Here is a 114731-nt window from a genome sequence, read left to right as displayed (position 1 = left end):
CAATACCCTGCACCACGCCGCATTGGGTATGTCACCATTTGAGGCACAGTTTGGCTATCCCCCTCCGCTGTTTCCTGATCAGGAACAAGAGGTTGCGGTGCCGACTGTGCAGCAACATATCCGTCGCTGCCGCGCTGCCTGGCGGAAGGCAAGACAGGCCCTCTTGGCCTCTCAGCGCTCCATGAAGCGCAATGCTGACCGTAGGCGGCAGCCGGCTCTAACGTTCCGGCCGGGCCAACGTGTCCTCTTATCGACGAGGGATCTCCCCGTCAAAGGTACCACTCACAAGCTGGCACCGAGGTACATTGGTCCGTTCAAGGTAGTTAGACGGATAAACCCGGTGACATATAGGTTGGAGCTGCCTCCCAGGATGAAGGCGCATCCAACCTTCCATGTCTCCCAACTTCGCCCGTTCGCGAGCGGGGGAGCTTTACCCCCCCCACAACCTCCCGCCCCTCGTATCATCCAGGGTGCCCCTGCATTTACGGTTCGCCGCCTCCTGGATAGCAGGAGAGTGCAGGGCAGCACCCAATACCTGGTGGATTGGGAAGGCTACGGCCCCGAGGAACGTTCATGGGTACCGGCTCGACGCATCCTGGACCCTGAACTGATCCGTGAGTACCGAAGGAACCGGTCTGCGTGTCTTGGGACCTCGGGAGCTGTCCCTAGAGGGGGGGGGGGTCCTGTTAGGGTGCCTGCGACGTCTGGTGAACGTAACACCAGTTCCCAGCGTTGCAGGCGTTACAGAACAAAGAACAGCATGGCCTCAAATAGGAGGCCAGCTGATTAGGGCGAACGACCTGCAGCTGCGAGCTCCCTATTTAAGGGGGCGTTGCTAGACTGCAGGTGTCGCACCTTTTGTCTTTGTTTGGTGGGTTATGCTGCACTGCACCAGCCTGTACCTTTATCAGGGCCAGTTCGGTTACCCCCGGCGCTAAAAGGGCGCAAGGGTGTGTAGATCGCAAGGTCGAGGTATTGAGGTTTTTATTTCTCTTTATAGGGAAAGACGGTGCGATCGGTGCAGCCCGCGAGCTGCGGTTTGTTTTTAGCGTTGCTAGGCGCCCGGCTAACGTGAGTAGCATCGGGCTTATGCTAGACGCTTCGCTGCAACTACCTCAGCCCCTTAAGGCATTAAGCGGATTCTGGTTTCAGCTGTGCCAGTTTGGCTCAGCGGTTTGAACGCCGTGTTAGCATCGGCACAACTCCGGTTCGAATCCGCGCCTCACCTCTTTTCTCTCTTTTAGTTAGATCGGCTCCTTCCCAGAGCGTTGTTGGTGACACAGCCGATTATTTACGCTTTAAAAGGCGTTTACCTTATTCTGCGCGATTTCTTCGGACAGTGTCTGAGGTTTCGCTTTCCTTAAACGCTCCTTATAAGGCGTAGGCGCAGCGTCACTCTCAGCTACGGGATAGCTAGGTGAGATACGCATTCGCTTTGCGAGTGAGCGACCAGGGTTCGCGCCTCGCATAGGTAGATTGTTTCTTTTGTGTTTTGTACTGTTCTTTTTCTCTTTTTCAGTTGCCAGCAAGCCAGCGGCTCCGTTCGGGCTTTCCCGAATTGTTTTCTGTTTTGCCAGTTTCCGTTTTTTATTTTCATTATTATCATTTGTCTTGTAAAAATTATTATTTATTGTAAATAAATATAATTTTTCTCTGCATCCTTGGGTCCTAAAGCCTCTCTTTATAACACAATAGGGATTTTTTGTCTGTTTGTCCTGGATTCTGTAAAGTTGCTTTAAGACAATGTCTATTGTAATAAGCGCTATATAAATACATTTGACTTGACTTGAAGTACCAGTAAGTCAAAGTTAATAAAAAAGCTGTATTTAAAATTGGTTTATGCACTTGCACGTAATGTTCGAAAACTATAAGAAGGCTTAAGGGTTAAGTTTGGTCCAGGCAGAAATTGAGTTTAACACGTCTTATAAAAGTGTTGATTAATCATGTCACTGCAGCTAATGCCTTTATTTAAGCCTACAGCCTAAATATAAGAAGCTGCCAGCCATCACTTCTGCAGATGATGGCTGAGTCATTTAATACTTAGTGCTACTTTAATAAGATCATTTCAGATATCTGCATCATATGTCCTAATTAACACAGAGCTCTATACTGTCAGTACTGCTTCACTGGTACGAAAAAAACACAACACATTAAAAACAAATGTATAGGAATCTTTATACATATACATTTATTTTCACTGAGGTCTCTTGAATCGGTTTCCACACAGTTTCATGACATTTTGACATTATCTAGATAATAAATTAATGTCTTCTGAATTATGCACTTCATCATGGTAAAAGAAGAGCCCTGACACTAATGGTTATCAATAATTATACAGTACAATGATTCTCTGAAAATAACTGAAATTATACCCTTGACTGGAACTTGGCCCCTAAAAAACAATCCCATAGCATTATCCCTCTTCCACCAAATTTTACAGTTGGCACAATGCAGTTAGACAAGGATCAATCACCTTGCATTCACAAAACCCAGACTCATCCATCAAAATGTCATCCATCAGAAGCCTGGTTTGTCATTCCACAGAACAAATTTTCACTGCTCCAGTATCTGCATGCTTTACACCATAGCGTTTTTCTTTGTATGAGGTACAGCATTCTGTGAGAATGCCTTAATCCTAGCTGGGGTAAAAAAAAATGGCCGGCAACTTCACACTGTCCATTGGGGGCAGGTGGTAGTCTGGTAGTCGCAATTAAAGGCAAAAAAAACCTAGGGTGCGCACCTTCAGGGTTACATCTGTCGTATGTGTATTTTTTACATTGCAAAGTATACTTTAAGTCAAAATAGGTGCAATTAGGGTCGTGTTGGGTGCTGGAGCCTATCCCAGCTTTTCAATAGGTGCAAGGCACACAGTAACACCCTGGACGGGGCGCCAGTCCATCGCAGGGCAGACACACATACAAACGCACATACACACACCCATTCACATATAGGGCAATTCAGTGTCTCCAGTTATCCTGACTGCATGTTTTTGGATTGTGGGAGGAAACACGGAGCTCCCGGAGGAAACCCAAGCAGACACGGGGAGAATATGCAAACTCCGCACAGAAAGGACCCAGACTGCCCCGTCTGGGGATCGAACCCAGGACCTTCTTGCTGTGAGACGTCAGTGCAACCCACCGACCCACCGTGCCGCCCATAGGTGAAACAGTGTATTATAATTTCAGTTTAGGGTAAAAAAAACTATTATAAAAATACAAAGAATGTACCATTACCAAACCAGCAACAGGTACATTTACATTGTAGTCATTTTATTTTTGAAAGAGTGTGGACAGTCTTTAACATACCGATAGATCTTACAAAAGGACAGGATATTTCTCCTTCTTATTTAAAACAGCTGACACAGGGGTTGACTTTCAACAAAGTGAATGAGTAAGCAAGCAATGTAATACAAAACATTAAATTACTACAAGATTTACAGTTACAGGGGGTATAAATGCATTTTAAATCCCATCCCCATTAATTTATTTGACAACGCACACTTTAACAGATCAACTGAAAAAAAACTTCCTTTATTCCTTTTGCAAGTGCAGTCTGAAACAATTGAATAAAAAAAAAAATACCATTACCATTATTTTATTTATTGCGATAAAAATAAGAGTGTACCTGCCATACACACACTGTCCAGCAGGTCAAGTCTGTCTTGAATCATATGTGTCTGCCCAATAAAGCTGTGGGTGAAGATTTTACTCTGAGATTAAAGATTTTCACTCCAGATTGAATACAGTTTTGGACAGAGCCTTTGAAATGAGTAAAAAAAAATGCATTAAAATGCAGTACTGATAAAAAAAAGACAAATGTAACCCATTTGTTTTCATTTTCCAATTTTCAGGTGATAGTCAATCAAGAGAAACTGACACAACAATCATCTGCGCCTCTGTGCCCCCTCTGCCAGACAAAATGGCAATGCAGAAGGAACAACTTTTAACACAGGTCTGCTCCCGAAGTACTTCAGCAACTTTTTTATTTACATTAGGCATTTAGATTGTTTTGCAAAATGTGCCTTTTCATTCATTACCACTGTTACTGTTATTATCCAGTTATTAACAAGTCTGTCTTGAATCATACGTGTCTTAAATCCCTTCCCAATAAAGCTGTGGGTGAAGATTTTACTCTGAGATTAAAGATTTTCACTCCAGATTGAATGCAGTTTTGGACAGAGCCTTTGAAATGAGTACAAATTTGTAATGAGTAAATGTAACCCATTTGTTTTTATTTTCAGATTTTCAGGTGATAGTCAATCAAGAGAAACTGACACAACAATTATGCGCCTCTGTGCCCCCTCTGCCAGACAAAATGGCAATGCAGAAGGAACAACTTTTAACACAGGTCTGCTCCTGAAGTACTTCAGCAGCTTTTTTATTTACATTAGGCATTTAGATTGTTTTGCAAAATGTGCCTTTTCATTCTTTACCACTGTTACTGTTATTATCCAGTTATCAAGTCTGTTTTTAATTTTAAGTGTCTTAAATACCTGCCCAATAAAGCTGTGGGTGAAGATTTTACTCTGAGATTGAAGATTTTCACTCCAGATTGAATGCAGTTTTGGAGAGAGCCTTTGAAATGAGTAAAAATTTGTAATGAGTAAATGTAACCCATTTGTTTTCATTTTCAGATTTTTAGGTGATAGTCAATCAAGAGAAACTGACACAACAATCATCTGTGCCTCTGTGCCCCCTCTGCCAGACGAAATGGCAATGCAGAAGGAACAACTTTTAACACAGGTCTGCTCCTGAAGTACTTCAAAATGTGCCTTTTCATTCTTTACCACTGTTACTGTTATTATCCAGTTATTATCAAGTCTGTCTTGAATCATAAGTGTCTTAAATCCCTGCCCAATAAATCTGTGGGTGGAGATTTTACTCTGAGATTGAAGATTTTCACTCCAGATTGAATACAGTTTTGGAGAGAGCCTTTGAAATGAGTAAAGATTGGATGAAATGCAGTATTGATAAAAAAAAATTAAATGTAACCAATTTGTTTTCATTTTCCTGTTTTCCTGTATTGTGGTGGTTGAGTAATTTCTTTTGTATTTTTTTTTTCTTAATGCACAACTTAGCAATCTGTTCAGTGCATTTTATTCTGGTGAACGTGGTGAATTTGTGAATGAATACAAATTTTTTTCACATTGTAACTACTAAGTACAGATAAATAAATAACAACCTTACTATAACGTTCACAATTTAAGGTTCAGCTTACTACCATTATAAACCTATTATTAAGGAAATAACTACAAGGCTAAAGGAATTTAAACACTATACCATAAGTTATCACATACACCAAAACCATGGGCATTATTATATAGTTGCCACTTCCTCCATTTACAGCTTTATAAAGCCTTCACTTTTCACAACACTGTGGCGAAAGAGTCATTAACAAAAAAGAAATAATCAGAAATAAATAAGGTGGCCAAAATAACTAAACTAAAGACAAAAGCATCCACAGCCCGCAATGGATAAAGTGTTTAGAACATGGATAGTGCAGAACTGAGAACTGGTTGTCACAAAATGACAGGCTGCTTAATCCGTCGGCAACAACTCACTCACTCACTCACAGTCTTAACCGCTTATCCAATTAGGGCCGCTGGGTGCTGGAGCCTACCCCAGCTTTTCAATGGCTGCAAGGCATACAGTAACACCCTGGACTGGGCGACAGTCCATCGTAGGGCAGACACACATACACACATACACACAGACACACATACACACAATTCACCTATAGGGCAATTCAGTGTCTTCAATTAACTTGACTGCATGTTTTTTTTGACTGCATGGGAATCAAACCCAGGACCTTCTTGCTGTGAGGTGACAGTGCTACCCACTGAGCCACCGTGCCGCCCTGCAACAACTCAGTTCTCAAAAAACTTTCAGAACCAGCTGGAATGCACAAGGGGCACCCCAACCACACCAACTGGCACACCCCATGCATAATGTGGATTTACAGGTGGGGTCCGCTCTGGAAAAGAGATGTCACACCACCTCCCAGGGTGGTTCCACTGTAAGGCCCAAACTGTCTATACGGTAGAATGCTGGCATAGCACGCCAGCGGAGGACCGGACTGGACCAAGCAGCAAAGAATCAAAGCTTCAGAGAAAAACAGGTGCGCCAGCAAAAGGGCAGGCAAGTGTGGGAGGGAGGAACCATGATATACAGAAAAGAACTGCTACCGGAAGCAAATTACTGCTTAGGAGGTTTAGGTGATAGTCAACACAACAATCATCTGCGCCTCTGTGCCCCCTCTGCCAGACAAAATGGCAATGCAGAAGGAACAACCGATCAGCCTTAACATTAAAACCACCTCCTTGTTTCTACACTCACTGTCCATTTTATCAGCTCCACTTACCATATAGAAGCACTTTGTAGTTCTACAATTACTGACTGTAGTCCATCTGTTTTACTGCATGCTTTGTTAGCCCCCTTTCATGCTGTTCTTCAATGTTCAGGACTCTCTCAGGACCACCACAGAGCAGGTATTATTTGGGTGGTGAATCATACTCAGCACTGCAGTGACACTGACATGGTGGTGGTGTGTTAGTGTGTGTTGTGCTGGTATGAGTGGATCAGACACAGCAGCGCTGCTGGAGTTTTTAAATACCGTGTCCACTCACTGTCCACTCTATTAGACACTCCTACCTAGTTGGTCCACCTTGTAGATGTAAAGTCAGAGACGATCGCTCATCTATTGCTGCTGTTTGAGTTGGTCATCTTTGAGATTTTCATCAGTGGTCACAGGGCGCTGTTGGCTGGATATATTTTTGGTTGGTGGACTATTCTCAGTCCAGCAGTGACAGTGAGGTGATTAAAAACTCCATCATCACTGCTGTGTCTTATCCACTCATACCAGCACAACACACACTACCACACCACCAACATGTCAGTGTCACTGCAGTGCTGAGAATGACCCACCACCCAAATAATACCTACTCTGTAGTGGTCCTGGGAGAGTCTTGACCATTGAAGAACAGCATGAAAAGCATAACAAAGCATGCAGAGAAACAGATGGACTACAGTCAGTAATTGTAGAACTACAAGGTGCTTCTATATGGTAAGTGGAGCTGATAAAATGGAGAGTGAGTGTAGAAACAAGGAGGTGGTTTTAATGCTATAACCCCTGTCACCTGATTATTCTGAGAAAGGACCTAAAGGTTTACAGTCAAGGAAAAAATATTCTCCACCTGTTGCTTAACTGCTTGTTTTAACAGTTTGGAGTAACACACTTCCACAGAAAATGAATAGAACTGTTACATCACCTGCTAGTGTGAACATAGTGTATAAAGCAAATGCAAACCTACTCACATAAATACACACACTCATTATTTCAATCCCTTACTATGAATATGGTCATGTAGGTATTCATTATTAAACATACAAACATGTGTCCACTACAAACAGGCCCAAATTGCAGGTAATCTCTTTATAGCATAGTAACAGGTCTTGTTCATGTGTAACAGCTGGGATGTCCTTTAGTTTTAGGACATTTGTGACGGATGTGCTAGATACTCTGGTGAAACTGCATTATGAGTGTTTTCCTGAAGAGGCCACATTTCCTGCCAGGTGAAAGATGGATGGTGGGCTGAGTGTCTGCTGAGCAATGGCCGCCGCTGCCTGTAGTTGTTCCAGACCTGCAGTAGAGTCTCCTTAAAGGGTCGAGTAGTCAAAGTGTAGAGAATAGGATTTAGAGCACTGTTTATGGGCAGGATAAAGATGACAACCCATGAGCTGATGGTTCCTGTGTAAAGAAATGCACAAAACTAAACTTAGTTACTGTGATCTGAACCTAATTTTTTCCTGGTCACTCAGGTGGCACAGCGGTAAAATACGCTAGCACAGTAGAGCTGGGATTTCGAATACATCGTATCGAATCTCAGATCTGCCATCCGGCTGGGCTGGGTGGCCACATGAACAATGACTGGCTGTTGTTCGTGGGATGAGCCGGACCAGGGTTCCTCATAACTGGTGCAATTACGACTTCTGCTGGCTGATTGATGGCGCCTGCACAGAGTTGGGGAATTATGCTGATCATGGTGTGGCTCTCTGTGAACAAGGCTGGTCCGCATATGAACTCGCCTCGTGCAGGTGAAAAAAGGCAGTCGAAAATGCTCACGTGTCGGAGGGGGCGTGTGTTGCAAGGCTCCTCAGTCAGAAGTGGAAGGTTGTATTGGTAGAGGTGAAGCATAACACAACCAGGGTAATTGGATACGACTAGATTAGGGGAGAAAATTGGTGGGGGCGGGGTAAGACATCCTTGAGAGGAATTTACCTTAATCCAATTTCTACCTAGGGATTGCACTTCAACACAGTGTCTATTGTTATTGTATTTTCGTAATATAATGCACAAGAACCAGTATCAGCAGATAAGCTTTTTGTAAAATGACACCAAAAATCACTTGGAAACAGAAGATATAGAAAAGATTTTCCTTCTGCTCATACTTATCTTCCAATCTAGTCATTCCAGTTCCCTATTGTGAATCAACTGCCGCTAGCACAACCCCCTATCTAATCAAGAAGAGCCAGATCACCACATACCCCTACTGACACTTGTCTAATCTATGGCTGGTTCTTATTACCTGCCAATGTTGGGTTTCAACATAAAGCTGTGTCTCATACAGTGAGTCTCACTGCGCTTCATGTGACTTCCATGTGATTACTTCTGGGACTGGTGCAATATGACCACATATTGCAGCAGAAAGAGACTCGTGCTACCTTTCCTCAAACACAGCTAATTGTGTTTGTGTGGACCCCTATTTAGGCAGCTTGAACACTCCGCAGTTGTGCGCTAGTGTGTTAGATCACTGCGTCAACTCCACCCTTGCTCATATCAAGAATTATTTTAAGAAAAGCACTATTTTTAACAATGATGTCCTATATCTTATTTTTATTTATTTATTAGTTTTTTATATTTTGTTTATGCATTTTCTCCCTTTTTCTCCCGACTTTAAAACGTCCAATTACGCTTCCTCTCCACTGATGCCGATTCCCACTCCAATTGAGGAGAACAAAACTAACACATGCCCCCTCCGACACGTGTGCAGTAGCAGACTGCATCTTTTTACCTGCACTAGGTGAGTTCATATGTGGATCAGCTTTGCCTCTGTGCCACCTGAGCGCCTCTCGTATCTTAATTGACCTTATCCTTATAAATTATAGCCACTATGAATTTAGGTAACAATACTATAAAGTTTAAATTTCATTTTAAATATAAGAACTACAAATTAAAAAATACATTCCTGATCGTAAGAACTACATTTTAAATTTTTCTATTTTCCCCCCAATTTTTCTCCCCTAATCTAGTCATGTCCAATTACCCTGATTAGCGTCCTCCACACCCCCATCAGCATTATTCCTCAGCCCTGTGCAGGTGCCATCAGTCAGCCAGCAGGGGCTGCAGTCACACCAGTTATGAGGACCTCTGATCTGACTTTCTTACCCTCTAACCCTGAACAACAGCCAATCGTTGTTCATGCTGCCACCCAGCCCAGTCGTAAAGGAAGAGCTAAGATTTGATACGATGTAATCGAAAACCCAACTCTGGTGCGCTAGCGTACTTTACCGCTGCGCCACCTGAGCGGCAATTAGAACTAGATTTTTATTTCAGGTTTAAAAATACTTAAAGAGCTTTATTCTTTTTTTCCTGTTTTATTTATGCATTTTCTCCCATTTTCTTCCAATTTAGCGTAGTCAATTTGTCTTCTGCTGCTGGGGGATCCCTGATAGCAGTTGAGATGGGTATATTGCTGCTCACAAATCCTCCAACCCACGTGCAGCCCTTAGTTGAACCCTTTTTTCACTTAGGCATTAGTAAACTTTTATAACAGGCAACTGTTAACCGAATAATTGGTAAGGACACAAGCTGCAGAAACCAAATATATCTTTTGAAATAATCCAATCTACAGTTTATAAGCATATACTAGTTAGAGGCATTATATAGGGATAGCAATGTCTTATTTTATCTATTTTTAATAATTCCATGTAGTTTTTGTAATAGCCTTTCATAAAGCTTGTCTTTTGTCACATTATACCATGAATATTAAAATAATTTTGTTTTTTCAAACTGTATTTATACATTAAAACCCTCATCATTAAAGTGAAAATTACATTTTTATAAAATCTAATAACTTACTGTTATGTAATTAGTTAAATATCTGGTTAAGACAGGTAACCAGCCCCTTTGAGTAACCTTTACAAACTTGCTTTGGTACATTTAATCACATTTCAGATCACTTTGCAGGCTAACTGGTCCACACCAGAAAGACAGACAGACAGACAGTGGATCTAACTTCATTCATTCATTTATTCAGTGTCTGTTTTACTACTGCTTTATCCTGATCAGGGTCGCGGTGGATCTAACTTACTGAGTGAAAAACAGAAAACAGCCTGGACAGGTGGCCAGTTCATCAATGGGCAGACACACTCGCAATGTTACTCACATTTATACACACTCACAGTTAGGGCAATTTTAGGCCAATTGTTTTGACTGCATGTCTTTGGACCTGTGGTGGGAGAATATAACTCTACACAGAAAGGACTCTGGCCGACCGAATAGGGGAATAGAATCCAGACCCTTCTTGCTGTGAGGCAATAGTGCAACCCACTGAGCTACCATGCTGCCTAAATGTTCCTTTTTATTCTCTGTTGATTTATGCATTTTCTCCCGATTTAGCATAGTCAATTTGACTTCCGATTGCATTCGAGGAGGGTATATTGCTGCTCACGCGTCCTCCGACATGTGCGAAGTCCTAGCGCCTTCTTTTACGCTCATGCTTTGGTGGATTCGCACATGAGGCTCATCCACTTTCTGCACAGGCGCCTCGGTCTGCTAACCAGTGTACTTGCACAGCGTTTGAAGACCCGACCCACTTAGTCCAGTCATTTTCCCACCCAGCAGACATGGAGGCCAATTGTGCCCACTAGATGACTTCAACCGGGGTGTTCAGAATCTCGGCGCTGATGTGCTAGTGGAATATCCGACTGCGCCACCTGGGTGCCTTCCACCTGGGTGCCTTCCTTTTTTTTTAAGAAATAATTTTCAGAACAGTTTCCTTTTTTCCTCGTTACTTGAATGCTTGAATGCTGTAAAATGTGTAAATTAAGCTGGAGAAAGCTATTTTTGTGAGTTTTGATTTTAGGCTGAAAGGCAAAAGGTTATGAATGTTTTCTATAGGCACTGTAATTGTGTGTCATCACGCGTCTAAAACATTTGGCTTCTAATAAATCTTAATTGTTAATAGATGTTAAAATGTTAAGAGATGTAAAATTTTAAAAGTTAAATAAATAAAAGTAAATAAAAAACCTTAAGAGAACACTCACCTGGGATTTCAACATCCATGAGTGATAAGATTTTAAGGATAAAAATAGGTATCCAGCACAGTGAATCTGTGATGACGATGGAGAAGAAGCGTTTGGCTACTGTTAGTTCTTTCTTTATATGGTTGCTGTACTTGGTTGTTTGTGTCCCCGTTCTCTGAATGTTGTAAAACATGCTTCCATAAGACAAGACAATAATTAGGAAAGCCACCAGGTTCAGACCTTTGGAGAAGCATATAAAATAGCATTTTAACATTGGAGTATGAATGACTAAACAGATGCTGTTAATGAATGTAAGCCAAAGGCTTTTCCGATTATTCTGATAGTTTCAGTTAATAATAAGCATGTTTAAATTTACAAAACTAAATGTAGACTACTGTACAAAAACAGAAACAAATGATTTTTAAATTTACTTGCAAGTCATGAAGGTCAGAAGGTCATGGTAATCAACCATCCATAAAACATAATTTAATATCTGCAGCATTGAAATAATGAGCAATTATTACAGGGCCTAAAAGTGTGCTAGGAATATCTTCCCCACTCCATAACATCATCACCAACACCATGTTCATGAAGTCTATGCCAAATTCTGACCCTACCATCTGAATACCATTTTTAATATTTATTTAAATGCCAAAAGTAGAAAGAAAAAAAGTTTTTCAATGTTTTACTGATCAACTTCAATGTTCTTGGTAAATAGATACACATTTAGAATTTGATCCCTGCAACACACTTTAAAAAGTTAAGACAGCCAAAATAAGAGTAAAAAGTTTATAGTAGATTCAAGTTACAGCATTCCACATTCAGTAGGTGAATTGGCAACAGGTGAGGGAATCATGATTGGATATAAAAGAAGGATCCACCAATGCACCAGTCACCAGTTACAAGCAATGATGGCAGTTGTAGCCTAGCGGGTAAGGTACTGGACCAGTAATTGAAAGGTCAATGGTTCAAGCCTCACCACTGCCAGGTTGCCACTGTTGGGCCCCTTGAGCAAGGCCCTTAACCATCAATTGCTTAGACGATATCCTGTCACAGTACTGTAAGTCACTTAGGATAAAAAGCGTCTGCCAAATGCCGAAAATGTAAATGTAAATGATGGGTCATGGCTCACTGCTTTGTGCCAAACTTTAGAAAATAACTGACAATCAGTTCAAAAAGAACATGGTTCAGCTTGTTTTCATGTTGAGTTCTCTTTGCCTAAGATAAAATGGATAATCCAGAGTGATATACGGCTATAAAGCTATATAATAAAATTATATAGGTCATAGGGCATGTGTGACTTGCATATGTGTGAAGGTACCATTGACACAGAGGTGTTAATTGGTATTTTAGAGAGAGACATGCTGCAAAGTCCATGCAGTCCAGATCTGTCTCCTGTTAAAAATGTATGGTGCAGCATGACAAGAATGACAATTCCACTTGCAAAACTGCAAAAATTAGTGTCCTCAATTATGAAACATGCTTATATTTATAAAATAATGTAAGATAAAATAATATAAATAGGCACCCAGGTGGATATTCCGCTAGCACACCAGTGCCGAGATTCTGAACTCCTCGGTTTGAAACTCAGCATTGCCACCGGTCGACTGGCAGTGTCTGCAGCAGACACGTCTCTGCTAGGGCGGATAACCGGACTATGTGGGTAGAATTAAACGCTGTGTAAGGACCCTGTAGAGATGGAGAGGCGCCTGTGCAGAATGCATGGGTGAAAAAGGGTTCCTCTAAGGGCTGCGCGCGGGTCAGAAGAGGCGTGAGCAGCAATATACCCACCTCCACTGCAATCAGGGATCCCCCAGCAGTGGAAGACAAATAACTAATATAAAAACTAATATAAATAACATAAATAATTATAGGTATATTCATCTTTATTGTTACTGTACAAATACAATGAGATATTTGGAGCTTAATTTAGGTAAATTAAGTAAAAAAAAAATAAACAAAAGACACTAATAACTACAAAATCTAGCACTGGTAATCTTTTCTTTCTACACTCATTAGTTAAATAAAGATTCAAGAAAATTAGCAAACCACAGATTTGCCTTTTGTTGTGTTTTACAAATAGTCCCAACTTTGGAAATGTTTTTTGTAATTTGCACTTTCCTGTTAATTCAAACCAGTTTTGCATTTTTTCTTTGATCTCCCATTAACAAGATTTTTGCCTGCTTAAAACTACCAAAAGCTTTGCCAAATCTAGTACAAATTACACTAATCTGGCTGTAGTCATACATGTCACTGTTTAACATGTGATTAATGACTAGTATTACCAGTTTGGATTATCCCTGTAAAATACAGGCAGTTGTCACAAGTAAAATCAGCCTTAAGAGTGAACAAACTCAATGCTCTAGATTAAATTACTAAACATCTTTCAAATCTGTTTGGTTACTGGAAACTATTAATCAAGCATATTAAATTAGAAAATGAAGAAGTTAAAAATCCTTTGGTGCACCCAGTATTTTTAGCTTTATTTTAAACATAAATATAAGGATAACGTCCTAATCTTTTTATCAGCGGTGATAGGTTGGAACAGTGAAGGATCTGGAGCCAGTTATTTTTAACGTAATGAATATCATGAGATAGATATCATGAGATCTTTTTTCTCAGCTTACCTCGGGTGTTAAATTGGATGTGATTTGATGCTATCAGTTTACAGAGGTCTCATGAAGAATCAATCTGACCTCTGTAACAGCAAACAAATTGAGGACTTGCTAATACTAAGTGCTTATGGATACTTATAATGTCAGTAAATAATGTGTAAAAACTGACTAGCCACAAACCTTTACCATACCCCCACAGCTAAAAATTAGATAGAGGCTTTAGATTATAAGGATTAAAAGGATTTCACAATTACACTATATTGACAGTTGTTTATGAACTCCTGACCACAAGCTTGGACAACCCATTCCAAAACCACTAGCATTAATATGGAGGTATCCTGCCTCCCTTTGCAGTTGTAATCACCTCCATATTTGTGTGAATGCCTTGTGAAAGTGGATTAATGCACTGAAAATATATTAAATGAAATAAACAAAGGTTGTTGGATAATTGTTTCCCTTCTATTATTTTTATTATTTTTATTTATTTATTATTTTTTATTAACCGCTTTATTCTGGTCAGCGTCCCATTGGGTACGGTTTCATCAGGAAACACAGGGCACAAGGCAGGAAAACCCTGGGCAGAGCAACAGTTCATCTCTGGGTCTGAGCTTATTGCAGATAAACCAAAACAGTGGAAACATTTGCACTGGTGAGATGAGTCCACACTTTAGCCTGTTCTTAGGAAACGTGCATGACGAGACCACCCAAAATGCCAGCAGTAAAAAAGTGCCAAAGTCAACATCCACCATGGTATTGGGGTGCATTTGGGTCCCACGGCATGGGTGACATCTGTTATCATGGAGTCCATGGTTATTTGCCAGGCAGCATGGCTTCACAGACACAAAGTGCATGTGCATGACTGACCTGCCTGCAGTCCAGATCTGTCTCCTAATCAGACGACAGTGAACAAAGACTGTTGAGCAATTGAAGTATTGTATCAAGCAAGAATGGGCAAACAACTCCACTTGCAAAACTGCCACAATTAGTACCCTCAGTTCCCAAACCAATAAAAACTGTAATTAATAATTAAACATGACTCAGTCCTAACATTTTTGAGTGTATTGCAGGCATCACGATCTGCTTACATTTACATAATAGAATAAAGTTGATCTGTAAACATTGCAAATAATTTCTTTGTACTTTTGTCATTTAAATAAAATAAATAAATATTATTTTATGGTCTTGTATTTGGACGGAAAATAGAAACTCACCCAGAAAGATGACAATAGAGTAGACATGAGCCCCTGCAGTCTCTGGCTGCTCCGAATGCAGAGGAAAACAAACCCCATTGGTCCCATAAAAGTTCCTAAACATGTCTTTATAGACCAGAGGCAGGAAAGCAATAATAAATCCCACGATCCAGATGACAACCAGAATAGTGACAGTGCGCCTACGCCCAGGCGTCAGGTAGCGAAATGGGTAGACAATACAGATGTACTTTTCCAAGGTGAGGTAGGTAAGGAGCATAACAGAGACCTCAGTGGACAGCATGGCCAGAGAGCCAACCACCTGACATGGCACACTGTCCATCCAGGCCTGGGCATGGCGGTTATACTCACCACGAAACTTCAGGTCGTATGCCCCAATCACAAACAGATAGATGCCCATCAAACCGTCAGCACCTGCCCCAGAATGTAAGAAGCTTGGTTAATTTTGGCTCATAATTAGGCGTAATGACATTAAGGTTATATACTTATGTACTCTGTTAATCAAATTGTCTTAACATTTTGGAGCATTGACCTAAACACTGATCCACTTACAGGTCATTCTTTTTAGATATATGGTAGAAAAACAGAAAAGAACTTACAAAACTCCCTACAAAGAGTAAATGGATATAACAGTCAAACTCAGGATATCAGGACCCATAATACAGTGCGACACACACTCTACCAACTGTGCCACTGCGCCATTTATTAAAGCTATTTTTAAACTAACAATAAACTGCATTTAATCCAAAATTTTTAATAAGTAAGATGTCCACAAATATTCGACAGGCAGTGCATAGAGCAGCATGTGAACAGTTGTATCAATAGTGTAGTAGCATGGCAGTATTTTGGGATGATTAGGTCAAAATGTCAAATTTTGCACATTTTCTATTTTCCATTACACTTCTAAGCTTATTCAAAACACCTGGCTGATGACAGAATGGAGGCTAGCACATTCCCCCTTCGACATACACTGGGTGTGATTGAAAACCTAGTGAGCTCTCTACACGGACAGCATTTTACGTCATCCTACACACACTCCGAAGTAGAAGGCTGTTCGAATTCTTAGATACCTTAAAATGCTGTCTAGTAAGGTACCTTAAGTTAGCATTTTCTCCCTTTTCCCGTGTTTAATTTTTACCCAATTACGTTATGCTTACTCTCTACTGGTGCTGACCCCCACCCCTGACTGAGGAGAGCGAACTGACACACGTCCCCTCCGACACGAAAACAGCAGTAGCCTACTGCATTTTTTCACCTGCACGGCGAGTTAACATGTGAATCAGCCCTGCGGACGGACAGCCACACCCTGATCAGCATTGTTCCTCTACCCTGTGCGGACACCATCAATAGCCAGCAGAGGTCGTAATTGCATCAGTTATGAGGTCCCTATCCGGCTCCCACCCTGTATGAACAAGAGCCAAACGTTGTATTTTACCGCTGAGCCATCTGAGCGGCCATGGTACCTTAAATTTAATCTGTATTTGGACTGAATAATGAGGCAGCATCTGATGTTTCCTTGGCTGTGAGACAATCCTGTCATTTAGTGTGGCACAACTGTTCTCACAAAAAAATGACAAATATGGTGGATGAATCTGGAGCAATGAACCGAGTTATTTTTAAATGGAAATAAATTATCATTGATTTTTAATTTGTATAAACGTGTACAAGTGCCATTTATTTGCAAATTCAGGCTTGTCAGTGACAATTTAACCATTTTTGGTACATAAAGGGAGATGTTAGTTGACATGCTAGCGTGTTGTGCAACCTCATCCCATTGGTTTGAATGCCATGAGGCTAACTGTGTTACCTTAGTAAGCAAAAACTAATGTAATCACTGTCTAAGTAGCGAGTCAGAATAACCTGACTTATAAGTCGATGACTTATTAGAATCCTCTCTACTTAGGCAGCTGCCTATGTAGGCAGCACACAGCAGGGTAGCTCACTAGGTTTTCGAACAGACCCAGTATGTCCCCCTTGGTAAAACCAGAAAGCAGCAGATATTACTACAGAGAGCTTTAACATGTGCATGATCATACTATGTTCTCTGTATTCCTCAGTTGTGTCAGTGCCTTAACAAGACAGTATGAGTTACTGTCGCATTGCCATAGAGAAAATTCCCAATCCTTTCTCCTTCAAACATATCCAATTATGCTGAGTGCCTCTCCAGACAGGTAGTACCAATGAGACTCAAACCCAGGTCTACATGACAATATGCTAGTTTCAATCTGTAACCCTTTATAAATTTTTTATGCATTTTCTCCCCGCGGATTTAGCGGACTTAATTTTTGTCTTCCGCTGCTGAGGGATACCCGATTGCATCCGAGGAGAGCACGTCGCTGTACACGTCTCTTCGTACACGTGCACAGCCTTCCTCTTCTCGCCCCTGAATTCTGCACAGGCTTCTCTTCCGCCAATCAGGGTCCTTACACAGAATATGAAGACCCCATTCACACATAGTCCAGTCCCCACCCTGCAGATACGGTGGCCAATAAGTATCTGCTGCAGGCACTGGCAACTATGCCCGCTAGATGGTGCCCAGCCAACCGGTGGCAATGCCAAGATTCAAACCGAGGAGTTCAGAAACTCGGCGCTGGTGTGCTAGTGGAATATTCCGCTGTGCCACCTGGGCGATTCACCCTTTATATATGTTTTCATCTTTTCCTCGCAATTTATTTTTGGGTTCCTTTGCTGCTTGCACCACCACCACACTGGACAAGAAGGGACACAGACTAGCACCTGCCCCTTCAACCTGACTCATATTGATGTTGTTGCCTTGTTCAAACATCTTCTCTTTAAATAAAGTTTCCAAATTCAGTGTGAAGTCATCGACAGCATTTTTATACTAGCCAATGTTGGATTCACATAGAGAGCCATACTGTGTATAAAGCATCCTGCTATGACCTGACCGTGAGCTTGATGGCCATACTATTTCAAAAACAAATAATTCAAAAATAGAGTGACCTCTGTGTGAGCTTTTCAGTTAGAACAACAGCCACTCTTCTGAGAAGGCTTGTTTCAGTTAATTCCAGCTGTTCAGTGGGGCTGAGGTCAGGGCTCTGTGCAGGCCTCTGGACTTTCTTAAACCAAGCTTTTATTCATGTCTTTATAAGCCTTGTTTTTGTGCAAAAAGGCACAGTCATGTTGGATTAGAAAAGGGCCTTCCCTAAACTGTTGCTGCAAAAAAGTTGGAGAGTATAATTTCCTTTATATAATTTATTTAGTACTTTTGTTAGCAACTGCTCCGGCTGAATTAAAAAAATTAGAAAGGATGTCCCAATACTTCTGTCCATACAGTGTATGTGTAACTCCACTACTCATGCTGGCACATCAGCTACATAACAGAAGGTGCTTAATAAATATCAATACAAAAAATCCCAAAGAGGATTGTCTTCCTTCCCCAAAGTTGTGTCTGGTAAGCACTTGGCAAAGCCATCGGAACAGCTAAGACTCAAACTAAGTCTTACTGAGGATTTTGAACATTAGCACATTACACCACTGCGTCACCCAAGCGCCCATGTAGACATTTTTAGTGGGACTTAAGTCAAACTAATTATAGACATCATCCCTTTTTTTGAAGAAAAGTCTTAGTGTTATTGTTGTAATTGGTGTTGTTGCCTTGTTAACACACATTTTCTTTCCAAATGTAGTTTCTTGGCCAATAAGATTAAATTATTTTCTAATTTGCAATAGTTTCAATTATGTTTCTGTTAATAACAGACAATTCCCAAAGACCATTTACATAAAAGCTAATTATATTATGATATTATAGTGGTTCCACCTTCTTATTTCACTGTGGCTATAATATTCTTGAGCATGATAGGCTCAGTTGTTGCAAATAGGTTTTTTGTTCCATGTGTGTTCCCTGTTAGAGATGTACAAAGTTAGACATGTATTTCTTTTTGAGTGAGTTATGGCTTTTCTCTTACCCTCCTTTTTATAAAGTAAGACATCTGTACTAGCAGGTGATGCAGTGATCTAATGTGATATCCCATCACCACTGAGATCTTGAGGTTTGATGGCTTTCATGCTGCAACTGCTTCCTTTAAATTCCACCATATTTTCCACCATATTCTCTCACAGGCAGTGTCTTCTTCTCTTTTATAGTAAAGTTTTAAGTGGCATTTGTGAATGTAACTTATTAGCTATTTATGAATTACAGTTCTTGATGTATTGTCATCTGTGGGTTTGGAAATCACAGGTGTTAGACCTGCACCCTTGCCCTTTATGCACTAAAATTCCTCCAGATTCCATGGATTGTTCAATGATATTATGCACTGTAGAGGGAGAATTATGCAAATCCTTTCCAATCTTTCTTTGAGGTACATTGTTTATAAACATTTCAATAATTTTCTCATGCATTTGTTGACAAACTGGAGATCCTCTGGCCATCTTTGCTCATCAAAGACTCAGCCTTTCCTGGATGCTGCTTTTGTACCACATCAAGATTACAATCACTTGTTGACATCACCTGTTTGAAATATCATTATTAAATTTTTTTTTTTTACTTTACTACTAGACCTAAATTGCTCTATCCCAATTTTTTTTATGTCTTGCAGGGCTGAAATGCAGGAATGGAGGTACATTAACAAATGAAATGAACCAGAAAAAGCATGACATATTTTAAATTCATACTGTCTGCAACGATATAAAAGTAAAAGTAAATGTAACAAGGTGCCCAGGTAACGCAGCAGGATGTTCTGCTAGCACACCAGCACCGAGATTCTGAACTCCTTGGTTCTAAACTCGGCACTGCCACCGGTCGGCTGGGCGCCATCTAGCGGGCATAATTGGCAGTGCCTGCAGCAGACATGTCTCTGCTAGGGCGGAATAACCGGACTATGTGGGTGCAGTCTTCAAACGCTGTGTAAGGACTCTGATTGGCATATAGAGAGGCGCCTGTGCAGAGTGCATAGGTGAAAAAAAGGTTTTGCTAAGGGCTGTGCACGGATCGGAGGAGGCGTGAACAGCACTATACCCACCTCGACTTCAATCAGGGATCCTCCAGCAGCGGAAGACAAATTGAGTACGCTAAATTGGGGAGAAAATGCATAAAAAAATAGAAAAATAAGTAAATGTAACAAACACTGCATTTTTATTTGCATTTTCCATACTGTCCCATCTTTTTTAATTTGGTATTGTAGCTCTGTAGAAAAGTTATAAACCCCTATTTTCTTTGGAGCGTTTAATGTTCTGTTGCAGCCGAAAATACTTTTTATGTAGTACAAAATTAAATATGTGAATAAGTATAATAAATAAAAAAGTGGTTAAGTACTTATTTACTCTTATTTACTCCCACTTCCCGGAATCAGTAAGATTAGTGTAAAAAAAATAACCATACAAAAAGCCTGTAACACTATACACTGATCAGCCATAACATGACTGACTGTCCATTTTATCAGCTCCACTTACCATATAGAAGCACTTTGTAGTTCTACAATTACTGACGGTAGTCTATCTGTTTCTCTTCATGCTTTGTTAGCCCCCTTTCATGCTGTTCTTCAATGGTCAGGACTCTCCCAAGACCACTACAGTGCAGGTATTATTTGGGTGGTGGATGATTCTCAGCACTGCAGTGACACTGACATGGTGGTGGTGTGTTAGTGTGTGTTGTGCTGGTATGAGTGAATAAGACACAGCAATGCTGATGGAGTTTTTAAACACCTCACTGTCACTGATGGACTGAGAATAGTCCACCAACCAAAAACATCCAGCCAACAGCACCCTGTGGGCAGCGTCCTGTGACCACTGATGAAGGTCTAGAAGATGACCAACTCAAACAGCAGCAATAGATGAGCAATCCTCTCTGACTTTACATCTACAAGGTGGACCAACTAGGTAGGAGTGTCTAATAGAGTGGACAGTGAGTGGACACGGTATTTAAAAACTCCAGCAGCGCTGCTGTGTCTGGTCCACTCATACCAGCACAACACACACTAACACACCACCACCATGTCAGTGTCACTGCAGGGCTGAGAATGATCCACAACCTAAATAATACCTGCTCTGTGATGGTCCTGTGAGGGTCCTGACCACTAAAGAACAGGGTGAAAGCAAGCTAAAAAGGTATGTAGAGAAATAGATGGACTACAGTCAGTAATTGTAGATCTACAAAGTGCTCTTATGTGGTAAGTGGAGCTGATAAAATGGACAGTGAGTGTAGAAACAAGGAGGTGGTTTTAATGTTATGGAATCATAACGTTAAAAACATGTTTTTTTTTTTTATTTAACATGTTTTTTTATTTATAAAAAAATAGAAGCTCTTGATAGAAGCATTTTTTGTCATATGACTGCAGTGCAAGAAGCTTTCGCTGCATGCTTGATTTTTAAGCTGCCACTCATCATGTCCTACCACCAGCTGGAAAGCTTTCATCAAGTACAAAAGTCACATGTCATTTCTCAACCACATATACTGTAGAACAAAATCTGTTACTGCATATGCAGCATGGTTTCACCATCAAATAAAAGAAGCTTGAGAAATGCTATACGTTCCTGCAAGCCTCCAGTTTAAATCAGAACCTGTATCAGCCACCAACTCTCTCTGAGGCATACAGATGACCGGGCCACAGCTGCAACTTTGATATTCTGATATTTAAAGAATTTCAAAGACTTGGAATGTAATAGCAGTTTTTCATTTCACAGTCAATTACTCTGAGCACCGATGCAAGTGGGACTGAGAGGACTGAGAGGGCTGTGAGGACGATAAATAATAAAATATAAGATTTGTTGATTAAAAGTGGCAAATGCAAAATATAGATGCATAAAATCTGTGACCAATGCAATAAAACAAACAAAAAAAATTAAAGTAAGAAATATTATCTAAGGTAAATATTATTATATTGAGAGACCGCTGGAAGCTTAGGATTTAAGATATGATTTTTTGTTCGGTCTTTTATTCATTTTCTGCTTTTCATGTGATAAAAGTTACCTTGAGTCAGGAGTCTATAGCAGGGACACTAGAGACAAAAGGCTTCCAGTTCACTTCTCAAATGCATACTTATTCACACCAATTGAAAGTAGCAGCAAATTCTCCTGCTGCCAAGTTTTTGGTCAGCAAACCGTAGCATCCACAACTATTGTATGTCAAATTAGTTCTACAAATTGTTACGAAAAGCATATTTTACCCAGAAGCTGATAAAATAAGAGATTAATAATTCTAACAGGGTGTCTGTTATGTTTCTACACAAATCAGGGGCAGAGAAATTCCACATTTAAGTATTTAAGTATTTACTGGAAATACTCTGATCTTAAAGAAGTCTAAAAAGGAAACATTATATAATGTGTTAAAATGGTACCTTGTAACTTAACGTCCCCTAAACTCAAAATCTTTAAAACTCGACGCCCTTCGCCCTTGTACCCTTAAACTCAACGTGTGTGTGACTGCTGCTTCGTTCTGCACTTGGCTTGAGCGGTATGGTAAAACATCATGCAAACATGAGACGAATCTGCATTTGTGTGGAATAACATGTGTCTTCAATAATATACATGTATCTGTGTTCAGCTGTGTTTCTCCTGTTTCACTTTTAAACTTGTGTTATAGCTCGGGGTTCTGAGAAATTGTAAGAATCAGCTTTTCTGAGGGAGTCTAAAATGCTCATCATTAAAAAAATTTATTAAATGTATATAACTTAATGTATTAAAAGAACAACATAGAAATACTAAACCTCTCCTAATTATTACTGCTCATAAGTTCTCTCCACTAATTAAAAAGCATAAGGAAACAATAAAGATGTAAAGGTAAAGTGCAGGTTTTATTGTATTTTATATACATTTTTAACTGTTTTCAATTGGATTTCAGTGTTTTATATTATACTTGTGGTATTTTCAGTGTATAAGTGTCAAAAACAACCCCATTATTTTACATAAGCCTAAAATATATGCAGTTTCACGGGACCATGGAATGCATCAACAGGTTTCCCATACATCCTTATGGGAAAAAAAAAAACCTTAAAACTCCCTTTAAAAAAATACCTTAAAACGCCCTTTAAAGTCAACGCAACTCCCAGAACCAACTGACGTTGAGTTTCAAGGTACCACTGTATTAATTTAATGTATGGAGCAAGAGTGGGGTTTTAGGTGAGGTTTCTAAACCTCATTCCCCTCTCTGGCTATACCTGTTCCCCTCATTCTGGGAAGGTTTGCCACAAAGGTTTTGAATATTTTCCTGATTATTTGTGCCTGTTTACTTAAAATATCATTTGTGAGGTCGGGCACTGATGTTACACAAGGAGGCCGGCTAGCAATCAGCATTCCCATTCAATACAACACACTCATGCTGGAACAGAAAACGGAGCAGAAAAAGGCAAGTGGAAAGCATATCAATTATATAACTGGTTTCACACATCTAAAGTCAATAATTAAAAGAGAAGCCCACATACATCTGGATTTACAAATTAAAATCAAGTTGTCACTAAAAACTATTAATTATTTTAAAGGTGAGTGGTCTCTTGAGGGCATCTTTCTACTGACTAATTCCACTTGTTTAGGGTGGGGGTGAGTCCGGCGTCACCTGGAAACACTGGGTGCACTAAGAACAGTGCATCAATCACACACACATTTACTCACTCACACATAGGGGCAATTTAAAAAGACCAGTCCACTTAAATAAACTCCTGAATGCCAGTGACCTTAGGCGAGCATGGAACTCATTTTCCGAATCCCTTATTGCTGCTGGTAGAGTGGATAATGAACAGCAACAATAACCTTGAAGACCTGGGTCACCGAGTTTAAATTGTACTCAACATGTTTTTTTCCAACATTTCCAATACAGATAACCTGACTGCTATTTATTGTCTAAAAAGCACTAAAGAACTTACAGCAAAGAGAGATGATGCACATGGCATGGAGCTTGTTCTCCGAGCGTATGTACGAGCGCATGCAAATGACGAAGATGTTTCCGAAGCAGGTGGTGGCAGAGACGACCCAGACGAAAACACGCAGCACGATGTTGGCCAGTAGGTCCTCAAATGATGAGATGCCGTCTGTGTTAGGTTTGCAGCTACGCACATGTGGAGCATAACCGCAGTACTGGAACTTTTTAAAGTAGCTATATTGGGGAAAAAAAGAGAATCTGATCAGTGAATCAATTTTAAGACAAATTTTAATAAATACATAAACATTTTTGTTTAATAGACATGTATGGCAAACATATGAACTACATGGACACTTTTCATAGGCTTGCTGGACATCCCAACCCAAAACCATGGGAATTACTATAGAGTTGACCCCTGACACTGATGTTTTATCATAAATATTGTCTTGCAAACCAATTTCAATTCAAACCAAAGTGGTTCAGTAGGTTTGAGGTCAGGACTCTTTTAAGCACAAGAGTTTCTCCACACCAAACTAGTCTGCTTTCACCCTGTTCTTTAATGGTCAGGACCCCCACAGGACCACCACAGAGCAGGTATTACACTGACATAGTGGTGGTGTGTTAGTGTGTGTTATGCCCGTGGGCAGCGTCCTGTGACCACTGATGAAAGTCTAGAAGATGACCAACTCAAACAGCAGCAATAGATGAGCGATCGTCTCTGACTTTACATCTACAAGGTGGACCAACTAGGTAGGAGTGTCAAATTGAGTGGACAGTGAGTGGACACGGTATTTAAAAAATCCAGCAGCGCTGCTGTGTCTGATCCACTCATACCAGCACAGCACACACTAACACACCACCACCATGTCATTGTACTGTAACTGCAGGGCTGAGAATGATCCACCACCAAAAAAATACCTGCTCTGTGGTGGTCTTGTGGGGGTCCTGACCATTGAAGAACAGCATGAAAGGGGGCTAACAAAGCATGCAGAGATACAGATGGACTACAGTCAGTAATTGTATAACTACAAAGTGCTCCTATATGGTAAGTGGAGCTGATAAAATGGACAGTCAGTGTAGAAACAAGGAGGTGGTTTTAATGTTATGGCTGATCGGTGTATACACCGATCAGGCATTTCATTATGACCACCTTCCTAATATTGTGTTGCTCCCTCTTTTGCTGCCAAAACAGCCCTGCAACTGTGATGCACTGTGTATTCTGACACCTTTCTATCAGAACCAGCATTAACTTCTTTAGCAATTTGAGCTACAGCTCGTCTGATGGATGTGCATCAATGAGAATCAATGAGCCTTGGCCACCTATGACCCTGTCGTCAGTTTACCACTGTTCCTTCCTTGGACCACTTTAATAGATACTGACCACTGCAGACTGAGAACACCCCACAAGAGCTGCAGTTTTGGAGATGCTCTGACCCAGTCGTCTAGCCATCACAATTTGGCCCTTGTCAAAAATCGCTCAAATCCTTACGCTTGCTCATTTTTCCTGCTTATAACACATCAACTTTGAGGATAAAATGTTTACTTGCTGCCTAATATATCCCACCCACTAAAAGGTGCCATTATGAAGAGATAATTAGTGTTATGCAATAGATAATTAGTGTTAGTGCAATGAAGATGTACAGTACAGTACACTGACAAACTTGTGCTGTAAAAAAGAAAAAAATTGTGCGATGTAGATTATTAAGTAAATTATTAAGTAAATAAGGTGCATATGTGTGTATGTGCATTGACTGCATAAGGGTAAAATGTGGGAGGCATGTGTGATGTAAAATTCTGGGTTATTCTGTTAAAGCTGAAGGATGTGAGAATAGTCCTATGGTGATGGCCAGGGGGAAAGAAGCTGTGGAGAAGGCGTTTGGTCAGAGTCTTTAAGGCTTTCACTATCAGTCTACGCTGGGATGAAAACCGCTGGAAAAACGAGTGATTAGGGTGTGAAGAAGTGCTGATTTTATACAATGAGGAGTATTGGGTGTGGCTAAAACACCTGAACTCTATATTTAGGAGAGGGGTAGACATACTTTCAGCCCTAGGCAATGCATTTGTTTCTCTGCTACCATAGGGAATTTCGCTTGTTCTTCCCATGTGAGTCCAGGGAACTTTGTAATCTCCCAAAAAACAATCCACTGAGTGAGTGATAGCTGATACTATTCAGGTCAGACGCAGCTAAAAGCTGTGTTTGTAATTATTTAGTGTTTTGGGTATGAGAAATTTATGCTGTAACATCTGTGCCTGCTAAATTAAAAAGACTGCGTTCAGTGTGTGCTGGATGCATCTGAAGAATTATTTTCATCCCAAGATTTACTTATAGTGTGCCAATTCAGAAGCTGCAAATCTAATATATTTCAGCAACAGAACATGAGAGAGGTGCTCAGGTGGCGTAACATTCTAATGAGATCGGGTGCACTGGAAGCATGTTTTGAGTATGGGGTTATAGCAATGCATTGTTGCCAAGTTAAACTTTAAATTCCTTTTCATGTTGTAGTTGTATTTTATAGGCAAGATCATTTTAACTGAAAAACATAGCTCAAATACACCAATCAGCCATAACATTAAAACCACCTCCTTGTTTCTACACACAATGTCCATTTTATTGGCTCCACTTACCATATAGAAGCACTTTGTAGCTCTACAATTACTGACTGTAGTCCATCTGTTTCTCTGCATGCTTTGTTACCCACTTTCACCCTGTTCTTCAATGATCAGGACTCTCCCAGGACCACTACAGAGTAGGTATTATTTGGGTGGTGGATCATTCTCAGCACTGCGGTGACACTGACATGGTGGTGGCGTGTTAGTGTGTGTTGTGCTGGTATGAGTGGATAAGACACAGCAGCACTGCTGGAGTTTTTAAACACCTCACTGTCACTGCTGGACTAAGAATAGTCTACCAACCAAAAATATCCAGCCAACAGCGCCCCGTGGGCAGCGTCCTGTGACCACTGATGAAGGTCTAGAAGATGTCATCTCTGACTTTACATCTACAAGGTGGACCAAAAAGGTTAGGAGTGTCTAATAGAGTGGACAGTGAGTGGACACGGTATTTAAAAACTCCAGCAGCGCTGATGTGTCTGATCCACTCATACCAGCACAACACACACTAACACACCACCACCATATAATTGTCAATGCAGTGCTGAGAATGATCCACCCTCTAAATAATACCTGCTCTGTAATGGTCCTCTGGGGGTCCTGACCATTGAAGAACAGGGTAAAAGCAGGTTTAAAAGTATGTAGCAAAACAGATGGCCTACAGCCAGTAATTGTAAAACTACAAAGTGCTTCCATATGGTAAGTGGAGCTGATAACTAACTGGATTATGTCTTCTTGTGCTTTGCAATCACATTTTGAGTTATTTGAACATTTTCAAAAAGTGCCCTAAATTTTTAATGCAATCAGAAATTTGGCAAAACCTCAAGCATGTTTAGTGCAGACTTCTTGATTAGCAAGGACTGTGGTTAATGAATGTACTACTTTCTTAAAAATTATGCATTTAAATTCGTAGATAATTTCAAAACAAACAGCAAAGATTGTGAAACAAAAAGCAATTTTGGGTCAGAGATGCATAATTGCACTAGGTGATGTGTTTTGCATCATGTTTGCTATGTTAAGTTTTAACCAACGTTTTTCTGAATACCACATTTGTTGTAGTGTCTCCCAACAGTTCAGTGCTATAAAGAAGTATTGCCCTCTTCCCAATTTCTTTTATTTTTTGCATATTTGTCACACATTTCAGATTATCCAACTGCTATATATACTAGACCAGGGGTCACCAACCTTTTTGAAACTGAGGGCTACTTCAAGGGCACTGAGTAATATGAAGGGCTACTTGTTTGATACAAACGTCCTGAATAACAGTTGCACGGCCCACCTTTACTGATAATATTAATAATAATAATAACCAGTCATATATGTGTGAAGCTGCGATATACTGCTGCTGTCCACAAACTCGTCGCACTGAATGCTAAACCACCTGCACATAACCAGATCCTGGACATAGTCGACACTCTTCTAACCATCGCCAACCGAAAAGGCGTATTTATTTTTAAAATAAAAATAAAACAAAACAGGTTGCTCAGGTGGCGCAGCGGTAAAAACACACACTGGAACCAGAGCTGGGATCGTATCGAATCTCAGCTCTGCCTTACCGGCTAAGGCTGAGTGGCCACATGAACAACGATTTGCCTGTTGTTCAGATTTGGGCGGGACTAAGTCGGATGGGGTCTCTCTCCCATGACTGGTGCAATTACGACCTCTGCTGGCTGATTGATGGCGCCTGCACAGAAATGAGAAAAGAGTGCTCTCAGGGTGTGTCTCTCTGTACGCAAAGCTGAGCTGCGCTGCACTCGTCAAAGTGTAGGTGATAAAATGCATACTACAAGATGAGCGATCGTCTCTGACTTTACATTTATAAGGTAAACCAACTAGGTAGGAGTGTCTAATAGAGTCGACAGAGAGTGGACATGGTATTTAAAAACTCCAGCAGCACTGCTGTGTCTGATCCACTCATACCAGCACACAACACACACTAACACACCACCACCATGTCATTGTCACTGCAGTGCTGAGAACTCAGATGTTACCTGTCATGTGGTATCTAGCAAAACTCAGTAAATTTCACCTTTGGAAGTAGATTGAGAAACGCTACAAACAAAATTGGTGAATGAATACAAAAACGTAACAAAATAAATATTAGTTTTACTGCAATACAACATGTTCAGGCCAGAGAACCTCATCTACATCAGCTGCAATATTCTTTGTGGCCAAGCAGCGGGAGAAAAAATGCCTGGAATGGCAGATCCATCTCTGCCATTCATCTCCGTGAATGTCATCACATGCCTCCTCCATTGTCTGGAATAGTGCCACACACTCTTACATTTTCTGAATACTGCCAGACCTGTTAAATCTAAAAAATCTCATAAATAGAACCTGTCTGGTATTGTGAAGCAGGGTAGAATGTCTCAAAAAGACCATGATATTTAAATACAACTCATTCATTAATACATTTCTATCTATTTCAATTACCAATCAACACACACTCACACACCAGTTCATTCAATTACTTTCACCTAGAGGAAATGTAGAGCAACAGTTTACTTGCTTTTGAGAGGCAGAAAGAAAACTGAATACCTGGATAAAACCCACACAGAAATGGTGAAAGCAGGCTACTTCTAGCTTTTTTTTACTTTTAGGTCTTTTAGGTTCTCACACCTTAAAGAAATCTAAAATTGTATTAGCTGCTGCAAGTTGCACCTTGGTGTATACAAGTGAAAGACTGATTATGTGATGGATCGATGACCTCTAAAGGATGGATAGCTTTTACTGATTGTTTTCAAGTGGTGCTAGACCCACTTTAACCCTGACTGAGAGGGAGCTTACAGTCCGGATTTAGCACCATCTGATTGAATTTTCGGGAGCTTTAAGGGAAAAAAGATTTAATTAAAAAGATTAAAAAATTTAGCGTAGTCAATTTGTCTTCCGCTGCTGGGGGATCCCTGATTGCAGTCGAGGTGGGTATATTGCTGCTCACGCCTCCTCGGACCCACATGCAGCTTTAAGCGGAAACCTTTTTCACCCAGGCATTCTGCACAGGCGCCTCTTCATCTGCTAATCAGGGTCCTCACACAGCATTTGAAGACCTCACCCACATAGTCCAGTCATCCCACCCTAGCGGAATATCCTGCTGCGCCACCTGGGCAAGGAGAAGAAGATTTTCATGTGATGATGATGTGAAAGCAGTGGTGCATCAGTGGCTACGTGCTCAACCAAAAAAATTTTTTGCTGATGGGATTAAAAAGTTGGTACGACGCTGGGAAAAATGCATCAGAAGGTGACTATGTAGAAAATGGAAGTCATTTGTTTTGATATTCTTAATAAATAGAGTAAATAGAATAAAAATAGTTTAAAAGAGAGAGACTTACATATGAGTTAGGTTTTTAAGAGGTTCAAACATCCTTCTGTGAATGTTTCCAATCTCGATTCCCTCCAAGCTCCTGCAAAGACAGTTTTAATTTTGCATTTAAAGCCATAAGCATGTTTAAAATGCACTTGAGAAAGCAACAAATTATTTATTCCCTTATTTTTCTGTTTTTTTACTACAAATCTTTGAAGCGTGAACTGAAAACTCGCTGCACCCCTGTTTGAAGACAATACAGCTGATGGTAAAGAGCAATGTACAAGCCATTACTCAGATTAAAGCTGGCTTTGGAAGGTATACATGTATTGCTAATAATGAGAAAGTAAAAAGACTTGTGATGCTTCGTAGAGCTTCTTGTTGAGATGAAAGAGCTGCAGTAGTCGCATCAGGAAATGACCTGTTTTGGTACAAAGCAGTTTTAAGCTTTACAAGCTTATAGTGACAAACACTCACCCACTTATGTTGAAAGACTTTTCAAGGTGTTCTAGTTCTAATTTTCCAAAGTCACAAAGGATACAAAACATGTCCAAAAATGCAGACATAAAAAAAATAAACTGGTTCCTTTGACTGTACATTTGGTGTTATTGACTATAGTTCATGGTGAAGTAAAGCTTGCATTTCTTATTTTTCCCCTAACCTTTGCAAAGCCAAGAGACCTCTTTATTATGTATTTTTAATAGGTGCAGTCACACTAGTCATATTTATAAATACTTATTACTTTGCTTTCAGGTTTCTGTATAAAACTCTGTAAAAATCTGTACTCAAGGATTACAGTCAATAGTCCTTTTAAAATGAGTTTTAGTGATAATGTCCAGATCACTGGGCAGCCCAGGTTTGTGCAAATTATGTGAAAAGCAACTGACTTTGTAGACAAAAGCTTAAGTTATACTCTGAATGCATCTATTTTCTTTTTTTCTCTTTTTCTCAATTTCCCCCCCAATTTTCTCCCCTAATCTAGTCGTATCCAATTACCCTGATTGCATCACCTCTACCGATACAACCCTCCATTTCTGACTGAGGAGCTTCACAACTAACACACGCCCCCTCAGACACGTGTGAAGTACCGACTGCCTCTTTTCACCTGCACGAGGTGAGTTCATATGCGAATCAGCTTTGTGCATCGGAGAACCACACCCTGATCGGCATTATTCCCCAACCCTGCGCAGGCGCCATCAATCAGCCAGCTGAGGTAGTAATTGCACCAGTTATGAGAAACCCTGGTTCTGCTTGTCCCACCCTGTGAACAACAGCCAATCGTTGTTCATGTAGCCGCCCAGCCCAGCCGAATGGCAGATATGATTCGATACGATGTATTCGAAATCCCAGCTCTGGTGCACTAGCATATTTTACTGCTGTGCAACCTGAGTGGCCTCTAAACGCATTTCTTGTATAAAAGTAGAACAGCAAGCACATTTGTAGAAATGTAAACAAAAGTAACTTAACTATTGTGTAACTAAGCTATTACATTTTTAAAGTCAGTGACTTTGATGTAATGCCCAAAATGTAATTGGTAATTTTATTAATTAGGGGCAGTGGCAGCTTACCGGTTAAGGTACTGGACCGGTTATTGAAGTTAATTCAAACCCCAGCCCTGCCAGACTGCTGTTGTTGGGCCTTGAGTAAGGCCCTAAAGCCTCAATTGCTTAAACTGTATTTGATTTGAATAAAAATGTCTGCTAAATACTGTAAATGTAATTACTTTATACCTAATCACCTTCAACACTAATTAAGCAACAAGAAATCATAGGACAGCACTGCAGTGAAATAAAAAAAAAAAAAAAAACCACAGTGTCTTTCATTTACTTTGACTTTTAATTAATTGCAGGCAGTATTAACCATTATTTCGACCTTTTTATCTTTTTGTCAACTTTTCATTCATTAATATGCATCCATTTCTGCATTTTAGGCCTGCAACACATTCCAAAGAAAGTTGGGACAGTAAAGCATTTACCACTTTGTAATGTTGCTATTGCTTCTCACATCACATTTGGCACAGAGGGTACAGGTGTTATGTTTAAGGTGGTATTTTGTCAGATTTTTTTCTGCAAACACACCTTAATGTGTGCAACAGGCAGGTAGGCCAGTCCAGTACCAGTACCTTTTTCTTCCGCAGCCATGTCTTCGAAATGTGTGCAGTATGTGGTTTTACACTATGCATGGATATAGGCAACTTGTGTTGCTCTAAAATGTCAATGTACTTCCCTGCATTAATGTTGCCATCACAACAATGTAAATTTTCCTTTGCAATAGGGCACTGACATAACCTTGTTGCATAACAGACCCTGGCTTTTGGACTTGTTGCTAATAACAGTCTGGTGGTCCTTTTCATCTGAGATCTGGAGCACACAGCGTCCATTTCTTTTAAAAATGATCTGGAATACTAATTCATCTGGCCACACTACACAGTTCAACTGTGTTGGGGTCCAGACCAAATGCCTTAGAGCCAGAAGAACTTGACAATGCTTTTTTATATGGTTAACATAAAGCTTCTCTCTGCACCGTAAAATTATAGGTGGCATTTGTGAATGTAACTCCACATTGTAGTGCTTGACAAAGGTTTGCCTAATTCATGTAATGATATTATGCACTGTAAAGAAAAAAATATGAAAATACATTCCAATCTTGTTTTAAAATATTTCAATAATTTTCTCACACATTTGGTGACAAACTTAGCCTTTTGTGGTCATCTGTTGACGTCACCTGTTATTTTTAGTCTCATCAGTAGCCCTAAATTGCCCCGTCCCAACTTCTTTTGGAATTTGCTGCAGGTTTATATTAATAAATTATATAAAGGTAACCACACATAACATCTTGAGTTCATACTTCTGCACTAAAATAATGGCTAAGGTTTATTATAAGAAGCACTGCTTTTTACATTTTTCATACTGTTCCCATTTTTATTTGTGGTTTTAATATGATTTAGTGTCAGCCCTCATAAAAGATTTGCTATATCCAAAGAATGAAAGACTTGTTTAGCTTTTCTGGTCAGCAGTGTGACACCAATATGAAAACAACAAACACATCTCCCAAATAAAATGAGAAATGTATCAAATTCACTCTGATTTAGACTGAGCAAACTTAATAACAGCTAATAAAAAATTTTTTTTTAGTTATATCTGTTTTGTTATTGGTTATATAAAATGTTACTTTTATTTTTGGTCAACAAAATCTGTCTGTTCATCATCATTGTGGGTCTAAAGGTGGGTATTACACCCTGGAGAGGGTGTGGGGCAGTGGTTCAGGGGCATTGCACACTCTTTTATACTTACTTCAGCACTCTCACTTACTCACACACACAAACACAGGATCAGTTCAGGACAGCTTATTCAACACTTAAGTTTGAGAGATGAATATTTTTCAAAGCACTGAAGCATACACAAGCATTTTAGACTAACATTTATTTTATTTAAAAAAACGTTTGTATGGATACTTACAGCAGGCTATACACCAACCAGGCATAACATCATGACCACTGACAGGTGAAGTGAATAACACTGATTATCTCTTCATCATGGCACCTGTTAGTGGGTGGGATATATTAGGCAGCAAGTGAACATTTTATCCTCAAAGTTGATATGTTAGAAGCAGGATAAATGGGCAAGCATAAGGATTTGAGCGAGTTTGACAAGGGCCAAATTGTGATGGCTAGACGACTGGGTCAGAGCATCTCCAAAACTGCAGCTCTTGTATGTGGTTGTGGGTGTTCCCGGACTGCAGTGGTCAGATTCTATCAAAAGTGGTCCAAGGAAGGAACAGTGGTAAACCGGTGACAGGGTCATGGGCGGCCAAGGCTCATTGATGCACATGTGGACCGATAGAACAGACGAGCTACTGTAGCTCAAACTGCTGAAGAAGTTAATGCTGGTTCTGATAGAAAGGTGTCAGAATACACAGTGCAGCACAGTTTGTTGTGTATGGGGCTGCAGACCAGTCAGGGTGTTCATGCTGACCCCTGTCCACCACCGAAAGTGCCAACAATGGGAACGTGAGCATCAGGACTGAACCACAGAGCAATGAAAGAGGGCCTGGTCTGATGAATCACGTTTTCTTTTACATCACGTGGATGGCCGGGTGCGTGTGCGTCGCTTACCTGGGGAACAACATGGCACCCGAATGCACTGTATAGGAAGAAGGCAAGTCGGTGGAGGCAGTGTGATGCTTTGGGCAACGTTCTGCTGGGAAACCTTGGGTCCTGCCATCCATGTGGATGTTACTTTGACACGTACCACCTACCTAAGCATTGTTGCAGACCATGTTCACCCTTTACGGAGACGGTATTCCCTGATAGCTGTGGCCTCTTTCAGCAGGATAATGCACCCTGCCACAAAGCAAAAATGGTTCAGGAATAGTTTGAGGAGCACAACAACGAGTTTGGGGAGTTGACTTGGCCTCAATCCAATCGAGCATCTGTGGGATGTGCTGGACAAACAAATCCGTTCCATGGAGGCCCCACCTCACAACTTACAGGGGTTAAAGGATCTGCTGCTAACACCTTGGTGCCAGATACCACAGCACACCTTCAGGGATCTAGTGGAGTCTATGCCTCAATGGGTCAGGGTTGTTTTGGCAGCAAAAAGGGGACCAACACAATATTAGGAAGGTGGTCATAATGTTATGCCTGATCGATGTATATTGAGATTGAGAAACCGGACGTTGAGTGTTTCAATATTTAATGCTAAATTCACTCACAATGACTTCAGTTTGTGTAGTTTGTCAAAATGGTCCAGTTGCAGTTCCAGAATGGGGTTGTATGAAATATTCCTGTGAAGTGAAAAGACAAAAATCTGTCATTAGCTTCAAATCACTTGTACAAGATTCAAATATATACACAGCTGATGGCACTCTCACTTTACCATGTTTTAACGGTATGTAAGCACTTCAGACATGTTTTAGGATGCAAAGCTTCAAACTACCTTCATGAATACAAATATCAAATGAATCAAGAAACAAATAACTTACAACTGCAGCAAATCACCCAGATTTACAAAAAGATTTGTTGGAATAGCTTCAATCCTGTTACTAGACAAGTCTCTGTGGAAAGAGAAACAGTTTACTGTAGATTTAAGCTGACTTTGCTACACTGATAAGCAAATCAATCAGATTTATCCCTGCAGTGCTACACATATTTCAGACATTTCGGACAAGTCTCATTTCACACATCAGTTAGCAAAAACTGGGCTAAATGGTTCTAAGCTAAAACTGAGGAAAAAATGTTTGTCTATGGGACATCTTGATTTAGTCCTGTTTCCTTCTTAAGGTCAAAGCAGATCAGTGAAGCAGATCAGGACAACTCAAGAGAATATTAGATTTTTTTTTATAGCTGTGTAGTGGGGTTTCAAACCAAGTCAAAACGTACAGCTCGCCCAGCTTGCGCAGCAATGAGAACGCCTGTTCATGGATGCGACTGATTTGGTTTCTCTGAAGAACTCTGAGTGGACAAAAAGATAAATACATATTTAAAGATTAGAAAAGACAAAAATGGACTGTCTGAGAAAGTCTGAGAGAATGCTTCAACTTTGCATTTGTCTTATTTTTTTTTTATAACTGATAAAAGTAGAAAGAATAGATTTCCAATGTTTTCACTGACATTAACATTTTCAGCATTTAGCAGATGCTCTATATACATCGCCTCACAGCAAGATGGTCCTGGGTTTGATCCCCACCTGATCAGCCACAACAATAAAACCACCTCCACTCACTGTCCATTTTATCAGCTCCACTTACCATATAGACACACTTTGTAGTTCTACAATTACTGACTGTTGTCCATCAGTTTCTCTACATAATTTTTTAACCTGCTTTCTGTTCTTCAATGGTCAGGACCACCACAGAGTAGGTATTATTTGGGTGGTGGATCATCCTCAGCACTGCAGTGACACTGATGTGGTGGTGGTGTGTTAGTGTGTGTTGTGCTGGTATGAGTGGATCAGACACAGCAGCGCTGATAGAGTTTTTAAACACCTCACTGTCCCTGCTGGACTGAGAGTAGTTCACCAGCCAAAAAAATATTCAGCCAACTTCCTGGAGCTGCCCACAGGGTGCTATTAGATGGATATTTTTGGAATACCTACTCTGTAAGTGGAGCTGATAAAATGGACAGTGAGTGTAGAAACAAGGATGTGGTTTTAATGTTATGGCTGATCGGTGTATATATATATTTGCCAACATTTTGGGACAGGTCTTTTCCTGTTCCAAAACGACCATGCCCCTGTACACAAAGACCAGGTCCATAACAACATAACAACATGTTTTGACTGGTTTGATGATGGGTTGTAAGTGAAAACACTGTTTCATTTGTACTTTTATCAGTTAAATAAAAGTTTTAGCAATTTAACAAATTACAGTTGTTAGTTTTTATTGCATTTTAGAAACTGTTAGAAAGAAACTTTTATGAAAATTGGGATTGTAATATATATGCCCTGTCTAGAGTGGTAGGGGACCCACAGCAACCATAACCTGGAACAAGGGGTTAGTAAGAATAAGCAATGCTTGCTTTATTAAAGTCTGTTTAATAGATTCAGAATAATCAACCATTTATAACCTCAAACATGTTATTTTCACTATTTTTTCCCCAAATCCCCTATGTAACCTGATATTTGCACTTCTAAAATTATTTAACCGCCTTTGTTAATAGATGCACTGAGAAAATACAAAACGTGTGTAAGTGTGAAACAGAATATTTGTAAATTATACTCACAGCACAGTAAGCATACTGCAGGACCAGAATGTCATATTGTCCACAATCTCTATCTGATTCCCTTCCATGTCTCTGAAAAGACATTTGCATCAAACTGCAGTGAATGACCACAAGTATTTTAGAACACATCCAAAAAAAATTGTACCAGCCATGACAATTTACTTTCACAAATAATGGGTAAAGGCTGTGGTTTAGGACTCCGCCGTTGCACTTTGGAGGTGTTAAGGATCTCCTAAAATCTTGAGGTTCAAATCCAAATACCAATAAGGACTAAATCACCACAGCCCCCTGCACTACTAATTAATACTTGCCAAGAGTGGAACTGTCAGAAGTAAAGCTAATGATTAAACAACATTTCTTAGTGTAGGGGCACATGGGCCTAGCTGGTAATCAACTGACCGCACAGCAATTGGCCCTAAATACGTGGGTCAAACCCTCTACTTTGGTAACTGTCTTCAAGAAAAAAATAATTTTGTAATCAATTTGAATTCTAACATGTGTTTTAGTTAATAAGTTACACGTGTGTGTGGTTATTGGCCTCAATTTTTTATCAGCTGCACATGCCATAAATGCCCCAGCACAATCCGCTTCGATTGTGGGACTGAAACACTTAAACATAATATATAAAAGGGTTTTTTTAATTGTATTTTAATTATGCATTTTCTCCCCTTTTTCTCCCTTTTAGCGAGTCCAATTGCCCGACTGCGTCATGCTTCCTCTCCACCAATGCTGATCTCTCCTCTGATTGAGGAGAACGAAGCTAACCCACTCCCCCTCCGAAACGTGGGCAGCATGCCGTATGCATCTTATCACCTACACTTTGACGAGTGCAGTGCAGCTGAGCACTGTGTACAGAGAGACACACCCTGAGAGCACACTTTTCTCATCTCTTTGCAGGTGCCATCAATCAGCCAGCAGAGGTCGTGATTGCATTAGTTATGAGAGAGAGACCCTATCCGGCTTAGTCCCGCCCATATCTGAACAACAGGCCAATTGTTGTTCATGTGGCCGCTCAGCCTAGCCGGCAAGCAGAGCTGATATTCGATACGATGTGTTCGAAATCCCAGCTCTGGTTCCAGCGTGTGTTTTTACTGCTGCGCCACCTGAGCGGCCTTGTTTAAAAGGGTTTTCACATACTTTTGATCATATAGTGTTAGCATTGTAATGTAATTTAGTTTAATAATCAAATAATGCTTTAAATATTCTCCCGTGTTTTAATTTGTTAAATTTAAAATCAGTGCATGATTTCAAATAGTTAAACTATTACACATTCAGTTAAACGCATATAAAATATAGTTATTTTAAACTTACAGCCAATTTAATCGTGGCATCTCCAAGCACAAATCATCCAGTTTTGTGAGGGTGTTGTTCAACAAAACCCTACAACAAAGAAACACACCACACTTACATCCATATATAAAAGCCCAATGTGATAAGAGGTTATCTGCACATTTCCATTTGAAAAGTTCTTTAGAGCTAAAATAGCAACAGACTGAGATCAAACTCACAGCAGCACTAGCGAGCTCAAGCCAGAAAAGGTCAGAGATGATACATAGTGGATTCTGTTGTTTTCTAGGATCCTACAGATGAAAAAATGCACAGGAGCTCATTAATAAACATTAAAATCCTCCAGCATGGTGTGTGTTCCTCCGCATCAGCTCACTGAACACCAATTATGGCACAAAGGTTATAGCTGCTTATTCAATAGCACTTAATCAGGTATGTGATAGAGCTGCTACCCTGACAAAGTTTTACTGGTAAAAAAATGTGTCTTGTCTATTAGGTGATGAAACATGATTATGATGAACAAATTGATTATACACAGTTAATGAAGGAATTGTGGTTTTATTATTTCCAGCAGCTGTACAGCAACAAATTAAAATGCTAATACACATCATTAGGGTTCGACAGCAACAGATTACAAACATCCAGAATATCACATTGTAATTATAATTTGTGTATTCAGTAGCATCCACTACAGTTCTGTTATATTTTCACAAGGATACTATTTAGACAGTAAATAAATAAATAGATATGTGCACATAACGTAACAGCCATGTAAAAGCACCCAGAAGAGCATTTGGAATGTCAGACACCATTGGAAAAGAAGACCTGGCTCGCATTCTCCATTGTAGTTTATCTAAAAGTGTTTGATGGGGTTGAGGTCAGGGCTTTATGTGGGCTAGCCAAGTTCTTTCACACCAACCATGCCTTTATGGATCCTGCTTCATGCACTGGGTCACCATCATGCTGAAACACAGTAAGACCTTTCCCAAACTGCTCCCACAAAGTCAGAAGCTTTAAGATTTCTCTTCACTGGAACTAAAGGGCCTAGACCAGCCTCAAAACACAACGCCATAGCATTAACCCTCCTAACATTACATTTACACTTTCAGCATTTAGCAGACGCTTATATCCAAAGCGACTTACAGTACTGTGACAGTATACAGTCTAAGCAATTAAGGGGTAAGGATCTTGCTCAAGGGCCCACAAGTGGCAACCCGCCAGTGGTGGGCCTCAAACTACCAACCATTCAATTACTAGTCCAGTATCTTAACTGCTGGCTACAACTGCCCAACTGTCCTAACATTCTCCTGGCATTCTCCTTACCCAGACTCGTCCATAAGACTGCCAAAAAGAGAAGTGTGATTCATCACTTCTCAGAACACATTTCCACTGCTCCAGAGTCCAGTGACAACATGCATTACACCCCTCTGTTTACATTTACATTTTCGGCATTTAGCAGACGCTTTTATCCAAAGTGACTTACAAAAGTGCTTCCATAGTGAACATTACCTTACTCTACTTACTCTAACGCAAGAATAAAATATGAGCGTTAGTAAGTACGTCAGCTTAAGTGTTTAGTAAGGAGGTGGGTTTTTAATCGTCTTTTGAAGACAGCAAGGAGACTCAGATGTTTACACAGACAGGGGAAGCTCGTTCCACCACTTGGGTGCAAGTACAGAGAAGAGCCTTGATGCTTGTCTTCTTCGAGTTCTGGGTGGAGGATCAAGTGAGTGAGACTAATGGCTTGAAGGTTGTGTGGTAACTTGGGGCTGGTCCATTTTTGGCTTTGTAGGCGAGCATCAGTGCTTATACTGAATGCGAGCAGTTACAGGAAGCCAGTGAAGAGAACACAACAGTGGGGTGATGTGGCAGTGTTTAGGCTGGTTAAAAACCAGGCGAGCAGCGGCATTTTGGATGAGTTGCAAGGGTCTCCATCCAACTCTTGGCATTTTGCTTGGTGATGTAAGGATTGCATGCAGCTACTCGGCTAGGGAAACCTGTGACATGAAGCTTTCTAAAACATGGACGGGTGGCTAGCAAAATGTAAAAATAGGGCCAACAGTGAAGATAAATCGGTTGAAGAAAGTGACAAAATCAATTACTGTGATTCCACTAACGGAGTCCGGAATGCATCAAAATGCAGAAAGTATGATGAAAGGTACATAAAATATGGATTTACATGCATACTACTAAATGAAGAACAACACCCATAGTGTGATATATGTTCTGAACAGTGGCGATTTCTCTAAGACTGCAAGGGAAGCTCAGCTTCCCCTAAAATGTCCAAAATTAAATGGTCAAATATGTACAGGGTGGGCCATTTATATGGATACACCTAAAGAAAATGGGAATGGTTGGTGATATTAACTTCCTGTTTGTGGCACATTAGTATGTGGGAGGGGGAAAACTTTTCAAGATGGGTGGTGACCATGGCGGCCATTTTGAAGTCGGCCATTTTGGATCCAACTTTAGTTTTTTCAATGGGAAAAGGGTCATGTGACACATCAAACTTATTGAGAATTTCACAAGAAAAACAATGGTGTGCTTGGTTTTAACGTAACTTTATTCTTTCATGAGTTATTTACAAGCTTCTCTTTGTTTACAGCCATTGACATGTCGCAGAGGTTAACACGTGAGGAGCGGATAGAAATTGTGTTGATGTCTGGTGAACGCAGTACCCGGGTCATTGCAGCAGATTTTAATGCAAGACACCCTACGAGACCACCCATCTCCCATGCTACAGTTAGCAAACTGCTTGCCAAGTTTCGTGAAACTGGTTCAGTGTTGGATTTGCCAAAATGTGGACGCATGAAAACTGTCACTAATGAAGAAACATCAGTGGCTGTCCTAGCTTCATTCAGCAAGAGCCCACAGCGTAGCACTCGCCGCATGTCACTGGAGAGTGGCATCAGTCGAACATCCCTTCGGCGGATATTAGCTACTCACAAATGGCACCCTTACAAACTCCAGCTGCTGCAGCATCTCAACGAGGATGACCCAGATCGGCGCACTGAATTTGCAGAATGGGCAAAACAAAAATTGGAACAGGACCCTCAGTTTACACAGAACATTTTGTTCAGTGATGAGGCAAACTTTTATGTGAATGGTGAAGTTAACAAACAAAACCACCGCTATTGGTCTGACACTAACCCACATTGGATAGATCCCTCCAAGACTGTAGGAACACAAAAATGTATGGTATGGTGTGGTATATGGGGTACAAAGATAGTGGGGCCATTCTTCATCAATGGAAACCTCAAGGCCACTGGATATTTGAAATTGCTACATGATGATGTGTTTCCCTCTTTATGCACTGAAGCTGGCACGTTCCCTGAGTTTTTCCAGCAAGATGGTGCACCACCACATTATGGGTGTCAGGTCCGAGCATTCCTAGATGAACAGTTTCCTGGAAAGTGGATTGGTCATCGTGGGCCAGTTGAATGGCCCCCAAGGTCTCCCGATCTGACCCCCTTAGACTTTTATCTTTGGGGTCATCTGAAGGCAATTGTCTATGCTGTGAAGATACGAGATGTGCAGCACCTGAAACTATGGATACTGGAAGCCTGTGCTAGCATTTCTTCTGCGGTGTTGCTATCAGTGTGTGAAGAGTGGGAGAAGAGGGTTGCATTGACAATCCAACACAATGGGCAGCACTTTGAACACATTTTATAAGTGGTCAGAAACTTGTAAATAACTCATGAAAGAATAAAGTTACGTTAAAACCAAGCACACCATTGTTTTTCTTGTAAAATTCTCAATAAGTTTGATGTGTCACATGACCCTCTTGACAAACTGCAACCCATTTCAGGCCATTTTCTTGTAAAAGGAACAGAGGGCAGAATTTATGTGTAAATAAATTGACAAATTTTATGATGTAAGCCGACAATGAGCTTCCCCTCTTTGAAAGACCAGCAGCCGCCACTGGTTCTGAAGTACTTGCAAACCTGTGAAAATAATAAGGCACTTCAACAAGCATCCGACAAAAAAAACATTAGTTGACTTTTTCTGCTGTAAACAATCATTATTGGCTATTCAGACACAGACAGTTATCGGCCAAACCACACTGACGGTCAAAGCCCTGATTGTCTCATATGAAGTGGCGTATTTGATTGCCAACGTGAAAAATCCCTATACGATTGCAGAGACATGGCTACTGCCATGAGGGAAAATTGCTTGAGGATCTGTTGTTTTGCTGTGCATTGATTAAGGTAGAGCTGTATTATCTTTTTGAAGTAAATATTTAAATCAGCAAAATTGCATCTTATGTATGATGTGAGGGCGGCACGGTGGCTCGGTGGGTAGCGCTGTCGGCTTACAACAAGAAGGTCCTGGGTTCGATCCCCAGGCGTCCGGGTCCTTTCTGTGTGGAGTTTGCATGTTCTACCGAGAGCTCCGGTTTTCTCCCACAGTCCCAAAAACATGCAGTCAGGTTACTTGGAGACACTGAATTGCCCTATAGGTGAATGTGTGTGTGTGTGTGTGTCTGCCCTGCGATGAACTGGTGCCCCATCCAGGGTGTTACTGTGTGCCTTGCGCCCGTTGAAAAGCTGGGATAGGCTCCAGCACCCCCCTGCAGCCCTTAAGAAAGTGAGTGAGTGAGTGTATGATGTGAAGAAAGTTTATTGTAATATTTTAGCTTGTCAAAAGCTTTCACAATGGTTTTAGGAAGAGGGTTTGTGTGTGTGTGTGTGTGTGTGTGTGTGTGTGTGTGTGTGTGTGTGTGTGTGGAGAAGGTGCAAGTTTAAGGTCAACAAATGGAAGGGGGTGCACGTCCAAAAAGATTTTATAAAACCCCTGTTTTTTGCTATGCGCCTCTGACATTTGGTGACAGTTGGTGCAATGCTTTCTGAATTAGGATTTTAATAATTAATATAGTTCAAGTGCTTAAATGTATTTAATACCCCATTTGTGTACGTGTGGTGACAATCCAGAGACTAGTTTTTTTCATATTATGCAAATTAGCTCAAAATCTAAGTGGGCAGAACTATAGGGTTCTTGGAGCCTTTCTGTAGTGAGACAAGTAATCAGGGGAAAGCATACAAACAAAAAAAAACAATATGGTTCCAGCACCTTTGATGTTTTTGTGCCCGCTGTGGAAGCAATCCACAATTATTGCATTGGCCAAGGAGACTCGGCCTGTACATTCTGGTGATTTCAGACTGGTTGCCTTGACATCTTTAGATATATTTAGGACTGCAGTTTGCTTACAGGTAAGGCCCTACCTAATTCACGACCATGAAAATCGCATCACGGACCGAAGAAATGAGCTGTTTCCCGTGCAATATGCCATTTACATTTAAGGTTTGTGTTTAGCGATTTAACATTTTTCATTTGTGTAGTGTATAAAAAAATATGAGGCGATCCTAGCAATCATTGGGCAGTTAAGTTAGTGTAACAGACTTTTCTGTGGTGTAGTGTGCTGACAATGTTTGATGTGTGTGTTTAAGTATTGAGAGCATTTTATCCCTTTGAGGATTTCATAATCAATGGATAGTGTGCTTCTCTACACATGTGATCATCTCTGTGCTACGCCTCAAAAGAACAAGCCAGTAGTTTATCTATATACAGTTTATTTCTTTCTTTATAAACTCAGCAAACTCTAAAGATGCTCTGTTACACTAGCAAAAGGGGCGGCACGGTGGCTAAGTGGGTAGCACTGTCGCCTCACAGCAAGAAGGTCCTGGGTTCGATCCCCAGGTGGGGCGGTCTGGGTCCTTTCTGTGTGGAGTTTGCATGTTCTCCCCATGTCTGCGTGGGTTTCCTGCGGGTGCTCCGGTTTCCTCCCACAGTCCAAAGACATGCAAGTGAGGTGAATTGGATATACAAAATAGTCCATGACTGTGTTCGATATAACCTTGTGAACTGCTGAACCTTGTGTAATGAGTAACTACTGTTCCTATCATGAATGTAACCAAAGTGTAAAACATGACGTTAAAATCCTAATAAACAAACAAACAAATACTAGCAAAATGTCAAAGATGTCGAAGTCTAAAGCAGCTAAAAACACTACTAGGGTGGGAAGGGGGAAAACATGGACGAGAATTTCAACCGTCTTTCAACCATAATGGTAGGCTGTGCTGTGTATTGTAGTTTACATCTATTTTATCATAAAATTTATGTAATGTTATTTAATCACAGAAGTGAAATGTGGAAATTTTTTTAAATATGTGAAATTTGTGATTTTTGAAGAACAAGGTCTGTAAAGTTTTTGAGTGAATTTAGTAGTACTACTATACTTTTATATATGATAATTTGGGGGGCCAAAAACCTGCAAGTTGTTACTTATCGATATTTCATCTATATTGTCATCAGTCTTTAACAATATTCAGGCTTGTTTATTGGCAGAAAGGCTGGTGGATAAATACTCATTGGACTTTAGTTTGGAAGGGTGGATTTTTGGTTAAATCACTCATTTTCTAAAAGTCTGGTTTCTTTTATTGCCTCTCCACAAGGTTGTGTTTAATCTCCTTATTTGTGTATTTAATATACAAATAAGTTTGCTGGTGACTCAATTATAGTTTGTCTATATTGAGATAATGAGAACAGGCATGGTCCGATAGTGGATGAGTTTGTTCAGTGGTGTAAGAAATCATTATTAAAGATTAACCTTGATGAAACCAAAGAGGTGATCGATTTTAGATGAGCATTTATTCTATGACAGTTGATGGAAAGGGTTAACAAGCAGTGTTCAAAGCTAATGACTCACTCTATTATCGAGTCTAAAATTGAGTTAAAAATCTAAGCATTAAGAGTAAGAATCTTCTCAGCAGTATTGCAGGATGTCAGTAAGCAGCCTTTTAACAACTAAATGGGCAGCACGGTGGCTCAGTGGGTAGCACTGTCAATTCACAGCAAGAAGGTCATGGGTTCGATCCCTAGGTGGGCCGGTCTCCTTTTTGTGTGGCGTTTGCATGTTCTCCCCGTGTCTGCGTGGGTTTCCTCCCACAGTCCAAATACATGCAAGTGAGGTTAATTGGAGATACAAAATTGTCCATGACTGTTTGATATAACCTTGTTAAATGATTAATCATGTAAAACATGTTAAAATCCTAATAAACAAACACTACAGACTTTCAAAGATACACTGTAATACAGTTAAAATTATTTTATAATTTTTGCAGTTGTGTTCTTTATTAAGAGGGATGAGTAAATGTTAGATATTTTACTTGCATATTGTTATGCTTTTTTGTAGAACTTGTCTCGTATGATTCTTTTATTTTGTATTTAATGTGTTTTTCTTTTCTGTACTGTTTATTGTGTGATATGTTAGTGGCTGATTGAAAACCAATTTTGTCCTTGTGAGATAACAAAAAACTGAATTAAACTGACTCTGCTCTGTGACTTTACATGGTCTGTCAATTCATGGCCGAGTTGATATCATTCCACTTACAGTTGATTGGGGAATAACTGAGTTGGTGCAATGGTGGCATCCTATTACAGTACAATGCTCAAATTCAGTGATTCAGTGAACTCTATTGAACAACCTGTTCTTTCACAAATGTTTTTAAAGAAGACTACATGGCTAGGTGCTTGATTTAATACACCTGTGCCAATGGGAATGAATAAAACACCTAATTCAATGATTAAGAGGTGTGAAAAACAAAAGGTGTGAAAAACAAGCTGATTTAGACATGCACGCATTTTTAAATATTGTAGGTCTTTTTTAAATCTTTAAATACTGTATGTTAAATGAAAGCCAATGTTTAATAAAAGGTCATTCAAATTTGTTAATAAAGATTTTGGCTAAAAAAAATTCAAGGATTGTTAGTGGTTAATACTTTTGTCTCTTACTAATCGCATAAGATTCTATATACATAATAGATATAATGAATTTAACACAGTCACCTTCCGATGCATTATTTTCCAGAGTTGTACCAACTTTTTAATGCCATCAGCAAAAAAAGTTTTTGGTTGAGCGTGTAGCCACTGATGCCCCACTGCTTTCACATCATCATCACATAAAAATCTTCTTCCCTTTAAAGCTTCTTTGAGCGGTCCAAATAGGTGGAAATCAGATGGAGCTAAATCCGGACTATAAGCTCTCTCACAGTCTCTCAGACACGACCAATTACTACTCCTCCCGCCCTCACCGTTTCCAACCAAAATATAAAAGTGTGGAAATATACAGTGTATCACAAAAGTGAGTACACCCCTCACATTTCTGCAAATATTTCATTATATCTTTTCATGGGAGAACACTATAGACATGAAACTTGGATATAACTTAGAGTAGTCAGTGTACAGCTTGTATAGCAGTGTAGATTTACTGTCTTCTGAAAATAACTCAACACACAGCCATTAATGTCTAAATGGCTGGCAACATAAGTGAGTACACCCCACAGTGAACATGTCCAAATTGTGCCCAAATGTGTCGTTGTCCCTCCCTGGTGTCATGTGTCAAGGTCCCAGGTGTAAATGGGGAGCAGGGCTGTTAAATTTGGTGTTTTGGGTACAATTCTCTCATACTGGCCACTAGATATTCAACATGGCACCTCATGGCAAAGAACTCTCTGAGGATGTGAGAAATAGAATTGTTGCTCTCCACAAAGATGGCCTGGGCTATAAGAAGATTGCTAACACCCTGAAACTGAGCTACAGCATGGTGGCCAAGGTCATACAGCGGTTTTCCAGGACAGGTTCCACTCGGAACAGGCTTCGCCAGGGTCGACCAAAGAAGTTGAGTCCACGTGTTCGGCGTCATATCCAGAGGTTGGCTTTAAAAAATAGACACATGAGTGCTGCCAGCATTGCTGCAGAGGTTGAAGACGTGGGAGGTCAGCCTGTCAGTGCTCAGACCATACGCTGCACACTGCATCAACTCGGTCTGCATGGTCGTCATCCCAGAAGGAAGCTGACGCACAAGAAAGCCAGCAAACAGTTTGCTGAAAACAAGCAGTCCAAGAACATGGATTACTGGAATGCCCTGTGGTCTGACGAGACCAAGGTAAACTTGTTTGGCTCAGATGGTGTCCAGCATGTGTGGCGGCGCCCTGGTGAGAAGTACCAAGACAACTGTATCTCGCCTACAGTCAAGCATGGTGGTGGTAGCATCATGGTCTTGGGCTGCATGAGTGTTGCTGGCACTGGGGAGCTGCAGTTCATTGAGGGAAACATGAATTCCAACATGTACTGTGACATTCTGAAACAGAGCATGATCCCCTCCCTTCGAAAACTGGGCCTCATGGCAGTTTTCCAACAGGATAACGACCCCAAACACAACCTCCAAGATGACAACTGCCTTGCTGAGGAAGCTGAAGGTAAAGGTGATGGACTAAACCCAATTGAGCACCTGTGGCACATCCTCAAGTGGAAGATGGAGGAGTTCAAGGTGTCTAACATCCACCAGCTCCGTGATGTCATCATGGAGGAGTGGAAGAGGATTCCAGTAGCAACCTGTGCAGCTCTGGTGAATTCCATGCCCAGGAGGGTTAAGGCAGTGCTGGATAATAATGGTGGTCACACAAAATATTGACACTTTGGGCACAATTTGGACATGTTCACTGTGGGGTGTACTCACTTATGTTGCCAGCCATTTAGACATTAATGGCTGTGTGTTGAGTTATTTTCAGAAGACAGTAAATCTACACTGCTATACAAGTTGTACACTGACTACTCTAAATTATATCCAAGTTTCATGTCTATAGTGTTGTCCCATGAAAAGATATAATAAAATATTTGCAGAAATGTGAGGGGTGTACTCACTTTTGTGATACACTGTATATACAGTATGTATAGTATTTAACCCAGTGCTTTTTCATCTTAAACATGGAAAAGAACTAAGACGTACTTACAGCCATTCCAGTTTGTGCAGATCCTGGAAAACTCCTGGCATTAAGCTGGAGATCCGATTATGGCTTAAATACCTGAAAAACCAGAAAGAAAATAATGTTCTCAGCATAAACCTTTTACCTTCAGCCATATACACCAATCAGCCATAACATTAAAACCAGCTCCTTGTTTCTACACTCACTGTCCGTTTTATCAGCTCCACTTACCATATAGAAGCACTTTGTAGTTCTACAATTACTGACTGTAGTCCATCTGTTTCTCTGCATACATTTTTAGCCTGCTTTTACCCTGTTCTTCAATGGTCAGGACCCCCACAGGACCACCACAGAGCAGATATTATTTGGGTGGTGGATGATTCTCAGCACTGCAGTGACACTGACATGGTGGTGGTGTGTTAGTGTGTGTTGTGCTGGTATGAGTGGATCAGACACAGCAGCAATGCTGGAGTTTTTAAATGTTGTGTCCACTCACTGTCCACTCTATTAGACACTCCTATCTAGTTGGTCCACTTTGTAGATGTAAAGTCAGAGACGATTGCTCATCTATTGTTAATTGAGATTGTGTATCTTTGTTAATACCATCAACACCCCAGATTACACACTGGACTGTTATTATTATTTATTATTACACCTGCACTTTAGCAACACCCTGGACTACTCACTGGACTTTTATAATTATTATTTATCATTTACACCTGCACTTTACACAACCGTCATACATATATATGTATAGTTATTTTTCACCATCCTTACATAGTTATAGTTACAGCTGTATAGTTATTATTTACACATATTTTATTATTATTACTGTTATTACTATAATATATACCTAACTAATCTTTATTATTATTAATATTATAATGTATACTTAACTAATCTTTTATTATTATTACTGTTATTATTATAATACCAATTTTTATTGCTTATTGTTATTATTGCTATTATGTATAGTACTATGTATATAGATATAATTCCATATATGTAAAATAGCTATAGTTATAACTTTATATTCATATTAATCATAGATATATGTTACTGATATTCTCTGTTGCTACTATTTGCACTTCTGGTAGATGCTAACTACATTTCGTTGCCTTGTACCTGTACTGAGCAATGACAAAGTTGAATCTATCTATCTACTGCTGCTGTTTGAGTTGGTCATCTTCTAGCCCTTCATTATTGGTCACAGGACTCTGCCCACGGAGTGCTGTTGGCTGGATATTTTTGGTTGGTGGACTATTCTCAATCCAGCAGTGACAGTGAGGTGTTTAAAACTCCATCAGCATTGCTGTGTCTTATCCACTCCAGCACAACACACACTAACACACCACCACCATGTCCCTGCAGTGCTGAGAATGATCCAACACCCAAATAATACCTGCTCTGTGGTGGTCCTGTGGGGGTCCTGACCATTGAAGAACAGCATGAAAGGGGGCTAACAAAGCATGCAAAGAAACAGATGGACTATAGTCAGTAATTGTAGAACTACAAAATGCTTCTATATGGTAAGTGCAGCTAATAAAATGGACAGTGAGTGTAGAAACAAGGAGGTGGTTTTAATGTTATGGCTGATTGGTGTACATACACATACAAAGATTTAGCTTTTAGAGCATTTCTGATTGTTAAAAGGCATGCCAGAAACATTAAAGCACATCACATTAGATTTTTTTACAAATAAGCCAAGTAAAGACACTGTAAAGTAAAAGATAGTACTATGATTATTTAAATGATTATTTCAAGTCAGAGCACTTACAAACGTGTTAGATTGTAGAGGCCTCGGAATGCATATGGCTCCACAACTTTAATTCGGTTGTGCTGAAGGTATCTGAAAGAGGAGTTTAGACGACATTGTAACATTAGTATTAGTAAAATAAGCTTCATTTATAAGCTGTATGTACAAATGGAATATGTTTATTAAACAAAAAGTCCTTAAAATATATTAAATTAAGATTTAAGAGGCTATATACAAGAACATATTAACACACAACTTTCTTATTGCCCTTCTCCAGGACCAGGGTGCAGCAAACACCACGAGTGCAAACAATCTAGTACAAATAGCACTGTTTTCCAGACCCAGACAAGCCGCTGCATGTTAACATGCCCCATCTTGGGAATATTGCTATTGCTTGGGACATTATGGGGCATACTGCCACTAAAATTATGCACATCCACTTGTGGGATTTTAGGCAATCATTTTCACAGAAGACCTCATTTCCATGGATTACCATTACTCAACTTCACTAAATTTAATAATGAAAGTATTTAAATGATTCTTAAAATAGGCATACCACTGTGATGCTGCTGATAAAGTGAGTGCCACACAGGAACAAAGGCCCTGAGGACCTGGTTTGATCCATTTCATCCTACAAAGGTGAATTAATTTGAAAGTTTTTCTAGGTGTAAGTAGGTGAGTGCATTTGATAGGATGTGTTGCCCTGAAGTGGAATGGTACCACACAGTCATATTCCTGGGAACCTGGTTTGATCATTTTCTTCTTTCATTCCATGTTAAGAATGTTTTTATGTCTTGCATCCAGTGTGTGGGTACACACCGTCACCATGACGAAATAAGAATTAAAAGCAATTAAACATGTCTGATCTCATTACTTACAAATTAATTACAAAGTTGAGACAGTATGGAAAATGCAAATAATAAAACACAGAGTTTCTTACATTTACTTTCACTTTTATTTGATTGCAGACAGGATGAACCTGAGATATTTCATGTTTTATCTGCTCAACTTTATTTTATTTATTAATAAACATTCATTCCTGCATTTCAGGCCTGCAACACATTCCAAAATAAGTTGGGACAGTAAAGCATTTACCACTTTGTAATGTTGCAATTCCTTTTCACCACACTTAAAAGACGTTTTGACTCCGAGGATACCAAGTGATTTAGTGTTTCAGGTTTTATTTTGTTCCATTCTTCCTGCAAACACGTCTTAAGATGTGCAACAGTACGGGGTCGTCGTTGTCGCATTTTTTGTTTCAAAATTCTCCACACATTCTCTATTGGGGACAGGTCAGGATTGCAGGCAGGCCAGTCCAGTACCCATACCCTCTTCTTCTGCAGCCATGCTTATGTAATGTGTGCAGCATGTGGTTTTGCATTGCCTTGTTGAAAAATGCATGGATGTTTCTGGTAAAGATGACGTCTTGAAGGCAGCATATGTTACTCTAGGATTTCAATGTACTTTTCTGCATTAATGTAATAAGTGCATAAGTGTTATTGACCTTTACCAAGGGCACTGAGACACAGCCCCATACCATGACAGACCCTGGCTTTTGGACATGTTGCTGAGAACAGTCTGGATGGTCCTTTTCGTCTGTGGTCCGAAGCACACGGCGTTTATTTTTTCCAAAAAAAACCTGAAATGCTCATTCATCTGACCACAATACACGTTTCCACTGTGTGATGGTCCATCCTAGATGCCTCCAAGCCCCAAGAAGCTGACACCGCTTCTGGACATGGTTAACATAGGGCTTCTTTTTTGCACAGTAAAGATTTAAGTGGCATTTGTGCATGTAACTCCGTATTGTAGTGCTTGAAAAGGTTTGCCAAAGTAATCCCTCACCTATGTGGTTATATCAGCTATTGTTGAGTGGAGGTTCTTGATGCAGTGCCGTCTGAGGAATGGAAGATCACGGGCATTCAGCTTAAGCTTGCACCTTGGCCTTTCCGCACTGAAATTCCTCCCGATTTCTTGAATCGTTTAATGATATTATGCACTATAGAGGGAGAAATATGCAAATCCCTTCCAATCTTTCTTTGAGGTACATTGTTTAACATTTCAATAATTTTCTCACACATTTGTTGACAAATTGAGATCCTCTGGTCATCTTTACTCATCAAAGACTCCTGGATGCTGCTTTTGTACCAAACCATAATTACTTGTTGACATCACCTGTTTGGAAGCACATCATTACTTAGTTTTTTCACCTCATTACTAGCCCTAAATTGCCCTCGTCCCAACTTTATTGGAATGTGTTGCAGGTCTGAAATGCAGGAATGGAGGTATATTAACAAATGAAATAAAGCTAAGCAAACATGAAATATCTCAGGTTCAAACTGTCTGCAATCAAATAAAAGTCAAAGTAAATGTAAGAAACTGTGTTTTTTTATTATTTGCATTTCCCATACTGTCCAAACTTTTTCTGATTTGGGGTTGTACTGTTACATATCGCTAAATCTCAAATCATACATAGAATTCATGAATATAAGTTAAGGGATTAACATTTTATATTTTAACTAATATTATGGACATTTTATCTTAGTCTCTAGTTTTAATGTTTTTTACCATGTTACATTTGCGTGTTTCTATTTTCAGTGCTATCTAGTCAAAACGTTATTGTAGCTCTGCTTTACTGGTATGGCTGGCGAAAAAGTGACTCGGCGAAAAAGCTAACAAAAAGTAGAAGCTTCAGAGTGAAATACAGTTCAGGCAGCTTTTTTCTTTGAGGACTGAGAACAGAAAATGTGTAGAAAGCAAATCTATTTTTTAATCTGTCTCTGGTGAAAATGAAATTCAAACTGAGATACACTTGAGAGACACAGTTTGCCTCTTTAAGCCTGTCAGTATGTATCTAGAAAATGTATCAAATGTTTTTAGATAGTGTCTGAAACCTGTGGGGAGGGTTAATTCTTCTCTATGGCATATTCAGCAGGGAAACAAATTCTTTTAACACCAAGACTTGAGTTCATGCAGTGAAATGAGAGAAATGTATACAGGCTCTTACAGCTTTTGAAGATTTTGGTACTTTATAAACATGTTAGCATTCAGTTTCCTTAGGCGGTTCCTCTGCAAGGACCTAAAGTGAGAGCCAAAAAGAGAAAGAAAGAGTAGAAGTTATGGATTTAGGGTTCAATGATGCTTATTTGAACCTTGTAGTCCATTACAAATTCTGATTACCTGGTAAAATATTCTGTCAACCTAACACTACTGATCAGGTTCATTTGATTTCTTTTCACACTGACACTTCCTTAAAATCAAATGTACAGCCATGAAATCTTAATGAACAAACAATAGCAGTAGATGCCAACAAGTTAGTCTAACTGAATACTGCAGAATTCTGCCCTGCTTGATCTGCATTGGTAAGTGCTGTTAACATGAAAAGTGGAAGTACTTATAAGCGACAACAGCTCAGGAAAGAAAGAAAGGCCAAAAAAATAGACCCTTTTTTTTGGTTTTCAGCACTTTTCACACATTTTTATCCAAAGCAACTTACAACTGCAAGCAATTAAGGGTTAAGGGCCTTGCTCAAGGGCCCAACAGTGGCAACCTGACAAATATGGGGCTTGAACCCTTACCTGTTACCAATTCACCTGCTTATTGTGGAGTGTTGCAAACCCAGTAAATATGAGAACCTACAATAAATACAAGAGACATTGTCTAATCTAGAAGAAATTGTGGGGAACGGGAACAAAGAAAAGTGTAGCGCTGGCCAGTGCATACTGAATGATAAGTGTGTTTTGTTTATACAGCAGCAAAGATTTTGTGCAAGGATGCAAGTGACATACAGTGTATCACAAAAGTGAGTACACCCCTCACATTTCTGCAGATATTTAAGTATATCTTTTCATGGGACAACACTGACAAAATGACACTTTGACACAATGAAAAGTAGTCTGTGTGCAGCTTATATAACAGTGTAAATTTATTCTTCCCTCAAAATAACTCAATATACAGCCATTAATGTCTAAACCACCGGCAACAAAAGTGAGTACACCCCTAAGAGACTACACCCCTAAATGTCCAAATTGAGCACTGCTTGTCATTTTCCCTCCAAAATGTCATGTGATTTGTTAGTGTTACTAGGTCTCAGGTGTGCATAGGGAGCAGGTGTGTTCAATTTAGTAGTACAGCTCTCACACTCTCTCATACTGGTCACTGAAAGTTCCAACATGGCACCCCATGGCCAAGAACTCTCTGAGGATCTTAAAAGACAAATTGTTGCGCTACATGAAGATGGCCAAGGCTACAAGAAGATTGCCAACACCCTGAAACTGAGCTGCAGCACAGTGGACAAGATCATCCAGCGTAAAAGAGCAGGTTCCACTCAGAACAGACCTCGCGTTGGTCGTCCAAAGAACCTGAGTACACGTGCTCAGCGTCACATCCAACTGCTGTCTTTGAAAGATAGGCGCAGGAGTGCTGTCAGCATTGCTGCAGAGATTGAAAAGGTGGGGGGTCAGCCTGTCAGTGCTCAGACCATACGCCGCACACTGCATCAGATTGGTCTGCATGGCTGTCACCCCAGAAGGAAGCCTCTTCTGAAGTCTCTACACAAGAAAGCCCGCAAACAGTTTGCTGAAGACATGTCAACAAAGGACATGGATTACTGGAACCATGTCCTATGGTCTGATGAGACCAAGATTAATTTGTTTGGTTCAGATGGTCTCAAGCATGTGTGGCGGCAATCAGGTGAGGAGTACAAAGATAAGTGTGTCATGCATAGAGTCATGCATGGTGGTGGGAATGCCATGGTCTGGGGCTGCATGAGTGCAGCAGGTGTTGGGGAGTTACATTTCATTGAGGGACACATGAACTCCAATATGTACTGTGAAATACTGAAGCAGAGCATGATCCCCTCCCTCCGGAAACTGGGTCGCAGGGCAGTGTTCCAGCATGATAATGACCCCAAACACACCTCTAAGATGACCACTGCTTTATTGAAGAGGCTGAGGGTAAAGGTGATGTACTGGCCAAGCATGTCTCCAGACCTAAACCCAATAGAACATCTTTGGGGCATCCTCAAGCGGAAGGTGGAGGAGCGCAAAGTCTCGAATATCCGCCAGCTCCGTGATGTCGTCATGGAGGAGTGGAAAAGCATTCCAGTGGCAACCTGTGAAGCTCTGGTAAACTCCATGCCCAGGAGAGTTAAGGCAGTTCTTGGAAATAATGGTGGCCACACAAAATATTGACACTTCAGGAACTTTCACTTAGGGGTGTACTCACTTTTGTTGCCGGTGGTTTAGACATTAATGGCTGTATATTGAGTTATTTTGAGGGAAGAATAAATTTACACTGTTATATAAGCTGCACACAGACTACTTTTCATTGTGTCAAAGTGTCATTTTGTCAGTGTTGTCCCATGAAAAGATATACTTAAATATCTGCAGAAATGTGAGGGGTGTACTCACTTTTGTGATACACTGTATTTACTTTTATAGTATATAGTGTGTGCAAGTGGGGTAGTGTGTATATGTGTAAGTTTGTGTAAGCATACAAGTATGTGTATGTATGTGTAAGTGAGTGTTGTGTGTGTTATTGTATGTGCAATTGTATGTGTATGAGTGTGCATATGTTAGTGTGTGTGTATGTGCATGTAAGTTTGTGTTTGTGTGTGTATGTGTGTATGTATGTATGTGTGTCTAAGTTTTTGTGCATTAGTGAAGTAGTTCACCCCACTGGGACACAAGTCTATGCTGTATCTAGTGTACGTCAGAAAACAACCTATCCACAATAAATAAATAAGTAAATAAAGAAATAAATATAATGAAATATTTAAAAATGCTGAAGGTAATTTTAGCCTTGGCTAAAAATAGTGGACATGACCCCACACTACAAAAAAAAAAAAGCAAAATTTCATGTAGTTCATTGGCTTGTAGCCAATAAGCCAGCAAGCAAAAGCCCAATGAGAACGGCTTTTAAAAGAATCTCCTAGGTGCATCACATTACTGCTGATGAGATGCACAAACTGTCTAATTAAAGAGACCGCCACACACAGTCATCTTCAGCTCCATGTCCCCTGCCAGCCATAAAAGCCAAGGCAGATGGGAACAAATCTGTACTCTGAACCCACTGTCAATTACAGGGCATACATTTTCAAAAATCTGGACTGCAGCCAGCCTAGCACATGGATTCTGCCGTTGTAACTCATGCAGAATGAGGCCTGGCATTGTCCTGCTAAACACAGGGACAAGTCTATGCTGTACTTAGTGTACTTTAGAAAACTCAGGTGGCCATGCACTTACCCCACAGGGAAATTGGCAACATGTCTCCTGAGAAACTCCTGACCACAGAGGAAAGTAGGGAACAGGAGTGAAAATTACTTTATCACAACAATAAGTACTTGGTTTACCAGTGTGAGAAAGAGAAAGGGGCTCAGTATATGTAGCCTGTGTGCAGAGTTGATTTGTCTATAGGGCTCAGGTCTAAAGGGGGTGGTCATGCCACCACTGGGGCGGCTTGCCTATTCAGGGTGGTTACTCCATGACAGTCAAAAGGCACCGTAAAGACTTTTCTGAGTTGGTGAAAACAAAAGATACCAGTCTATCAGAATGTGCAGGTGTCACCGAGGCATGGACACCATACACCGCAAAGCCAATAAGCCAGCAAGCAAAAGCCCAATGAGAACGGCTTTTAAAAGAATCTCCTAGGTGCATCACATTACTGCTGATGAGATGCACAAACTGTCTAATTAAAGAGACCGCCACACACAGTCATCTTCAGCTCCATGTCCCCTGCCAGCCATAAAAGCCAAGGCAGATGGGAACAAATCTGTACTCTGAACCCACTGTCAATTACAGGGCATACATTTTCAAAAATCTGGACTGCAGCCAGCCTAGCACATGGATTCTGCCGTTGTAACTCGTGCAGAATGAGGCCTGGCATTGTCCTGCTAAAATAGACCAGTGGTTCCCAACCACCAGGTTACGGACGGTCATTTATTACTGGGCTGCACAAAAAGTAAATAAATAATTAGATATCGCTACAAAAGCAATGAAAACACTGCTTCCATTTCCAACATCCTATATTTGTGAAGCAGGATTTTCTGCAATGACGGCAACCAAAACAAAGTTACGGAGTAGACTGGACATAAGGAATACACTTCAGATGTTATTGTCTTCTATCACCTCTAGGTGGGAGTGTCTAACTGCAGTGAAAAAATCTCAGCGTTCCCACTGATTTTCCATCATTGGTGAGTAGTAATGTTATGTACTTTGTGTTTTTTATTATGCTCAAGGTATAATTTTATTTTAAATCTTCCCGCCCCCGCCAGTCCGTGAAATTAAATCTTACATGAAACCGGTCCATGGTGCAAAAAAGGCACCGCTGTAAATAGACAGTTCCTGGGAAAAGACATCATCTTGACGGCTTTATGTCTTACCAAAATACTAATATAAACCTCTGCATCAATGGTACCTTTACAGATATACAGAATACCCATGCCATCAAATGCTGTTTTTCATCTTTGGCATGTACAATCCTATATCCATTTTTCCCAAAACAGGCTGAAACCTAAACTTCCCAGAGTCATCTCAGATGACTTTGGCCAAGAGAACAAAATTAAAACATGGCTTCCTCTTTAACTAAGTCAGTTTCAGGTTGAATTGTCACATGTCAACTTTTCCCAAATTTGTTTAGTGAGAAGAGAGACCTCCTCAAACCATGTCACAGGGGCACTTTAAATGAAAGTGCCTGCTAAATCCTGTAAATGTAAAGTCAAACATTCATTTATTTAGGGGCCCAACTTGGCAGCAGTGGGGCTTGAACCAGCAAACTTCTGATTACTAGTCCAGTATCTTAACCACTGCCCAGTAAACTACCACTGCCCAACATTCAGGTGGTGCTGTGTTAGTGTGTGGGTGCTTTGCTGCATCAGGACATAGATTAAATTATTAATTTAATTATTGTCATGAATTCTTCTGTCTGCAAACAAAATTCTTGAGAAGAATGTAAGATCATATGTTCATGAGCTGTAGAAGAAGTTTAATTGTATTATGCAGCAGGACAATAATCCATAATTCAAAAGCAAAGATGATAACTGAATTTTGATATAAACTATGCACAGTCCCCTCCATAATTATTGGAACCCCTGGTAAAGGTGAGTAAAAAGAGTTATAGAAAATTCACCTTTTGGTGACTCAGCTTAATCTCACACTGGAGAAAAAGCCAACCTTCAATTAAAGTCATTTAAAAAATCCCTCCTCAGATTTGCTTAATCATTCTTCAAAATAGCAAACACAAGATAACACAAAATTTAAATATGTGAATTGTAGGAAAATGTGTTTTGACTTTTATAAGTAAGGGTATGGGTATTAAAATAACAACTTTACTAAAATGCATACTAAAATTAGGACAATAATTAAAAAAGGTCCAATCAACTGAAGGGATGGTAATAAAGGCAAAAAAAACCAAAAAATCACATTTGGATACTTGCAACCTTTGGAGACTTTGCATCTTGAAGAAAATTGCATCTTGGGCTCACCAAATATCCAAAACTACCAGCAGTCAACACTTCTATGCCACAAAAATATTAAAAATAAAAAAAAGGATGGATTTTTTAAATTACTTACTTTAAATGTTCACTGTTGATATCTGAGCTCATATTTTTCAGTTGCATATTTTAGACACAGATCTTAATTTTAACACATCACAAAGGAAAACTTTGTTTAAAATATTTTACATATGAGCTCGGCTTAAGATCCATTTCACTTCATAATGGTCTGTTTCTAAAACTGGAGAGAGACTAAAAAAACCTTGCAATCATTCAAGCATGTCTCATATTCTCCACTTTACTTGGATGACAGGCATTTTAACTAACAATGCCTAACTTATCACAGAGCTGTAATATGGAAAATTGGATCATAATTAGCAATCAGCTCTTCACTGAAAGACTAACTGACATGCTTTTTAGCAGTATATTTAGCATAAAGAGCAAAAGCAAAAGATAAAAATGTGTGGAAACAGAAAAAAGCTGTGTGAAGAAAAACCCTATCATAATTTTGTATAATCCAATTATGTCATATTTCTGTGGCTCTTACAATTTTCATGCTCCATTTAATAACAAAATGAAAAAGTGAAAGATAAATTAATATTTCCATAAATTGCACTGAAAAAGACCAGAGTTTTGAAAGCCTGCCAGAAAATCCACATCTCATTTTCTGATTCAAAATCCCAGCAATAGACACACTGAGTTCTAATTTTAGCAACTCATTAAAATGATAAAAGGAGAGGAGGCATAAAATGTCATAAAGAATTACTCTCTGCTTGTAGACAGATGCCAAGAAAAGGGGTTGAGACAGAGATGCACTTCCTCACTCACTACCAAAAACTCTAGAAAAATTCCCAGACAGTTTTCAACCCGTGCGTTTGTGAAACACTTGCAGAATTGGATTGGATCTTTAGTCTTTGTTGTTGTTAATTATTATTAAAATGATTTGGCAGTATTGTACTCATTACAAGCTTCTCAAAGCACTTCATAACGATGGGCGTGAGTGCTATGGGACTATAGTCATTGAAGCAGAACACTGATGATCTCTTTGGCAAAGGCACATTGGTGGCCTTGAAGCATGTTGGAATGACGGCGATGTTCAGAGAGATGTTAAAGAAATCTGTGAGGACATCTGCCAGCTGATTTGCACATTCTTTAAACACTCTGCCAGGAATGTTTTCTGGTCCAGCAGCTTTCCATGTGTTGACTCTGTTTAGTTGTCCTCACATCAGCCATGGGGAGATGAAACACCTGGTCGTTGGGAGGTGGGATGGTCCTTTTTGCCACCACATTGTTCTGTGCCACAAACCAAGCATTGAAGTTGTTTAGCACCTCTGTCACAGGCAGGTGGTGTAGTCCTTTAGATGAACATGTTCCACGCGTCACCATTGTTCTGGAGGTGGCTGTGGATGCTCTGACCGTGTGCACGCTTTGTTTCTCTGATTGCTCAGGATAGTTTGGTGGTCGCTGTTTTTATGACCTCTATGTCATCCACGGCTACTGCTTAGGTCGTGTGGTGATTGTCTTAGAGACAGTGATGTCATCAAACACTTGCCATTGCAGCAAGTCAATGATGTTTAAGTTGCCATACATTGCAGCCTCCCTAAACATGTCCCAGTCAGTGTGCTCAGAGAAGCTTTGGGCTATCAACCGAAAGATTGGCGGTTCAAATCCAGGCTCTGCTATGCAGCCACTGTTGGGTCCTTCAGCAAGACCCTTAACCCTGTCTGTTCCAGGGGTGCCATACGATGGCTCACCCTGCGCTGTGACCCCAGCTTCCAAACAAGCTGGGATATGTGAAGACAGAAATTCATTGTACTGTACGTCTGTATATGTATATATGACAAATAAAGTATACAGTGTATCACAAAAGTGAGTACACCCCTCACATTTCTGCAAATATTTCATTATATCTTTTCATGGGACAACACTATAGACATGAAACTTGGATATAATTTAGAGTAGTCAGTGTACAGCTTGTATAGCAGTGTAGATTTGTGCCCAAATGTGTCGTTGTCCCTCCCTGGTGTCATGTGTCAAGGTCCCAGGTGTAAATGGGGAGCAGGGCTGTTAAATTTGGTGTTTTGGGTACAATTCTCTCATACTGGCCCCTGGATATTCAACATGGCACCTCATGGCAAAGAACTCTCTGAGGATGTGAGAAATAGAATTGTTGCTCTCCACAAAGATGGCCTGGGCTATAAGAAGATTGCTAACACCCAGAAACTGAGCTACAGCATGGTGGCCAAGGTCATACAGCGGTTTTCCAGGACAGGTTCCACTCGGAACAGGCTTCGCCAGGGTCGACCAAAGAAGTTGAGTCCACGTGTTCGGCGTCATATCCAGAGGTTGGCTTTAAAAAATAGACACATGAGTGCTGCCAGCATTGCTGCAGAGGTTGAAGACGTGGGAGGTCAGCCTGTCAGTGCTCAGACCATACGCCGCACACTGCATCAACTCGGTCTGCATGGTCATCATCCCAGAAGGAAGCTGACGCACAAGAAAGCCCGCAAACAGTTTGCTGAAAACAAGCAGTCCAAGAACATGGATTACTGGAATTCCCTGTGGTCTGACGAGACCAAGATAAACTTGTTTGGCTCAGATGGTGTCCAGCATGTGTGGCGGCGCCCTGGTGAGAAGTACCAAGACAACTGTATCTTGCCTACAGTCAAGCATGGTGGTGGTAGCATCATGGTCTTGGGCTGCATGAGTGTTGCTGGTACTGGGGAGCTGCAGTTCATTGAGGGAAACATGAATTCCAACATGTACTATGACATTCTGAAACACAGCATGATCCCCTCCCTTCGAAAATTTCCAACAGGATAATGACCCCAAACACAACCTCCAAGATGACAACTGCCTTGCTGAGGAAGCTGAAGGTAAAGGTGATGGACTAAACCCAATTGAGCACCTGTGGCGCATCCTCAAGTGGAAGGTGGAGGAGTTCAAGGTGTCTAACATCCACCAGCTCCGTGATGTCATCATGGAGGAGTGGAAGAGGATTCCAGTAGCAACCTGTGCAGCTCTGGTGAATTCCATGCCCAGGAGGGTTAAGGCAGTGCTGGATAATAATGGTGGTCACACAAAATATTGACACATTTGGGCACAATTTGGACATGTTCACTGTGGGGTGTACTCACTTATGTTGCCAGCCATTTAGACATTAATGGCTGTGTGTTGAGTTATTTTCAGAAGACAGTAAATCTACACTGCTATACAAGTTGTACACTGACTACTCTAAGTTATATCCAAGTTTTATTTCTATAGTGTTGTCCCATGAAAAGATATAATAAAATATTTGCAGAAATGTGAGGGGTGTACTCACTTTTGTGATACACTGTATCTTCTACTCCTATCTTCTTCTAAAATGTGGTCTGCGTAGCCAAGGTGGGGGACGAGGCTCTGCCCTGTACTGTTCTAAAATGTGGTCTGAGTAGCCAAGTTGGGGGCGAGACTCTGCCCTGTACGCATCATGAATGTTTGTATAAACAAGATCCACAGTGTTCGCCCCTTTTGTTGGTAGAATTTAGGGAGCACAGTCTTAGGATTTGCATGATTGAAATCTCCGGTGATAATAAACAGCCTGTCAGGATGGACGTTCTGCAGGTCGCTAAAAGCTCAATACATTTCACACAATGCCTCCTTCGTGTTTACGCTGAATGGCAGATACACCGTGACAAGAATGGAGGTAAATTTCCATGATGAATGAAAAGGTCTGCATCTGACAATAACAAACTCCACCAGCGGAGAACAGTACATAGTAACAAGCACCATTCTTACACCGGTTCTTGCACAATTCCGTGTTTTTGTAAACACACATGCCTCCTTCTGTGTTTTACCGGACTGAGCTGCGCTCCTATCAGCGTGACACAAGTCTAGCCCATCTAGCTAAATGGCACTGTCTGGAATATTGTCACTAAGCCATGTTTGAGTAAAAACTAAACCACAGCAGTTTCTGAACTTACACAGGGTAGTTCTCTGGAGTCAGAAGTAGTTCAATTTATTCCCTAGAGAGCATGTATTTGCGTGGAATAACAATAGAGTCAGTCAGCTAGGACACAAGTATTTTGAAAGATTAATTAAAACACTGTCATCAGTTTGTGTAGCCCCCGTTACCGCAAGGTCGTCTGCATACGCAAACAGAGGAAGGCATCAAAGTGAGCTAGGCTAAAAACAGCAAGTTTGCTTTTTTAATTTACATAACAGAGGTTTAACAGCTTTGATGTACAGTATACCTGACAGGGAACAGTCGTGCTGAATACCTGTATGTACTTTAAAAACGGACACATGAACCATTATTAATTTTACTACACTCAACCCTCACTCAAAGTACAAAATCTTGGCTATAAAACTGGGTTAAACCCAAAGGCTTCCAACCCAGTGAAGAAAAGCTTTATGTCTATCTTTTCTGTCCATTCTTTTGTTCAGTACTAAAGAAGAACTTTGAAGGAGTTCATCTGGACACAAAGTTTGGTATGGAGATACGTTTCGTCACTCATCTAAGTGACTTCTTTAGTCTTAGGTAACCCGTACAGACTAGGTGTAGCCTCCTGCAGAAACAGTTTATAGTACAAAGCTCTGTCAATGGCATTGTCTTGTTTTAAAAGTTTCAGACCATCTATCACCCCTTTTTTGCAGCCACTACCAGGACCTAGTTTGTGTTACTTAGTAACATGTCTGGTTTAACAGAACAGTACATCTACCCTTGTCAGCTGGAAGTATGATGATGTTATTGTCCTTAATTACTTCGCCCTAAGGAACAAGTCCCTCGACACAAACAGTAACATAATGTATGCTGTAAGGTGCCAGGTAAATTGCTGGGAACTGTACATCGGGGACACTAAACAGCTACTGGCGAAATGGATTGCACAACATAGAAGATTGACCTCTTCTGGCCAGGACTCTGTGGTTTATGCTCACCTGAAAGTCCACTCATTAAATGATGAAGATGTGCAGATCCTTGACAAGGATGAACTCTGGTTTGAATAGGGAGTCAAAGAGGCCATCTATGTGAAAGAATACATCTCTCACCATCTTACAATGCCGTGATTGCAGCTATACCCCAATCATATGTAATTAATGGTCATTGTGATTTGCAAATAGACCTGATCACTGGTTCCATTATTATGCAAGGGCAGGTTACGGTTGTTAAGCAAATCAGCTGCATATAAGGTTGGGGTATTCACCACCTGCTCAGATTGAAGAAGTCACTCCATACGTATCTCCATACCAAACTTTGTGTCCAGATAAATTAATTGAACTTTGTGGATCTGTGTACCTGGATTATTGGGAATGCATCAAGAAACTTTGAAAAAGCATTTTCAATATGATAAAAGGAGGAACTGCTTTAACAAGCTCTACTGTCCTATGGTCGCTCAGAAATGGCCCGAGTCACCAGGGGTGTCCTGTCATTCCACATTTGAAACTTTTTTATTTTATTTTAGCATCATGCTGTACCAAATTTAGTTCTTCAGCACTTTAATTTAGCACCTCAAAAAACACTCTCATGAAAGACACTAAGCGTTTTAATAGTGGGGACTTACAACTAAGAGGAATCGTGTATGATGGGGGAGATTAGATTATCAGTGCATTGTAAGTTCTCTCCCAATTGTTTTGCCAGGGATAAATGGAGGGACATTAGACAGTATAATTCTCTTTGCATGGAAACAGAGAAGGGAAAACTAGCTTAGACCATTCTACACACACCTCCCTGCACTCACAACTGCACTCATTCACTTATACAAACAATTAAAAAAGAAAAGAGATTGCACAATTGGACATAAACCTTAGATAGAAAGAGACAGTGATAGAAAGATAGATAGATAGATAGATAGATAGATAGATAGATAGATAGATAGATAGATAGATAGATAGATAGATAGATAGATAGATAGATAGATAGCAAAAGAGAGAATGTTGCAGTGGTTCTGGCAGATTTGACAATAATTTACACCAGTGTGTTTTAAACCCATACAGATTCAACCCATACAGAACTTACATCATGGTGACGTTAGCTGATACTGAAGGAGCATCTTTAAAGTGGGCACCGTTACAATCAAGCTCCAATTCCCTGCATTGACATTCAGCTGGAACAGATCCAAGCACTGAGGAAGAGAAAAACAGAGAGTCTTCATATTTTGAAGTAAACGCAATAAAGGAGAGAACAAAGATAACAATTACTTGGAATAGACATGTCTGGCCTAGATTGTCCAATGAAAATAAATTTCCTGCTAACTTGGCCGAGGCAGTGGCTGTGGTCCTTAAAGGATTGGGGTTAAAGGAATAACTGATGCATTCTTCCAGCCTCAAACCTACAAGATTTCTTGATTTTTAGTGAACAATAAAATAACCAGAGGCAACAACCAGAAGGTTTACTTTCAAATGCTGCATTTATTACATATTTTATTACATGTAATAAATTTATTATTCATTTATTATTCATTTATTACATTATTAAATTACAACTTTAAGAATTTATGTACAAGCCCAATTTCCACTAGAGTTCAATGTTTTCACTGATCAACTTCATTGTATTTAATAAATATAAACACATTTAAAACTTGATGCCTGCAACACACACTGTTCCATCACCTTTTACTATAAATGAGACTTTTTAATGGTTTGGGAACTGATAACACTAATTGTTGCAGTTTTGCAAATGGAATTTTTGTCCATTCTTGCTTGAAACGACATTTGGGCTGCTTAACAGTCCATGATGGCTTTTAATAGCATAATCAATGTCCTGACTTGAATGCTATTGGAAAACCCTATCTTCAGTAAGGCTGGGGCATTTCGTTAAATGCAATAAAACAATAATCTGATTTTTGAATTCTCTTTATTAGCTGTATTTACTGACAAAGTAATAAACTACTAAACTACTTTTACATTTTGGTAGACCTGGTTGTATTTTGTAAATATGAGCATTCATTATTTATTTATTTATTTTTATCTCCAATTTTCCCCTCAATTTTCTCCCCTAATCTAGTCGTATCCAACTACCCTGACTGCGTTACGCTTCACCTCTACCAATACAACTCTCCACTACTGACTGAGGAGCTTCACAACAGACACACGCCCCCTCCGACACATGTGCAGTACTGACTGCATCTTTTCACCTGCACAAGGCGAGTTCATATGCGGATCAGTTTTGTGTATGGAGAACCATACCCCGATCAGCATTATTCCCCAACTCTGCGCAGGCGCCATCAGCAGAGGTTATGAGGAACCATGGTCCGGCTCATCCCACCCTATAAACAACAGCCAATCGTTGTTCATCTAGCCACCAGGCCCAGTCGGATGGCAGAGCTGAGATTCGATACGATATATTCGAAATGGTGTGCTAGCGTACTTTACTGCTGCGCCACCTGAGCAGTTTTTATTTGATGCCTTTAATACACTTAAAAATAAGAATAAGAATGAAATGTTTATAGACTAAGTTAAATGGTTGTAAAACATTCTACTGATGAAGCTAATAGTACGATAAAACGGTTTCTGGAATAATCAGAAAGGAGGTTTTCAATGAAGATGCAAGGTTTGTGATGATTAGGGGAGAGAGATGTATTAAAGGTTGCAGCTGCAGAGATGACAAAAACCCTTTTGATGTACTGTCAGTAAAGTAAGATGAAAAGGTCCTATTTTTTGTAAAATAATGAGTTTAAACCCTCCCTAACGTTTTTGAGCTGATATGAAGAGAACGGAAGCATCAGGGCCAGGTTGAGGATTTTTCCGTGCCAGGTCAAGATGACGAGGCAATAAAATAAAACTTTATTATTATTATATTTTTAATGAAACGTCTGCTGTTTGGAGATAACAGTGTCTAAAAGATTGGAAACAGTAGTTTAATATCAAGGGGGCATTACAGTGCAGGAAACAGTATTTTGTATTTAATAGTGTCCACGTTGCTTATTAAAAAATGGCAGAAAGCATAGAGAATGGAAATCATCACTTATTTAATGGATTTAATTTTGTGATTTAATGGTGTCTTAATTAAAAATAGTTACATAAAAAGACAGGGTGATTACATCACCCATGTTTGAAAGTGTATAAAATAGATGAACTCTGAGCTGTACTTTGCATTTGTTTTCAGATTTATGTCCAGCTTGTAATCACACCTGCAGTAAAGTTTGAGCTTTTTTCTCTTTTATTCCAATTCAGTCTCTGGCATTTGTATTTAATACTTTGTGTTATTTTATTAAGTCTGGTTTAAGTGATTTGGTATCCTTTCGTCACGACACTAAAACAAGTGGATAAATTGGTAGAAAGCGTTTATAAGCAGTTATAAAAATTATCACCAATCTTTCCAAGCAATAATGAGTCATGGATAATCACTTTGTTCTAAACTTTGTTAAACTTTGTATAAGAATTGTCAGTGTAAAAGAACAAGATTAGGAATTGAATATGTGTGACAACTGATGCAAATGCTGCGAGTTTTGAGAGACATATGCCGCCATAGTACAATGTCTTTTCAGCAAGACACGTCCAGACCAAGTATATAAAGATGATATAATGTTTAAATACTATTTGATAATTATATATGAACTGGAAGCATTTTTTTTTGCAGTTTCCTAATTTTCCTCCCAATCTAGTCATATCCAATTAACCGATTGATTTATGCTTCCTCTCTACTGATGCTGACCTCCACTCCTGACCGAGTGGAGACTGACACCCCCCCTCCAACACGTGTGTAGTAGCCGACTGCATTTTTTCACCTGCACAAGGAGAGTTCAGACAGCCACACCCTGATCAACGCATTATCCCTCGACTCTGTGCAGGCACCATCAATCAGCCAGCAGAGGTCATAATTGCATCAGTTATAAGGTCCTGTCCGGCTCCCACCGCGTATGAACAACAAGCCAATCGTTGTTCATGTAGGCGCCCAGCCTGTCGGACGGCAAAGCTGAGTTTCTAACCGGTGAGTTCGAAATGTCAGCTCTGGTGTGCTAGTGTGTTTTACCGCTGTGCCACCTGAGCACCTGGAAGCATTTTAAATAACAAAAAATTAACAAAAATAGTTGTTACAGAGAGGAACTGACAACAAAAGTTAGGAGCACTAGTGCAGGCTCACTTACAGTAAGAATTAATGAATGTATGTACAGATAGCAATTCTAAGATAAAAAACAACACTAAAAAGGGAGAATAGGAAGGATGCATTAACAAAACACCTTTGGATAGCAATCCTTTGCATTTTGTCTGAATTTAAGGCTTCAGCTCTTCAGTAAGCATCTTACTGTAATGAGCACTGTTGATTGTTGAACCTGTTTTCTGATAATGATCCAATACCAGACTTGGGAATCTTAGAAAATCCTCACTATAAATTTTCCTATTCTCCCTTTTTAGTATTGTTTTTTATAGTATACTTTTTCTATATGTGCATTTGTCCCTCTTCCTTGAAACCAGGGGTGTCAAACTCATATTCACCGAGGGCCACAACTGCATTACGGTGGCCCTCAAAGGGCCGATTGTAACATATCCTGCTGTGATTGCAGTCTGGATTAAGTCTTGGACAATTTGTTGTTTTTCTTGGAGGCTAAATTCTGAGTTTGGTGTCTGTATATTTATAATGTATATCTACAATTATATTGTATTCCTTTACCACAGACACGCCCTCATAACACAAGAGACGTACCGTTTTTTCTTCCTGAAGCACAAACTTGTATTCACTTTCCCATCTTTCATTAAATTACCTCCTTCTGCTTCATTTTTCTCTTATTAGAGATTATTTGTTAATATTTCTCAACATCACTTGTTAGAAAACCGCCTCAGTTAAACGCTGATGTGGAAACACTGCCATCTAGTGGCGGGATGCAGTCACTTTTGCGGGTCACAAAATCGGCATGCATTGTGGGAGATGCAGTTTATGTACAATTTTACAGAGTATTTTAAAACAATCATACATCTTTTAAGCTATCGTGGGACTTGAGTTTGACACGTGCTTTAAACAAACCACTAACTGGTGCTAATGCTAACAAAGAATGGAATTACAAAACTATAGTGCACACTAATAAGTGCCTATAACGAAGGTATTACTGGAAACAGAAATGACTTCTATACTTATATTAACAAAATCTATCACAAACAAGAGTAGTCACAGAGCTTACTTAGACACAGAATCATGGGCAGAGCAGGAACACATTGAATTATGTAATGCTGTGCAGCAAAAGAATCTAGGACACTGCAAAATTGTTCCAAGTGTTCAGTATTCCACTGACTGGGACCACTGGGATTGCACAACTGGTGAGGAGGGCAGATGTTGCAAATGATTACATTTACAGCATTAAGCAGATGCTTTTAGCCAAGGCTGCGTACAATTGTGACCGTTGGATTGTACAATCCAAGCAAGTCAGAGTTTAAGGGTTTAAGCAATGGCTCAAGAGGCAATCTGGTCAATGTGAGGCTTAAACAAGCAACTTTCTGATTACTAGTCAAGTACCATAACCTCTGAGCTTCGACTGCCCTGGAAAGATGATGATTTGGGACTATGACAGTTGCTGAATACACTTTTCTACCTTCTGTAATTAGAACCAACCACACAAAAGTTTTCAACTGTTATTTTTAAAGACAAATAAGATCAAATAATTTACTTTTAGACTCTTTTCATTTAGGTATATGAATACTCACAGATACTCACAGCATGCATTCGATTTGATTCCAGACTCTTTACTGGGCATCCCAAAATACTTGTCAAACAGATGAGGCCAGCCATTGTTGTCTCCTAGAAAAAAAAAAAAATTTTTAGTCATTTAAAGATTCAAAGTTACAATATATCATCCTCTAAGAATACACTGGGCGTGTTTGAAGACCTAGTAAGCTCTCTACATACACAGCATTTGATGTCATCCTACGTGCGCTCCTGAAAAGGAGGCTGTTCAAATTTCTAGGGAGGAGGGAGGAGGGGGGGGGGGCGTGGCATTACAAGATTATTATTATGAACTGGTGGCACACGAGATTGAGCGGTGGTTCATCAAGGGGAGGGGGGCGTAGTGGAAGCAGCGCTTGGTATATGCGACTGAGCGCTGTTTCACCAGGGGAGGGGGAGGGGGGCCGTGGCGCGAGGGGGGCGCAAGTCGCGCTTGGCACACGAAGGGGGGCGCATGCCTAAAAAGTTTGAAAACCCCTGTACTAAGGCACCTTAAATCTGAACGTATATTGACAGAAAAATGAGGAAGCATCTGATGCTTCCTTAACAGTGAAGGCAATCCCAGCATTCAGTGCGGCACAACTTTTCTCACAGAAAAATAAAAAATATGGCGGACGGTGAGTTCTTTTAAAACGTGAATAAATTATTATTGATTTTTAATTTGTATAAACTTGCACAAATGTCATTTATTTGCAAATTCAGGCTTGTCAGAAAATTTAACCATTTTTGGTACACGGACAGAGATGTTAGTTGACATGCTAGCACGTTGTGCCAACCCATCCCGTTGGTTTGAATGGCATGAGGCTAACTGAGTTAGCTTAATAAGCGAAAACTGATGGAATCGATGTCTAAGTAGTGCGTTCGAATAACTTGACTTATAAGTCAATTACTTCTGCATAGCTCTGGTCTGATAATTTTTCACTCTACTTCCTTGTAGGTGTAATCTTTGCTGCAGCAAACCAATTTGTGGGTTCCTGGTAATCATTTTGCACAGGCTGGTGAGTGATAAATGGTTTATGCTATTTCTGGGCACAACTTAATAATCCTCAAGATTCTCTGCAGTACAACTTCAGTAAACACATGCAAAAATGTATATTGCTCTAATATTGACCTGTCTACAGCTTTGCCTTGAGAAGAATAAAACAGCATGCAAATTGCAGTATGTAGGTGGCAACTCCTTTTTCATAGCATGGCACTTTTGACTTTAACAACAAATAATTATTTCACACATCCAGCCCTCCTAACCCTACATCATTAATCTCTAGTGACATGAGAGTTTTGAGAGTTTTAAATAGGATTAATATATAACCTTAATAGCTGTAGAAGGTGAGAATTGTTGTTTTCAAAAACAAAAGTTGAAACATTTTGTATTTAAGAGGCAAAATAGGAGAGTACTGGAGAATAAGAGAGTCTAAATATATTACATGCTACACCATTTTAAAACATCCTACAATAAGCAGATAAATTGGTAACAGGTGAAGATGTCATGTGTGATTATTAAAAGATGATGTCTTAGTAAGCACTCACCACTTTGTGCGCAATTCTGCAAATAAGTTGTCTCCCAGTATATACTGCACTAAATAAATGTGTAAATTTTTATGTCATGCTACTGTGATAAATATCTCAGGAATAATTTGGAAAATCACCGTCACCTAACAACTCCTGCAGCATCAAAAAATACAACCTGAAATATATTCTGCAAAGAGAAAGCCATACATCAATTCTATTCAGAAACAACGCTGAGTTCTCTGGGTCCAAGCTCATCTCTAATGAGACCAAAACACAATGAAAATTGAAAACATTTCAGCTTGTTTTTCAGGAAAAAATACAGACATTGAATTCTCCGTGCCAAAAATGAAATGGACCATTCAGACTGTTATCAGCAAAAGTTACAAAAGCCAACATCTGCTACAATGTTGGTGTGCATCAGTACCTATGGTATAACTGAATTGCAACAACGCAAGTACAACAACGCAAGGCTACAACGGTGTGACAAAAGAAACAGAGGCTATGTGTTTGACTGGCCTGCCTGCAGTCCAGATCTGTCTCCTATTACAAAATGCAACTAGTTATATTTTCAGTTCAAAAACAGGTAGACAAGTGTCATTTATAGAAAAGTTGATGTACCAATGTAACATCAACTACAGTCTCTGCCTCTTTTAATGATCAAATTCTTTTGTTTATACAGTGAAACCTCAATATAACGGACTAAAAGGGGGGTGCACTGGTCCGTAAAATGCAATTGTCCGAAACAGCGAGGTTTTTTTTCCAGGGGGTGCAAAAATATATGACAACACAGCATAAAGGTCTACAAACTTGTTAAACATGCACATATGACAAACAGTAAAATGAACATCTTTTATTCTGAGTCTGATGCACTGCTGGTGCATAACTAGAACTTGAAAAAAATTAAGCATAAAACACAGAGAAAAAGGCGAGAACAGAGCGAGCCTCCTGTCAAAATAAAGCCTATCACTCATGTAAACAGAGAGGCAAGCGGACTAGCGGACAGTTACTGAACTACTGGTCTTGGTTAGTGATGGGTCGGTCGCGAACGATTCGGCTCCTAATTGGGAGCCGATTGGTTTTTTTCCGGGTTTTTTTCTGTCAAAGCCGCACGTGATTAGTCAAGATACGTGGTGGCGTTTGTGTGTTTACACTGAGCAGGGGGGGAGGGGTCACACACACACACACACACACACACACAGAGACAGCGTGCACACGAACAGGAGGGAGAGAGAACTCGTCGCTTTACACAAATCAAATCAAATCACTTTATTGTCACGTCACATTAACACAGGTGTGAAAGGTGAGTGAAATGCTTAGGTGCTCAGTCCCTTCATAACAGAAAAGAGAAACAGGATCAACCCATCAAAGATGAGCTCCTTAGTTTTTCTGAATGATAATCTTCACTAAATACTTACAAATGCTGTCACCTGGATGCTGATTTTTGTTATGCACATTTTCATTTATATTTTGTTGAGTGATGCTTCGTTGATGTTGTGTTTTTTCACTCTAGATGTTTATTTTGTTTTGTTTATTAGGATTTTAACGTCACGTTTTACACTTTGGTTACATTCATGACAGGAACATTCATCTCACTTGCATGTCTTTGGACTGTGGGAGGAAACCGGAGCACCCGGAGGAAACCCACGCAGACACGGGAAAGACATGCAAACTCCACACAGAAAGGACCCGGGCTCTTCACCTGGGGATCAAACCCAGGACCTTCTTGCCGTGAGGCGACAGTGCTACCCACTTAGCCACCGTGCCGCCCCACTCTAGATGCAAATTTACAAATAATACAACCCCTGGCAAAAATTATGGAATCACCACTCTTGGAAGATGTTCTTTCAATTGTTTAATTTTGTAGAAAAAAAAGAAATCACAGACATGCCACAAAACTATCATTTCTCAAACTGTCAACCCTCTGGCATTAAGAAACAATAAAAAAGAAACAAATATAATAGTTGTGGTCAGTCACAATTGCTTTTTTTTAGATCAAGTAGAGGAAAAAAATATGGAATCACTCAAATCTGAGGAAAAAATTATCGAATCATTAGAAAACACTGCACCATTATTACTTTGTTGCACCACCTCTGGCTCTTATAATGGTTTAAACTCTCTGAGGCATGGAGTTAACTAATGACAAACAGTATTCTTCATCAATCTGCCTTCAACTGTCTCTTGCTGTTGCCAGATCAGCTTTGCAGGTTGGAACCTTGTCATTGACCATTTTCTTCAATTTCCACCAGAGATTTTCAAATGGATTGAGATCCGGACTATTTGCAGGCCATGCCATTGACATTATATGTTTTCTTGAAGGAAAGTTTTCACGTCCTTTGCCCTATGGCAAGATGCATTATCATCTTGAAAAATGAAGTCATCATCACCAAACATCCTTTCAACTGATGGAATAAGAAAAGCGTCCAAAATTTCAATGTGGACTTTGGCATTTATTGAAGACCATCTCCCCTGTGCCTTTACCCGACATGCAGGCCCATATCATCAACAACTGTGGAAATTAACATGTTTTCTTTAGGCAGTTATCTTCATAAATTTCATTGGACAGACACCAAACAAAAGTTCCAGCATCATCACCTTGCCCAATGCAGATTCGCGATTCATCACTGAAGATCACTTTTATCCAGTCACCCACAGTCCACGATTGCTTTTCTTTAGCCTACTTTAACCTTGTTCTTTTCTTTTTAGGTGTTAATGATGGCTTTTGTTTGGCTTTTCTGTATGTAAATCCCATTTCTTTTAGGTGATTTCTTACAGTTCAGTCACAGACATTGACTCCACTTTCCGGCCACTTGTTTCTCATTTGTTTTGTTGTGCATTTTCTGTTTTCAAGACATATTGCTTTAAGTTTTCTATCTTGATGCTTTGATGTCTTACTTGGTCTACCAGTATGCTTCCCTTTTACAACCTTCCCATTTTGTTTGTACTTGGTCCAGATTTTAAACACAGCTTACTGGGAACAACCAACATCTTTTGCGACATTCCACAATGATTTATCTTCTTGAAGGAGTTTTATAATCCTCTCATTTGTTTCAACTGACATATCTTGTGTTGGAACCATGATTCATGACAATCTGCTTTGTGCAACAGCTCTCTTTTTAAACTGAAGAATAATTAGCAAATCTAATCTGCTGCAGATGTTTTGTTTTTAAACTGCAAATTACAGAGTGATTCCATAATTTTTTCCTCAGATTTGAGTGATTCCATATTTTTTCCTCTACTTGATCTAAAAAAAGCAATTGTGACTGACCACAACTATTATATTTGTTTCTTTTTTTATTGTTTCTTAATGCCAGAAGGTTGACATTTTGAAAAATGATAGTTTTGTGGCATGTCTGTGATTTATCTTTTTTCTACAAAATTAAACAATTGACAGAACATCTTCCAAGAGTGGTGATTCCATAATTTTTGCCAGGGGTTGTATAAACAATCAGATCTTTTTGTCTAATTGAGATGGGTCTTTGTTTTTGTATTTTATAATTTATTGTTGTAGCACTCTGTTCCATGTTGAGTATATAAATAAAGCAATTTAAATAATAAACATTTGATACAATGTTTTTTTACATTAGTAATTCATTTTACATGTAATTTGGTAATAAATTAATTAAAGCAAAAAAAAAATCTAAGGAGCCACTTGGGAGCCGAAAGAGCCGGCTCTTTTTAGTGAGCCGAGCCAAAAGAACCGGCTCTCTAAAACGAGCCGAAATTCCCATCACTAGTCTTGGTACGCTTCTCGCAGGAATTTAAAACAATCGGACCAGACATTTGGTTTTCCAGATGTTGTCTGTTAAATCAGAAATCTGTTAAATGGAGGTCCGTTAAATCAAGGTTCCACTGTATTTACAAAATACAATTAAGTTGGTCCGTAAATACATTGAAAGTACTGTCTTTGTATTTTGGCAGTTAAATAATGGTTCAAAAGAATTAACAAATTACACATTCTTGTTTTACTGCATTTTACAAAATGTCCATATGTTCCAACACCAAAATGAGGTTTGAAGATACACATAAAGCTGCTGGGTTAAAAGGGTAAAAATGGCACTGCATGCTACAATCCCTGAACACATTTAGAATGTGTTGTTTTCCTAAGTCATTATCATTGTTCTACATGCTTGTAAATAAATTACATGTCCTTCTTTGGTCTTTAAGGTTTAATAAGCGTAGATGTTTTGAAATGACTAGCATAGAATTACTTGTGACCTTTTATGGAGTACAGCACAATAATAGTGTACCTCACAACTCTGAGACGCTTTCTAATTGCCTGTGATGTACAGAGCAAGAAACAGTAATTTGCTGATAAGTTAAGCAAAGAATTGTACAAAAAGCCAGGGCATAAATATTCAAACAATGTGTACTGATAGGACAGTGCAAATGTCAGATTGTGTTTTGGGACTGGATCTACCCTGTCTTCTAACCTAATCAATGCAGCATTTGATGACACCTTTGAATCCTGTACTATATTCTATATCAAGAAGCATTTTACTGACTTTGACGGTCACTTGGACATGTCGCTGCCATTTGAGAGTATATCATGCGTGTCTGTTGCTGCACTATTCACTTTCTATCTTTGTTTTGAATCGTCCCCTGGAAACTGTTTGTCCGTGTCTGACTTTTGCTTTTTTTTTTTTTTGCAAGTTTTGCTAACCTTACCTTCTCGCCAGTTACTCCAACTTTTTCTCTCATTTTGCTGCAAGCCCTCTTTTTACAGTACTGCAGCTTTGGCTGCTGCTTCATTTTCATTTTTTTTACTCATTTGTTAATTTGCTGGCTGCCAGTTGTTGATAAGTATTGTTGATTTACATGTCCTTATTGTTCTCTGGTTGGTGTTTGGTTTAACAGGTTGGCTAACATGGCATAGTGAGCAAGTTGGAATGTTTCTCAACAGAGCATTGTACCGATGTTTAGATGTTCCTTTTGTTGCTGCTAAATAAAGGTGTACCATGATTGTCTGGTTTATCACTGTTGGGCTATGGCCTTTTGCTTTACACCAGCACAACTAAGCAGTTTTGCATCTCATTATCGACTGGACTCTACGTGTGCTACGTACATGCTATGTCAGTCACTTGGTTTTGTTGTCCTTTCGAGATTCATTGCTACTCAAGAAATCAACTCACTGGCTATTATGTATCTAACAAATGGATGTGACCAACAACATACCATCCCTTCCACTCGATGAATTGACTTTATTGTAGTTTGCTCTCTGTCTGCTACACTTTAATGTCCACTCCAAACAACTTTAGATTTTCTAACAAAATTAAAATATCATTGTGCAACTGTAACAAACAAAGTGTCTATTCTAAATGACCTTATTGTCCTGCTACCTAGTGGTTATACAGTGGTACCTTGTAACTCAACGCATATGAGATGAATCTGCATTTGTGTGGAATAACCATCAGATTCACTCTGAAAGCTCCACATATATCTGTGTTTAGCTGGATTTTCCCCCTGTTTCACTTTTAAACTTGTGTTATAGCTCGGGGTTCTGAATCAGCTTTTTATTTCAGTGTTTTTTTATATTATATTTGTGTTATTTTCGGTGTAAGTGTCAAAAACAACCCCATTATTTTTACTATAGCCTAAAATATATGCAAGTCCACGGGACCATGGAACGCATTAACAGGTTTCCCATGCATCCTTATGAAAAAAAATACCTTGAAACTCAACGCCTTTTAAACTCAATGCCAGTCCCAGAACCAACTGACGTTGAGTTTCAAGGTACCACTGTATTTAGGTCCCAGGTTACAAATAACGGCCTGGCCAATATCTTACACTTGAAATTAACTTGTGTGAGTTTTATACTGTTTCTCAACACTCTTGTCCTGATGTCATACAATCTCTATTAAATGAAACTGTTTCTGATATATTTGACCATTGGCATCTCTAAAACTAGACTGGTTCCCTTTGGTCATTCATCCCCATGGTTTACCCCTGAACTACATGCTTTGAAAACCATAGGCACGTGTTTAAAGTGGCTTTATAAGAAAACTGGTCGAACTGTTCATAAAAAGGCATACTTGGATTACATGCTTACATATAGAGCTGCTTTAAATGTTGTCCATTGACTATATATTTAATTTGTCATTATTGTTTCTGGATATAAGCCAAAGATATTTTCCCTACTGTTAACAAACTTCTTTACCCCCTTCTGCTATTCCTCCTAGCACTGATGACTCAGTTTTTCATCTGTTTTTAGTTAATTGCCAAATCAAATGCATCTAAGCTATCAGCTCAATCCAGCCCCTCAGTTATCAACGTCCCGATATGTCATATCAATAACTCATCTCTTGTTTTAGGTTATGTCTCTACTGGTCTTAAAACCTCTGCTATCATTCTTATTCTCAAAAGGCCAGGTTTGGATACAGCCACCCTTGAACACTATTGGCCAATTTCTAAAATGCCATTTTCAGCCAAGCTGTTAGATGATGGTAGCTTCTCAAGTATCGTCTTTTTGATAAACAATGATCTTTTTAAATCTTTTTAATCCAGTTTCCACATAATGCATAACATTGAGACAGCTTTTCTACTGGTTCTAAATGATCTCCTTTTTACCGATTCCGGTGCTATTATTTAAGTGCTGCATTTGACACCATTAATCATGACATATTTATCTACCACCTTTCAGCTATTGGAATTACTAACACTTGCCTAGTTAAATTTCCTAATACAGCTCTAATAGATTTCACTTTGTTGCTCTTGGTTAGCATCATTCTGCTATTAGTGCTGCTAATACTAATAGTGCTGACCGAGTGATCCCTTCTCATTCTGCTATTGGCGCTACTATTAATGCTGACCAAGCTCCCCCTTGGTCAGCATTACATAGCTGTTTCTGTTTCAGTTTTAACTAATTACTGTGGTTCAACCTACATATGACAATGATGATCATTATCACTTGTTTGGTATAACTGGTTAATCACACACCTGACTACAATCCTACAAAATGCCTGACCACGCGCGTGCAAATGTCCCTAGAGGAATTGATGATGTTTTAAAGGTAAAAGATGGTCACACCAAAGACTGATTTGATTCAGATTTCTCTTTTGTTCATTCACTTTGCATCTTGTTATTGCCAAAAATAAACTATTAACACTTCTATTTTTGAAGCATTCTTACTTTGCAACATTTTCCACACCTTCTTAAAACTTTTGGCTGGCACTGTCTTGCTGAACTAATTATTCTTAAAAAAAGACGTCATGACTTCTCAGGAAAAGACGTCATCTTGATGGCAACATTTGTCTCTCTAATATGGACATTCTTTTCACATGTTTCATTAAGTCTGTTTTTCATAAAATCAAGCTAAACTATGGACTTGTCTTACCACAGCATAGGCTTCCACTGTCTTTCGGACAGAAGACATTTCTCCACTCGTTCTCAATCACCCAACTTTTAATCACCAATTGGGAACCAATCTCCACCACCCTTCAAATTGCACCCAGACACATCACTCCAACGCACAAAATTTGCCTACCCATTATTCACAGTGGTGTTAAGTATTGGTGGTGGTGGTTTAGTCTTGATTGTTTAATTGTGTTTGTGTTCACTTCAATAAACTGCACTAGCATTTATAATTAGATTCAGTGTTTTGTAATCAAATGTCTGCTAGAAAGTATTTTCTATTATGCCACCTGTAAAATCCCAACATGCATTTTAACATCTTGACCAAATAACTGAAATCGTGTGTATGGAAGGTCATACAGCTATAGGTTACAAATTGACTTGTTAAATACATGGCTTAAGAAAGCATTTATTGTGCATTATTACAACAAATAATGTAACTATTAGGGATTTCCACATAACAGACCCCCAAGCATATAATAATAAAGGTTACACTGAATGAAGCTTAATGGATAAATAATGCATTTATGCTTTATTTATGCTTTATTAAGCAAAAAATAAGACCTAAAAAAGCCCCTAATTTGCATTCTTTAAAATAAAGTGTTACAGAGTATTCTATAAACTTTTCACTATTATTTTGCCCCCTCCCAACAAGCATATACAAACATATACATAAACATATAACACTGATTATCTCTTTATCACGGCACCTGTTAGTGGGTGGGATATATTAGGCAGCAAGTGAACATTTTATCCTTAAAGTTGATGTGTTAGAAGTGGGAAAAATGGGCTGGAAAAATGGGCAAGCATAAGGATTTGAGTGAGTTTGACAAGGGCCAAATTGTGATGTCTAGACGACTGGGTCAGAGCTGCAGCTCTTGTGGGGTGTTCCCGGTATCAAAAGTGGTCCAAGAAAGTAACAGTGGTAATCCGGCAACAGGGTCATGGGTGACCAAAGCTCATTGATGCATGTGGGGAGCGAAGGCTGGTCCATGTGGTCTGATCCGACAGATGAGCTACTGTAGCTCAAATAGCTGCATAAGTTAATGATGGTTCTGATAGAAAAGTGTCAGATTACACAGTGCATCACAGTTTGTTGCGTATGGGTCTGCATAGCGGCAGACCAGTCAGAGTGCGCATGCTGACCCATGTCCACCGCCGAAAGCGCCAACAAAGGGCAGGTAAGCATCGGAACTAGAACAGGACTGTTTTGGCAGCAAAAGGGGGACCAACACAATATTAGGAAGGTGGTCATAATGTTATGTCTGATCGATGTATATGTTATTACTAATACCACTAATAACATTTTCTTTTTTAGCCAGTGCTAAATATCACAATGTGATCATGACATGACAAAACAAGAAAGCCTCTGCTCACCTCTATTATACTTCACCATTAAAGTTTCATTAGTGTAATTTCAGGGTAAATGGACTGATTTTAAAGAATACAATTCTGCCTTAATATAGAAGCTTGGATGGAGGAGATAACTGTAAATAATAAGACTACTTTAAAAAACATTAGTCATAGTTTTATAAAAATTTCCCTTGTTATTTCCTGTTTACATCACCCCGTTAGTCATGCAGGTTTACCGATGTTTTTTTTTTTTTGTTTGTTTGGCTGTTTTTGACCTTTTTTGTTTCTCCTAATGCAGAGCCTGTACATAAAAATATACTAAGCAGAAAAAGCATGAATGATGTCTCAGCCATTATGTACCACTGTGTTATTTTTGCAAAATTTTTTTGGTTTAATGCACATTGCTGTTAGAGTATTCTAACTGTTTTCCAACTGTTTACTTTTATGCCTAACATGAGGTTTAACCTTTGGAACTGAAAAACAAGTTTGGCTTATTTAAAACAAACACCAACCATGGGAAATGTTTTTTTTTATAAAATGCTTGCTATAAAGTAAAACCCAGTGAGATCTAAAATTGATTTCTGTATCACATGCACAAACTTGAATGACCAGCCATGTATACGTGCAGTAGCCAAACATATAACAGACACATGGTTATTACATTCAAAATACACACTTCATGGCCAAAATACTGTATATGGACACCCTTCTTATTATTATAACTGTAATTATAACAGATTAGATTTGGAATTTTGGGTCAGAAACTCTTATGTCGGTGGCGCAGCGGGATATTCCGCTAGCCCACAAGTGCCGAGATTCTGAACTCCTTCGAAACTCGGCATTGCCACCGGTCGGCTGGGCACCATCTAGCGGGCATAATTGGCAGTGCCTGCAGCAGACTCTAATTGGCTACCGTGTCTGCAAGGGCAGACTATGTGGGTGGGGTCTTCTAACGCTGTGAATGGGCCCTGATTAGCAGATAGAGACTCTAATTGGCTACCGTGTCTGCAAGGGCAGACTATGTGGGTGGGGTCTTCTAACGCTGTGAATGGACCCTGATTAGCAGATAGAGGCGCCTGTTCAGAGTGCATGGGTAAAAAAAGAAGGGGTCTGCTAAGGGGACTGTGTATGGGTCAGAGGAGGTGTGAGAAGGAAATATACCTCCCTCGAATGCAATCAGAGATTCACAGCAGAGGAAGACAAATTGACTGAGATAACCTGTGTGATATGACGTGGTAAAAGTGACCCAGAAAGTAGGAAAAACGCTTAAGGTTAAAAATAAAACGTATTGTGACTTATTGTACTAAAAGAACAACCGATGAATGTGGGCAGTACAGAGCACCTATAACCAGTAATAACAAAGAGAAGTATAGTTCCTATGTCGTACTTTTAGTACATTTAGCCACGTTAAGTTTTTTTTACGTTAAGCTTTTTCGACTCTGATTCTCAGAACCCCAAGCTGCATAACAACCAAACATGAAGTAAATACAGCTAAACATAGATATATGTATTGTATTTTAGAGTGTGTTTAATGGTTATTTCACACAAATGAATGTTCTTGACGTGGAACTTTAGTGACGTTTCACCGCACCGCTCAAGCCAAGCGCTGAGCAAAGCAGCTATTTGCGCCGAGGTGAGAGTGAAGCGCAAAACAAACAAGTCTACGTCTTCTTATCACCAACAGTTGAGCGATGCTTTTTGCATAAAAATGAACACCTGTAACAAGAGCACAAACGCTCCGCCATCATGTTACTGCTCTTTACTTTTGTTGTGCAATGCCCACTGTTGATGTCACAGGCTTGGTTCCCAAAAACTGGTGGAAACACGGGTCGGTTCTGTTACAAACACTAAGGTTCAAAGAAACCCAAACGGAACTGGTTTAAGAACCAGAGTTCATTTGGTGGAAAAGCACTATGAGAGTCACCCCATATTGGAGATTTGTGATCCTAGGTGTCTTTTTTTCTACGGATTTTGTTTGTCCTGGTAAAAGGGGTTATAAACAAAAAATAAAAGGCTTGAGAAGTAAAGGCACAAGACTTGGACCTTGGACTTGGAGTCCTAATGTCTGTAGGATGGGCGGATGCCTGTTCCACTTCTATTATTATTCGTTAAGTGATTGCAGAAGGGAATCAAACTATTGTTGTATGGTAGTATTATTAGTGTGCTTGCAGTATGCAATCACACATAAACACCTATCTGAGCAAAAGTTTCCCCACCTTTACCAAATATGTGCTTGCACAGTCGAATGCCTGAGCAAAAGTATTCACAACCCCACCAACTACATGCTTACACACACAATCACCTGTCTGAGCAAAAGTATTCCCACCCCCACCAATTATGTGTTTGCATACACACAATCACCTGTCTGAGCAAAAGTATTCCCACCCCCACCAACTATATGCTTACACACGATCACCTGTTTGAGCAAAAGTATTCAAACCCCTTTTTCTCTCACACACACACACACACACACCCTAGCAACAACCTAGAGGACCATAGCAACCACCTTACCAAACACCTAGCAGCAGCTTAGTAACCCCAGCACACATTGGAAGCCACCTAGCTACACCTTAGCAACCACATATCAACCACATATCACATATCATATTACCATAACAGCGGTGTGGGACCACCTGGCCGTAACAAGAGGAACCTTTGTTATGTGCTTGTTGTAACACGGATGGAGAGTTAGATTTAGATTTCTAGATATGTTTGTTAAATAAAGTACGCACGTTTAATGCTTTAGCTGTCCATTCTGTAGAGTCGTTATTATAAACGGTCAGAACAGAATGATACATGGTGGCAGCAGATTTAGCTGTTTGAAGTGCAACAAGTAGATGTCGATTTATTTTAATTAGCATCATGGCGCACGGAGAAGCTCACAGTGCAATGAAAGGTCTGAAACCTCCAACAATGTTATGTTTGGACTCCAATAACTTGTCGTGGAAGTCATGGGGAGACGAATTAGATCTCACCATGGGAGACGCAGAGGAGTCAAAGAAAGTGAAGCTGTTTAGCTACCTTATTGGTGAAAGCGGTAGGTAGTTGTTGGATACTTCAGCCACCAATTTGGCTACTCAAGAGAGAACAGTACGTGTGCTCATTAAAAAGTTTGAAGAACATTGCAATCCCAGTGTAAATGAAGCAGTGGAACGTTATTGATTTTTTATAAAAAACACAGGGCGCTGGTAAAAATATTACGTGGTACTACGTGACAGACCTCAGAGTACCAGCACAAACATGCCATTTTGGAGAAATCAGAGATTCATTCATACGTGACAGGATTGTGTGCGGAATAAATAACTCAAGGTTGAGAGAAAGGCTACTTCATGAGAAAAATATATCGCCAGATAACTGTCTAAAGATATGCAGAGCCGCAGAGATGTCGAGAGAGAACAACTAAATGATTTCAGGAGCAGTTGTGAAAGATGAACATGTAGTGAAAAGAGACAACTGCATGCAGGTTCTGTAAAAAGCCACATGAGAAAGACAAACACAAGTGTCCGGCTTTTGGTAAGAAATGCAAACGGTGTGGGAAAGCAAATCCCACAAAGTGTAAATCCAAGTTTGAACAAAAACATGAAAAATCTGTGCACAAAATTGAGGACCAGGACAGTGATGAGTATGAGGACACACTTGGTGTTACTGCAGCAGACACGAACACTGTAAATAAAGAAAAGGGAATTCTATTGAAGCAAAATCTTGTAAAGTTCCAAATTCATTGTGGTGCAAGTTTAATGTCATCCTTGTAAGTCTGCTGAATCCTTACATGAAAATCTAGAAGACTAAGTCTGTTCTAGTAACATACAACCTAAGCAAACCAAAACCACTGGGAAAATGCAAGGTGAAATTAGGAAATCAGAAGATTTCTTGGATTTCAAAAGAGCCGGCAAAACCATGAAGCTCATTAAAGTACATTATGAGAACTAGGGGTGCACCGATCCGATACCCTGTATCGGCCCGTTATTGGCCCAAATAACTGGACTAAGCCACATATGGGTCTCTCTCTGTCAAACTGGTGCAATTACGACCTCTGCTGACTGATTAAAGGTGCCTACACAGAGATGAGGAAAGAGTGCTCTTATGGTGTGTCTCTCCGTACACAACGCTAGGTGGCACAACACTCGTCAATGTGTGGGTGATAATATGCATACGGCTTGCTGCCCACGTGTCGGAGGGAGCGTGGGTTAGCTTCGATCTCCTCGGTCAGAGCAGAGATCGGCATAGGCAGAGAGGAAGCATGATGCAATTGGGCAATTGGACGCACTAAAGGGAGAGAAAAAGGGGAAGAATCTCTGCTTCAATTCTAATTGGTCTATCACGTTTGATTGACATCCACATCTTCCAATTGTAGACACTTTGGACGACACGCCGTAAAGCAAGATGTGTCACGTATTTTAAATGTTTGTACGGTGCTGTTAATTAAACAAACCAAAAATACTGTTACATTTTCTGTGTAAAAGTTAAAATAAAAACAGCAGTTTTACATGAGTGTGATGTTGTAGGTTCTGTATTTATTTCTTTAGAATATTTGTTTCACAGTCTAAGCATTGTTATTTAGATAGCCAGTTTAACCATGGTGCATTGAGACATGTATTATTACTGCTTAGTTGTTTGAGAAGAGAATGACTATCGGATTGGTATCGGTATTGGCAGACACTTAATTTGCAGGATCGGTATCAGTATCAGACATAAAAAAAGACAGCACTGTCACCAGTGAAAATCTCAAAAAAAGACAGTGGGCACTGGAACAAATCAAGCAAAAGTACAAAGATGTAATTGCTGGTGATGGCTTCCTAAAGGAAGAACGTAAGCTTGAGATTGACCACTCAGTAAAACCTGTGAAACTCCCAAAGAGAAGAATCCCAGTTTCCATGGTAAAACCATGAGAGGAAAAAGGAGCTACAAGATCTTCAGAGGATGTAAATTATCATGCCTGTAGAGAAAAGTACAGATTAGACTAGTAGCATGGTAGTCGTACAGAAATCCAATGGTAGACCGAGAGAGTGCATTGATCCAAGACCACTCACCAAGGCCTTGAAACGAAGTCATTTTCCTCTACCAACTATTGACGACATACTCCAAGACCTCTCTAGAGCAAAGGTCTTCACAGTATGTGATGTTAAGAGTGGTTTCTGCCATCAGCTAGAATGTTCATCTACTGGTTAAGTGGAAGCAGAAATAGAGACTATCAATATGGTAGAACTTTTACTTATTCGGAAGACCGCAGCCATAGAATATTTTCTGCTACAAAGTGTTATGATGAATGGACAAGGACCCAAGGTGCAGAAATTAAATAATAATTTTATTTAAACAAGTCAAAACAAACGGAAAAAACCCAAAAAAACAGGAACAAAAAACAAATCGGGAGAACCCCGATTGAGCCGCTGAATCCGCAGGTGAGGGAAACTGAAAAAGAGAAAAAGGGAAAAAATGAAAATGCAAAGTGGGGACACGAACCCCTGTCGCTCAGGTGCAGAGCGTATACACAACCCATTGCACCAAACACTGGTGAATGGTGAACAAACCAAATGCCCTATTGAAGCGCTGGAAGAGAAAAAGGAACAAAAATAATTAAATGCTCCCAAAACGGGGAGAACCCGAAACGACAAGCGCGTTTCAGGAGGACAGGATCGGTGGACGCTCCTGAAGCCCGTATCTAGGGATAGGGGCCAGCCGACCTGTAAAACACAAAAGAGGCGTGTTAGGGAGAGCTATTTAGGCAGATTTGAACCGGGGATGCTGGCGCCAGAGGTAAGCATCAACCAAGCTGCGCCACCCAGGATACAATGAACCGCTTTAACACAAGCTCTATGAAGCGCCGAAAAAAACGGCGATATGGCTGATACCAACATCCTGCTAACGTTGCAGGAGTGTTAGCGCTACACGCTACAAACAAACTTCAGCGCGAGGGCTGAACGCAGTCGCACTAAGCTTTCCCTCACAAAGGAAAAAACAAAGGACTAACTACCTCAGCCTTTCAGCTTATATATTCGAATGACCTAGTACCGTTCGGACTACCTTCTAACCCTAAAAAGGGTGAGTTGACGCTCTCACACACAAACAACAGGAACAAAGGTGCGACGCCCGCTGCTGCCTACTGGCGGCCTAAATAGGCCAGGTGCAGCTGCAGGCAATCGCCCTAATTAGCAGGCCTCTTACAAGAGGCCTTGGTTTGATTTGCTCTGTAACGCCTGCTTCGCCGGGAACCCGGGGTAAGTTCACCAGCTACCGCAGGCACCCTAACACAAAGGAGGATAAACTGCTGCAAATACTCATTAAAACCATTCTGCAAGGATGGCCAAGGCTATGATAACAGCTTCATAGTTACTACATTTTTTATCTGCAGTATAATTATCCAGATCTTGTGTGTTTACTAGGTTAAGGTCAGAGCTCAGTCCAGGCCACTGAAGTTCCTCCACATTAAAACTATTTCACAAACTCAAACTATGTACAGTTGAATAAAAGGGACTTCTCCAAACCGTTGCAACAAAGTTGGAGGCATAAAATTGGGACGTGATATTTTTGTCACATTTCTTGTTAACATACCACACCGGTTTTCTTTGAGAAATCATTTGCTTGGCTACTTTGACATCCATCACCAGTAGACTAATGCATTTTCTCCCCCTTTTTCTCCCGACTTTTAGCATATCCAATTACCCAGTTGCATTATGCTATCTCTCTACTGATGCCGATTCCCGCCCTGATTGAGGAGAGTAAGACTGACACACAACATGTGTGCAATAGCTGACTGCATCTTTTCACCTGCACGATGTGAGTTCATATGCAGATCATTTTGTGTACGGAGAGCCACACACTGATCAACACATTATCCCTCATCTCTGTGCAATCGCCATCAATCAGCCAGCAGAAGTCATAATTGCATCACTTATGAGGAGTCCCTATCCGGCTCCCATCCTGTATGAACAACAGCCATGTTCATGTATATATGTGTGTATGTATATATATATATATATATATATATATATATATATATATATACATTGGGGAAAATAAGTATTTGATTCCCTGCTGATTTTGTAAGTTTACCCCCTTACAAAGACTTGAACAGTCTATAATTTTTATGGAAGGTTTATTTTAACAGAGAGAGACAGAATATCAACAAAAAAATCCAAAAAAAAAACATTAAATAAAAGTTATAAATTAATTTGTATTTAATTAAGGGAAATAAGTATTTGATCCCCTACCAACCAGCAAGAATTCTGACCCCCACAGACCGGTTATGTGCACAAAAGGCACACAAATTAGTCCTGTCCCTGTATAAAAGACTCCTGTCACAGAATCAGTTTCTTCCATTCAAATCTCTCGACCACCATGGGCAAGACCAAAGAGCTATCAAAGGATATAAGATTGTAGACCTGCACAAGGCTGGAATGGGCTACAAGACCATCAGCAAGAAGCTTGGTGAGAAAGAGACCACTGTTGGTGCGATAATTCGAAAATGGAAGAAATACAAGATCACAGTCAATCGCCCTCACTCTGGAGCTCCATGCAAGATCTCACCTGGTGGGGTAAGAATGATTCTGAGAAAGGTGAGGTCAGCCCAGAATTACACGGGAGGAGCTTGTCAATGATCTCAAGGGAGCTGGGAGCACAGTCACCAAGAAAACCATTAGTAACACACTTCGCCGTAATGTATTGAGTTCCTGCAGTGCCTGCAAAGTCCCTTTGCTCAAGAAGGCTCATGTACAGGCTCGTCTGAAGTTTGCCAATGAACACCTGAATGATTCCGAGAAAGCTTGGGAGAATGTGATATGGTCAGATGAGACCAAAATTGAGCTCTTTGGCATCAACTCCACTCGCCGTGTTTGGAGGCAGAGAAATGCCCAGTGGGGATTGTGTTCTTGGGGTCATATCCAGCATTTCTCTGCTCCCAGCTTCCTTGAGATCATTGACAAGCTCCTCCCGTGTAATTCTGGGCTGACCTCACCTTTCTCAGAATCATTCTTACCCCACCAGGTGAGATCTTGCATGGAGCTCCAGAGTGAGGGCGATTGACTGTGATCTTGTATTTCTTCCATTTTCGAATTATCGCGCCAACAGTGGTCTCTTTCTCACCAAGCTTCTTGCTGATGGTCTTGTAGCCCATTCCAGCCTTGTGCAGGTCTACAATCTTGTCCCTGACGTCCTTTGATAGCTCTTTGGTCTTGCCCATGGTGGTCGAGAGATTTGAACGGAAGAAACTGATTCTGTGACAGGAGTCTTTTATACAGGGACAGGACTAATTTGTGTGCCTTTTGTGCACATAACCGGTCTGTGGGGGTCAGAATTCTTGCTGGTTGGTAGGGGATCAAATACTTATTTCCCCTAATTAAATACAAATTAATTTATAACTTTTATTTAATGTTTTTTTTATTTTTGGATTTTTTGTTGATATTCTGTCTCTCTCTGTTAAAATTAACCTTACATAAAAATTATAGACTGTTCAAGTCTTTGTAAGGGGGTAAAAATCAGCAGGGGATCAAATACTTATTTCCCCCACTGTATATATATATACTGTATATATATATATATATATATATACAGTGTATCACAAAAGTGAGTACACCCCTCACATTTCTGCAGATATTTAAGTATATCTTTTCATGGGACAACACTGACAAAATGACACTTTGACACAATGAAAAGTAGTCTGTGTGCAGCTTATATAACAGTGTAAATTTATTCTTCCCTCAAAATAACTCAATATACAGCCATTAATGTCTAAACCACCGGCAACAAAAGTGAGTACACCCCTAAGAGACTACACCCCTAAATGTCCAAATTGAGCACTGCTTGTCATTTTCCCTCCAAAATGTCATGTGACTCGTTAGTGTTACTAGGTCTCAGGTGTGCATAGGGAGCAGGTGTGTTCAATTTAGTAGTACAGCTCTCACACTCTCTCATACTGGTCACTGAAAGTTCCAACATGGCACCTCATGGCAAAGAACTCTCTGAGGATCTTAAAAGACGAATTGTTGCGCTACATGAAGATGGCCAAGGCTACAAGAAGATTGCCAACACCCTGAAACTGAGCTGCAGCACAGTGGCCAAGATCATCCAGCGTTTTAAAAGAGCAGGGTCCACTCAGAACAGTGGTCGTCCAAAGAAGCTGAGTGCACGTGCTCAGCGTCACATCCAACTGCTGTCTTTGAAAGATAGGCGCAGGAGTGCTGTCAGCATTGCTGCAGAGATTGAAAAGGTGGGGGGTCAGCCTGTCAGTGCTCAGACCATACGCCGCACACTACATCAAATTGGTCTGCATGGCTGTCACCCCAGAAGGAAGCCTCTTCTGAAGTCTCTACACAAGAAAGCCCGCAAACAGTTTGCTGAAGACATGTCAACAAAGGATATGGATTACTGGAACCATGTCCTATGGTCTGATGAGACCAAGATTAATTTGTTTGGTTCAGATGGTCTCAAGCATGTGTGGCGGCAATCAGGTGAGGAGTACAAAGATAAGTGTGTCATGCCTACAGTCAAGCATGGTGGTGGGAATGCCATGGTCTGGGGCTGCATGAGTGCAGCAGGTGTTGGGGAGTTACATTTCATTGAGGGACACATGAACTCCAATATGTACTGTGAAATACTGAAGCAGAGCATGATCCCCTCCCTCCGGAAACTGGGTCGCAGGGCAGTGTTCCAGCATGATAATGACCCCAAACACACCTCTAAGATGACCACTGCTTTATTGAAGAGGCTGAGGGTAAAGGTGATGGACTGGCCAAGCATGTCTCCAGACCTAAACCCAATAGAACATCTTTGGGGCATCCTCAAGCGGAAGGTGGAGGAGCGCAAAGTCTCGAATATCCGCCAGCTCCGTGATGTCGTCATGGAGGAGTGGAAAAGCATTCCAGTGGCAACCTGTGAAGCTCTGGTAAACTCCATGCCCAGGAGAGTTAAGGCAGTTCTGGGAAATAATGGTGGCCACACAAAATATTGACACTTCAGGAACTTTCACTAAGGGGTGTACTCACTTTTGTTGCCGGTGGTTTAGACATTAATGGCTGTATATTGAGTTATTTTGAGGGAAGAATAAATTTACACTGTTATATAAGCTGCACACAGACTACTTTTCATTGTGTCAAAGTGTCATTTTGTCAGTGTTGTCCCATGAAAAGATATACTTAAATATCTGCAGAAATGTGAGGGGTGTACTCACTTTTGTGATACACTGTATATATATAGAGAGAGAGAGAGAGAGAGAGAGAGAGAGAGAGAGAGAGAGAGAGATAGATAGATAGATAGATAGATAGATAGATAGATAGATAGATAGATAGATAGATAGATAGATAGATAGATAGATAGATAGATAGAAGCAGACAAATCTATAAAACCTGTACACCTGTTTTACATATGAAGTACAAATGTAGTATGTAGAAATTAAACAAGAGGAGGCAAAATAAGAAGTTTGATCATAACACTGACCACAGTTGTCTTCATCAGCCTGGTTCCCACAGTCGTCCACTCCATTACAGTGAAGAAGCTGTGGCAGACAGGAGCTCAAATTCCCACAAGGGAAATAACCGAGAGGACAAGAAGAGTGCTCCTCTGAAACATTAAACACCGTCAGAGCCACTGTAGAGAGAAAATTGGAATTTTGTTTTTAGGTCAATGCCATCTGATGGATCAACAGGCATTACATAGAGTTTTGGTGTGCTTTTTATGCAGAGATTTCTCTTAGATATGCAGTTGTAGTCAACATTATTAACATCCTTAAGTGTTTAGTATAAAAAGCCAGTATATTCCAGCTTTGGTACCATCCACCAGCATATTTAAATACATTCAACAAAAAAAGTTGACATGTTGACCTGTCAACATATATGCAGTCATTTAAAAAAAAAGAAATAAAGAAAACAACAGTATAAGACGTGGACATGATTAAAGGTGCCTTCCCTAATACTTGGTTGCATAACCTTTGGCAACAAAGGTTTTTTTGGTAGCTCTAGCTTGGTTTCATCTTTCCATAGAAAGATCGGTTCAAAACTTGTGAACTCTCTTTATGTTATACCATCATATTTATGCATGGCCATGTGTTAGTGTGTGTTCCATAAAGGCATTGTTACATTAGAAGTAATAGCAAAATTGGGCATGCCAAAACGGCCTTATAAATACAGCCTAAAGCTTAGGTCAGATTGAAACAGACAGATTTAGAACCACAGAACACTTAATTAAAATATTTATTGACAAGAGGAATTGAATTCCTTGAACTTGAAAGACCTGAAGAAAAACGCAAAAGTACACCACCTTTTATAGGGTTCACTCATCAATTTCCCCCCCCCCACACCACATCCTGGAAGGTTCTTGTCTATTCCATGGTTAGCAAACTTCTTGATAGAACTTGTGGATAACATAACCCACCACCCCCCCACCCCAAGAAAAAGGGCAATGTTGAGGACCGTAGATGCAGTGGTCATCCAAAAAAACTTAGTGCAGCAGATCATGCTTACTTCCCTTCGAAACTGAAAGATGTCCCGCAGTGCCATCAGCTCATACCATGGCAAAAACCAGTATAACCCAGGTACACCCATCTCCCGTATGGAGAAGTCAAAAGTGATCCTCATGGTAGAATTGTGGGCAAAAAGCCATACCTTCATCATGGAAATAAGCTAAGTGACTCAATGCATGAAAACATAGAAACTGGGGTGCAGAAATATGGAAGCAGGTGCTCTGGAGTGATGAGATTTGAAATATTCGGCTGTAATAGAAGGCAGTTTGTTCTCCGAAGGGCTGGAGAGCGGTACAGTAATTAATCTCTACAGGCAACAGTAAAGCATGCCGAAAATTCTTGCAAATATGGGGCTTTAGCAGATGAAGTAGGAAATTTGGTCAGGATTAATGGTGTCCACAATGCTGAGAAATATAGGCAGATACTTATCCATCATGCAATACCCTTAGGGAGGCATCTGATCATTGGCTCTAAATTCATTCTGCAGCAGTATAATGATCCCAAACATACAGCCAATGTCATTAAGAACTATCTTCTTCTGTGTGAACACCTAGAAGAATTGATGCTTTTTTTAATTGACAAAATAAACTATAAACACTTCATTCACTGCATTTTTACTCTGCAGACTAACAGTGATAAAAAAAATGCTGTGCTGAAAATGCAGTTGTCAAATGCAGATGAAAAGTGTTTTTAAAACTAAACTAAATAATAAACTACATAACCACAAAACCCTTATACTAAAAGCATCCAATTGCCATATTTGCAAAATTCAAGAGATAAGGCTGGATTTATATTCATAGAAAAACACATTGAGCTTTTTGTGAGCTGTGTTTATTTATTTCACTGGGAAACTTCCCAAACTCAGACCACATGCTGCACAAATCGCAAAAATGTTAGTGTACTAATTTTACACAAGCTTTTTTTGTGAGCAGTGTTTATTTATTTTACTGGGAAACTTCCCAAACTCAAACCACATGCTGCACAAATCGTAATAATGGTAGTGTACTAATATCATGAATATAGTACAGAATGATGAGAATTGGAACACAGTCATAAGTTATTGTATCAGGTGGCGCAGCGGTAAAACATCGTTTCGAATTTCGGCTTTGCCATCCATCTGGGCTGGGTGGCTACATGAACAACGATTGGCTGTTGTTTACACAGGGCGGGAGCCGGACCAGGGTTCCTCATAACTGATGCAGCTACGACCTTTGCTGGCTGATTGATGGCACCTGTGCAGTGTGGACAGGGTGTGGCTCTCCGTACACAAAGCTGATCCATATATGAACTCGCCTCGTGCAGGTAAAAAGATGCAGTCGGTAGTGCATACGCTCGGCGGGGGCGTGTGTCAGTTTCGGTGCTCCTCAGTCAGCATGAAGGGTTGTATCGGTACAGATGAAGTGTAACGTAATCAGGGTAATTGTATATGACTAGATTAGGGAGAAAATTGGGGGGAAAATAAATAAATAAATGATTGTATGCAACCAGCTTTTCTGTATACTAGACATTACAAATAAATACAAAATATTGTTTTTCTAATACTAAAAGCATCCAACTGCCATATTTGCAAAAATCAAGGGATAAGGCTACATTTATATTTTTTTATGTTTTTGGTATTAATAGAAAAACACATTGAGCTTTTTTTTGTGAGCTGTGTTTATTTATTTAACTGGGAAACTTCCCAAACTCAAACCACATGCTGCACAAATCGTAATAATGGTAGTGTACTAATATCATGAATATAGTACACAAGGCAGATGTAGCCTAGTGGTTAAGGTACTGGTCCAGTAATCGTAAGGTTGCAGGTTCAAGCCACACCACTGACAGGTTGTCACTGTTGGGCACTTGAGCAAGGCCTTTAACCCTCAATTGCTTTGATTGTATACTGTCACAACTGTAAGTCACTTTGGATAAAAGCTAAATGCAGAAAATGTAAATGTAGTACAGAATGATGAGAATTGGGACATAGTCATAAATTATTGTATGCTACCAGCTTTGCTGTATACTAGATATAAAAAAAAAAAATTTTTAAAAATTTTTAATCTGTAAAAATAATTATTTAATAAATTGTTGTCAACCTGCTATGTTCTTTTACTCTCAGTCTAAGAAGGTGTATTTCTTATTACATGCTAATCGGCTTCTCCTCATATCCTGCACTGAGGAGATTTGTATTTGAATTGCTGATGCATAATTATGTCAAGATGTATTCCATCAGTGGTTCAAACCTTGTGAACTCTTTTTATGTTATACCATCATATTTATGCATGGCCATGTGTCAGTGTGTGTGTTCCATAATGGCATTGTTACATTAGAAGTATTGGCAAAATTGTGCATGCCAAAACGTCCTTATAAATACAGCCTAAAGGTTAGGTCAGACTTTGACAGACAGATTTAGAACCACAGCACACTTAATTTAATGACACGCATTCAGGCTTAAGTTTTTTTATTTTTATTTTTTGAAGTGTAGTTCAGAGAGCTTTACTCTTCATCCAACACAGCCCAGTGTTGATCATCCCTACCTGCCATACTCAGTTTGCTCACGTAGTGACTCATGCATTTTAATGGATACTACATGTGAAGTATTGCATGATTCTACAGCTTTCACATAAGCACTTTCTCACCATTGAATATTTATACAATTAGATGGGTTGTCAAAACGGTGTTTCTTTAGTCTCAGCACAGTACACATATACAGCGGGGAAAATAAGCATTAAACACATCAACATTTTTCTCAGTAAATATATTTCTGATGGGACTATTGACATGAAATTTTCACCAGATGTTGGTAAAAACCCAAGTAATCCACACATAAAGCAGTCAAAACAAATGAGTCCAAAAATTAAGTTATGTGTAATGAAGTGAAATGTAGAGAAAGTATTAGATATTTTTGTCTTTTTCGTCAACAAAAAAGTGTCACATAATGACATTTATATACACTGATCAGCCATAATATTAAAACCACCTCAACTTCACTTACCATATAGAAGCACTTTGTAGTTCTACAATTACTAACTGTAGTCCATCTGTTTCTCTGCATGCTTTGTTAGCCCCACTTTCATGCTGTTCTTCAATGGTCAGGACCCCTACAGGACAACCACAGAGTAGGTATTATTTGGGTGGTGGATCATTCTCAGCACTGCAGTGACACTGACATGGTGGTGGTGTGTTAGTGTGTGTTGTGCTGGTATGAGTGGATCAGACACAGCAGCGCTGCTGGAGTTTTTAAACACCTCACAGTCACTACTGGACTGAAAATAGTCCACCAAACAAAAATATATCCAGCCAACAGCGCCCCATGGGCAGCATCATGTAACCACTGATGAAGGTCTAGAAGATGACCAACTCAAACAGCAGCAATAGATGAGCGATCGTCTCTGACTTTACATGTACAAGGTGGACCAAGTAGGTAGGAGTGTCTAATAGAGTGGACAGTGAGTGGACACGGTATTTAAAACCTCCAGCAGCGCTGCTGTGTCTGATCCACTCATACCAGCACAACACACACTAACACACCACCATCATGTCAGTGTCACTGCAGTGCTGAGAATGATCCACCACCTAAATAATACCTGCTCTGTAGTGGTCCTGTGGGGGTCCTGACCATTTAAAAACAGCATGAAATGGGGCTAACAAAGCATGCAGAGAAACAGATGGTCAGTAATTGCATTGTAGAACTACAAAGTGCTTCTATATGGTAAGTGCAGCTGATAAAATGGACAGTGAGTGTAGAAACATAGAGGCGGTTTTAATGTTATGGTTGATCGGTGTATATGTAAATCTAAAGATATGTTCAAAATTCAGAGTGTCAGAGTTTTTAGACACCACAAAGTAATAACATTAGCACCTGGTTACAAATTAATTGCTGACAACTTGTTTTGCCCACTCTAAAATGTAAAAAAAAAAAAAAAAAATAGAAAATATTGATTTTTAAAATTAATGTAAGTTTTAGACCTTAAATATTGATGTATTTGGCGATGTAAATAAAATAATAGAATAGAGTTTAAAGTGCTGCTACTAGTCTGTAAATCACTGAGTGGTTTTGGCCCAGAATATACACTATATTGCCAAAAGTATTCGCTCATCTGCCTTTAAACCCATATGAACTTTAGTGACATCCCATTCTTAATCCATAGGGTTTAATATGATGTCGGCCCACCCTTTGCAGCTACAACAGCTTCAACTCTTCTGGGAAGGCTTTCCACAAGGTTTAGGAGTGTGTTTATGGGAATTTTTGACATTCTTCCAGAAGCGCATTTGTGAGGTCAGACACTGATGTTGGATGAGAAGGCGTGGCTCACAGTCTCCGCTCTAATTCATCCCAAAGGTGTTCTATCGGGTTGAGGTCAGGACTCTGTGCAGGCCAGTCAAGTTCTTCCACACCAAACTCGCTAATCCATGTCTTTATGGACCTTTCTTTGTGCACTGGTGCGCAGTCATGTTGGAACAGGAAGGGGCCATCCCCAAACTGTTCCCACAAAGTTGGAAGCATGAAATTGTCCAAAATCTCTTGGTATGCTGAAGCATTAAGAGTTCCTTTCACTGGAACTAAGGGGCCAAGCCCAACTCCTGAAAAACAACCCCACACCATAGTACCAAGCACCGTTCTCCTGGCAACCACCAAACCCAGACTCGTCCATCGGATTGCCAGACGGAGAAGCGTGATTCGTCACTCCAGAGAACACGTCTCCACTGCTCTAGAGTCCAGTGGTGGCGTGCTTTACACCACTGCATCCGACGCTTTGCATTGCGCTTGGTGATGTAAGGCTCGGATGCAGCTGCTCGGCCATGGAAACCCATTCCATGAAGCTCTCTACGCACTGTTCTTGAGCTAATCTGAAGGCCACATGAAGTTTGGAGGTCTGTAGCAATTGACTCAGCAGAAAGTTGGCGACCTCTGCGCACTATGTGCCTCAGCATCCGCTGACCCCGCTCTGTCATTTTACGTGGCCTACCACTTCATGGCTGAGTTGCTGTCGTTCCCAATTGCTTCCACTTTGTTATAATAGCACTGACAGTTGACTGTGGAATATTTACTAGCAAGGAAATTTCACAACTGGACTTTGCACAGGTGGAATCCTATCACGGTACAACGCTGGAATTCACTGAGCTCCTGAGAGCAACCCATTCTTTCACTAATGTTTGTAGAAGTAGTCTTCATGCCTAGGTGCTTGGTTTTATACACCTGTGGCCACGGAAGTGATTGGAACACCTGAATTCAATGATTTGGATGGGTGAGTGAATACTTTTGGCAATATAGTGTATCTCAGATATGTTTAGAGAGTATAAACCCAGTAGATCTTTTAGATCCATGAACTGAGGTCAGCTAGTCGAGCCCAGAGTCCAAACTAAACATGGTGAAGAAGGATTTGACTGTTACGCTGCATATAACTGGACCAGACTGCCAAAAAAAAATAGATGTGCCTCAAAGGTAGAAATGCTTAAATCCAGGTTTAAAACATTCCTCTTTTCTTGTGCCTATGATTTGTTCTAAATGTTGCACTCTATTATTACTGCACTTTAGCCTTGATAAGCTATTTTTATCTTAATTAAAAATCCTTTTATTCTTTATGTAAAGCATTTTATCTTTCTGGTTTTAATTTCATGTTCTTGCAAAAAGCCTTTCTGAAGTTCTAGATCTCAGGAATGTTTTAATGCTTTTCATTTTTCCTTATGTAAAGCACTCTGAATTGCCACTGTGTATGAAAGGTGCTATACAAAAACTCGCCTTGCTTATATGTGCTTTAAAGGTAGACACAGAATGTATGTGTGTTTATACTGATCAGTAAAACCATTGAAAAAGTTTTTTTTCTACTTTTGTCTGTTAAATAAAGATTCAAGAGAGTGAACAAATTACAGATTCTTCTTTTCATTGCATTTTACAAAACGTCCCAACTTTTCTGGAAATAGGATTTGTACATTAAAGCCATTATCATGATAAGGTAATTGCTTGTGCTCAGTGTCTCTATAATTATGTGACATGAAAGAGATTATTTGCAGCATTTCTATTCAAATTCAATTAAATTCATATTCAATGCAACTATGATTAGAAAATTGCACATGATTTGCGTGGCCAAAGCTGATTGGGCTTAACACGGGCTTATCACCAAGACAATAAATTGGTTAGTCTCTGTGTATGGTGTGGCAATTGTTTCACTGTCAAAAAGAGAAAAAGCATATTAGTGCGCAGTTGTTAATGCATATAGTTTATTATTTAACACAATAGCTTACAAAGTTGTCACGTTAAATTATTGTGGTAACTAAGGCTACAACTGATGATTACACCAACCAAGCATAACATTATGACCACGGGTGAAGTGAATAACATTTACATTTTACATTTTCGGCATTTAGCAGACGCTCTAATCCAGAGCGACTTACAGAAGTGCTTCCATAGTAAACATTTCATTACTCTAGTTTAAGCAGACAACAGTTCAAGAACACAAATCTGCTAAAACCCAGATTTTTTTTGCAGGAAATGAATAAGAGTGTTAGTAAGTAAGTACATGTCAGCTTAAGTGCTTAGTAAAGAGGTGGGTTTTTAATGGCCTTTTGAAGACAGCATAACACTGTATATCTCTATATTACGGCACCTGTTAGTGGGTGGGATATATTAGGCAGCAAGTGAACATTTTATCCTCAAAGTTGATGTGTTAGAAGCAGGAAAAATGAGCATTTGAGCGAGTTTGATAAGGGGCAAAATGTGATGGCTAGACGACTGGGTCAGAGCATCTCCAAAACTGCAGCTCTTGTGGGTGTTCCCGGTCTGCAGTGGTCAGCAGCAATCAAAAGTGGTCCAAGGAAGGAACAGTGGTAAACCAGCAACAGGGTCATGGGTGGCCAAGGCTCATTGATGCACGTGGGCAGCAAAGGCTGGCACGTGTGGTCTGATCCAACAGACGAGCTACTGTAGCTCAAATTGCTGAAGAAGTTAATGCTGGTTCTGATAGTAAGGTTTCAGAATACACAGTGCATCACGGTTGCAGGGCTGTTTTGGCAGTAAAAGGGGGACCAACACAATATTAGGAACATTCTCCTAATGTTATGTCTGATTGGTGTATATTTTAAACATTTTATTGAAATCTATTGCATAACACACAAACATTTCTTGCATTTGGAAATATTAAACTTGTCACCTAAAAAGGTGTAAGGTATGAGGAATTGAATAAAAAAAATCAAGAATCTTAGTAACCAGAGATTCTTGTAGATTTTTCCTATTGATACGAGCAATTTAAAAAAAAGAATACGTTGACATAATTTTAAATTAATATTAAAACCATCTAATTATTGTAACAAATGTCTATGTGCACCATTTGTCAACCCCAGACTCGGTACTTACTAGAACATTCTTCTGCCCTGATAACTTCCAACAAGCCATTTCAGTAAGTGCTAACAAGCTTCTGATGCCTCTGTTGACAAAACTTCCAGCTCATTAAGGTTTGAAGGCTTTCATGCTGTAATGCTTTCTCTAAATCCCACCAAAGATATTATATGCGATTTAAATCTGGAGACTGAGGAGACCACTCCAGTATATTAAACAGTTCAAGAGTTCAACACAGAACACAGCAGGACAATATACACAGTGCAGATAAGAAAAAATAGTACAATTAATCGATAACCTCAAATAATACAAGACACATTCTAACCTAAAAAAGGGAAGTGACGGGACGAAAGACAAGTGTGATGTTGGCCAGTACATTGTACTGAGTAAATGTCAAGGTGATTACAGTGAAGAAAACTGTGCAAAATGCAAGAACTGGTTCCTCTAATTGACATGGAAGTTTGCTTGTGGTCACTGACTTGCTGGCAAGTTCGAATTCTCAATGGTTTAATTATATTGTAACCCAATATCAGTAATATTATGTAGGGTTTGAATAACTATGACATTGCAACGTTAATAAAACATCCTACCACCTAAAGTACTACATAATCTATTCTGCATTTATTTGCTGTATCTTTCAGTGAATAAACACTTAATTTAAAGCAAGAACTACCTCTACAGAAAGATTTACAGCTATGAATCAATTTTTGTCAAATGACATGAATAATGTGTTAAACACGACCTAGGGATCCAGAGATGCATTTAAGTTGCACCCATGGGGAAAACAAATCAGCTTCACAAAAGTTGAGAGAGATCATTTCATAAGTAATATTCAAAAGAGTCTACCTGACATGGCCTATCTCCAGACCTAAACCCCTTTGAAAACCTCTGAAATGTGAAAGGTGTGATTGGAAATTGGGGTTATTTAACTTAGTATTGTGTTTTTGGACAGAAACGGAACCTGTTTTGTTTGCATCTTTTTGTTATTTTGACTAGTTGTCTTCTGCAAATGCTCTAAATCACAATATTTTTATTTGGAATTTGGGAAAAAAAAGTATAGAATTTTGGTAATTTCTAGAATAAAACACAAATGTTAATTTTACTCAAAACATGTACATATAAATGGTAAAATAAGGGCCGCTCAGGTGGCGAAGCGGTAAAATACGCTAGCACAGCAGAGCTGGGATTTCGAATACATCGTATCAAATCTAAGCTCTGCCATCCGGCTCCCTAGTTGTTCATCCAGGGAGGGAGCCGGATAGGGACCTCATAACTGGTGCAATTATGACCTCTGCTGGCTGATTGATGGCGTCTGCACAGAGTAGAGGAATAATGCAATCAGGGTGTGGCTCTCTGTGCACAAGGCTGATTCGCATATGAACTCACTTCATGCAGGTGAAAAGATGCAGTCGGCTACTGCACACGTATCGGAGGGTGCGTGTGTCAGTTCGCTGTCCACAATCGGGGCACCAGTAGAGAGGAAGCATAACGCAATTGGGTAAAAATTGGATGCGCTTAAGATCAGGAGAAAAAGGGAGAAAATGCATAAAAACATTAATAAATAAATAAAATAAAAGGTCAAATAAAATAATCTATATATTTTATTTAGATTATATATAATTTACTTAAAATTTTGCAGTGGACTCCTAATTTTATTATAATTATTAGGGAAGTCCCGATCCGATCTCAAAGATCGGGATCGAGGCCGATCAAGGCATTTTTTAATTGATCGGAATCGGCTTTACTAAACCCGATCTTAATCCAAGTAAAACAAGTCCAACAGTGAAGTGTAACGTCTGCAGTGTGAGCGTTTCACGAGGCGGTGGGAGCAGAGCTGCGTTCATGTGTGAGAGCGTGTGTGAGTTAAGGATCACACCGGTTTACAAAACAACGTAGTGATGCACTTGTTTAATAAAGAAATAAATGCACAGTATATTCACATATTGTCGGGAGCAGAACACTTTATTAACTTCTTCTGTTACGGTACCGAATAGCCGACAGTTGAGTCAAGCACGCTATTTCATGTTCTATGGAAGGCCTAAAGGGTCAAAACACACTCACTTCGTGTACAAACGTCCATCAAACCATTGTCACAATAGAAGCACTTTAAAAACTGGCTTTCATTCATAACAAAAGAGCCTTTCCATTTTATTTTGGTATTCAGGTTTTACTGTAATGCTTTTAAGTAACTTTTTTTCTTATATTCAAGTTAAGCTGCTACACAGATTTCTGTTCATTTTTAGTGTATCACTGCATTAAAAAATTGTTTTCTTTGAATGTAAAGTTTAAAGTTAAACAAATTATCTCACTCATTTTGATTGATTTTGTAAAAATACAAAAACATTAAGCAATAGCTTGGATGCAGCATTTTTCCCTACAGCACTGCAGAGCTATTTAGTTGTTAAACATGTACAGTGGATTAATGTGAATAACTGTAATGTACTTGAAGTGTGCACTGTGTGAACAGTATTATCTAGTTCTTATCTAGACAATATCTAGAAAATACAAGTATCGGTTTGAGAATCGGTATCGGATCGGGATCAAAATTAATAATCGGGATCGGTATCGGGAAAAAAAAAACGTAATCGGGACATCCCTACTAATTATTATTACCAAATAGCAAAATCATTGTTTTTATTTAAGCTTAATTAAGCTTTAGGGTTAATTACTGATAAATATTGCACAGAAACTACAATCTGAGGTAAGTGTTCATTACTTATTTGCAATGTTCTTCAAAAGCATGTATTTAATATATAACCACAACCAATTTGTGTTTCTCTGGTAATTTATGTATTGTTACTTACACTCTTATATTTTCTTGCTGCTAATTAGATTGCGGGCGGCATGGTGGCTCGATGGGTAGCACTGTCTCCTCACAGCAAGAAGGTCCTAGTTTCAAACCCCAGGTGGGGTGGTCCGGCTCCTTTCTGTGTGGAGTTTGCATGTTCTCCCTGTGTCTGCGTGGGTTTCCTCTGGAAGCTCCGGTTTCCTCCCACAGTCCAAAAACATGCAGGTTAATTGGAGACACTGAATTGCCCTATAGATGAATGGGTGTGTGTATGTCCAGGGTGTTACTGTGTGTCTTGCAAACCCCCCCCCAACTGGATAAGCGGTTATGACAGTAAGTGAGTGAGTGAGTAATTACATTGCTGATCTAAATCATTGTAGAAGCATGATTAATACACCTCAATACAAATGTCTTTTGGATAAAATTGTATATTAATGGTAATTTAAACAATCAATGAACTGACAAACAGACAAATCATTTCAAAAATGTTGTACATAAATAGGATGAATAAATGATGGTGTTAACGTAAATAAATGAATCCCTTCAAAAGTGTTGTTAAATAAATCTGGTTCAGTAATGACTCAGATACAGTCATAACGTCACTCTTCCTCTGAGACACAATGGAAGTAAAAATATAGGATCTAGTGATTTATAAGACAAGGGATCATGCACGCATTTAAAAGAACTACTTTTAGGTGCTTTTAAGCCTGAATTACAGATTCAAAGCATAATAGAGTAATGGTTACAAAAGGTCATATTACTTCTAATAATATGCTGGTTAACTCTGTGCGTCACACCAGTTAGGAGTTATTAAATCCAAAGAAATCATGTGTGCAAAGGAAGGTAAATTGCATTTGTTGGCCATTAAAGATTACTCTACACACTATTTTCATGATTAACTGGTCAATATGTAATTGTTTATTATGGAATAAAGGTGAAAATACCTGAGGAAACTAATTAAACTAAATTGTTTAATCAATACAGAACTGTACTGACTTTTTTACATTCCTCCTACTCTCATACTACAAACATGCACCAAAGCGCCCTTAATTTGGCTACTTCACCCATTATTGCTGACAAATGAAAACATAAAAGACACTCTTTCACATAAACAAAGATGTGCATTTAATGAGGAAAATGTGGGTGTGATTACAGCTTATCAGTGGTAGAAAATATGGGGGGTTGAATACTTTGCTTAGATAGGTGATTGTGAGTGAAAGCATGTATTTGGTGAGAGTGTGAATACTTTTGCTTAGACAGGTTGCGTGTAATGTCAGTGTATTTGTGATAAATTGAAGAGAAAGGGAGGAAGAAGTGCAAGTCACTATGGCTTTGGACTAAAGCTTGGTGACCTGCAATAAAGGACTACATGCAGTTTAATGGCTGATAAATGAAACTCTAGGGCTTGGGAATGGATGAAAATTAGTGAGAGTAAAAGACAGAAACAAGTGAGGAAAAAATAAGAAATGGAGTGTGGGTCAGTATTGCTGTAAATTACAGACTGATAACCTGCACTAAAGGTGTAGATAAAGTTTGGTGGTTAGGGTTAGGGTTAGAATTAATAGAAGTCAGTGAGGAAGAAAAGATGAGGGACAAAAAGAAAACAAGTGTAAGTAAGTAAGTGAGAGTCAGAGGGACTTTAAATTTGTGGTGGTGGGTCTGCCTTTTGAAGCACATTTAAAACAGTGTCTATAGGTCAAGCAGAAGTACAGCAGATTGAAAGGCCATTTAAATGAAAGGGAGTGAGAATAAAAACGTCCATGGCGGTGTGAGTATCCAAAAGCTGTTTACAAATTACAGTGTCATCAATGGGACGGATGTTTTAAAGTTTGAAGGGTAAAGAGATTCATATCTTAAAGAAACTTTAAGTGTGATTGCAGTTTAGCAGTGGTAGAGTTTGTAGGGGGTTAAATCATTTTGGTGAGATATGTGATCATGTGTGTGCAACTATGTATTTGGTGGGGTGCAAATACTTTTGCTCAGATAGGTGATTGTGTGTGTGTGCTCAAGCATGATCGGCAAATACTAATGTGTTGCTAGGTGGTTGATGTGCCTTACAAAATAATGAAGTTGAATGTGACTAAAAAGGAAGATAAAGACAGGCACGTTGAGAGTGAACAAGCGCGCATATCCAAATGCTGCACACAAGCCATGGTGTCATTAACAGGATGGGCGATTTAGAGTCAGAATGGCGTAGAGGTCTCAAAAATTTTTATTTCAGCCACTTAGATTTTTGCTGTGCTACATTCATAAAAACACTATTAAAATGTAACTAGTAGAGTTATCACAAACACTTTTATTGTTCTGTTTATACGTACTCACTATACTGAATTCACATCTTAGAAATCAGTTTAAAATATTGTTCCTCATCTACTAGGTCTTACATGTCCATAATCCAGGTTATTGAGGTGAGTGTATGAAAGGTCTGTGATTTAATTGGAATTTACTTTAGCACTTCTAAAGAATGTAATCTATTATTGAACGTGACTGTGTGTGTGCGTACATGCAGTTGGATTGTGAATACTTTTGCTCAGACGGGTGACTGTGTGTGTGCAAGTACGTAGTTGGTGGGGGTTGTGAATACTTTTGCTCAGACGGGTGACTGTGTGTGTGCAAGTACGTAGTTGGTGGGGGTTACAAATACTTTTGCTCAGGCAGGTGTATCTGCAAGCTATCAGTTAAGCAGTTACAGTAAATCAACGTGCCTTTAAAAAATAAATGGGATGTAAATGGGATAAAACAAACGTGGCAGGACATTTTTCATTAGATTTTCATGCTTTTTTATGCTCAATAATTTATCCTGGTCAGGGTCGTAATAGGTCCAACTTCTCCGGAATCATTAAGCACAATGCAGTAACACGCCCAGAACAGGACACCAATCCACCACAGCGCCTCGGCCACTCCAAATCCCCTTACACACAGACAATTATGTTTGCATAGATGCCCAACCAGCTAATAACATCGAAGGGGATTCAAACCCTGGATCTTAACTACGTACTTGCACACACACAGTCACCCGTCTGAGCGTATTCACAACCCAACTGCATGTACGCACACACACAGTCACGTTCAGTAATAGATTACATTCTTTAGAAGTGCTAAAGTAAATTCCAATTAAATCACAGACCTTTTATACACTCACCTCAATAACCTGGATTATGGACATGTAAGACCTAGTAGATGAGGAACAATATTTTAAACTGATTAACTTAATTATTTATCATTGCACCGTTCTGATTACACACTGGACTGTGTTATTATTTATCATTGCACATTTATGATTGCACAAGTTGCACCTGCACTTTACCATCACCCCGGACTGCACACTGGACTGTCGTAATTATTTATCATTGCACCTGCACTTTACACAACTGTCATACATATATACTGTATGTATAGTCATAGTTTTTTTTCACCATCCACCATAGTTATAGTTACAGCTGTATAGTTACTATTTACTCATCCTTTATTACTAGTACTGTTATTACTAATATATACCTAACTAATCTTTATTATTACTGTTATTATTATAATACATATTCATTTTTTATTAATATGCTTATTGTTATTATTGCTATTAGGTATATAGTACTATGTACATAGATATAATTTCATATATGTAAATAGCTATAGTATAACTTTATATTCATATTAATCCTAGGTATATGTTACTAATATTCTCAGTTTTTTTGCACAATGCTACTATTTGCACTTCTGGTAGATGCTAACTACACTTCGTTGCCTTGTACCTGTACTGAACAATGACAATAAAGTTGAATCTATCTATCTATCTATCTATCTATCTATCTATCTATCTATCTATCTATCTATCTATCTATCTATCTATCTATATATCTATCTATCTATCTATATATCTCTGTGGTACTGAGCTAGCACAGTTTATTGCTTCGCCACACAAGTGCCAAAATTAGGACATGCAAAATGTAATTCATGCTAATTAGACTGCTTAAATTAATATGGTTTAATGTGCACCTTAATGAACTGTAGCGTTAACTAGAATTTACATATCAAAACTCAGTCTACACTGACTGCTTCTCAGATGCATTGCGTGGACGCTACCGGCAAGAAGCACACAGGAGAAGTAGAATTATGCCATACCCAGTTAAAGCAGATACAGAGGATTGTACAGCTGTAAAAACAAACACTTCACTTAAAACCTCACCCGAGTCAGCGAGATGGTACACAAACAGCATTTCTGTGCTTTTTTGCTTTCCAAAGTAAAGATTATAAGGTCAAAAAAGTTAACAGTGTATAGAAGTTACAATTTCTGTGACTATCCCAAATCGTATTCTATTCCACACCTAGCACACTAGAGCTCCATTGTCTCTTTTTTCATTTTCACCTTCTGTCCCAATCAAGTTGCGTCTGTTTACTTCCTTCGTTGCTACACCACCTACCCATACAGAAATGCAATCACATGCCTCTCTAACATGCAAAGCGCAGTTGTCAGACGCTCCTGCCAGAGGCAAAGTCTCACAGAGAGCTGTATCACCTACAGAGAGTCATGCCCTGTCTGAGAATTATACATTTCTTGTGCAGGTAAAGCAGCTAACCAGCAAAGGCCACAACTGAAGTTGCAATGATAAACTCTGTTGACTTCCCTCCCCCAGGCACAGCCAGTTGTGCCTGCTGGATGCCCAGCTACGCCAACAGTACAGCTGAGAATTAAACTATAAAGCTTGTCAAAACTGTTTTGCACATTTGTCACACTAAATGATTTCAGATCATTAAACAAAGCATATTACATAAAAATAAAGTTATTTAAAACTCATTCAGTCTTTGGCAAAAGTCATTGCTTTAAATAAATGTATTTTTTTTCAGCCTATCCTTATGCTTAGCTGAATTACCACTCAGCCTCAGCTCAGAGACACAAAACCTTATAATCATTTTAAAAATGTTTTAATATAAAGGTAATTATATAATTGTGTAACTTTTCGCAGCGTGTCTACATCCTGATTATCTAAAGTAAAGCACACTCAGACCATCAAATGTTGTTTGCTTTTGCCAGAAATCATAAAAACCCTGAAGACAAAAAGTTCAAGGCCCTACCTAATTCACGACATTTTCCCGTGTAATATGCAATTTGCTGTGAAATTCAAAATGTAAGGTTTGTGTTTAGCGATTTAACATTTTTTATTCACGTAGCATTCAACTGCCTTATGTTTACCGGTTAATTTGCACTAACGTCCTTGCCTCTGCAGATGGCCTTATATTGGACAAATTGTACCTCATATTAAATAGAAAACTACTGACCATTTGGGTTGCGGTAATTCTACAGATGATGGAATCTGTTTCCACAAGAAGTTTTTATCAATCAACCAGATGGTTAATATGCATTAGTGACAGGCTTGAGTTTCTGAGCTATCCATCACAAAGGTGGTTTAACAAAAAATTTGTGCTAACAGCCTTCACCAATCCTGAACATGTCAGCATGAATTTATAAATGCTCCAACAAAGAAAAAGCACAAGGTCAACTTTACTAATGAAAAAGTGAATTCCTCCACCAGAGCAATTAGTAAGTAGATACTGAGACAGGCACATCCCAAAAATAGACTGCAAATTTGTAGAATGATGCACAATTAAGTATTGTAAAAATAAATACAAAAGATGCACCACAGGTTTCTCTGTTTTACTAAAAAGTTAAATAAAAAAAAGTTCTATATATATGCATGTTTGGTATTTATGCAAAAACAAAAGAGTAAAAAGTAAAAACAATACAAAATAAAGGATAATTATACATTCTTTAAGTTAACTCTCTGGAAATTTTGTATTGCCAAGTTTAACCGTTTCATGCATTAAAATTGTCTTGCAGTCCACTAAATTGAACATTGGCTATAAAAATAAAATTATAAAAGTTTTTTTTTTCTAAAATGGTGAAAATTTAGAAAAGAAAAAAAAACTGATACACACACCAGGAGGATCTCATATTTATGAATAAGTGTTTGTCAGCAAAAACTGACAAACATTTCATAATGCACAACTGCAAGGAATTCAGGGATCAAAAATCAATCATGCTTCTGTAACAAATATAACCGAGTGGACTCTGCAATACAGTACTTTGAAATCCCTTGTCAGTAAACAGTTAGTTAGTAAAAGTTAAGACTCTATTATGCACAGCAAAAGCATTTATTTTAAATAATATTTTAATTATATATCAAATCATTATTTTTTTTTAAATAATAGGACCACCTGCCTAAAAGTTGTCTAAACAGCTCTAACCTGCAGAGACTTGGATTTCACAAGACATCTGAATGAGTCTTGAGTTATGAGTGTAAGTAATAACAAGCAATGAGTTTATATGTCATTGATTTTCATTATCTGCTTGGGTAATGTGCTTGTATATACAACAAATAAATGAATGAATGAATAAATAAATACATAAATAATAACCATCAAACTGCTATGTATTTAAATTCCAGTAGAATATCATATAAGGAGTTTAGGTGAATACCAAAACTGGTGACCAACCTCATTCTCCTCTAAACTGTTACTTGACCACTAAGCAGTTCCCGTGTAAACAGCACCAGTTCGTATGGGCTACCTTTTAATTACCACCGGACGGGCTCGCCTCACAACAGGAAGGTCCTGGGTTCGATCCCCAGGTGCTTTCTGCGTGGGTTTCCTCCCACAGTCCAAAGACATGCAAGTCAGGTGAATTGGAGATACAAAATTGTCCATGACTGTGTGAACTGATGAATCTTGTGTAACGAATAACTACTGTTTCTGTCATGAATGAAAACAAAATGTGTAAAACATGACGTTAAAATCCTAATAAATAAATAAATTACCACCGGACAGATCTCTAGTGCCCTGGTAGTTTGTTTTTAAATGTCAGGCGTTTAGAAATTAAGTGAAATTTCTTTTTAAAACCTAAAAATAATGCTAAGTAAATAAAACAGCACAAATCACCGCGACTTCCATGTACCAGTTTTACTTAACAACGCGTAAATAACACGACAGTCTGTCCCAATTCAGTTAAAAATAAACCTGTAAAAATGTCAATTATTATAAAATGCTTATCTTTCGTATTCGTATATTATGCTAAATAAATTCTGATTAGTATGACAAATACATAATGATGAACATTCATCAACAGAACTCACCTGACACGCTGCTGAAAAGCAGGCTGAAGACAGAGATCCGCATGATGAAAGCTGAACACTCAGTGTGAAGTGAAGATGAAAAAGTCCATCCACATGAATATCGCCTCAACCCTTTCGCACATTCACGCCTTCATCTGGAAACTAAACAGCAGCTCTATATTTTGACCGGTAATGGTGACAGCTGTTGGGATGAGTAAACGAAGAAAAGGACCGGTCCGGTGCAGTTGTGGATGAGCTGGGTCTCCATTATCAGCATGGGAGAGGAGGCGTTACTTACAGCGCAAATAAAGAAATTAACACCAAGGTAAGAGAAGTTACAATTCAATAACATGTTTAAAGAAACATTTGAACTATGGCAACAGACCCATAAAGGTGGTCAGATCTTTGTCCAGTCAGTAATAAAACCCTTATGCCTTAATCCTGCTTTCTTTAAAGTGAACCAGGAGCACATGACTCCTGAAAATACATGAAAATGGCACTCAAGTTTTAACAGTTATAGTCAAAGCTTTCATTTATTGGGATACATTGGAACACTGATTGCTAGACAAGCCTTGTTGCCCAGCAAACAATGTATTTATTAGGATTTTAAGGTCATGTTTTACACACTTTGGTTACATTCATAACAGAAAAGTATTTACTTATCACACAAGATTCATCAGTTTACAGGTGTAATGTCAAACACAGTCATGGACAATTTAGTATCTCCAATTCACCTCACTTGCATGTCTTTGGACTGTGGGAAGAAACCCACGCAGACAGGGAAAAAACCTGTTAATGCGATCCATAGTCCTGTGGAACTGCATATGTTTTAGGCTAATGTAAAATAATGCGGCTGTTTTTGACATGTATACAATAAAAATAACACAAATATAATGTAAAAAACACTGAAATAAAAAGCTGATTCTTACAATTTCTCAGCGCCTCGAGCTATAACACAAGTTTAAAAGTGAAACAGGAGATACATGTGGATGCTTTTAGAGTAAATTTGAGTGAATTATTCCTCACAAATGCAGTGTCGTCACATATTCGCACTTTGATGACGTATTACAGCACCGCTCAAGCCGAGTGCTGAACAAAGTGACTGTTCACTGTTAATTTGAAATGAAATAAATAATAATAATAAATAAAAAAACTGAACACGATGAGTTTAAGGGGAAACGTTGAGTTTAAGGGTACAAATTCCTCGACGAAGGGCGTTGAGTCAAGATTTTGAGTTTAGGGTACATTGAGGTACCACTGTACAGCCATGGCACTCAAGTTTTAACAGTTATGGTCAAAACCTTCATTTATTGGGATACATTGGAACTCTGATTGCTAAAAGCCTTCTTGCTCAGTTGAAGCCAGTGTCTAATTTCACATTTGCTGATGTAAACAATTTATTTATTTATTTGGATTTTAACATCATGTTTTACACACTTAGTTACTCCTTACACAAGATTCATCACATCACTTCTAAACTTGAAGTTTAATGTCAAACACAGTCATCTCCAATTCACCTCACTTGCATGTCTTTAGACTGTGGGAGGAAACCGGAGCTCCCGGAGAAAACCCACGCAGACACAGGACAACATACAAACTCCACACAGAAAGGACCTGGACCACCTCACCTGGGGATTGAACCCAGGACCTTCTTGCTGTGAGGCGACAGTGCTACCCACTGAGCCACCGTGCCACACATGTAAACAATTAGGCACAATTTTGGAATGGTATGTTTAACGATATCATGGATGGTATCCCCATGTTGTAACTGGGCCAAAACAGAAAAAGATGGGACAGTATATTGTAGTACTAATATGATCAAACTTTTTAGTTCTAGTTAGCACTCAAGCTGGTGCATTTTGAACCAAATGGATCTTGTTTATGGATTTACCAAAGGATCCAGTGAGAAGAGCATTGCAGTAATCTAACCTTATAAACACATGGATCAATTTTCCATCATCATTAACAAAGTGTATATTTTTTTAGAAATATTGTGCAGATGAAAGAAAGCAACTCTAGTAAATTTACTAATGTGTGTATTAGTAAAATTACTAGAAAGGTCTGAATCTAATGTGACACCACTTTTTTACAACTAAGCTGGGATTCACAGAGAAAGCATTAAGGTTTAGCACCAGGTTAGACAATGTGACCCTCACAGTCTGGAGTCTGACAAGTAATACCTCTGTTTTATCTGAATTTAGTAGAACAAATGTACATGACATCCAGGCTTGTATGTCTTTTACACAGTTATCAGCTTTACTGTTTGTATTTATGTTGTTTGGCTTGACTGATATATCCAACTCTGTGTTGTTTGCATAGCAGTGGGAAGTGATGGTACATTCATGAATAATTATTCCTAATGGTATCATGTAGAGTGTGAATATCGATTCCAACACTGACCCCTGTGGAACACAATGCTTTAAATGTATTAAAAATGAAGGCTTGAATTCAGCCTATGATTAGATAGAAGATGTGGATCAATATGAGGCTTTCTTTAATCAGGGGTTTAATAACAGCACATTTAAACAGTTTAGGTACACATCCAAGGCTAATGGATGTATTTATTACGGTAAGCAGGGGCCCTTTAAGTAAGCAGGTCGGAAAAGGGTCAAGCATACGTGATGTAGACTTTAATGATTTAATCAATGCATTTAGCTCAGTTTGTGTCATTGGATTAAAGGAATTTGTTGTAAAGCATCGTTGGATAAGTCACTATTATTGTTCATGCTGCTCCAAGTAAATTGCCGCTTAATAGGGCAAGGTGACATACTTGTGTAGGTGGCACAAGTCATATTATTTCTGTCTTGTCTTGTTATTTGTTCTTCAATTTTCTGCAAAATATAGACTTTAAGTGCTGAAATGGTGACACAGTTGTTAAATCTGGTAGACTGTTTATGAACACAGCTTAAGTAGCAGATGTAATAGTGTTCTTTAATTGATAGTGATGTTGTAGTTGAATATTATTAGATAGGCAAGCCGTAGCCTACTGGTTAAGGTAATGGACTAGTAACCAGAAGGTCAAGGTTCAAGCCCCACCACTGCCAGGTTTCTGCTGTTGGGCACTTGAGCGAGGCCCTTAACACTCTATTGCTCAGACTGTATACTGTAACTGTACTGTAAGTCGCTTTGGATAAATGCGTCTGCTAAATGCCGAAAATGTAAATGTAAATTAGATAAACACAGTTTATCTATTAATATATTAGGAGAGAGTGATCTGAGATAGCATTATTTTGTGGTAAAACAACCACAGTTGGGGTGCGTTTTTGCGTTAATGTGCTTTTTTTTTCCCTCTTTAAATCGTAGATCATATATTTTTGCCATCTTGCTAAACTTTTGTCTCAGCTTTGCATAGAATATTTTTGCTGAAGTATTATAAAATATTCAGGTGCTTTGGTGCAAAAAAGGAGTTGGGTTTTTCTTTGTTGGGTTCTATTTTTTTAAAGCAGTAGTGGCTTGGCGCACTTGGATATGTCTGGAGGGGATGGTGAGGCATCGCAATGGATTGGAATCCGGCCCAGGGTGTTTTACTGTAGCATCCATGGATTCTGGGAAAACCACCCACTGTGACCATGACCAGGATAAAGCGGAGGTAAAACATAAAAATATTAGTAATGCATTTTTTTGAGACAACAAGTGCTATGGCAAATTACAACCTGTACCTATTTTTATACAGTTTATATTTGGGAAACAAAACTGGTGGACCTACCAGCTAGTGGCTGGCCTGGAATTAATCCAAGAGTTTTAGATACAACTAATAAAAAGATCCACAAAACTCAACTAAGGTTAAAGAAACCAACAATAGGAACACAGACAGAAGAAAAGGGAAGTACTGTTAAACAAGAGAGAGATGAGTGCTCAACAAAGTAAAAAGGAAAAAAAATCTTGGATAATACCCAAACTTTTTAGGATAACATAGACAGGCTAATCAAAGTTAAAACAATAAAAGAAAAACTTCAAATAAATCATTAGGTAATACAAATATAGAACTGATTACAAATGCCGGTGGTAGTGTGATGGTATAGGGATGATTTGCTATGACCGTGATGCCTTACCACTATTGAGGGAAGGATAAATTCCACTCTTCATTATGAATTTCTTGAAAAGAATGTATGTCACCTGTAAATTAAAGCTCCAGAGTGAGTTATACAAAAGTACAGTAATTAAAAATACAAAAGTCATATCTGAATGGCTTAAAAGAAACACATTTAACGTGTTTAATTGACTTAGTCACAGTCCTGAATTAACTTAATTGAAATGCTGAGGCCATACCTGAAGCAAGTAGTTTGTGGCCAAAAACCTGAGCATGAATAAGGCAATTTTGTAAAAAGGAGTGGCTGAAACATTTTTAGATGGATCTGACTAATAATGAACATCATGACAACAAGTATTAGGTAAACATGGTAGTTATTTGTTCACAAAAAAAAAGTGAGGTGCCCAGGTGGTGCAGCGGGATATTCCACTAGCACACCAGCACCGAGATTCTGAACTCGGCAGTGCCTGAAGCAGACACGTTTTTGCTAGGGCGGGATGACCGGACTATGTGGGTGGGGCCCTCCGTGTACCGAAAAAAGTTACATTCACTGACACGCCAGTTGCAAATAAATGACACTTTTGTGTACACATTTAAACAAATAAAAAATCAATGAGAATTTATTTAAGTTTGAAAATAACTCCTGTTTGTTGCTCCGCATCCATCCACCATATTTATAATTTTTCTGTGAGAAAAGTTGTGCCGCACTGAATGCTGGGATTGCCTTAACTGCTAAGGCAGCATCAGATGCTGCCTCGTTATTCAGGCAAACTACAGTTCAGATTTAAGGTGCCTTACAAGGCAGGATTTTAAGGCATTTAAGAATTTGAACAGCCTCCTGCTCGGGAGAGTGCATAGGATGACGTAAAATGCTGTCTATGTAGAAAGCTCACTAGGTTTTCAAACACACCCATTGTATTTAAATACACTATATTGCTAAAATATGTGCACTAGGGTGGCTAAGCACTAAAGTACAATAGCCCTTTATCACTAGGATCAGGGGTTCAAAAATCTCAGCATTGCTACCAACCGGTCGGGTGTCTGCACAGACATGATTTGCTTGTGTCAGAGGAAGAGGGGTTGGCAAAACAGGCTAGCCAGTGTCACTGCAGGCTCTGTGCAGACCACTGAAGTTTCTTTTCACCAAACCCATGAAACCATGTCTTTATGGACCTTAATTTATGCAAATGAGCACAATCATGCTAGAGCAGAAAATAGCATTTTCTAAACTGTTGCCATGAAGTTGAAAGCATAGAATGTAGTGTAAGTAACTGATTTTATACAGCAGTCAGAAATGAGGAACACAGAACTTAACAATTAGGTTACATTTTGGTTCGGGAACATTGTGTACACAGTCAGATAACTGAGAAAAAAGGAAGAAAGGTTTTTATTGCATAATGACAGGCTTACATTCATTACTGCATTTGCACTGATTGCAGGTAGATATCAGGTAGGTAGCCCTACAAAGAGGGTACGAGAAATAAAAATACATTTTGATGATTTGAGAGAAAATAGACCATTCTGTCAATCTGAACCTCAATAAGCTTAGTCTTCTCTCTTATTGCTTGCAGAAATGACCCATGAAATTAATATTTCCCTTATAACTCATTCAATGAACTGTCTTCATGTTGGTGTACTGTGGTATCCCAGTTCTAGACTACTTTATAAATGAAAAACCAGGGTCTGTATTTGTTGCCTTATCTAAATGGTTTAAAAGAACAGACTCAGTGAGGCTGCATTGTTCTTGGATGCACAACAATAGGATATGCCAATGTTTTATTTTGCCATTTTTAAAGCTTACTGGTAACATGTTATTTTGTCAACAGAATCACTGTTTTTTTTAACATAACAATAATCTTTTTTCATGTGTATGCTGCAGAGGTGTGTGGTGCTAAAGATAAAGCTGGTAGGGACATAACTTCTCTGCCAAAAAAAACCAATGTGCAGATAAAACGTGACCTTCAAATATCCAGCATTTGTCGTACAGAAAACTATGTTTTAAAAATATGTACTGCCTAAAATTGGAACAAATGTTTAGATGAGCAGTATTATAAAACTATATATATAATTTAAATATATAATTTTATATTTTAGAATATTAACATATTTATATTAATGAACACATGGGCAAGTATTTGAGCACCACTTCTTTTAATCCATTATGCTAAGACATAAAGAAAAGCTTATATACTCCAGTGACCTGCACGGAGCTTTGACCTCAGCCCAACTGAACAGCTTTGGAATGAACTGGAACATCAATTATTTCCTGACCAACATCAGTGCTAAGCCATACAAATGCCCTTTCTAACAAAGAAGCACAAATTCCCACAAACATACTTTTTGGGATAGTCTGTGTTGAATTAGTAATAAAATTTCACTTCTATAAATTATAAATGTAGTTTAAAAAACGATTTTATAGATTAAAATAAATAAATAGGTGATTTAAGTAGATATCACACATTACACATCACAGAGTCCTCACCTGTAAACACCCCTTTTTATTACTGTGTTTAATTTCAACCACTCATTACTAACAGGTACGTGTATTTACAACCCCAAATCAGAAAAAGTTGGGACAGTATGGAAAATGCAAATAAAATAAAAATGCAGTGTTCCTTACATTTAATTTGACTTTTATGATTGCAGACAGGATGAACCTGAGATATTTCATGTTTTGTCTGCTCAACTTCATTTCATTTATTAATAAACATTCATGTTTATTGGGACGTGGGGGAAGTTGGGACGTGGACAATTTAGGGCTAGTAATGAGGTGAAAAAACGAAATAATGATGCGATTTTAAACAGGTGATGTCAACAGGTGATTGTAATCATGGTTTGGTACAAATGCAGCATCCAGGAAAGGCTTTTAATGAGCAAAGATGGCCAGAAGATCTCCAGTTTGTCAACAAATGTGTGAAATGTTTAAAAACAATGTACCTCAAAGAAAGATTGGAAGGGATTTGCATATTTCTCCCTCTACAGTGCATAATATCATAAAACAATTCAAATAATCGGGAGGAATTTCAGTGCGTAAAGGCCAAGGGCGCAAGCTTAATCACCCGTGATCTTTGATCCCTCAGATGGCACTGCATCAAGAACCACCACTTAACAATAGCTGATATAACCACATGGGCAAGGGATTACTTTGGCAAACCTTTGTCAACAAAAATGAGACAATGACGACCTCGTACTGTTGCACATCTTAAGACGTGTTTGCAGGAAGAATGGGACAAAATAAAACCTGAAACACTAAATCACTTGGTATCCGTGGTGCCAAAACGTCTTTTAAGTATGGTGAAAAGGAATGGCAACATTACAAAGTGGTAAATGCTTTAC

General features: G+C 39.4%; 1 protein-coding gene across 1 annotated transcript; it reads right to left on the bottom strand.

Annotated features, from left to right (window-relative positions):
* Positions 1 to 7486: 7486 nt before the first annotated feature.
* On the bottom strand, positions 7487 to 107453 carry rxfp1 (relaxin family peptide receptor 1). The gene is made up of 18 exons (XM_062999944.1): positions 107387 to 107453; positions 89136 to 89285; positions 68490 to 68573; positions 63861 to 63966; positions 52382 to 52453; positions 49396 to 49467; positions 47646 to 47717; positions 38076 to 38147; positions 37879 to 37947; positions 36568 to 36639; positions 35227 to 35298; positions 34830 to 34901; positions 34560 to 34631; positions 29875 to 29946; positions 23940 to 24169; positions 15130 to 15540; positions 11325 to 11543; positions 7487 to 7746 (listed from the first exon to the last, which is right to left on the bottom strand). The coding sequence occupies exons 1-18, from the start codon at positions 107427 to 107429 to the stop codon at positions 7487 to 7489; spliced, it is 2220 nt and encodes a 739-aa protein (XP_062856014.1). The 5' UTR covers positions 107430 to 107453.
* Between the last annotated feature and the right edge of the window lie 7278 nt (positions 107454 to 114731).

The sequence above is a fragment of the Trichomycterus rosablanca genome, chromosome 8, assembly GCF_030014385.1.
Source record: "Trichomycterus rosablanca isolate fTriRos1 chromosome 8, fTriRos1.hap1, whole genome shotgun sequence".
NCBI lineage: Eukaryota > Metazoa > Chordata > Actinopteri > Siluriformes > Trichomycteridae > Trichomycterus > Trichomycterus rosablanca.
Note: the sequence above shows the minus strand (reverse complement) of the source record. Positions and strands in the feature narration are given on the sequence as shown.

Bases quoted from the DNA above. Each gene is read 5' to 3' on its own strand.
- rxfp1 (XM_062999944.1), bottom strand. From the start codon at position 107,429: ATGCGGATCTCTGTCTTCAGCCTGCTTTTCAGCAGCGTGTCAG. The intron at 89,286-107,386 runs GTGAGTTCTGTT...TTCTCTCTACAG, and splicing joins GCTTTTCAGCAGCGTGTCAG to TGGCTCTGACGGTGTTTAAT. The intron at 34,632-34,829 runs GTAAGTTATTTG...TTCACTTCACAG, and splicing joins CTGGGTGATTTGCTGCAGTT to GAATATTTCATACAACCCCA.